The sequence below is a fragment of the Podarcis erhardii genome (assembly GCF_964252035.2).
Source record: "Podarcis erhardii genome assembly, chromosome: 3".
Taxonomy (NCBI): Eukaryota; Metazoa; Chordata; class Lepidosauria; order Squamata; family Lacertidae; genus Podarcis; species Podarcis erhardii.
The window spans coordinates 28728670-28872848 of NC_138507.1; the positions used below are offsets into that span (position 1 = coordinate 28728670).

Below are 144179 nucleotides of genomic sequence, written 5' to 3' on the forward strand. Positions count from 1 at the left end.
CTCAGGGTTCTGTCCTCTCCCCCATGCTTTTCAACATCTACATGCAGCCGCTGGGAGGGATCATCAGGAGGTTTGGGCTGGGTGTTCATCAGTATGCAGATGATACCCAGCTCTACCTCTCTTTTAAATCAGAACCAGTGAAGGCGGTAAAGGTCCTGTGTGAGTGTCTGGAAGCGGTTGGAGGATGGATGGCGGCTAACAGATTGAGGTTGAATCCTGACAAGACAGAAGTACTGTTTTTGGGGGACAAGAGGCGGGCAGGTGTGGAGGATTCCCTGGTCCTGAATGGGGTAACTGTGCCCCTGAAGGACCAGGTGCGCAGCCTGGGAGTCATTTTGGACTCACAGCTGTCCATGGAGGCACAGGTCAAATCTGTATCCAGGGCAGCTGTTTACCAGCTCCATCTGGTACGTAGGCTGAGACCCTATCTGCCTGCGGACTGTCTCGCCAGAGTGGTACATGCTCTGGTTATCTCCCGCTTGGACTACTGCAATGCGCTCTACGTGGGGCTACCTTTGAAGGTGACCCGGAAACTACAACTAATCCAGAATGCGGCAGCTAGATTGGTGACTGGGAGCGGCCGCCGAGACCATATAACACCGGTCTTGAAAGACCTACATTGGCTCCCAGTACGTTTCCGAGCACAATTCAAAGTGTTGGTGCTGACCTTTAAAGCCCTAAATGGCCGCGGTCCAGTATATCTGAAGGAGCGTCTCCTCCCCCATCGTTCTGCCCGGACACTGAGGTCCAGCTCCAAGGGCCTTCTGGCGGTTCCCTCACTGCGAGAGGCCAAGTTGCAGGGAACCAGGCAGAGGGCCTTCTCGGTGGTGGCGCCCGCCCTGTGGAATGCCCTCCCATCGGATGTCAAGGCGATGGACAACTACCTGACATTCAGAAGACATCTGAAGGCAGCCCTGTTCAGGGAAGTTTTTAATATGTGACATTTTAGTGTGTTTTTTGTCTCTGTTGGAGGCTGCCCAGAGTGGCTGGGGAAGCCCAGCCAGATGGGCGGGGTACAAATAATAAATTATTATTATTATTATTATTATTTCCCCAGAAAAAAGACTAAAGACAAATTTTGGTTCAGCTTTAATGGCAGCCTTACACCTAATAATAATAATAATAATAATAATAATAATAATAATAATTTATTATTTATACCCCACCCATCTGACTGGGTTTCCCCAGCCACTCTAGACGGCTTCCAACAAAACACTATAATACAATAACCTATTAAACAATAAAAGCTTCCCTGAACAGGGCTGCCTTCAGATGTCTTCTAAAAGTTTGGTAGTTATTTTTCTCTTTGACATCTGGTGGGAGGGTGTTCCACAGGGCGGGTGCCACTACAGAAAAGGCCCTCTGCCTGGTTCCCTGTAACTTGGCTTCTCACAGCAAGGGAACCACCAGAAGGCCCTCGGCGCTGGACCTCAGTGTCCGGGCAGAACAATGGAGGTGGAGACACTCCTTCAGGTATACTGTATACACCACAATCCTATACACTCTAACCTGAGAGTAAGTCCAATTGAACACAGTGGGGTTTATTTCTGAGTGGACGTGCACAGGATTATGTTGTCATTAAATCAAATACATTTCTTCCTATTTCAGCATTGCATCCTCACTCTGAAGACTATTCCCAAGTGACCTTTTTATTCAGCTGAAGAATGGGAGAGAAACTTGATTCAGTTCACATTTAAAGGTGAACCTACCTAATCTGCATTTTACGAAATGAATACAAACTGAAACTTAGCTCAAAATCCACACTTCTACGAATTTTGCAGCACAGTTATCCCGCCAAGTAATATGTACATAAATGCATATAAGTGAGTTACAGTGTCCATAAAAAATTGCAGAGATTGGTGAAAAGAGCATACAAAACTGTGTTATTTTAGGGGAAATGCCTCTGCAAAAAAAAATGTGAATATAAAGAAAATTGCATGCAAGTATCTGTATAATAGAAATTTGTACTAGAATGCTGATGCATTTTCATGAGAGCTATTTTTTTTAAAAAAAACAAACCCACAAAATAGTGTGGAAATGTGGAGAATCAAATAAAAGAAAAAAAGATGAGAAGTAGAAAGAGATCAAAATTGAGAAATTCACCCACCCCTGAGTTCACAGAGAGAGATCTTATTTTAAGTAGCTCTGAGATTTGTGTGAGTCAAACGCTTGGTCTTTCCAGCTTTCCCTGGAAAACAACACGGGCCTGCTATTTTTATACCAGGGAAGAATTTTGTCGCCCTCTTTTTCAAATTAACACATGATGTAATGGACAAACACACATTGTATTAGTTAATACCCATAATGGATACATAGACTTTTTATTGTTTTTTGGTTTTTTAAAGTTGGGATAACTGGGCGGGGGGGGGGGGAATGCCCTAAAAGATAGGAAAGGAAAGAAAAAGAGTTAGCGTTGAATGAATTAATAGCAGGCAGGTGGCTGGGTGGGTGTCATGGCAGATAAACAGTGTGGTGAAGCCAAGGTAATTATAATTATAATCTGGCCAGTAATGCTTTCAGCTGGGGGGTGCATAAACCTCCCTAAGTTAATGCTGAGATAGTCCACTCCCCACCTGCTCCTTGCCCCCACCTCCCTGCAAAACAACAACACCATCCATAGCCAAATTCATACTTCACTCATCTTGGAGCAATACAAAGCAGGGTCAATTTCTGAAAGGTTGCAAACCCCGGGAGGAAAACGCACACAAGCTTCTAGTGATCTGAATCTGCCTCCTAGCCTCTCCCTACATTTCTGGACTGCATCCACTCCTTTCTGTGCTGCATTATTCACAAGGGTACAGCAGGCTCAAGCTAACAGAAGTCAATGGCAGATGTGTCGGCAGCATTCCTTTCTGTAATTTTGCTAAATGGATGTAGCCCATAAAAGCAGCCTTAATTAATGAAAAAAAAAAATTAAACACACTTATATTAGGAGGGAAAACGCAGCTGCCAAAAAAGCAAAACTTCACAGGTGGGAGGTGGTGGGAATTAAACCAACTTTGACAAAGATGGCCAAAGTAGAGGTGGCCCTCTGGTCTATAAAATGAATCTGTCTGAAATGTTGTTCGCCAGCCCTTCGCAAAGGGAGGGCATTTGTCTACCTGGGGAAATGCACAAATTAGTCACTTCACAGCCAGCTTTAGCTCTAGGTATGGTGCAAAGTGGAGATTTAAAATTAATCATCCCACTGTGTGCTAGATATTGGGTGTGGGGAGGTGAGCCTGCATAGTTCCACTTCCTCGGTCCATATGCAAACCAAAATGCAGCTATCGTCCAAATTTTGCGGGTCGCTTAATTTTGCAAAGCAGCCCCCCCCCCCCAATAACGTGTCTGAAATAATTTCTAAATGTTACAGTTTCCAGACAGACTTGGTAACGAATTGTATAATTTTGTGTGTTCTTGTCGTAGGTGAGGCAGGTTCAAGTAAGAAAACTTATTCAAAGCAGTGCTTTTCAGCATATGTGAACTATAAACTATATACTGCAATTCAATGATCTCTTCCTATTAATTGTAGAATTGCAGAGCTGGAAGGTACCACAGGGGTCATCTAGTCCAACCCCCTGCAATGGAGGCATCTCTTGCACAATGTGGGGCTCGAACCCACGACCCCAAGATTAAGATTCTCATGCTCTACTGACTGAACTATTGCCACACATATTCCTTGACTCATATGTTTAGAGTCCAGTAAGCTTTGGCAGCACAAGTCTTACTGATGATATCCATGCTCTGCTTTGATGAGTGGTCATTTTTAATATAATCTTGTTATTAAACCAGCATTTAGAAAGTGCCTTGGGACAACTAGGGGTGATTTATCATAGGTAGTGATCTATACGATTCTAGCCTGTAATCATACTGCATGGACCAGGTGACGAAGTGTGATAATTTGCTACCCTTTCACCTTTGATGTCAAAGTGGCAGAGATTGATAAATCCAGACACCTGCATTTTCTCATCAGTGTTTTTATAGAGTTAAATGTAAACTTTAATTATTTATGTGCATTTATTTGTCTCCTCCTCCCCCCCCCTCAAAAAAAATTGACTGGAAATAGCTAGAATTCCTCAAGCTCAACCAAACTCAGCATCCTCTTCCAAATTAAGCCTACATTGCTCCTGTTTATATTAATATGGACAAACAGCATGTATCACACCAGCTGGAAGTGACAATAGGGCAAATCCTTTTATAAACGTTGCGATTGTCAACATCTTCCCTTGTGCGTTACTTAAGTAGCCCCACAGAAAACCGGATCAAGAGAGTGTTCAAAAGATTGGTTAGACCATGTGTGTATGTGTCCCCAAGCCTTCTTTGAAATCCAAATTAAAATTAAAATCCCAGTAAGAAATAGAGAGCATTGGGTTGTCCAGGCCAGGAGAAACTATTTATCCAGCAGACTTTTAACTATGCAAAATCATGAGGAGGTGGCAGAATGTACCGACCTAAGGCAGATAGATGGAATCAGCAGAAATATCAAGTCATTATTATACAGAGCCATTAATATGTAACTGAGAAAAGCAATGACAAACCTAGACAGCATCTTAAAAAGCAGAGACATCACCTTGCCAACAAAGGTCCGTATAGTTAAAGCTATGGTTTTCCCAGTAGTGATGTAGAGAGCTGGACCATAAAGAAAGCTGATCGCCGAAGAATCGATGCTTTTGAATTAGGGTGCTGGAGGAAACTCTTGTGAGTCCCATGGACTGCAAGAAGATCAAACCTATCCATTCTGAAGGAAATCAGCCCTGAGTGCTCACTGGAAGGACAGATCCTGAAGCTGAAACTCCACTTCTTTGGCCACCTCATGAGAAGAGAAGACTCCATGGAAAAGACCTTGATGTTGGAAAAGATGGAGGGCACAAGGAGAAGGGGACAACAGAGGACGAGATGGTTGGATAGTGTTCTCGAAGCTACCAGCATGAGTTTGACCAAACTGCGGGAGGCAGTAGAAGACAGGAGTGCCTGGCGTGCTCTGGTCCATGAAGAGTCGGACACGACTAAATGACTAAACAACAACAACAAACATTAATATGTAACTAGGGCTTTTTACAAGGTAAGCAGGAAAAGACAGGGCCCCTGACTGAAGGAATGGTCTCCATTCATTGTTTGGACTATAACTCCCATCATTCCTGACCACGTGCCATATTGGCTGGGGCTGATGGGAGCTGGAGTCCAAAAACATCTGGAGGCCACAACATTGGCTGTAGCCCCAGTCACATGAGCAATGAGGAACTAGTCTCCCAGAGTTAATATAACATCCCCTCCTGATTGTTAGCTCCTTCTTGTTGCTATGATACCTTGGCTACCCCTGCACAGTGAACAAGTCACCAAGCAAGTGGGATGGCTAGCTACTGTCATCCCCACCCAGCAGACATGGGACTGGTGGAGAAAGCCCATTCTCCGTCTCTTGGCCAAGACTCTCAAACCCTTAGAAATCTGACTGCATTTTTAATTATTGGTTTTCGGAAAGAGAGTGTTAGTAGTGTGCTTGCCAAAAGGTAGACACAATGCAGCCAAAAATTAAGAACTAAAAAAAAAAAAAAATCCACTGAAATGCTGGCTCAATCATGCCTGTGAGATATTATATATATATATATATATATGCAGGTTTTGGTGTCCTCGGGTGTCTTCCCGTGTAAAAGTTGGGGTGTCTAGGCGACGTTTCGACGAGGTCTCACTCGTCATCTTCAGGCTGGTGCTTTCGGCTTCTTGTTACTGGAACAGAGCAGGATCTCAGTGTTTGAGTTCCTATAAATACTGTAGAGGGGGTGTGGTGTATAGCCTCCAATGTTCTGGGCAGAGAGGAAGTTCTATACACCACACCCCCTCTACAGTATTTATAGGAACTCAAACACTGAGATCCTGCTCTGTTCCAGTAACAAGAAGCCGAAAGCACCAGCCTGAAGATGACGAGTGAGACCTCGTCGAAACGTCGCCTAGACACCCCAACTTTTACACGGGAAGACACCCGAGGACACCAAAACCTGCATTCCTGTACCCGTGAAAATCTACGAAAGCAAATATATATATATATATATATATATATATATATATATATATATATATACATACACACACACACACACACACACACACACACACACACACCACTCCAGCCTGAAAGTCCATGACAAATGGCACATCTCCCACAAACTTCAATAGAAACAGAACATCACCTTTGGAGAGTAGCTAAAGACCTAGCTATGTGCATTACACAAAATGCTTTCAGATGGAAAGGGCTGCTTATTCTGACTCAAACTGACATGACCACTCAACAGTGCCTCCAGACTTTTGAAATACATCTCCCATCAGCCCCAGCCAGCAGGTCAGCAATGGTGGGAGTTATAGTCTAAAACATTTGGAGGAACCTCCCCCTACCCAACAAGGTTGAGCTATAAGATGTGTCATATCCTATGTGGGCAACAAGTTATTAGTATCATGTGGAACATTTTCCTTCCAGTGATGTCAGCTTTCCATACTTTGGAGAAAGGAGGCTCAGGAAAGTATAGAGTATATTTAGCCAATATATTTCCAGGCCCTCCAAGTGTCCCTATTTTGCAACGACAGCCCTGGATTTACAGAAGCCGTCCCGGTTTCTGATTTGATCCCAGAACATCCCGCTTTTCCTTAGGACGTCCTCATTCATCGGAGAAATGTTGGAGGGTATGGTGGGATGTCCCTATTTTGATTGGAGAAATGCTGGAGGGTATGAAATAGGACATCCCTCTATTCCTCACAGAAATATTGGAGGGTATGTATTTAAAAGTTAAAGCTATGGTTTTCCCAGTAGTGATGTATGGAAGTGAGAGCTGGACCATAAAGAAGGCTGATCGCCGAAGAATCAATGCTTTTGAATTATGGTGCTGGAGGAGACTCTTGGGAGTCCCATGGACTGCAAGAAGATCAAACCTATCCATTCTGAAGGAAATCAGCCCTGAGTGCTCACTGGAAGGACAGATCCTGAAGCTGAGGCTCCAATACTTTGGCCACCTCATGAGAAGAGAAGACTCCCTGGAAAAGACCCTGATGCTGGGAAAGATGGAGGGCACAAGGAGAAGGGGACAACAGAGGACGAGATGGTTGGATAGTGTTCTCGAAGTTACCAGCATGAGTTTGACCAAACTGCGGGAGGCAGTGGAAGACAGGAGTGCCTGGCGTGCTCTGGTCCATGGGGTCACGAAGAGTCGGACACGACTTAACAACCATGTATTTAAAAGCTAGATTAATGCTACAATTGCCAATTTTATTTTGATTTTTTTAAAAGGTAAGGAAAGGCTATTCATTTGACCAAGCTTTATGTATTAAAGAGAACATAAAATTTGTCCTGTTAATCTAATATGAAAAATAATTTTAAATTGGGGGAAGGAAGAGAGAGAGAGAGAGAGAGAGAGAGAGAGAGAGAGAGAGAGAGAGAGAGAGAGAAATACAGGCCAGGTAGAACCTAAAAGCAAATGGAAAGCCAAATCTCTCTTTCCACAGTACCCATCTTAATATGAAAATTAGTGCAATACGATTAGCTCTTCGTCTCAACATGAACAAGAGGATATCATGGGGGATTATTCTGCACAGTGCTAAAGCCAGCTGTATCTGATCCTAACCCAGGGGAAAATGGGGTTTGGGGGGAGGGATATGGATTTCAATTTGTGCCATAATGAATGGTAAGTGATATAGCTTGGGTCTTTAATGGCTGTATTAATTTCCAGGTGATGGCGCTAAACTAGAATAGAGAGGCCTAGCCAACAGCCATCTATCTGCACAGCAATCAATGCTACGTGTAGGGAAAGCTCTGCTTTGCTAGCGTGGCTTCGAAAGCAATGGAGTTAAAAGCAATGAATATAGCAGATTGTCTGAGAAAGAGGGTTACCATTTCTAAATCACCTCATTCACCTCTATAGGTTATTCTGGATCTCCAAACTCTAATACACTTTTTTGAAAATAGCAACTACCTACACACACATTCCTGCTTTTATTATTTTCCCCAATACACCTTTTTTAAAAAAAACACCACACACCCCTCCATTTGTGGTAACTAAATTGAATTTGCACCTTTCACTTGGGTTCACATGAGACATTCAGATCTTATCTAACCATTTTACAAGTGAAAATCCACCCCAAGAATATTTCCCCCAGTGTAATTGTTTGACGTCCAAATGTATTATTATTCCATAATAGACAACAAAATGGAATTCACTGTAGACTGAAATTGTATTGAAATACTCAGCAATTTCCATGTATATTCTATGATGTTTTAGCACTGTGTAAAAAGCGAGACATATGAGCTAGACGAAAGTGAAGTGTCAGGATTGCTCAAGTTCAGGCTCGTGGCGAACAGATCAAGCTATTTCTGGTCTGTGACACTTTTGTCTGTGCTCATTCATAAACCCATTCTGCCCCATTGACCCATTACTTATATTTCAAAAAACTGCATGAAAATTGTTATTTAAATTTATAGGGTGTGATCTATTATTGACCATACACAAGGCGGACTCATTGAAACCAATGGGTTTAAGTAGCTTAAGTCCGTTAATTTTATTGGCTCTCCTCTGAGTCAGTGGGTCAATTCTAACTAATATGGGATATCACCCATAGTTAAATGCTTATTTATATACATATTTTACAACAAAATAGCATTAAAATACACATTTTATCTCAGTGTATGATTTTCTAAAATAAGCATTTTGGAACATTTCTTGACCTAAGAACTGTGGTGCAAAATTTAAAGAAGTGCCAAATTCAAGGATAGTTATATTAATTATACTTATATATTAGTTTAGGAGGTGTGAATTAGGTCAGCACACTTAAAAATACAAACCAAGTGTAAAATCTACTGCATCCTCAGTTCACACACACCCAGAAAGAGATTTACGTCTGGGCTCTTCCTTGTACTGTAGTCTTATAGTACTGTGCATATGTACCCAAGTAACAGGTCCTGTGAAAAGACCTTAGAAACCCCACATGTAACTGACTCAGTCCATGAACCCTCTGCCTCCCCTCCCCCACCTCTAACCCTATTTGAGCACTAAGTAGTATATAAATTAATGAATTTGTAACTCAAGAAGCCTGCAGGGGCATTGCCAAATAGCGAGGAGTCAGAAATCTGCACATCACCACACAATTCTTAAGAGAATATATGTTTTTCACCAGAGACAATTTAGCTTGAGACACCATCACCTGGCTAAATCGATTCCTTTTCTATGGTAGTAGTGAACAAAATAGATTGTTAGTTCAGTGAAAATATACGTCATTGAAATATGCATTGCATATAACAAATATGCACTGATGACTAGAGAAATTTCTCAGGAGGTAAAATTTAGGCTGCAATCCTTGAAAACAATGGGACTTACTTCTAAGTAGACAATACATAGGTTTGTGAAGTTATTTAACTCAGGTTAAATATAAAAAGAAAGTGTTTGTTTGGTTTGGTTTGTTTAATAGAAATAATTCATTGGGAGGGGCACTACATAGGACTTCCTTTTGCAGGCCCATGAAAACCCCAGCTTTGTTCAATTGAGGGGGGAGGTCCTTATAGTTCAGTGAGGTAGCCAAGTGGGGTTTTCTTCTTTTTCTTCTTTTTACTTTAAACAAACATCTCCTGCCAATCCAAACGGCTTGGCAGCTTGGCTGTCAAGTGCTTTGAAAATGAGAGCAAAAATACCCCATGACAACCAGGTAGCATCATCAGTGCGCCACAGACCCCTCCAAGATGCGCCTAATATTCTATGTGCTTTCCCAACCTCCTTTGTGAGTTGCAACAACATAAACAGAAGGCAGCTAACAATAATTTCCTCATTTTAGTCTCTCCCCCGCCCTCCTGCACGCGCACACACACACACAGACACACACACACACACCACAATAGGCCTGTAACAGATCCCACACATATACATACACACTTTGTGATGAGATTTAGAAAGGAGCTGGTTTTTTGTTGTTCAGCTTTGGTCTGTGGGCAGAAAGTTGTTTCATCAAATATGTCAACATTGTCTGAGTACATTCTGAAACTCCGCCGTCCTAAGCTGGTAGCAGCCTATCTGTAGCTGAATGATAAGACTGTATCGGCTATAAATAAAACAGCATCTTCACACACACATACAGATGGATATAATGAAACCGCAATGAAAGATCTCGCTTTACCAAATATAGAGCCCACTCAGAAATGATGCATTCTAGGTTTTAAATTCTCTCTGAAATTTGACATTCAGCTTCCAGTTATCTCTGCAATAGATGTTGGTGGCGGCTTGCTTGATTATTTTGTATTTGCTATCCCGGCAGCTGATTATGTATGAGAATCAGGAATATTAGTGTTAGTGATGATCCCACTGCTAGCTTGATAGTGCTGGGACATGATGCAAAATCAAGGTAAAAGGAAAGAAAGGGGGGAAGTGCTCTTAAAACAGTCTGAAGGCCTGTCTAAGAACATATGATGAAGGGCAGTATATAAATCTAACAAATAAATCTAATGAATAAATGAATAAAATTCACCAAGTGTTGGCTGTGCAGAGGATCAGCACATGCAGTTAAAAGCAAAAGGACCCCTGGATGGTGAAGTCAAAGGCGACTATCGGGTTGTGGCGCTCATCTCACTCTCAGGCTGAGGGAGCCAGGTGTTTGTCCACAGACAGCTTTCCGGGTCATGTGGCCAGCATGACTAAACCGCTTCTGGCACAATGGGACACCATGACAAGTGCCAGAGTGCATGGAAACGCAGTTTACCTTCCCACCTCAGTTGTACCTATTTATCTACTTGCGCTGGTGTGCTTTCGAACTGCTAGGTTGGCAGATCAGCACATGCAATGCTGCCAACAACTGATGCCACACGCTGACGTTGGCTTCTTACACACCACACTGCCACAAACTGCCATAAAGCAGTAGTTGTGTGTGGGCGGTGGGGCAAGGATGCCCTCCGAAACACCAGCATTACCACTGTTTACATTGGCAGGGCTGTGATTGGGAGGTGGTGAGGTTGGGGCTGCATGTTCGGGTCAGGCTGGCGATCATGGTCCCACCAGTGAGAACACATTACCCCCTGCCCCTGTCCAGGTAAGCAGCAGTGGTGCTGATGTCAGGAGGGTGGCCCACCCACACAAACCACCCATGTCCTGGGTGAAAACACATAACATAGAAGCAGCATGGGCAGGGCCAGGACTGCATATCAGAGGATGCGGCTGCCGCCTCTGAGCAACAACTGCAGTAACCCCGTCATCTTACCTGCAGTAAGGACAAGCTGCCAGACTCGTATTCTATGATTCTAAATCTATTTTTGTATCCCACACATAGTAATGCAAGCTTGGGGCCAGAAAAATGAGGGGTGGTTCAACCATTCATTGTGAACTGTACACTGAGTTTCTTATTGCAATCACAGAATGACATTGGGTATTTGATTCGCATGGGCCTAATTATTTTAGGAATTACATGCAGAGATATGTTTCACTTTCTGGCAACATTACGTCAAAGTAGCACAAGGTTGGTGGCAGTGAAGGATATTGACAGAGAATATATTAAAGTGTTGAGTAGGCTGTCTGCAATTTGTTATTTATGCATGGGGATATCATTTCTTATGAGGAAAAACTAAAACCTTCGTGGCAAAGTAAGATGTCAAAGTCCTTCCATATTGGTTATGGACACAGTTGTTGAAACACAAACTATGAAGAGATGATGACTTGGTAGTATCCCTAATATCACAAGAGTGCTTAAATCTTGAAACAGAATGTGAAAAGCTGTGCAACCTATTTGCAAAGTAGGAAGCTAAGAGAGAGGTGTTCAGTGAAGGTTAAATGATTTTGGACCTGGTAGATATAATTCCAAACACAGGGAAACTTTACCCCATTTAGCTTGGCAGGTCTGGCAGCCTGTTCACACCATTTCGGTCTGCACTACAGATGGCTGACTCAACTGCTTTTCTCCTACAGTACATCATATTTCTCCCAGCATGCTGCCAAATTGTCCACCAAATTTGTAAACAGTCTCTCATTAGGCAGTGGGCACCCCCTCAGTTTCCCACTGAAATACACACAGGCACAAACTTGCCAGTATGAAATAGCCAAACGTAATAGCAGAAACCACAGCACACATTAGTTCATAATGCAAAATGACCTACAGTACACGGGTTGGCAAATGAGGACAGATAAGTAGGTTAAGTGCTCTCTTGGCTAAATACTGGGTATGTATCTTGGCTCAAGGAACACTTCTAACACCATTGTGGCAGAGCGCAAATAATCAGCCTTCATAACAAAAGAAGGTTGATCTATCATTTTAGCCTTCAGGAGATACCACATGACCCCCAATACCAAATGTTAAGAGAACACAAGAAAAAAGCAGTTTAACGAAACACTTTAAAAGCAGCAGCTTCACCTGTCCAGCACTCTGAGCGGCTGCGTGGTCCTTGTTCAGAACAATGTTTATGATTTCACCTTCATGTTCCTTCGTACGGAACAACAGATTTACTGAAACACAAAAATCTTCAGTAACTCAACACATTTGAGGCCTTTCAGCTCTTATTCGGGGAAATCATCTTGGTGATGAAATCCAGAGATTAAGTACATATGCATTTCAAAAAGCCCAATAGTAAAACTGAATAATTATATACAATTGTAAAAAACAAAAACCTGTCTTCTGGATTGACAACGGCTTGAAAATAACTATATCTATATCCAGGACTTTTTTCCAGCTTCAGCACCTCTCAGGTGGGCGCCATTTCCATTCTAAGAAAACAAGGAGTAAGTTCATTGTGAGCTCCAGAACTTCATTTTCTAGAAAAATAGTACTACCGAGATCTATATTGATATCGATTTCTATATTGATATCAATATCTGTATAAATCTGTATATGTGTACACAAACACACCCTTGAAAGTGCCTTAAAGGTTAGAGAACCTGTAATCCTAGCTTAGTACCTTATTTTATGTAAGCTGCAAAGAAAGGGGAAATGGAGGCAGGGAGGAGGGAAGCTATAAGACAGATGGGATAGTGGAAAGAGAGATAGTAAAGGGGTCTTTACTTTTGTCTTCAGCCCCCATTTTGATTCTGGACCTTTACTATATTGGTGTGTGACACCCCCCCAAAAAACCCAAAAAGTACCCCTGAGGATATGCAAACCACAACAAAAAAGGCCTAAAAATGGTTAACAAACATCACAGTGTTCCAACAGAAAGAGCATATGGCGACCTATCACCAATGTTTGCTGTACACAGGAGCTTACAATGCCACATAGGGCTGAATAAGTTAACCTCTATCTAGGTCTGAAAAAATGCTCTACCACTGAGCTACGACTCCTCAATGGACCTTCACAAGTCACTCAAAATTCAGCAAGAGTTTTCCTCACAGGAACAAAATCTGCTCAGCTACAGGAAAGTGCACAACTATACCTTGCATGAAGAATCATTCTAACATCTTGCCCAGCTCCCAAACAAAACAAGGTCATACAGTACAAGTGAATTATTGTTTTTGGTTACACATTTCAATCTTACGGCTTAGTTAATTGACTTCGGCAGTTGTCAAGCCATCTTTCTTCCCCTGCTCCTTAAACTGAAATGGCAGTCTTGAAGACGGGGTGTGTGGGTGTGGGGGAAACCAATCATTTGATGAACTTAATCTAAGCGCCAACCACAGAATAAATGTCCCCTCTAGACCTTTCATCGCATTGGAGCGTTCAAAATTGTTGTAGAATGAGCAAAGTCGAAAAAATACTTTCCAGATAAGAGACTGTAGCTTCCTATATGCACCCAGTGCACATGGTACACTGAAAAAGAAAATACTCAGTGGCTTAATTCAGCTGAAATGGCAACAATACCAAGCCATGATTTGGCAACCAAGGGTGCCCCCCGGGCTCACCCATTCACACACCTCCCTTCTGCTCAGATGCATGTTGCGTTCCTCCCTCCTTTTATGATTCATGACAACACAAATTCAGTAAACTATGGCTAGCAGCAGAGAACATGTTCGGTTGGAAAACTAAGTCATGTAATTTGGAGAAGTGCAAATTTTGAAGGATAGCTGTGTTTCATGTTGGTTTGGGATGTGTGAATTGTGTAGGCTCACATTAAAATGTGAACAAACTTAGGAAAGCAGGGGCATATTGGGTTTGTGCCAAAGAATGCCAATGCCACTCACGATACAAAGACTCACTCACTCTTATGCTTTATTTCTGTTCACAGGGAGAAAATACGGTTGTTTAAAACTCCATGCTAATTACATCCGCCCTTCTCAAGCTGGTATCTTTGCTAGTTTTGCAGGATGGTGGCGGGTGGGAGAGTCACAAACTATACAATTGCTTGAAAGCACTTCAGTATCATTATCCTTGCCCTCTTCTTTTTCAGTATTCTTCTCACATTTACATTTTATGTCTTGTCTCAACTTGTGAATTCTGGTGCATATGTATTTGTTTATTGTGCATGGTACTGTAAACCAATGTATTGTTTTCGGAATATTTGTAGCATCTCTTTCAAGGGATCGACTAATTAACTCATTAAAATTAATAACAGCATCTCAATGCAGGATGATATTCTAGGTATAGTAATGGAAATAGTAATTCCCTCTGCTCACATAGTACATAAAGAGCTCGGTCCTATGCATGTTCACTTGGAAACAAGTCCCACTGAGCTCACTTTTGCTAACAAGTTTGAATTAGCACATTCACACTTTGAAATAATTAGTCAGTTATTAATCATTACCATGGAAAGAATAGATTTGCTATCAATGAAATCAAGACCATTCATGAATGTGGCCTCATACTATGCACGACATACCTTCAGAGAAGCCTCCAGATAGTCTCATTGTGCAGCTGTGTGCACTTCCTCACTGCAGGGGCAAGGCAAGAAATGGCCTTGGCACAACAATGCCCCTTTACTTATTGTTGCTTTACATAAATCTCCCAGCATAGAGGCTTGTATTGAAGGTGCAGCCAAGCTGGTGAACTTCAACCCAGATCCTCAGAGCCTGCCCTACCATGAGGCAGTGAGGTGGCTGCCTCAGGCAGCCGATTTGGGGCATCATGAAAGGGCAGCACATTGTTCGTTATTTAATAATTGTTGTGTTATTAACAATACTACAATTAGACAGGGTAGTTTTTGCTGAAATAATTTGGCCAGGCTTTGTTACCATGATCCTGTCCTGTTCTGCCCCAGGCACCAAATGTAGGGGGCCAGCTGTGTAGATACTGTCTTTAATCATACAGACTTTCTTACTGGAGAGACAATGTGCCCACTTGGGGGCGGAGCTAACTGTGCACCCGGGGGCATGGCAAGCATAGGGGCAACACCCACGGTGATGTCACACACAGTGGCGTAGCGTGGGGGGTGCAGGGGGCCAGCCGCACCGGGCGCAACATCTGGGGGGGGGCACACTCGCACTCGCAGCTCTCTGCCCCTACCTGGCTCACTCACTCTCTCTCACTGCTGTGCGAATCCCATCCGAGCCACCGGGTCACCGCCCACTGTGGAGGGGGGGTGCCAGGCGTGCGGGTTAGGGGGCACAAATTACTTGCCTTGCCCCGGGTGCTGACAACCCACGCTACACCACTGGTAACACACACCCAGGGATGACACCCTGCACCCCCCCTTCCTCCACCAGTGTGCCCACTCACTTTCTACCATTGTTATTATCACAGATTTAACCAGCATCAAATTTAGGGTTTGTTCGTTCTTTCTCTTTCTTTCAACGTTTCCCTCTTCTAACCTTACACAGGACAGATCATAAAGTAGGAAGGGCACCAGGTAGGTACTGCTGACTTTTCAAGGCCCAATCCTATAGGTAGGGGAAGTGGAAGCTGTCTTTGGAAGAGTCTGTTGGGCTGCCTGTTGCTCCCAGTTCCACGAGCAGCAGTGGCCCAGGACAAGTGACTTAGTAGAACCCTGTTCTTTGTAGCATTACAGAATGGTTCTTACAACCATTGAAAAGAAGTATGGTTTCAAGACCAGCTGAAAAGAACTAGGCTGGTATCCCACTCCGCTCTTACCCACTTCAAGCACTAAGAAAGCCCTGTTGAACAACAGTGGCCTTAATTCCAAAGCAGGGCTTTTTTTGCAGTGGGAACTCAGTTCTGGCACCTCACAAGTGGGCACTATTGCCATTCTAAGAAAATGATGGAGGCATTTGTGGTGAGTTCTAGCACCTCTTCCTTCTAGAAAAATAGCACTGATTCTAAGTAAACATGCATAGAGTTGTTCTGCATGTCTGAGGTATGAATCTAATTTTATGATCTCAAAACAGGAGGGGGCTCTTTCACTGTTAAAAAGTAATAAACATGTTGAAATCATAAATGAGCCGCCATCATCTGGCCTTAGGCCTTATCTTCAATTCCGTCTCATATCTCCCAACACTTCCATGTTTGTTTGTTTTCAAGCACCTTCAAAAGCTTGAATCTGGACCAAAGCAAAAAACCGTCTGCAGAAGAAGGTTTCAGAGTGTTCTGGTTGCAGTTCCTTAATGAAGAGCCTGTCTGTTTCCAAAGAACCAATTTGAACCAGTGGTTTTATCATTCCCAGTCAGGATTCGGTGAGCGTCAGTTATCACTAGCAGCACTGTGAAACAAGATCTCTTCCTCAATTTGACAGCTCCTGTTCTGCACACATGTTGTGGATCCAAGATGCACACACAGCTCTGTGGGTGTGAAGAGGGGCTGGCAGTTCGGAAACATGCAATCTAATTGTTCAAATCACACTGCTCAGCCATGAAGGTCACTAGGTGGCTTGGGGGAAATCACATTCTCTCAGCCTAAGCAAATCCATAGGATGAAATGCGACAAAGAATGCACCTGCAAAGTACAAATGAGACAAACAGACATTTGGGATACTATTCAACTGAGTTTTAGTCAGAATCAACCTGCTGTTTGTCCATTTCAATGGGTCTACAGTGGTGCCTCGCAAGACGAAATTAATCCGTTCCGCGAGTCTCTTCGTCTTGCGAAGCACGGCTATTAGCGGCTTAGCGGCTTAGTGGCTATTAATGGCTTAGCAGCTTTAAGAAAAAGGAAACAAACTCGCAAGAACTCGCAAGCCGTTTCGTCTTGCGAAGCAAGCCCATAGGGAAATTCGTCTTGCGGAACGACTCAAAAAACGGAAAACTCTTTCGTCTTGCGCGTTTTTCGTCTTGCGAGGCATTCGTCTTGCGAGGTACCACTGTACTCTGAGTAAAACCTAGTTGACTACCACACATGGGGAGGAATTCAACACGGCACTAAGTTAAAGTCCCTTAGTGGTGTACTATTTGCACTAGCAGAATGGTTTGCAAAAGGGAAGGGCAGGAATCCAGCACGGTTCTCATGGCTGGTACTGCAACAGATTACTTGATGCTTCCCGTTGCACAACTAGCTGCATGACAAGCTTCCGCTATTGCAAGTGTTGTGTTGAATTCCATGTTGTCCGTCTATTATTCCTGACCGCACACTAGTGCATCAGCCCTTGCGCTGGTGGCCAGAGAGAGTACTGAATCCAGGCCTTTGTCTCCAGTGACTTGTTCAAGGTCATACCTGTTCAAGAGCAGAGGGGGGAAAGAACTAAAATCTGGATGCAACTTGGTGAGACTCCCCTAATTCCAGACTGATGCTCAGAATGCTTATTATGCCTCCTACCTTGAATGAGAGGAAGATAATGGAAATACTTTGCCTTTGTTTGTTTTTGTGTGTGTGTGTTCTCTCCCCCCCCCCCCCGCCCCATGTATTCGAGTTTATCGCTTTGTTGTATCATCCCGCTTGGCATCTATATGGTACGGGAGGCAGGCTGAATATTAAGCATCCTGCTTCATCTGACTCATTCAGTCCTAACACAGGTTAATCCCTGTATCATAGGCTGCCACCAGTTTCCTAAGCAGCTTAAAAGGACATGTTATAACTTCGACAGTGACCCGCTAATGGTTTTACATTTCTCAGAAGTATTATGAGCTGTCTTTGTCACTTTTATCTTCTAATGAGATCAATAAATTTAGGGAGCAGACATCGCTGGTGCAAAATGCAATGCCTCAGTCAAGGACATGGTGTATAATGGCTATACTATAAATAATAATCTGGGAACTATCATCAGACCTTGACTCCCCCCCTCCCATCAGTGAGCAACACTGAAGCAGGTCCCCTGGAGGAAACAAATCTGCTTGTGCATTAGGAAAACAAGGTAGCCTGTGATTTTTTTCCCTTTCAGATCGCACTGTGCCCCTCTTAATGAAAACTCTCACACTGGAAAACAGGTTCTGAGCATCGCCTTTTCTTTCTGTAGGCTATTCTAAGTATGGGGGGGGATGTCTTCTTCCCCATTTTATCACTGACAGATCTTGTTGGATTTAAATGTGAAAAGAAAGCATTTAATAAAGGTCCAACTACACAGGAGGATAGCAGGCCAATGTGGCACCTTCTCCATTTACATGTAAAAGTGGTGGGTCTATCTAAATGATAAAAAGCTATGAATCCTAGAAGATTTGCTCCTGGCCTTGCAGGTCTTTCTCCACCTGGCCTAGGATGGCAGGGCCCTGACTGACTCCAGCTACAAAAAGCTAAGGCTGCTGCACAGATAATTGGGTTAATTAAATCCCTAAATCCTAGCCCTCTAACATTGGTCATACCAAGTCAAATCAGGGCTAAATGCTCACAGACTGACCATTTAATTATTTGTTCTAGGAACTTTTGTGGTATTGACGTCAAGCGCAGCTGAGTCTTCTTTCCTTCCCCCCACTTTTAAAGATGGGGACAACATTTGCCTTCTTCCAATCTGCAGGGACCTCACCTGTTCTCCCAAGAATTCTCGAAAATTATAGACAGAGGCTCTGAGATTACACGTGCAAACTCCTTGGTACTAAACCATACTTCGGTTTAGTGCTATGCATGAACTGAGCCATTGGGAATAAATATGCCTGTGATCCTAGCATGGAATCATAAGATGACCTATGCAGGTTAAAGATCAAAGCCAACGTTCACATTTGGACAAACGCTGTTTTCCAAACTATCAAAAAGCTACCAACGGGGCCGGGAGGGAGGGGTGGAAATCACAGGCCTCTCTGGATGGTCCATAATGCATTAATTTTGCTCATCACACAGGAGGCGCCAAGGAAATGGCACTGAAGCCCACAAAGAGCCTCTCTCTCCACAAGGCACAAGACTGGTATGTGCAGCAGCTGCTTCAAGGCGGCAGCATTTATGAAAACGAGATGTTATGAATATTGCACAAATCAAACCGTCCTCATATTCCAAGTTCAAGCCACAGGAAGGTTCAGTGGACTCTTGACATATGGAAGGGGAAGAGGAAGCCCTGAGGTTTCCAGAGCCAATAAAGCAAATATGCATGACAAAGGAAAACCTCTGAAAGGCTACCATCAGAATGGCAGCATGCGTGCACATGTGCCCAATGTCTAAAATAAAATAATAACATTTCTGTTCTTGTCATATATTTTCTTGGTGGAGGGAATGGCATAGATATTAAAAGTGATACAGACCTTTGACTGCATGTGCTCTTGATGTCTAATCGTGGCTGGGGGCCGGGGGGAGAGAACAGGCAAATTGACATAATATACAGATCCAGACAGAATCAGGTATTCACCCGCTAGCCCTCCAAAGTGTTCAGAATTTGGATTAATGAATACAATGTTCTCCCAGATGTTCCTTCAATGGGCCAGAGTGGGAAGGAAAACTGGCTGCAGACCAAATCAAATTTTTATATTCCTCTAAGATAGTGCCAGACACTAAGATTTCATCAATGTAACATCTGAGGCACAGAGACAATGCACCATGGTTGGCTAACCCCCCATATTCAATCCATTTTGCTGAAGACAGGACAAATAAACTCAGAATCAGAGCATTCAACGACTCATATCAAAAGGTATAAATTGAAAGTCAAAACTTGTACTGCCTATAATCTTGCCAAAGAAGAATTTATAGCTGAAAATTTTCCTATGTAGAGAAGTGCTGCTGTTTGCTGATAGGCTCCAAATGCTAGCTTTAAACATTTCGAGCCCTTTCAAGTCGAGAGTTTTGCTCTCTTTGCAGTATCTGCTGTGTGCACACACCCTTCTGAAGAGTGAGAAAAAGAGGAAAGTTGGAAGAGAAATGAATGACTAAAAATGGCTACTTTATATCCCTGAGTATGCTGTTTTAGTTATATTAAACAACTGGGGGGTGTAGGCGTGGGGGGCGGGTGTAGGCCGTAGTTTAGCCATTTAAAGAAAAGATAATAATAATGAAATAAGTCCCAGTGGGGGGAAAAAAACAATTAGGGAAAGGTTGAATGCCTACACATTTTTCAGCCAAGGTGTTCTGTGCAAATGAGTCGTTTGTCAGCGATATCTATAATGACCACCACCGCCCTCCTAGAAAAGAGATATCCATTCATTGCCTGATATAAATCCAGCAATATGTTATTCTTCATGTCGAGGTAAACTATTCATGTGAGCCCAAAACCTTTTGTTTCCTAAACAGCAGCTTGCCAGGCATGCGCCAAGCAACTTTTGAAATGGAGGCTTCAGAAACAAGTTGGGATAGACACCAGAGTAATGCTCAGAAATAGCTGTTAAAAGGGGGGGAAAAGTCAAACATTTCACTGGTCTTCGGCAAACCTTATGCGTAAGACTAAGCAGCACTTGGGACCCTAGCCAGGTGATGTATTTTAATATTGTTGCAGTGTACTGGTTAGCTGCCTTGATTTTCTTTGGAAAATTAGACTGGATGTGCTTAAAATATAATATGTCGTTTCCATTGGCACCAACAGAAAGGGTTAATCTCCTTCCTTCATGTTGTGGTCCTGATCCTAATCAGGGAGCCCAGCAGCTGCTATTTACAGCAATGAAAAATGCACTCCTTATTAAGCCACTGTTTAACGTATGTGCGGCTTGACCCTCAGACTCCAATGCAATGCAGTGTACTGAAGGAGTAAGTTTCATTGAATACAATTATATTGTACTTTTTCTCTGTTGCTGCTTTTGATTGTAAACCTCTTTGAGCGGGCCTTCACTCAGACAGGGTGTCTTTTAAAAATTGTTTAAATCATAATTCAACTGGACTTACTTCAGAATAAACATGTATAGGGATTTATATACCAACCCTCTAATTACAAAATGTCCAGCAGCATGCTGGAGCATTGGCCCATAATGAAAAAACGTGATCTTGACTGTACTTAAACTAATTAAAATTGAAGATTAATGCCCATCCACTTTATAAATCAATTTGTAATCATTAATATTTTGACAATGAAGGACATTGGCTGCAAGAAACTGCAGAGCTGTTCCAATAAGGTATATAAGAGCAAAGTAATTAGAATCAGTGGCGTAGCGTGGGGGGTGCAGGGGGGGCCGGGCGCACCGGGCGCAACATCTGGGGGTTAGGGTTAGGGGTAGGGTTAGGGGGCGCAAATCCACGGGTTAGGGGGCGCAAATTACTTGCCTTGCCCCGGGTGCTGACAACCCACGCTACGCCACTGATTAGAATTGTATTAATTCGGAAGGAACAAGAGCCTTAGCTCTCAGTTTACTACTGCAGTCCACTTTTTGCACACGAAGGAAGTCTTCACGGTATTTCAGTGTAGAAATGGGATGAAAATAGCCAAGTGAGTACTCACCATGTTCACATTACAAGCACACCTGCCTTAATAGACTGGTGGTGGGGAATTTGGGTGTATGCCCCGCCCTCGAAGGAGTCACAGTCCATCTGAAGGAGAAGGACTGTAGTCTAGAGCTCCACTTGAATTACATGCCAGCACTGATCCAGCAGGATGCCGTGAAGACTGTTTATTACTAGTTCTGGCTATTCTGTGCCAGCTCAAGCTTTTCCTGGAATGAGACAGCCTTGCCACTGTGATGCTCGAAGCCTCATGTCTAGATTACTGTAAGCTACCTCAAGGCGCATCTCTGCCTGTTGTCATATAATACCAACTTGGGGGTGGGATCTGCACTGGCTGGCCAACGTTGCTGTGCCTGACTGAAAATGCCAATATTAGCCTTTAATGACCTGCAACCCTGCCACCAGAGTGCTCCTCCCATATCAACCGGACTTCTAATTGTTCTGTTGTTGGGTATAGCTCTTGCACAGTGACACAAGGTAGGACCTCTGTTGTAGCAGCCTACCTATGGAACTCTCTGTCCACCTGGAGATGTGATGGTGAACGGTGTGATGACACATTTGTTTTTTCAGGCCTTTGGGTTGAACTTAATTGGTTATTTCAGGCTTCAGGTTTTATTTATGCTGAGTTGTACTGCAGTCTTGTGTTTTGTGGATGATTATTTTATCTAGTATAATAGTTTTATAATATGTTGTACACATCTCTTGCGATCTCTTGCACAATGAAGACATTTCATAAATAAGTGAATCAAAATTATACCATTGGGCACCTGAAATTTCCATCCCTTGTCAGCTGTCAGGGGTAGGAGCTTTTGTTATGGGATCTTGAGGTTTGCAGGTGATGTTCAAGAGGTCCGGTCCAAACAGTTCGTGGATGCTCTTTGAAGAACACTGAGCTCTACCAGAATAATACTGTTGGAATGTAGCATCATATATCTGCAACATATACCTGAAGATAGGTAACTGAAAACTAAAAGGCCTTGCATTGCTTGAGTGAGCGTGCGGTGTCATTGTGAGACAAATGCATAACAAAGCTTTGATCAACAATACAAGGTGCCATATGAAACCATCTAAGAGAAGGACTAGAGGAGACTCTTGAGAGTCCCATGGACTGCAAGAAGATCAAACCTTTCCATTCTTAGGGAAATCAGCCCTGAGTGCTCACTGGAAGGACAGATCCTGAAGCTGAGGCTCCAATACTTTGGCCACCTCATGAGAAGAGAAGACTCCCTGGAAAAGACCCTGAAGTTGGGAAAGATGGAGGGCACAAAAAGAAGGGGACAACAGAGGACGAGATGGTTGGATAGTGTTCTCAAAGCTATCAACATGAGTTTGACTAAACTGTGGGATGCAGTGGAAGACAGAAGTGCTTGGCATCCTCTGGTCCATGGGGTCACGAACAGTCGGACACGACTAAACAACTAAACAAGAGAAGGACTCTAACGGAAGAAAGATGACTGCCAGATGTGAATATTATCAAAGGCCAGTCTTACTTATTCAAAAGTAAATTTTGGCTAAACAAATGTACTGTCCCATTGGCTCAGTGTACCTTGTAACTAACTGCACTCATGAGGAAACATTGGGGCCTGTCATTTATTCTGTGGTGAGACTTGCATCTCACTCAACTAATAGCATTTTACTGCTCCTAAGAATGTACTCATGCTCATAACAGTTTTAGTGAGAGTAGAAGATTAACAAAAGAGGAATTTATAGTGGGGTTTAGTAATGGTTAGGAAAAATCAATCTCTTTAGTGATAGGAGGTGTTGCTCAATACACATGTTCTAAGTCCCTTCAATGCAACTGATAACAAGTTTCTGGGTGTGGGAACATGCTGGGAGGAGAACACCGGGATTTTTTGTTTCACTGGGAATGCAGAAGTCCCAAAATATGGACCACAAACACTAGCAAGCGGCCAGGGCATTAATTAAATTATATTTGGGGATATGGGGATGAAAGAAAATTGAAAAATAGCAATCTGGCAATCTGCTTTGACAAAGTGCACAGACTGTAGAACAGAAACAAATTTTGGCAAGGGAAACAAACCAAGCAAAATCTCCTTAGCTGGAATTTCAAGTTCAGCATTCATTTCATTTTTAGCATTTCCCATTCAGAGTGCTGTGGATCGGGGGATTTAAGAGGGTGGCGGAGGTTTAAAAGCATGCAATTAATTATTATTTTTAATGTCTTTAACAGGAATTTAAATTTAATGTCTAAGTTACGTATCTCTGAGTGTCACACTTTGTAAGCAAATGTTAGAAATTCTGATTCATAAATTCTGGTTTGTAATTTTGAAATGGCAAGAAATGTAAATTTCCGATCCATTTACCTGGTGGGAAATGCAAAGAATCCTAGAAACTGCAGGTTCCTAATGCTGATGGGAATTGTAGCCCTCTGTTTCCAGGATTCTTTGGGTGCTGCTTTAAGTGCAAGGTGTGTGTGAGCCTAGACTTGAACCCAGGACTTGAACTCTAAATTCAACCTGCCGAATTTAGGGTGAGAGTTACTTGATTTATGGAACACACACCCCCACACACGTGTGTTGGGCCTTCCTAAACTGCCTTTGGGACTCTTGCAGCTGAGAAGGAGGGGGAAAGTTCATGGATCAATTCTTTGATTTGGAGAGAGACCTTGCTGGAGCAGCTACATTGACAAGGGAAGGAGAAGTTCCAAAACTGGCTTTACAGCAACAAGGAAAGGGGATTAAACAGAGGAAGAATGGGAAAACTCCCTTACAGATCTTCAACCCTCCTCAGAAGAAATAACAAGCCCCAAGCTGTTCCCTTCCATGAGCCTGGCAGCTTCCTTTCTGCATTTCTTTCCTGTCCCCAAAGGGATAGATCTGACCTTGTTTGGAGGACGACAGTGGGATAAATTGGCTGGATTTTACACTTTTTTAGTGTGACGACCATACCCTCCAACATTTCTCCAATGAAAATAGGGATGTCCTAAGGAAAAAGCAGGACATTCTGGGATCAAATCAGAAACCAGGATGGCTTCTGTAAATTTGCAACTGACCCTGGAAAATTGGGACATTTGGAGGGTCTGTGACTCTTCTCTCAGATCAAGGGCCAACTAGCCCAGCCAACACAGCCAACAGTTAGGGATGACAAAAGGTGTTTATTTTTCAGTCTGCAAATTGAAAAAATCTGTGTTCCCAAATCTTGCATGCATCTCTTACCCCGTGGCTGTAAAAAGGCAGCTTGGGAAGGGCAGTTTCGAACTGGTTACACAATTTATCTCTGGCGGTCTGCCCAAGCTAATGTCAGCTTTTTAAAATGTAGCGTAGGGGGGAAAATGGACAGACTTCAGTGTAATATGCACTTTGAGCCCAAGATACTGGTATAACACAGACCTCTTCATTCCAATCCTGTAAATATATTGCACTGCTATTTGGGGTTGCCAGATTATTATTATTATTTTCTTCTTCCTCTAGCAAACCTCTTGTAAATGTTCAGAAATTTAACAAGTGAGGCATATTAAATCCCTGCATCTCCATGTTCAGAAAAGAGCTTCAGAAAGCTTTACATTATTTTTATTTGTTTTTTCATATCATGCAGCAGTTAAAGTCCGCAGGACGATGCCAGAAATAAAAAGGCATTCCTGCTGCTTTTCAAGAAATTATGTTTTCATCGAGTTTTAAACAAATCTCTTGGAAGTCTCCTCCTATTTACCAAATACTTGTCTCTTTCCTCATTTTTTTCACTGCCGGCCATTGGAAGATTTCAGAATGGGCTATGTGGAAGGCAGTCTATTCTGGCCACCGTCCTGTGCAAGGCTTGTGTTAATATTCCCTGAGGTAAATATTTTCACATAGAAAGAACAAATTTATTTTAAGATACTCTTGAGATAGTACAAGGGCTTTAATGTAAGCATTGTGTCTGTCAGGCACTCCTGTCCAAAGGTTCGAAAACACCCAGAGTGGAAACTAGACAGAAGATACGCTGACAGGGTAAGGAATGGTCTGGCCATCTCCATCCGTGAATGGTTACTTAGGGTATGTTCACATATGCTTCACGTGAACTCACCACATGTTGAATGAAGTATTTTTGTGTTCTCATAATGCATGCACACCCTGTTTCTTTTGGGGTGGGAAATGGTTGAAGCTTTTTTTCTTTCTTGTCAAACTGGCTTCGCAGACATTAGAAACTACATGTTGATGCAGATTTGTCTTAACTTGGGCATGTGGATCGGAAGGTCGGCAGCTTGACTCCGTGCGACGGGATGAGCTCCCGTTGCTCTGTCTCAGCTCCTGCCCACCTAGCAGTTCGAAAGCACACCAGAGAGCCAGTGTGGTGTAGTGGTTAAGAGCGATAGACTCGTAATCTGGGGAACCGGGTTCACGTCTCCACTCCTCCACATGCAGCTGCTGAGTGACCTTGGGCCAGTCATACTTCTCTGAAGTCTCTCAGCCCCCCTCACCTCACAGAGTGTTTGTTGTGGGGGAGGAAGGAAAAGGAGAATGTTAGCCGCTTTGAGACTCCTTAGGGTAGTGATAAAGCGGGATATCAAATCCAAACTACTACTACTACTGCAGTGCTAGTAGATAAATAGGTACTGCTGAGGTGGGAAGGTAAATGGCATTTCTGTGCGCTCTGGCTTCCATCATGCTGTCCCAGAAGCGGTTTAGTCACACTGGCCACATGACCTGGAAAGCTGTCTGTGGAAAAACGCCAGCTCCCTCAGCCTGAAAAGTGAGCTGAGCGCCGTACCACATAGTCCCCTTTGACTGGACTTAATCATCCAGGGGTCCTTTACCTTTTACCTTACATGCAACAGCACTAACAGGAAAGACATGCAGACCCTCCAAGTGTTTCTATTTTCCAGGTTTACAGAAGCCTTCTCCTGGAATGTTCCACTTTTGCTTAGAATGGCCCTATTTTCATGAGAGGAATGTTGGGAGTGTATGGAGTTATGTGACCCACGCACCCCCAGGCAAGGATAAGTAAATACACAACGTTTAGAAGACATTTGAAGGCAGCCCTGTACAGGGAAGTTTTTAAAAAAAGTTTTATGTTTTATTATGTTTTTATATCTGTTGGAAGCTGCCCAGAGTGTCTGGGGCAACTCAGTCAGGTGGGTCGGATATAAACAATACATTTATTATTACTACTACTACTACTATCATTATTATTGAATAGGACATCCCGATTAAAAATGTAAGAAACAGGAAACCAGCTAGGGAGGAAGTTAGACCTTTGGATGACCAAGGAGTCAAAGGCTGGATCTAGACATGTCAAAGAAGCAAGGCATTTAAACGCATTGTAAACTCATACAGGGAAATCTGGTAGGGAAAGACGGGACTCCACAGCGCCATCTGGTGCCACAGTGCTATATTGCATATACAACACATATGCAACGCTTTTTCTTTACCAATCCATCCAAGTCCAAAGGAGAAAGTGGTGATTGTAGAGTAACTGAATTATTTGTGCCTGTCCCCACAGCAAAATATGCAGGGCAGATCCCTGCGCTTGAACTAACCTTTTCAAGCAGAGAGTCTGAGAAACTGTGGCAAATAGTTGTGATGAGATTAAGTTCTAGTCCTTATTGACAAAAACTGACTAAATCACCGTCTATGTGGAATCCACCCAAAAGTTCTAAAGGAACTCAAATGTGAAATTGCTGATCTTCTAAACACACACACACCCTAAGGTGGACCCCAGGACTGAAAAATGTTTAATGCAACACCATTAAAAAAATAATAATCCAGAGATGATCTAGAAATCACAGGCTGCTTAGCTGATGTCTGTTTTGGTAAAAGTGGTGGGCCGTGACATCTAAAATCCTGATTTATAATAGCTATATTCATAATACTGACTGTGCCAGCAGAAGGCACCATCTAAGATACACTTTTTAAAGTGAGCTTTCCCTCTTTCGGAGAAGTGAAATCAGGCCATGGGAGGGAAATCAAAATATTTCCAGATTATTTAAAGACGCACAAGATAATGTGAGTGTAAACAAAAGCTTAATGTTTGCTGCTGCTGTGAATCAGAATAAACAAAAACAGCCTTACCTGAGAATCTGTAGCATGAAAACAAACACTTGGATGTCTGACAAGATTTCGAAACAGACTCAAGAAATAAAGCTTAGCTAAAGGGCTGGCAGCCTTTCCTTACTTCGATTGCAGAATCTGAAGTGTATTCCAAGAAAGTTCCTTCCTCCAGTGTTATTGTTGTACTTTTATCGAAGATATTGCTCCCCGTCCTGAGATACTTAGGTTAGGAGTGGGATATAAACATTTTAAAATAATTTTAATTAAAATTTAAATATTTTTCAACAACATACGCACACACAGAGAGAGAAGGCCATGACTGGGAGTAAGAATGAAGAGAGTTGCTCAACCTCTCTCCTGTTGATAAACCATCAAGTTGCTTTCATGCCTAAAGAAAAGAATGTATGGGGGAACATTATCTTTTCTTCCCTATGGAGAGAGATATTTAAACAATCCTTTGAAATGGAGCCATTTAGTGCATGTTCTTTAAATTTGATTTGATTTGTTAACATCATTGAGCAAGTAACTAGATAGAAATATGTATTATTTTCTTTTAATGAACAGAATCCTATTCCATCAGCTAGAAATTTCCATGGTAATACATCTCCTTTTGAGGCATGAGATCTCTGACTTGCTTTTTTTTCCTAATGAGAGGAATAGTGGGGAGACCATCTGACTTATCGATTAAGCTACTATAAGGCATATGTTGGTTCTTTTCCTGCTGCTGAGACAATGGCCTTGGCGTTAGAAGAGCAAAATGAGCTCAGTGAGAGTTCAAACTAACCCAGCAGAAGTCTTTCGGGGCACTTGGAGAACTGGGTGTGGTGCTTTTTGCCTTCTCCGTCTCTGTTTTAGCTTGTAGACAATTTTAAATGTACACAAATTCAAAAAAGGTATGTGGACAAGGGATAAGTCTTTGAGGGGTGAAACATGACAGGACACTAGGGGTGGGGGGGTGGCAGCGGCAGCGGGAGAGGAACAAAAGACTTGTCATAAAGGCATTATTTAATCAGTCTCTTCTAGAATGCCAGGCTTCATTTGCACACCATGACCTCCCTAATCAAAAGCCCTCCAATTAAAGCAGTGAGAGGGCAATGAACCTATGCAAGAAATTCATAGGTCTCCTCTGTGGATTGTTCATTAGTCGTTCCCAAGTGCCCATTACGGACTTTACCCATGAAAATGCACCTTGAGAATAAAAGATCTACAGCAACAGCACATACACAGCCGCCAGGTGAATGGTATTCACTTTTAAAATCAACCCCTCCAGAATGGATAAAGTACAATAACCTTTGCCTACTTGAGAGGGACAAGTGATTTATCAGCTGGAACAAAAACAGAACCCAGTAAGATTAATTTCATACTAATCATCAAGTATTATATGAAAAACTAAACACACAAGCACAGAATGTGCAAAAGATTTTTAAGGAGACGTCTATGTAGCAATTAAACACAAGCATATGGTCATGTTTCAATAACTGCACGCCGATATATTCTAGAACTTCTAACAAATATGAAGTCACAATAATTAGCACTTCCAGTTTGACATCATTTTACAAATGAAAAACGAAGAGATTTGCCATTAAGCAGTATTGACGATATGCGTACAGTACACATATTTGTCAATTTCATTAACCTTCCAAAATTCACAGTGCATTAATGATAGCAATACACATCATTCCAATATTCAGTGCAATTTCACGGGGGCAAATTCCACATCCTCTCTTCCTTACAGCTGCTAGGAAACATTATACTTTGCAAATATCCCATTGGGGTAAGCAGATGCTAAACAGTTGAATCTGAATAGACTATATTGTGCCCCAAAATCAATCCCAGATAAAAAGTAGGGGGCTGTTTTGAATCTATTCATCCTTTTTGGATACAGAACCTGGACAGGTTCTTTCCACTAAACATGGTCACTTCATCTGGAAGAAGGGATCTTTCCAGTATCAAAAGAAGGCTACTTTTCTAAGCCACATGAAAGGGATATCAGCCTTAAATACATAGTTGATCTAGGCAAAGTGATAAAATAGTATCCCATCTGGTTATAAAGCACCCATGTTTGGGGTGGCCACCCTCATCCGTTTCAAGGCAGGCCCCAGGCTTGAGTAGACACTCGGCATACTGCTGCAAATGCCCCCTGTGCCTATCAGCCTCCCTGGAGCTACTGGGGACCCATCACCATCCCTCTTGGTATTGCCATCTCCTGATGCTGCTTGGGCCCCCTGGTGACAGGACAATTCATCCTGCCGCTGCTTATTAATCTGGGCAGGTAGCTCCTCCAATTGGTGCCAAGCAACAGCCATGTTTTATCTCCACAATGCAAATGAGTCAGAAAATATGGAAGTCGCCCAGCAGAAGATAACAGCTGTTGAGTAAACCTGCTGGGGCAATGGGAAGAGGAAAAATGTTGGTTCCCAGCTGCAGAGCTGCCGGGGCCAGCACCCATCACCAGCTGAAACAAGTGATGTTGGGAAATATGCATTGTTATTATTATTCTGAGTTCACACCTAACTTTCACTTTAAGGTCCAAGGATGGTTCTGGTGGGCCCTGACAGTGGCCACCCCTCCATATTCTATAGTGTGTTTGGTCTTTGGGTTTTTTATTACAAACCAGATTGCCAATTGCCATAACAGCCTCTTCCTATCTTCTGGCAACATGCACTGAACCCCCAGGTTCAGTCGCAGATGACTCGGGGGTTGCTCGCTCATCTCGCTCTATAGGCTGAGGGAGCCGGCGTTTGTCAGCAGACAGCTTCTGGGTCATGTGGCCAGCATGACTAAGCCGCTTCTGGCAAACCAGAGCAGCGCACGGAAACACCATTTACCTTCCTGCCAGAGCAGTACGTATTTATCTACTTGCACTTTTGACGTGCTTTCTAACTGCTAGGTGGGCAGGAGCTGGGACCAAACAACGGGAGCTCACCCCATTGAGGGGATTCGAACCGCTGACCTTCTGATCGGCAACCCCTAGGCTCTATGGTTTAGACCACAGCGCCACTTGCATCCCCTGAACCCCCAGCCTACCTGGCAGAAAGTCAGTATGTCAAATCCTCAGTCCTGGCTCAATCCACATGCCCAAAGTCCAAACCGAAGCACAGTCCCACAGAGATCCTGAAGCATCCAAGCTGAGGCCCACCAACATGGGCAGTTGAGCAGACACAGCCCCTCAGCTCTGCTTCCCTTTTGTTCTTTGAATGCTGATTGCAGCATCTGGGCTTGATGAGGCAGGTGACCCTCACCTGTCCTGAGCCTACTCCAGCTGAGGAATCACACCCCTCCTCCCTGTTGTCCTGCCGGTTCATGACACAACAGAGCTGAAACAGAATCCCAGCCCAAAGGTACTGCTAAGGCTGGATCTAGACACATCAAAGGAGCGTTTCAGTTTAAAGTGTTGTAAATTTAAACATGGAATGCCTGGCGTGTTCTGGTTCATGGGGTCATGAAGAGTCGGACATGACTAAACCACTAAACAACAAAACAACAACAAATTTAAACATGGAAAACAGGTAGAGAAAAACAGGACTCCATGTTGCCACCTGGTGGCACAATGTTATACCGCACATACAACACCTATAAATCGCTTTTTCTTTACCAGTCTAGCTGACTCCTAAGTCTCAGTACTGTTAGCGCTGTCTCTCTCCCTCCCTATGTACACTAGCCAGACTGGTTGGGCCTAAATAACCTGCACCCTTTTTTCACTTGAACTAAAGCATGCAATGGTTCAAAGGTTTTCTCCTCCTTGTGCCTCTCCCTGCCAAGTGTCTTCAAAACACATTGTTCTGCTATTGGGGGCGGGGGGGACATATTCTATAACATGAAGAGATGTTAACATTGTAATCCTATCTGTATCTACTCAGAAGTAAGTCCTGTTGGGTTTGGTGGGCCTCACTCCTAAGTGAGTGTATATAGGATTTCAATCTAAGGCTGTGCAAACCTATGCCAACTTACTTGGAGGTAAGCCCTATTGAACTCGGTGAGATTTACATCTGAGTAAACATACATAGAATTAGGCTGAATGGCAAGTAATGAAACTATTCAACTGCTGCCACATTCTAGGAGCCAATACAGCATTTCCCCAAAGAGGTGTGATGTATATAAGCCATTTCCTTTTCCTATCTTGAGTTAATGTAATTTCACACTAATTTAATATGGCTTTATTTCATTTTATTTTACTTAAAAACAGGCACCAAAGTTGCTTATTGGCTTGATAGGAAACCTTTCAAAATGTTCCCTTTTGTCCCACAAATCCACACTTATTTTTGTGAGCTCTTTCTATAGGATCAGTTGAATTAGGCAAGCATTCAATTATTTCTAGGAAGATTTGATTTTCAGTCTTCAACGTTCATTGTTTCAACATGATGAAAGCAGGAAGGGGAGGATGACAGCAACTAAGAAAAAAAATGTTTGCACCGTTTTGAGCTTCTGTTATGATGAACAGAGAAAGAAATTAGTGCAATTATATACATGTCCGTGCACACAGATCTTGACATATTTATGTGTCAAACATTCCTCCAACACACACCCACACACACACACACACACACTTTTTTCACATTGAGGAGTGGAATATTGTCAAGCACAGTGCTGAGGCTACTTGGCTTGTTCCCATACAGAAAGAACCTTTGGTGTTCCCATATTCCAATGGGCAATTCAGTCTTGGCAGAAATGTGCCAATGGATGTTATAAAGCAGCAGGCAGTGGGTGTGTGGTGTGTGCAAGCATTTCAAAACTGCTAACAGCAGCTCCGTTGTGATCCAAACAGCTGTGAGCAAAGACACAGGTGTGCTAACCCAACAAGGCCTGCTTGTGCCTTCCCAGTATGGTGTTGGCCAGGTTTGCAAAGTTGCAGCTGACCACATAACAAACAAGGCTGCCTGAGAAACATCCGCTTGGAGTAAACATTGGGTATGCTTAGTGTTATGTTCAACTCTCCATAACTCTAAAGAGCAAAACACAACAACAGCAAATCCCATTGTCCTAAGCACTGGCTATTATGCTGAGAAGGTCCCTCATCTTGGTTTGTGGACAAGTTGGGGTTTTCCTATAGGTGCAAATGTACCAGTCCAATGTGCTGGTGCGCCATGCCAAGCTGAAGTGTTCATCTGCCTTTTTATTGACACTTCCATTCTCGTGCCCATTCTCAGACATCAGCACAGTTAAACAAACTTCAGAATAGGGCCTTTGGATATTTGCATAAACAATGCATTCCCTTGCCATTTAGAAAAGAAAGATGTGTTGGCAGTGTAGATTAGTTGGAATTCACTCCACAATAAGAGTTCAAATTGGGTTCCCACACTCACCCTCCGCAACAATTATCACCACGTTATGAGAGACTGCTGGATTTGAAGTGGATTGCAGAGCTAAGACTGCTTGCCTAATGAAAACTAAAATTTCTTTGACTTGGTGTGGGCTAGCTGTGGAACTCCAGCTCTTGTTGGGACTACAGCTCCCATCATCCCTTACCACAGGCCATGTTGGCTGGGGCTGATGGGAAGTGGAGCCAAAACAAAAATCCAGAGGGGCGCAAGTTCCCCATACCAAATGTCCAAAGAAGATGCTTTAAGAATTTGTGCTGGTTCAAGTAGAGTGCCAACCTAGCATTCGTTCCTCTCCTTCATATCATATTCCCCCCTTTTTTGTGACACACCATAAAGCACAATGTACACTGAGGTAATAAAAAATATAATCATCTGTCCATCATCATTCTGGTACCCTCGAGAGATCCATGTCAAGAAAATTATTCTGCCCTGACTAATAGGCACACACACACTCCTTCAACTCTGCAGACAAAAGCCCTTGCACGTAAGTTTTGAGGAGATGCAATGACTCCATCAACAAACTGGAACTTGACTAGTTTATGCACACAGTTCTCTGCAGTTAGGACCTATATCAGTCCCTGCAGAGAGTGTTGAGTGCAGAGAGTTCTATCTAAGAATTCAGTTCACTTCTACCTAGGTATAACTAATGGCACCCCCTCACAAATGTTATAGCTTTTACATTCTTACAAGCATCTGAAGCAAGAAACACCCCTCCACAAATTCACTAAAATTAAATTGATCCAGTAACCAAAAGTAATAGGACCCATCAGACTTGCTTCACAATGGTTTTCTGTGATATATTTTTTGAAGAAAATCAGATTTCTGGTTGTGATTTCTTTTTGAAATGTAATTACTGCATCTAAACCCTTTCTCTCCCACATACACCATTTTTCAACTAGCCAACAGTAATATGATCATAATGTGCCATTAATTATTTCCTTCAGAACAACCTGGAAAACTTGACATTATTTTATCATGAAAGGACATGTACCAAAATTTGATGAAACTTTTGTCCATCATGACCCTAGTAATTTCATAGAATTCCTTCCATATACAGAAATCTTACTTTTAGGTAAGCACACATGGAATTGCAACCTAAGGTTGTCTTGCGAGTAAATTCTGCTGAAGATGGTAGTACTCATGTTTTTAGTGAGAATTCACAGGACTGACTGATATCCGAGCATGGCCAATGGCCAGCGACAATGGGAACTGTACTTCAGCTCCCTCTGAAGGGCCAAAGGTTCCCGACACCTGGGTAAGAGAAAGAGATTTAGCATCCTGCTAGCCATAGATCTAATTGCCTGTTGGACCTCTTCTTACTTCTTGATTCTTCATAGAGTCTAGAATTTCACTTCACTGTAGGAAAACTTGTCTGGATCCCCAATTATTCTACTTGTGTAGAGTCATACTGCTTGTTCCTATTTTCATCAAAACATTTGGTTTCCTTTCCCTATCTTGCATCAGAGCCAAGTTCTCTTGCTCTTTAACTTCTCTGTCACATGTCAGAGGGATTTACGTCTATGGATCCAAGATCAAAAGATGCAGACTACAACTACAGCAGAAATAGAGAAAGGGGTGGTCAGTTTTGGGGGCGGGAGAAGTCCATTTTTTTAATTCATGAAGCATGATTTCTTTTTTCTTTTCTTTTTTAAAATCCCTATTATTATTATTATTATTATTATTATTATTATTATTATTTTGTACCATTTCTCCAAAGCAGACTGCAGAAATTAAAATCAATTCACTGTTATAGCAATTCATGCTAGCATAGTCAAAAGCATGCACAAATCGGCCTCATGTCAGCCTTTCATCATTCAGAGCAGTGAGCTCAGTGGCGACAATAGAGCTCACGCTATTGCATAGAAATGTGAAGCCCAATTAACATCAGAACACACGCTAATGTTCTAATGAAGTAAATGGACTTCAGATGAGGAGGGGGGAAATGCCTATGCACCAATTAGCCGACACCGAAGGCATGTGAAGAAATAGCACGAATAGGAACGAAACAAAAGAGAGGTAAAAGTCACAATTTAAAGTAATTACACACAGGGGCTTATGCCAAGATGTTGCAGTGCCCTTCATCACAGTGAGAGGCCAGCAATTCTTGTTCGTAGGATGTGGGCAATTCACATTTCACATTGTCTTTCCATGGTGCCCACATGCTCAATTTTACTGAACAACAGGCCCCACTGTAGTTTATTTACCTACTGAAGCGAAAACCCACTTTAATGTAAGAACGTACGCCGAGGTGTCGGCTTGAGCAGAAACCAAGCACAAAAGAACTCCTCCAACTTCATTTGAACAGCTGGGGAGAGTCTGTTATGTATCAGGGGGGGAAATTAACAAAGGCCAAAAAGGAAAGAAAGAAGGGGGGGGGACAACCCAGCAGCTCAGCATAGAACTAGAGAGATAGCACTGCTCTTGCCCAGCTGTTGCACGATATGGAAGCGTCAGAAGAGGTGGGGAAATGGAAAAGCTGCAGCACATCTGAGCAAAAAGGATGCTTCCTCCTGCCCCGCATGAAGATGATAATATTATATAAAACGAAAAGCAAAGTCAACTCTGTTTCGATCTAAAAGTGGCCTCGGAAGACTGCGAAGGCAGTAGCTCTAAACAGATTGTGCACCAGAGGAGAGGAGTATTTTGTGGTGGTTGTTGTTGTTTAGTCGTTTAGTCGTTTAGTCGTGTCCGACTCTTCGTGACCCCATGGGCCAGAGCAGCCAGGCACTCCTGTCTTCCACTGCCTCCCACAGCTTGGTCAAACTCACGTTTGTAGCTTCGAGAACACTGTCCAACCATCTCGTCCTCTGTCATGCCCTTCTCCTTGTGCCCTCCATCTTTCCCAACATCAGGGTCTTTTCCAGGGAGTCTTCTCTTCTCATGAGGTGGCCAAAGTACTGGAGTCTCAGCTTCAGGATCTGTCCTTCCAGTGAGCACTCAGGGCTGATTTCCTTAAGAATGGATAGGTTTGATCTTCTTGCAGTCCATGGGACTCTCAATAGTCTCCTCCAGCACCATAATTCAAAAGCATCAATCAGCCTTCTTTATGGTCCAGCTCTCACTTCCATACATCACTACTGGGAAAACCATAGCTTTTTCTATACGGACCTTTGTTGGCAAGGTGATGTCTCTACTTTTTAAGATGCTGCCTAGGTTTGTCATTTTGTGGTAGAAAGGCTATATAACAAGGCTGACCTGATTCCTGTCCATGGGCCGTATCTCCCCTACACACACACACACACACACACACACTCAAACTGGTGCACTCTTTAGGCAGATAGCTAGGAAGCTGGCTTATAGCAAGCCAAACGAAGAGTCCATCTCAATCAGTATTGTCAACCCTGACTGGCAGCAGCTCTCCAGGGTTTCAGGTAAGGGTCTCTCCCAACCTTACCTGGAGATGCTGCCATGGATCAAACCTGTCATGCTCTGTCCCTGGACTATGTATCTTATATGCTTAATATAATTGTATGTGCAGTGTGGCTTTGCATTGAACTGGCCATAACTCTTTATGGGCTGGAGCCCATAAATACTTGGACACGCAGATTCAAATTCACATTTAAGTACTCTACTGAAATACTAGACCACTTGAAGTCAGGGTGTACAAAAAATATTTAGAACATGGATGGGGAAACCATGACCCTCTAGATATTGTTAGAGTCCAATTTCCATCAGCCTGCCTCATCTCTCCCTCTTGGGCCCCCTCCTCTCCAGCCTCCACTTCTGCCTCTGATTCTGGACTGCTCTCTGCCACAGACTCTTCCTTCTCACTAAACCCTGTTACCTCTTCAGCTTCCAACACCGACTCCTCCCAGTCTGTTCCCTCTTCTCCCTCTGACCACTCGTTCTCATCCCACCGCCAATCCCCCGAATCTGAGCCTTCTTCCCTTGGGGTTCCCCAGTGCCTCCCACCACTCCTCTGCATAACAACAAATTTAAGAAGTCATAAGAACTATTGGCAGTGAAGTCCTATGCATGTCTACTCAGAAGTAAAATTCACTGAGTTCAATCGAAATTCCTTCCAGATAAATTTGAAGAGGGCTGAAGCTTTAATGCCTGCAGTCCTATAATCCTATAGACACTTTTTGGTGTCATAAAACTCAGAGGGGCTTACTTCCTCCTAGCTAATGTGGTTTGTTGTTGTTTAGTCGTTTAGTTATGTCCAACTTTTCATGACCCCCATGGACCAGAGCACACCAGGCACTCCTGTCTTCCACTGCCTCCCGCAGTTTGGTCAAACTCATGTTGGTAGCTTCGAGAACGCTGTCCAACCATCTCATCCTCTGTCGTCCCCTTCTCCTTGTGCCCTCAATCTTTCCCTTCATGGATCACTGCCTTGCCGTGGTGAAGGGGCTTGAATAACTCAGAGAAGCTATGAGCTATGCCGTGCAGGGCCACCCAAGATGGACAGGTCATAGTGGAGAGTTTTGACCAAACGTGATCCACCTGGAGCAGGAACCAGCAAGCCACTCCAGTATCCCTGCCAAGAAAACCCCATGCACAAAGACAACAGGCATATAAAAGCTCATGTGGTACAAGAGGTTAAAAAAATAATAATCTGAAAAGAGTCTTCTTTGAAAATCTGGGACCAGGCTCACTGGTTTCAAGAAAGGGTTGGTTTTAAAAAACAACAACAACCAAATATTTAATATAATGAATTCATCCTGTATATATCTGATCAAATCGAATGTTTAATTAAATAACTGACAGAATATGCTTTTGCACATTAGGTTTCTTATGTATCTTATTCCAGTATTCAATAAGGGGTTTCCTGTTATCTCGAAAAGTCCTGGCCTTCTGTTTCCCTTAATATAATCAAACGAAACTTGACAGTGTATCCATTATATGCTTTGCTGAACCCATTACAAGGATCAGGTGCCTTTTTATTTTGCCAGTTTTAGTCAATATTACCTTCAGCATGATTAATGAATTTCTTACCAGTCCTGCTGTTTTGCAATATCTTTAATTAATCCAAGTAGTAATACCTTGGGATCCAAAAGGTAAGCTATGGCTAATCATTTCTTTTAAAAGAAAGTATTGAAATAAGTCTATAACTCAACCAAACACTGTGTGTATTTGTATTTTGTATTTCAAACATGTATTCTCTTTTGTATCTCAAACAGCTTAACAGATACTTTCTGAGATGCATGCACAAAATGTACCATTAATATACCATTCTATAGGGGGAGAAGAGGAAGTTCCCGAAAGTGGAAATCTAATATTCAGACATACTATGGAACATCTCATGAAGGCTCTCCATCTAGTCAAAATAGATTAAAATGACTGTGAAACAGAACATGAATTATCCTGATTAGTTAGGAGGATCATCAAATATCAGTTCAAAGATGGTTTACCTTCATTAGCTCAAAGCAATGAGAAAGTGCAAAGCTGTTGAAACCAGAGTCCTTTTCGTTGGAAATTCCCAGGTGTCAAAAAAGGTTATTTATGTATGCCACCACTGCAGCCCATGTTTTGTTAGCCCCAAAATTGAAAACAAGCAAGGTCCCAACTAAAGAAGAATGGCAACTTAAACTGATGGAATATGCGCAGCTTGCGGACCTAACATATAGAATAAGAGAACAAGAAGAACATACATTTAAAGAAGATTGGAATTAGAAAATGTTTATTGAATATATGGGGGGCAGATTGTGTACATTTGGAAACTTTGGCAGGCTTGAGATAAATTCAACAGTGTAAACAAGTTTTGTTGGTTGTAATAATGGAATACTGAATGGTTTAGCTTATGTAAAACATGCAAGGATATATGATATGCAAAATGAACCATGGAAAGAGAGGAGGAAAGTCACTGACATTTTAAGGTTGTCTAAATGAATATTCTAAAGTGTGAAACAGAAAATTTAATTTAAAAAGTGTGTGTGTGTGTGTGAGAGAGAGAGAGAGAGAGAGAGAGTGCAAAGCTGTTGCACATCCTCCAATTCCTTCCCCACCTGCTGCAGAGCAGGTGAGGGAGGAAAGTGAGTGGACAAATGGAACAGGAAATGGAGCAGGAAACAACTATAGCACCTCAAATTGTAGTGGTCACAGTGGTTGCCTGTCTTTAAGGCTGCAGCTCAGTGAAATAGCACCTGTTTTGCATGCAGAAGGTCAATCTCAGGCATCTCCAAAGCAGAGCTAGGAGGGACTCCCGATCTGAAATACTGGAAAACTGCTAACAGTCACAGTAAACAATGCTGAACTAAATGGACCAATGGTCCAGTCTATGGCAGCTTCCAATGTTCCTATCTAGGAGACTTATTCCAGTCACAAGGCCCACTTTACGGCACTATTGTGAAGCCAATCCAAACCCACAAATTATCTTTCTACAAGGCTTTGGCCTAGACCTGGGTATCGGTATTCTCTCACGCTTCATGTTAACATTACACTCACCTCATGATGTGGGGAGTTCTCGTGTGATGTCTTTGCTCATTGATTGGCATTGTATATCATGTGCAGGTGACATTCTCTTGCTTTCCACCTCTGGAATCAAGCCCAGTAATTTCATGATCGCTCAGTTTGCCATCTTGCTCACATAGTAACTGCAATATTTGCCTTAGGTTTGCGTGGAGAAACTTTCAGGAGCAGGAGTGCCAGCTTGGCCCTGCAACCGTGAGTGCCTGGGGCTGTGGGTGCCACACAGCACGGATGGCCCTGGCACCGAAATTTGTGGGTGCCCAGCCCCTTCATGGGGAATTTTGGGTCTGCTCAGGCACCCAGAACCCCAGGTAGTTGGCACCTATGTTCAGGAGAAAGATATTTCTCCATCAGAACAGAATACGCAGCACACAGATGGCCAGTAAAGTGCAGGGGCGGAGGAAGGGGTGTGGTGGCTGCGGTCCGCCCCGGGTGTCACCACTGAGGGGGGTGACAAAATGCCAGGCAGCACTCACCACAGGGCCTGCAGAGCACCTGAGCCACGCATCTCTCCTGGGAGAGACGCAGTGGCTAGGGTGCTCACAGGCTCCACGCTGCCCAAACTGTCTGCCCGCTGCCTCCCCTCCCCCCAGCTGTAGGGCGACTGAGTGGGAGGAGGCCGGCTAAGTGGAAAGAGGCCCCGGCCCTATAGGTGGCTCGCCCTGCCCCTGGGCGTGCCGCCCCAGGTGCCCAAGCAGCTTCCTCCACCGCTGGTAATGTGGAGACAGTCTAGCTTTCTTCTTCTCTGTGGTTTCAGTCAAGGTACTGGCACAGAGGGACTCTGCCAGAACAGAGTGGCCATATTTGTAAAGGGCAGACACTACAGCCAGGGTAACCAATATGGAACCCTCTGGATGTCGTTGGACAACAATTACCATTGTCTCTGTCCATGACCAATGGCCATGCAGACTGAGGCTGATGGGGAGTTGGAGTCTAACAATATCTGGACCATACCTCTGCTCTATAGAAACAGAAATCTTAACTTCCATTTTATGGAACTATTGTTGGTGTGATATCTATCCCAAGGGGTTTTCTAAAGAAAGTCACTAACAACAAGGAAGGAAAATACATTACAGAAGACTCACCTAGGGCAAACAAAACATGTGCCAACCAACATTACAGCTCATTTTCTATACCAGCACATCACAAAGTAGTAAGGATAACTTTTAAACTTCACCTCAATAGCCAAAGCTGGTAGCTGGCTTCAGTTTTTCACACCGTGTAGTGTTGTTCTAAAGGGATGTCTATTTACAACCTTAACTGTACCCAAAGAAGGTGGTGGTGCTTGTTTTTGTCTGATATTTATAGGCTATACTTTATAGTTAAAATATATAATTACTGAAGAAGGCATAATGAAATCTTCTATTGTTAGACAACACACAGCAATTCTAATTAACAGGGGAACTGATAAAAGAATTTACAGTGGCACTGCTGCAGGAAAATGCAATTTCTTAGTATGGCTCTTGTCGTTTGCTTTACGGCACTGCGGTTCTTTTTGCATTCGTAGTTGATTTGGGGAACTCATCTACAGCAAAACATTTTAGGTACCACCAGCCGTGTCAAAAAATACTACAGTGTAACAAGCAACAGAATTTCTGGGATGACACCACAGCTAGCAGCAGACAGGATGGTGGGACGGAGGCACTTACCTGACCTCCTGGCGGGTGAATAGTTGCTGCTTACCATGAGGACAAGGCGTGGTGCAAACACACAGGCAGGAACCAGATTGGTTCAGCTGATTCATTTTATATGATGAACCGCCCTGTGATCCTTGGATGAAGGGCGGTATAGACATTTAATAAAGAAAATAAAAAATAATTTGCACCACATTCCCATTAGCCACATTCCCATGTTGTGAAGTGTGAAAGGACTCCTTTAAAAAGTGTCAAGTGTGTTTTGAGAGGTTGTTGTTGTTTTTTGCTCCACTACATCTGCAGGAACAAATCCTTCCAGCTCTACAATTCTACAACTCTATGATTCTGTGAAAATAAAAGGTATGTAAAAATTAATTTCATGATCACCCCATGGTAAGATTTTGTCTGTAAAAGCTGATTCCATCAACTTACTTTCAATGCAAGGTACTGACAGCAATATCATCCTTTAAATGTTTGTATATTCACCATCAACACAAACTTCTGGATTAAATGAGAATAACCCATCACACCACATTAGATGTCAGAGTGTTGGGTTAGGACTGGCAAGAGTTAGCTTCCAGTTCCCACTTAGCCATAAAGCTCTCTGGAAGGGAAGTGCAAATCTTCTCACTTTGGTTTTTCTTTCAAATCATAAGTTCGGTTTTCTACACTTCCACATCAATTTGCAGCTTTTTTTTTTTTTTTAGACAGTCCGCATAAGAATCCATCAGCATGTTAGCGTGACTTTCTCCTAATATGCACAAATGCAATTTTGCCTAATACCCATGTTTTGCCATTTTTCTCAAAATATTTACATTTTTTACACACATTTCATGCGAGCGTATATGCATTTTTTTATTTTTTTACATATTACTTGTCTGGAGATCTGCAGATCTGCATTGCAGAATTTGGAGAAGTGCAAATTCTGAAGGATGTCTATTGTGGTTTATGTCTTGTTTCCAAAAAGAGGAAATAAGGCAAGTTTGCCTTGGAAGGCAAACTGAATCCAATTTCTTCCCCATCCCAGCTCTCTGGTGATATGGGCCCAGTCACTATCTCTTTCCTTTACCCACCTTGACAAGGTTGTGGTGAGAATAAAAAGGGGGCATGTACCTTGAGATCCTCAAAGCAAAGGCTGGATATAGCTGAATAAAATTAATAAATAGTGCGAGAATTGGGTTGAGTTTTTCTACGGCTCTGTTAATAACTCAAGAAACACAATGATGATGATGATGATAAATTTGTATCCCGTCCATCTGACTAGGCTGCCCCCACCACTGTGGGTAGCTTCCAGCAAATATAAAAACATAATACAGTGGTACCTCGGGTTAAGAACTTAATTCGTTCTGGAGGTCCGTTCTTAACCTCAAACTGTTCTTAAACCTGAGGTACCACTTTAGCTAATGGGGCCTCCCGCTGCCGCCGCCACACAATTTCTGTTTTCATCCTGAAGCAAAGTTCTTAACCTGAGGTAATATTTGTGGGTTAGCAGAGTCTGTAACCTGAAGCATCTGTAACCTGAAGCGTCTGTAACCCGAGGTATCACTGTAAAACATGAAACCTTAAAAGGCTTCCCTATACAGGACTGCCTTCAGACATCTTCTGAAGGTTATAGAGTTGCTCATCTCCTTGACACCTGATGGGAGGGCATTCCACAGGGTGGGTGCCACTACCAAGAAGGCCCTCTGCCTGGTTCCCTGTAGCTTCACTTCTCACAGTGAGGGAACCGCCAGAAGGCCCTCAGAGCTGGATCTCAGTGTCCAGGCTGAATGACAGGGGTGGAGAATACAAGTGTGCAGTACTGAGGCCCATGCATCAAGCAGCAGTCAAGAACATCCAGATCTTATTAAAACAAAGAATGCCTACATCTGTTACTCAAGTTATTACAAAGCCACCAGTGTCATACTTAATAAATAACGAGGCAGGCTTTTTAAACAGAAACCTGATGTAAACTTAACACTCACCAAAAAAAAATATGTAACGTTAAAAGCGAGCTGCCTATGTAGAAGGACTCCGACAATTTTCCACACAGAGGAGGAAAGTGGAGCAGCCTGTGCCAAAACCTGGCTCTTTTTGCTCTAATCGCTGTGCTGGGATAGCTGTGCTTTAGTACTATTTGTGTAAAACAGCATCCCAGTGAAATGTGGGCCAGGAGTGAAGGAGGGGAAAAAACACAGAGAGAGAGCAGCCCAGACACTGCTGGTTTATTAAAGTGCCCTTCATTCACCTGCTCCATCCAAATCAAACAGCTCTGATTGGCGTTCCGTCTTGTAAAACGGGTATTGTGTGAGCAGTGGGCAGCTGGAGTCCTCTGAGAATCTTCACTTGTCAGAGATGAATCAATCATCTAGAAAGATGTCAGCATCTGCCCAAACCATTTTATATTAGAATAAATGGCAGATGGTGGTGTTTTTATATTTAATCAGTTCCACCAAATGCAGTTTCATCTCTTATAAAACTAAACCATCTGCAGCGTGTAGGTGTACAGATCTAGCTAAATGCCCGCTGCAGAACCCTCTTCTCTTAAAGGTAAACGATACAAGTTAGTGGCAGCATTTTGGCACCATAAACTAGGGGAGGGGGGGGAGAGATTTGACTTTTGCTTTTTAAATATCAGTGTGTTCCTGTAAAGGCTTTCAGTGTAATCATGCCAATAATTTATGTGTAGTATCAAGGCCCGTGCTTAATTCATAATTTAGATGGCACATATCTGCGTCAGGCTGCCCTGGATTACATGAAAAAAATCACCTCCCCCACTATGTATGTATGAACATACTTCTTTTTTCTTTTTTTTTGCAAAGGCCTTTGGCTATGTGCAATAAAGTTTATTTACTTCGCTCTGGGTGTAATATTTGTCCATCTGCAGGCCAGTGTGATGAATCTTTTACTTGGAGGGAAGTCCTGCCAACATGACAGGTTGCAATGCACACTTACCTGGGAGTGAGCTAGATTGACTAAAACAGGACTTACTTCTGAGTAAACATATATAAACTAGCACTTACCTTTAAAAGGTTGTACTGTTATTCCCCAATAAGTGAGCACAGAATGAATTTCAAAAAATAATAATTATCATTGCTTTAATCTATTGCTTTTACTTAGCATTTTATTGATCAAATGTTGATAAATAGTTTTATCATTTTTCGTCATGAGCATTTTTCCTCATTGTTTTCAGGGCAGGGAGATGCTCGAATCCTCTACTTCAGGGATGAGGAGACCTGTGGCTGCCAGCTCAACAACTTTGTCTCGATTTTCACTTTGGGGAATATGGCAGCCCTACCTAGACTACAACTTTCATTAACCCTTCCCAGGGGTGCCAACTTGAATCAACTTATGGGGAGGGCCTAGGTAAGCCCTGCCTTGCATAACTGATCACATGACACGGTGCATGCACACCATTTGAATGGCAATGCCCATCAATTTGGGGGGCCCAGTCCCCTCAAATATTTTATTCGGGGAACCAAAGGGACCTTGGCCCCTAGGAGTTGGCTCCTCTGTCCCTTACCATTGGCATGGCTGGCTGGGGCCAGGAAGTTGCCTTATACCAAGTGAGGCTGCTGGTCCATTTAATCCAGTATTGTCTACACTCTCCTGGGTTCCAGGCAGGAATCTCTCCCGGCCCTACATGGAAACGCCAGGAATTGAACCTGCGACCTTCTGAATACAAGGCAAATGTGCTACCACTGAGCTACAACCCATCTGCAAAACCGATGGGAGTCTGGAGGGCTACAGATCCCACCCCCCTGCTCTCACCATATAGTACAGTGGTACCTCAGGTTACATATGCTTCAGGTTACAGATGCTTCAGGTTACAGACTCCGCTAACCCAGAAATAGTACCTCGGGTTAAGAACTTTGCTTCAGGATGAGAACAGAAATCGTGCTCCAGCAGTGCGGCAGCAGCAGGAGGCCCCATTAGCTAAAGTGGTGCTTCAGGCTAAGAACAGTTTCAGGTTAAGTACGGACCTCCAGAACAAATTAAGTACTTAACCTGAGGTACCGCTGTATATGTTTAGCTGCAGAAAGGCACAGTTTCTACCAATCCCAGTTAATCTCTCTTTCTTCCTTTCTTTTTTTGGTCACGATTTCTGAGTAGAGCAGGTTGGGTACGTTGGCTGCATGGTATTTAACCAAGATGAAAAATAAAAATAGACACCCACAACTTTAACGTAGATTATCTTTTGAGCGCATACGTCTGAGTAGCACCATCTGGGTGGGGTTTGACCAACAGCAGGTTAGAGAGCTGATTTCAAATACAAGCAGATGGATTTCCCCTTACTTTTGGCTGTATGAAGCAAGTACACATCTTACCACCAACTGGACTATTTGTGAGCAAGTAGCATCGTGGAGAGATCAACTATTTCAATATATTGGACTGTGTTCCAGTGTATGCTTCAACTGCAGCATTTTTGATGCTTCTCAATTCTTGGCAATCAACGTTTTGAATTGGAGTATTTAGTATGTTCCAAGTCCAGTATCTTAAAAGTGCCTACAACATGTCAGAGAACATTTCCCCCTTCTTGTTGGTGAACTAAAGTATATGTGCAATAACATTACTAAGTTGCTAAGAAAAGTCTGGATTTCTTTAAGCACGAACAAACACACAAACAAACACACACACAGAGAGAGACTTTTTTTGGAATACCATCTTAGCTAGAAATAAGCATCACTGAACCCAGTGGGACCTTTTAAGACGGTCAAAAACTAAGGATGCTTCTAGGCCACTACTATTTTTGCTTGGGATTCAATCACATGGCGACAAATTCAGGTTGTACAATTATAGTGGATTTCACAGTCCTGTGCAAAAAGAAAAATCCTGCTTATTGGATCAAAAGATCAGGAAAGAAGAACAAGAAGAGTTTGGATTTGATATCCCGCCTTTCACTCCCTTTAAGGAGTCTCAAAGCGGCTAACATTCTCCTTTCCCTTCCTCCCCCACAACAAACACTCTGTGAGGTGAGTGAGGCTGAGAGACTTCAAAGAAGTGTGACTGGCCCAAGGTCACCCAGCAGCTGCATGTGGAGGAGCGGAGACGCGAACCTGGTTCCCCAGATTACGAGACTACCGCTCTTAACCACACTGGGCCAGGAAAATGCACTGGGAAGTAGGAATGTGGGTTACCATCTATTCAATTTGCATTTAAAGGCAGACACGCATAATTTGCATTTTCCAAAACAATATGTGTCAGGTCATACTCTGGACTTTGTTTTCTCAGCTGGGTGGGAACAGCCTGATCTGAAAGTGGGGGATCAGCCCCTTGTCATGGTCAGATCGCTTTCTGCTAAGCTTTAGGTTTTCAGCACCTTTTCCCCTCAGCAGAGGTGGGGGACCTGTGAGATCATCATCTGAAGCCTTCTCCGTGTGCCTCATCCACGAGGGGTCCAGAAGGTGGCAACACAAGAACGGGCCTTTTCTGTGGTGGTTCCATTTATGGAATGCTCTCCCCAGGGAAGTTCATCTGGTGCCTTCATTATACACCTTTAGGTGGCAGGCGAAATCATTCCTCTTCAACCAGGACTTTGGCTGATTAACATCCAATACCCTTTTAAAAGTGTTGTGGGATTATTGGTGTTATGTACTGAGTTGAATAGGATCCAAAATGCAGAGTCTGATTGGTCCTAGAACAATAGGATTCAGAATGCAGCAGTCTGATTGGTCCACAAGAGCCACCCAATCCAGCTCCACATGGAAATGAATCCGCAACCTGATTGACCTACAGGAGAATCCCGGAATTAGCCAATCACGTGGGGCCCATTGTGTAAATAATGTATATAAAGCAGACATTCTGAGGGAACTTCCATTCCTCCTCACCACTATGAGCTGAATAAAGAGCATGAAATCCACTCTCAACTCAGAGTATATTTCAATTGGTTTGCTTTGTTCTTATTTTTTATTATGCATTTTGTGTTTCTAAGGTCGTATTTTTATGTTGTGAACCACCCTGAGATTTATGGGTGAAGGGCGGTACACAAATTTCATAAATCAACAAAATACAATAAAATAAATAAAAAGCCAGGATCTTCAGAAACGGCAAGTTTTACTCTCAGCTACATATAATTGTGTATCTTAACAGCCTAATGCATATAAACAACACTTCCGATTGCCAAATACATTTTGACCATACGGATGTAATTTACCTATCAATATGTGCCACTGAGGAAGACCGTATGGTCAAAATGTATTTGGCAACTGAAAGTGTTACTTGCATTAGGATGTTAAGTGGCACTCTCTTCTGTCATTAAAAGGACCCCTAAGGATCGGTATTGGGGTCTGTGCTTTTGAGCTTGTTCATAAATGATCTGGAGTTGGGGTAGACAGCGAGGTTGCCAGGTTTGCTTGTTCAAGGTGGTTAGAACAAAAAGGGATTGTGAAGAGCTCTTAAAGGATCCCGCCAAACTGAGAGAACGAGCAGAACAGAGGCAAATGCAATTCAATGTAAACAAGTGTAAAGTGATGTTGGGGCAAGAACAACAAAAATCTTAATTTCACATGTACACTCAACTGGCGTTGACTGATCATGAACAAGACCTTGGGGTCATAGCAAACAGCTTAATGGAGACGTCGACCCAGTGGGCGGCAGCTGTGAAAAAAGACAAATCGCATGCTAGACATTATTAGGTCGGGAATTGAAAAACAAAACTGCCAATATCATAATGCCGTTATACAAATCTACAGAATACTGTGTACTGTTCTGGACACCTTACCTCCAAACAGATATTGTAGAGCAGGAAAAGCTTCAGAAAAGGGCAACCAAAAGGGATGGCGCGACTCCCCGATGAAGAATTGTTGCAGCGCTTTGGACTTTTGAGTTTAGAGAAGAGGCAAATAAGAGGTGACATGATAGAAACTTATAAAAAATTATGAATGACTTGAAGGCAGGAGGTTCTTGTTATGCTAAAACATTCGTATTTCCTCATTTGGTTCAGAAGCTGTTTTTGATTGGTATATACTGTACAGAAATACGTTGAGCAAAATTTACAGGGTAGGGTTGGTAGGTCTTAACTTTGTACATTTTGTTACTCAACCAATCTGTAGATCAAGCAACAGGTCAATAAGATCTGACTGCTCAAGACAGCAGTCCAATCAATGGAGTCTGGGATTAACTCAGAGCACTGAAATTAAATCCAGCTCCTGGAGCTATATCTGCACTGATCACCCACTGCCCTGGAAGATAGCCTTGTATGTGCGTGAAGCTTGGGGCAGCCACCCTTGCTTTCCCCCAACACCACTCCAAATGGCCTGTCACCATAGGCCATGGGTAAGCAAACTAAGGCCTGGGAGCCGGAGCCGGCCCAATCGCCTTCTAAATTTGGCCCACAAACGGTCCGGGAATCAGCGTGTTTTTACATGAGTAGAATGTGCCCTTTTATTTAAAATGCATCTCTGGGGTATTTGTGGGGCCTGCCTGGTGTTTTTTACATGAATAGAATGTGTGCTTTTATTTAAAATTCATCTCTGGGTTATTTGTGGGGCATAGGAACTTGTTCAATTATTATAATTATTTTCAAAATATAGTCCAGCCTCCCACAAGGTGTGAGGGACAGTGAACTGCCCCCCTGCTGAAAAAGCTTGCTGACCCCTGATCCGTAGGCACTGGCTCCTGGGAGCCAAGGCACTTTGGGCCCCCCAGTGTTTTTTTAGGGGGTCAAACCTCCTTAATGTTCAGAGGGTGTTCAGCTCCTCCCTCTGGGTCCTCACAACCTCGTGTGTGCAATGTCAGGACATTGTGCGACCTCAAGATATTGTATGACGTTGCACACATAACACCAGGACATCGGGCCCAATCGGTCGTCTGGAAAAGCTGGCATCTCTGCCTATCACCAACTCTTTTCGTCCCCAACCACTAGCAATGTACAAGGCAGGGGAAGGCTGGTGTGCTCTAGCCAACAGTGGCTCTTCAAGGTCTGAGCCAGAAATACCTTCTTAGCCTGTCAGCTAAGATCCTTTAAGTGGCGATGGAACTCTGCTGTGACCTTGTTCTATCTGCCTCTGTATTTTCCTCCAAACCTGATGGAGCTTTGATAGTCTGTTTTGTGCATCCTCATCTATGGCATTTTCAGGACTCAAATAAAAAAGAATACTAATAATTGTGCAGAGACACCCTAAAAGAAATCACAACATCAACCAGCAGTATGTGGGGGTTTGAGTTTGGTTGGTGGTTGTGGCTTTTTTAAGGAAATTCACAGCTTGCAACTTTTGGCTAAGCAGGCTCCTACCAGCACACCCTTTAACTGAGCCAACCAACCACACAGGAAGGCCACCACTGCTGAGAATTCAGCGCATCTTTTATAGAAAATGACAATATGGCACGGGGATTATCTGGAGCTCTCCTGTTGTTCTAGTGAAACATGCAGTGGCCCTGTGATGCACGTCGCAGCAAAACTTTGTGAGCACCCCCCCCCAAAAAAAAAAATTGATGCAAATAAATTGCAAAGCCTACTGGCTCAGCTAGGGGGGCAAATCAAGATAACAGAGACAAAACCTTTGGTTCTGTGCTCTGAGCCAAAAAGAGACCAAGTGCATCATTGATTTGAGGTGGGGAAAAAGGGATCAGTGAGAAATGGGGTTCCATTTGCATTTAAATACAGACCTGCCTAATTCACATTTTCTGAAACAATATGTGAACCAAAAGAGCCATCCTTCAGAATTTGCACTTTTCCAAGTTTTGCAAACGTAGCTATGTGTACAAAAATGCATATACTAGAGGGGAAATTGTGCATAAAATGCACTTATTAGTGAAAATGACATACAGAAATGCATTGTATCAGGGGAAATTGCTTTGCAAAAAAGTGTATATTAGTCCAAATTGCATAGAAAATGTATATATTGAAAAAAATTTGCTCTAAAATACTGGTGAATGTACATGAGGACATTTTTATTTTTAAAAACTCACATGTGGACATGTGGAGAACTGAGCGTACAATTAGAAAAACTAGAAACTGAGAGAAACTGAAATTTATGAATTCTCCCGACATGCTATGGAGCAACAAGACTAGCAGTTGAATCTTACTTCGACACTGGTAATAGGACAGCAGGCTAGCATAGTGGGCACAGAGGAGGCCACACAACAACCACAGCTCTGCCTTCACATCATGGATCTCTAGACCTTTTCATCACAAATTACTATATTTGGTACAATTCGATGGTGAGCGTGAGACTTTGCATCTCTGAATCTGGCTTTGAATGCTCCCTAATGGGGGAAATAACCCTGACGTGTACATTTAAACAATCATTTTGGGGATAAGACTGGTCTAAAGCCTTCTCTCACATATGATAGTTTTAGCTCTACAAATACAGTGGTACCTCGGGTTACACATGCTTCAGGTTACAGACTCCGCGAACCCAGAAATAGTACCTCAGGTTAAGAACTTTGCTTCAGGATGAGAACAGAAATCGTGCTCTGGCGGTGGGAGGCCCCATTAGCTAAAGTGGTGCTTCAGGCTAAGAACAGTTTCAGGTTAAGAACGGACCTCCAGAACGAATTAAGTACTTAACCCGAGGTACCACTGTAGTCTTTTGTTTTAGTTCAAACATGCAATCCCTGACCTACAATCCAAAATGGCGCAGGGAAGATATTTATCTCGTGATTCTACCGAGTACGTAAACTTCCCTGCAGATTCCAGAAGGGAGGCCATTTTGAAATGTACCGAATTTCATTACAGCTGCAGTTCGATATGCATTTCCTTTGGAGTAAGCCACATGGAACTCAGTAGGATTTACTTTTGAGTAAGCATGCATGGGATTGGACTGGTAGAGGTCAATCCCGAAATTGTCGAAGCACTCATTACACCGTGCTTCAACAGAATACATGCTGTGAAAATTTGCCGCTGATTGTAAATATGATTCGCTAATGTTCTCTGGGTTGAATGTACTGTGCTCTCCCCCCCCCTTCCATCTTTCCCCCTGCATGTAAATTGATCTACTGCGTCAAAACAGTACCATTTAAAACAAAAGGGGTTGATTTATAGCCGGTCCCTAGACTCATAAATCACACCTGCAGTGTGGTGCTCCAGAACCCCTGTGTTCTGCCAGCATTTACCTTTTATAAATGGTCGGGGCTTACCTCCCATTGTGACGGAGCCTAATACAATTGCATTCTTCTCTCCCAGCATTCCCTCTCATTATTCCCACTGGGGAATTCAGACCTCGATTTTGCATCCATGTCAGGTTTCTTTTCTTAAAAAGAAAAACAGGAAAAGGAATGTTAAATTAAATATGTAAACTTGTATTTTGTAGCTCTGCCTACTCTCAGACATGTAAGGTTGGGCCTTTGAGTTACCTAACAAAAGAGAGGGAAAAACAAACATATTATTTTACTGATAAGGTAACTATTTTGAACAAAAGTGGCCGTATTTCAAAATATCACATGCAGAGAGTTTGCGATCTGCAACTAGCTGAGATACCTGCTTTGGCCTTGATGCCTTTAAATGCTGGTATTTGACCCTGTATCTTTCCATTTCCTTGGTCCTATTAAACAGGTTTTACCTGCAAGGTGTGTAAGAGAAGTGGGGGGGGGAGAGATAGCAATCTACTGACCCTATCCAACCCTTTTCTGTATTGTGTAACGCAATAGATAGTTGCTAGGCTCCTGAGAAATTTCTACCTGCTTTGGAACCAAGCATTTGCCCACCCAACTGCTGATAGTTTAGGAGCATTCCTCACACACAAATCAATGGGCAAGAATGTGTATTTATTATTGCTACTGGTATTAAATTCACAGGCCACTCATCATTCCACAAGAGCCCAGAGCAGTACAGGAGCCTAGGGCAGGCTTCATGATGGACTTGGCCAGGCTAACCTATATTCACCTTCTTACGGACTAAGACCTAAATGCTAAGGGTTTATATCCCATGCTCCATGAGCAGAGTTCCACTCACACAATGGTGGTACCCCTTCTTCTCCTTGAGCTCCCCCAAAATCTGCTCTGGAGGGTCCCCCAACCCTCTGGAATACATTTGGAAGAAGTGTTGGGAACAGCAGGAGAGGAGAGGAGAGGGATTTTGTTGTTGTTGTGCAAACTGAAGTCTGCACCCCAAGTGGAAAAGTCCCCATTTCCCTGCTCTTCCAGCAGCGAAGGAATGCTTAGGCCTTCCAAAGTGGCATTAGGTGTGTGCATTGTGTGTACGCCTTCAACAGCATACAATCAAGTTTGTTGAGCATTCGTCCTGATTTGTTTGCAGAAAGTTTGCACAGAGGTTAGACAGTGTTAGCTATTTAGTGAGCATTCCTTTTTATTTGTTTGCACTGGGGGAATTATACAATGTTGCATCAAGCATTACCCTGCACTTCCAAGTGCAATTTTTTATTATTATTATTATTATTATTATTATTATTATTATTATTATTACTACTACTACTACTACTCCACCCATCTGGCTGGGTTCCCCCAGCCACTCTAGGTGGCTCCCAACAGAATATTAAAAACATGAAAACATCAAACATTAAAAACTTCCCTAAACAGGGCTGCCTTCAGATGTCTTCTAAAAGTCAGATAGTTGTTTATTTCCCTGACATCTGATGGGACGGCGTTCAACAGGATGGGCGCCACCACCGAGAAGGCCCTTTGCCTTCCTAATCACAAAAAGGGAGTTGGGGGGGAGTGGCTTTGTTGCTCCAAAGCACCAAATCAACTTTAATTGCGCAACCCAGCTCTCAAATAGCAACAGACTGGAAGCACCTCAGGAAACCTATGTACATGGCTTGTACCATGATGGAATCTCCTCTCATGTCAGTTTCAAAGGACTAGAACTGAAAAGCTAAGGAGCTGGGTACAGTACCCATATATATCAAGAAGCAAATTCTTTACTCAATAGAGGTCTTTAGCCTCCCCACCACCACCACCATTCACACATTAAAATAGCGGTATTCTTCTGCATTCTTCAACATGAATGAGTGGGGCCAGGGGCAGAGAGCTGAACGAAGGATTTCCCTTACTCCTTCCCGCATTTAATTGACACATGAAAAAGATAGTCCAGCTAATCTCTAAAAATGGTAATCCTTACAGTCTGAAATTGTTTTAGAAGAAAATTCAGGCGCCCTGACAAACAGGCTGAAAGGCTTTAATTGAGCAATGGCCTGGATCTGACCCTTATCCTGATCTCAGGGCCTACCATACGTGCTCCAGAAGGGCTATCCAATAGCAAAGCAGGATTCCATACTCGGCATTCCATTTCACTTACAAAATCTTTATTCGGGAAATTTGTTCTCTCAGCTATGGTGATGGGAATACGCTGGGGTTTTGTTTGTTTGTTTGTTTTGCTTATCTAGACTTCTATGTCAGAAATGGCTCATTCCAGATTCTGCGTTTGGGCATTGTAACACCGCTGATGTATATATCACACGCAGGGCCGGATTTAGCTTTGATGAGGCCCTAAGCTACTGAAGGTAATGGAGCCCTTTATATGTCTAGCTGTCCTTTGTCAACAACAAATTGTCACTGTTTTTTGTGTTGAATATATGCTATATGGTAATTTATGGACCTAAAAGGTATCTAAAGCCATTTGCACATGCAGAATGTAGGCATCCTATATATAGAAATGAGCAAACCAGTGATATTTTAGGGAGCAGGCTAGGAGGCGGGGCCCATTATTAACATCAGAGCAGCCTACACAACACAAAACACTGTTGCTATACGTAGGTTTTATTTTATTTGTTTTTTATCTTATATTTTGGAAATGTACATCCAGGTGGTTTTTTTCCTTTAATTTTTTTGGGGGCCCCAAGAGAGTGGGGCCCTAAGCTATGGCTTGTTTAGCTTATATGTAAATCCGGCACTGATCACATGCACCATGTAGGTGTTGCTTACAGCTCCTCGGCCACTACCACCCCAATATATATTCCAAGTTACATGGGATTATAAAAATGCCTGGCACACTTTATCACTTAAAGGGAAACCAAAAAGGGTGAATAATTTGCCATAATGTAGATTCCGTCACATCTGCATAGCAAGGTACTGATGTAGATGTAGAGATATCCCTGAGAAGGACAATACAGTATGTGCAGTGATGGCTGGATGCTGAGTGACTTTGAGTGGGAAGACTACGAAAAGGCTGGGGTTTGATTGGCATGAACGAAATCCTGAATACTGACTGACAGAGGCTCTACAGAGTTTCAGGCAGGGATCTCTCCTCCTACCTGGAGATGCTGGGGAATGAAACTGGGACATTCTGCATTCAAAGCAGGTGTTCTGCCATTCTGCTAGGCCTCAGGAAATGATATCCTTCCTAGAATCAGTCTCCACTAGGGATGGGTGAATCTGTAAATTTTTGTTTCTCTCGGTTTCTCATTTTTCCAGTCTTAAATTCAGTTGTCCACATTTTCACATCAGTCACTGTTTTCTTTTTTTTCATTTCATGACAATTCATCAGCGTTTTAGTGCAAATTTACCATGACATGCATATTTTTGCAAATCAGTTTCCCCTTATATAGTGCATTGTGCATATCATTTTCACTAACAGATGCTTTTCTGTGCATCTCTCCCCTAGTGTGTGCATTCTTTCAAACATTGCTTGTCCGGAGAACTGCAGTGCAAAATTCAGAGAAGTGCAAAATCAGAAAGTGCCTGATGTGAGTGGTGCACTGGTCACGAGCAAACACTTACCTGTGGAGATTTTATATGCAGCCAAAATCACTTTTTAAAAGGCATTTGATATTTATACAACTGCTCTGTGGGCCTTGTGTTTTATTTCAACAAGTGATCCGTTTGGCAAATTTGTACTTGTGTTATATCCCTGGAGAGTGAGTTTAGTAGATATTGTCATATCATCACCACCATTAATTTCAAGGCTTGGTTTAGGATTGAACAAGCTGTTGCACCTTTAAGGATTAATAAAGCAGAAATTCAGACTGAAGTGGCACTGTGAACTTCTTCAGAACAAGTTGTGTTTGTTTCCTTTTAGCACAGAAGTGGCATAGCAGTGTAGACTCCCTAGAGATGCCACAGCTATTTTCAGTGGTGACAGGCACCCACCCAGAGCATGACTTCTAACCTGTTCAAACCTCTTGGAATACTAAGCAGAAACTCTTCCTCCATAAAGCAAACAGAACAAATAACAAACTCACCCTTTTATTCCTGTAGCATCTGCCTCTCTTTCTATGGCATGCCGGCTCTGCAAGCTGATCATGTGGTTTTCCACTCATAGATTTCAAAGGGAGCTGGATTAGACCAAATATGCTCTCAATCTGGGGCATGAGATTCCGCAGGGAACCGCGCATTTAAACCAAGGGCGATATACAGCATCTAATTAGAAATGAACAACAATAGAAGAGCAATGATTCATCCTCAATACATTATGATAACTCTTATTAGGGATGCAAAGCCATCTCATCTATGCTTTGGTTATCAACTCAGAAATTATGAAGTAAATTAGGTCTTCAGCAAGCTGATGTAATACTGGGGGAAGGAGGCGTGTGTGTGTGTGTGTGTGTGTGAGAGAGAGAGAGAGAGAGAGAGAGAGAGAGAGAGAGAGAGTTCAAGCATATAAAATGTTATTTTACATTAAATGAACCTGCTTGATAGGAGGAAGGAATGCATCTACGAACTGCAAAAACATGTTTTAAAGGCACAGGAAATTGTTTATGAAGTTCAAATGGAAGTTTGAATGTGTATTAAACAACCACAATTACCCTAGTAGATGGCAGGATCCAGACTCAATCCAGACTGAAAGCAGCACGTTGAGGATGAACGTGAATAATTCCAGATTGTGCAAAGACTACATTTTTTGTGTTACCAACAAGTTAATGCATATGCAGCATGAGAGTAGAAGTCTACCCCTCTTCCAGGAATTCTGGAATTTGTAGCTCTTTGGGGGGAATAAGGGCGGGTGGCGCTGTGGGTTAAACCACAGAGCCTAGGACTTGCCGATCAGAAAGTCAGCAGTTCAAATCTCTGCGACAGGGTGAGCTCCCATTGCGCGGTCCCTGCTCCTGCCAACCTAGCAGTTCGAAAGCATGTCAAAGTGCAAGTAGATAAATAGGTACCGCTCTGGCGGGAAGGTAAACGGCGTTTCCGTGCGCTGCTCTGGTTCGCCAGAAGCAGCTTAGTCATGCTGGCCACATGACCCGGAAGCTGTACGCCGGCTCCCTCGGCCAGTAAAGCGAGATGAGCACTACAACCTCAGAGTTGGCCACGACTGGACCTAATGGTCAGGGGTCCCTTTACCTTTAACAACTCTCAGCACCCTTAAAAACTACAGCTCCCAGGATTCACTGGGGGAAACCATGACTGTTTAAAGTGGTATTATGCTGCTTAAAAATTATAGTGTACACAGGGCTCGATTTTGGGAGCGACGGGAACAATGGAAGTGGGAGATAGAATTGAATATCCTGGAAGAGGGCATTGGCTTGTTTGCTGCAACCCTGAACAGGATCACTGCACACTGGAATATTTAGTTGCAGATCTTGTCTTTACTGTTATCTTTCCTGTGGAACCAGTCTACACATTTTAAATAGAGCTAAGCATATCTACTGTGGCAGCAATAGGTCCATGTGTCTGGCTGTTAACGAGAAGGTTGGTGGTTCGAGGCCATCCAGCGATGACTGAGGGCAGGGTTTGGACCAGATGATCCCTGAGGTCACTTTCAACTCTACAGTTCTATGATTCTGTGATTCTACTTATCCTATGAGTTGAGTAAGAAGTGATAAAAATGAATGTGGTAAGACACAAACTGGCTTCAAGTCCACACTGAGTCATGGGCCAGTCACTATATTAGATTATAAATGTAAAAAAAAAAAAAAAGGTAAAAGGTAAAGAACCCCTGGATGGTTAAGTCCAGTCAAAGGTGACTATGGGGTGTGGCACACATCTCGCTTTCAGGCCAAGGGAGCCAGCATTTTCCACAGACAGCTTTCTGGGTCATGTGGCCAGCATAGCTAAACCGCTTCTGGTGCAACAGAACACCATGACGGAAACCAGAGTGCGCAGAAACGCCATTTACCTTCCTGCCAGAGTGGTACCTATTTATCTACTTGCACTGGTATGCTTTCAAACTGCTAGGCTGGCAGGAGCTGGGACAGAGCAACAGGAGCTCACCCTGTCGTGGGGATTCAAACTGCCAACCTTCTGATCGGCAAACCCAAGAGGCTCAGTGGTTTAGACCGCAGTGCCACCTGCATCCCTGCATTATAAATGTAATGAATAATAAACCAACAGATCCTAAGGAAATACAGAACTGCATTATTCTGCCAACTATGTAGAATAACTTCTTTTCCATTGTCCTCTCATCAACACATTGTTAATTCTTGCATACTGTTTTATTGTCTTTATGGCAATAATTGCCAACGTGGCTCTCCTTGAACTACGATTCCCATCCTAGTTGACCACTGACCATTTTGGCTGGGGCTGAAGTGAGTTGGGTACAACAACATTTTGAGGTCCCCATGTTGGTTACCCCTGCTTTATAGCACAGAACTACTCAACTGAAATCTGTGAATGAAATACTGTATGTCTATTGCCGTGGTTCCCAACATGGGGCACACACCCCACAGGGGGGCAGTTTGATTTTTAAGGGGGGCAATTTGAGAATGAGTTATACCAAGCTAATGGCCTCTTAGGCTTCCTCCACGTGAATATGAGCTCACTTTTTGAAAAATAAGAATTATATGTCACAGGGGGGCATCAGGATTTTAGAGATCCTTAGGTGGGGCATGGCCAAAAAAAAGGTTGGAAACCACTGGTCTATTGCAAGACAATCATATACTGATAGTGATCAGGCACCATAAAAAAAATTTTTGTACAAATGCATTTCATTCTCTGCATTGATTCTGACAGGGCTATAAATGAGGTGGAGAGAGATTTGCTGGGATTCTTTTTTATAAACTGAATATTACAAATATATAAGAATTTGCACATGTTTATGCCACGTACTTATATTATGGGAAAAAACATAAATATTTGACCTGCTTCCATAATGCAGTGCTAATAAAATCTTTTAAAACAACAGGCTTCAAGAGGGATTTGCAATAGGAATGAATGGTTGTCTTCCGTAATTGTGTTAGTTTTCTTGGTTACAGTACTACTGCTTCTGTCTTTGTTTCTGACGTCCTTTTACACTGCGTTACTTGTGGCATTACGCAACTGTAGCTTTTTGATCAATATGCTCCCATGTCACACTTAATTTCACTCACACCAGCAGATGTGGTGTGATACACGGCATGTCACCATCACCACCCTTTATGCACACGTGTGCTTCTGCCCCAACACAACACATGTGAAAATGGCAGGAAAGAACTGCATGCTGGGATACCATCCCCATCTTCATCCTGCGATTTCCCAGGTTAACGGAGATGCAAGCAATTTTTTTTCCCTGGAAGCAGTTAACAGAAAAATGAGTGCTTAACGTCCACTAGAGTCACAGAAATGGCAATATTCTGCCTCCCTCACAACGCTTTGCGATACTTGCTGTTCAGCAAACCTGCACAGCGTGAACAAAAGATGGCCCACTTGCGTTTCCCAACTTATTTTTAGCCCCAAGTTCAGTTCCAATCTTTTTATCTTTTGAAATCATGAATTTCCAGTATGACTGATAAGAGATCAGATATGTGTGGAGTTTTTACCCATCTCTTCAAAAGGAGAGCTGCTGACTGTCTACTGTATTATAATGGAAGTGGCGCTTGAATAACAATAGAAGGAACAGGCCTATTATTGCCTTAAGCTATAATTAGTTTTCTGTCAAAGAAGTAAGCAGATTTCAATCAGAACTGTTTTTTTCTAAAAAGAAAAAAGTGAGGGGGGGAGAATTCAGGATCTTTGCAGCAGAATAAAGTGATTAATTCTCCTCCCGCAGAAGTCACACCCCTAGATTGCTTTTACGGGCCTGTACAAATGTATAGAACTTTTACACATTTCTAGAATGAGAGTTGTTGTTGTTGCCTACTTAACTGTCACAGCTATCCACAAAGAATCCTGGTAGTTTTGTGAGGGTGCAGAGAATTACCTGATAAAGATCCATAATGTCCCTCACAGAACTACTGCTCCCAGAGTTCAGAGAGAGAGAGAGAGAGAGAGAAATGTTCGAATAAATTTAAATTTGGGTAGCGTAGGGACACCCTTAGTGACACAGGTGGAATCTTTTGTTGTTGTTTAGTCGTTTAGTCGTGTCCGACTCTTCGTGACCCCATGGGCCAGAGCATGCCAGGCACTCCTGTCTCCCACTGCCTTTTGGTCAGACTCATGCTGGTAGCTTCAAGAACACTTTCCAACCATCTCGTCCACTGTTGTCCCCTTCTCCTAGTGCCATCAATCTTTCCCAACATCAGGGTCTTTTCCAGGGAGTCTTCTCTTCTCATGAGGTGGCCAAAGTATTGGAGCCTCAGCATCAGGGTCTGTCCTTCCAGTGAGCACTCAGGGCTGATTTCCTTCAGAATGGATAGATTTGCTCTTCTTGCAGTCCATGGGACTCTCAAGAGTCTCCTCCAGCACCATAATTCAAAAGCATCAATTCTTCGGCGGTCAGCCTTCTTTATGGTCCAGCTCTCACTTCCATACATCACTACTGGGAAAACCATAGCTTTAACTATACGGACCTATAAAAACTGTTCTGAAAATGGGTGTTTTTAAAAATACATTGAATTTTCCATGAGGCTCACCATCGCCATCTAGTGTCACATTGTATGTTGCACTTAAAACACACTTAAAATGTTTTATTTGCAACTGAGTCCAAAGTTCAAGTCTGGGGAAAGGCAGGGCAAACAGGGGTAGAGAAATAACTGCCAGGTTGTAAATGGATTCCAATGCCTTAAAAATTTCAGAGTTTATAAATGCTGAAAGGCAGCCATGAAATCATGGATCACTCGGAAGTATGAAGGAAAGAAAACTGCTGTGTGTTGTTGTTTTTTGCAGGGACTGAAACTTGAGAATGGAGACCTTCATCTCTCTCCTGCCAGCTCCTTTGCTAAAATATTAGTTTAATATTATTTGAGAGATTCATCTCCTTCTCACCCTCCTCTCCCCTCCCTGCTCTTTGTTGGCATCTCATTAGAGCCTATTAGTGCAATACTTGTTACAGTTCATTTAGGGAGGGGGGGAAATCATTAAACACATGTCACTTCAAAACTGTGCGACATAACATGAAATTGAAATGACCTTCGTTCTGGCACGGAGCAGCACTGACTTAGAGAGAGCACTCCTGAATTCTTTAAAAAAAAAAAAAATGTTACTTAGCCTGATAATAGAATTCCAGCAGCATGCCAAGACAGCAAAGACCATTACCTACTACTTGATAGCAGAAGTCTGCAGATTTCAGCTAGAACAAAGGCATTAAGGGTTAGTAACCTTTCCTTGTGAAACTGAACTAGAAAAGGGTGAGGAGAATTGCAGGGGGGACTGGGAAGGAATATAACAGAGAGAGGACAAGGATGAAATTAAAGAGTCTGCAAGCTGTTTTTACACCATGCAGTTAAAGAATCCTGGGAACTGTTGCTTGTTAAGGGTGCCGGGAGCTGTAGCTCTGTGAAGTGTAAATCAGGATGCTCAGGGAATGATAACTGATTTAAAGGCATGGTGTGTCCGCGGCTTCGATTGCGTTTTTTTATTCTGAATTTAAGGCTGCGGTTGCTTCAATTTATGTTATAGGTTTATTATCGCATTTTTATCTGAAATATACTCGGAGTCGAGAGTGGATTTCATGCTCTTTATTCAGCTCATAGTGGTGAGGAGGAATGGAAGTTCCCCCAGAATGTCTGCTTTATATACATTATTTACACAATGGGCCCCATGTGATTGGCTAATTCCGCGATTCTCCTGTAAGCCAGTCAGGTCACGGATTCACTTCCACCTGGAGCTGGATTGGGTGGCTCCTGTGGACCAATCAGACTGCTGCATTCTGGAGCCTATTGTTCTAGGACCAATCAGATTGCTGCATTTTGGATCCTATTCAACTCAGTACATAACATTATCTATAACCTTTTCCTCAAGAGGAGCTCTGGGAACTGTGTGCAGCCTGTTACTCCTCACAGCAGCCTATGGGGTAGATTAGGCTGAGGTAATTGGCTTTGCGCAAACAAATCAAGATGACTGTTCAATAAGCAGGTCATCTGGAAGCAACCCCAAGTTGTAACACTCCAAACACAACACAACACGGGCTTTTATTATCGTTGCATGCAGCGCATTGGAGATTGCCTTGGGCACTGGGAAATGTGGAAATATGTTTTTTGATTTAGTAAAAAAAATACCCAAAGAACAAATGCATGAGGATATAGATCTAAGCCCAACAATCAATTGAGCCGATAGTCATCATTTGATTAGACTAAAGTTGTTTCCACATGGGAAAGCTTAGATTTTTCTCAATAAGCTGGAAGTGAAAGAAGAATAGGGATGCCAAGTAGTATTTAATATAATGCCCTATTATTTCCTTCCCCCATGCCCAAGATCCTTCTACAATGTTTACCCTTCTTTGGCATGCCTGGGCATCATGGAGAGAAGCAGCACTGACTATACTCTCTCTAATTTTATGTTATGCCGCCCAATGGCAGCCATGTTGTGTTATTCCACAACTCCATCGCAGCCATTATGTGACCAGCACCTGCAACACTTTTCCAAAATTCAAAATGTACCCACTGGTCCAAAAAGGTGGATGACCCTTGCTATACATGTTTTCTTAGAAGTAAGCCCTACTCATGTCTATGAGACTCCCCAGAAAACATGTTTAGAATTGCAGCCTGAATTGCCCCTTATTAATTAGCTTTCTATCCATGCTGGGAAAGGTGTTAATTACTGGTTTCTTTGCATTATTTTTATTTTATTTCTTTGCAGTTAAGCAATTAACCCTGACTTGCTAATTAGAATCATCTGTCTATGGAATTATATGGTTGAGGAAATGGCACAAACCCTAAATCTCCTGCCTAAATCTTAACACGGGTAAATTATGTAACAGTTTGGTGATGAGCTGGCAATGGTGGAATAGAAGCATTGAGTCTTCAGGGGGATATTCCTTTTTTAAATAAAACATTTAAACATTGCTTTTCAGGACAGCTGTCCTCACAAGGCAAGATGTGAGGAAATGAACAGAATACAGCATGAGGGCAAAGTGAGATGATATTGTAGGTGTGAAGTCTCCAATGAATGCATTTATTCTGTGATTATAACTACGTTTAATAACTATCTGCCTGTAGACAGCAGGACCATTTAAATAAAAAAGCTAAATCTAGATGTAAAAGTCACTGTACGCCATATTCAGAGTAGCGCCACTGAAATCAATAACTTGCCCATTAGTTTTACTGAGTCTACTCTTGAGTATGACTGACATTGAATATATCACCCATAGTCTCACTTGGCGCTCATGTGTGGGTGCCCTTTTTATTTCTTGGTATCTGTTCACTGGTTTAAACCATAAAAACAAATCAATACATTACTCTCATACAATTGCAGTGCAATCCTAACCCCTGATCTGTTCTGCTGGAGAAGGTTCATATGCGGCAGAGATGAGCCATCACCAGACTCAGCTATACAGGTCAAATAAAATGTTTCAAGTGTGTTGTAAAGTGCAATATACAAATGTGACACTAGATGGCGACAGTGAGCTATGGCAAATTCAATGTATTTTTCAAAACTTTTTTTAAAAAAGCATTTTCACAGTGTTTTTTAATACATGTGTAGATTCCACTTAAATGGTGTGGAGAGCTCCACTGCCATGAAGACACCTTCTGTGCCCAGCATAGCAAGAAAAGCCATTGAACAGGGTGTTTTGGAACAGAGTGTTAATGGCTTTGGCTCTGCTGGATCCAAAGAATTATGGATTTCCAGAGTGACCCATTCCTCGGGTCATATTTCTCCCTGAACAAAAGCTCTGGTCACTTCAAAAACTCAACAGTCTGTGGAATGGGCAGAACAGGTACTAGTGCAATTAAAAACAAAACCAAGTGTCACAACCTTGCCAAACTGTCTCCTCATTGCCCAAGGCAGGCACCTCAGAAACATCCACAAACCTTGCATCATGTCCACCACATCATTGAAAGAGAAGGAAGGAACGTGCTCAATCTGTTCCCGAAACTACCAATGCCATGATTATGCAAACTATCACAAGTCCCCAGTTGTTGCTAAACAATTTTTAAAATAACGGGAGGACGGGCCTATCCAACAATAATGCGAGGACAGACCATGCTAGCTATGCCGTAAGTTACTTCAAAGCTCATTTCAAGCTGTCATAGATCTTAGAAGCTGCAACTTCAGAATTCAGTCTAGGCAAATAAGAATAATGTTTAGACTGTGCAGAAGATGTTCTACAGCTTCAGGAATGTCACTCCAATGGTGAGGGTCATTAACTTTCTGCATAATTCGTTCATTTCCCCCCTCAGCTTAGGATCTCCCCTCCCTACTGTCAAGCTTCAAAACTCCAAGATAAAGACATGATTGGTTCCTCAAATCTGCTTGAATGAGGGGGTCCGTGGCTACTCCACCGGGTGCGCTTTCCAAGCAGTGGCCCTTCTCTTAAGGTCTAGAAACACAAAAGACATTTTGTAATTGCCAATCCTTGAAATCGAATTGGTGGTGTTTCGGTGCATGACCCATAAAGGAGAGCTGTGGGGAACGCACATGTGTTTGACATACACTTTCCACCTCTTCGAGACTTACAGATGGAATCAAGATGTGCGAACAAGGCTTCCCAAACAGAGACAAGGGGATCTCAAGGTACCTGGCAGAGTGCCATGTGTCAGAGTTAAAGGAAGCAGATACGGCATGGGGTTTGGGACCCGCCTAGGTGCTGCTGACGATATCAGATTCCAGAACCTTACAGCAATAGGACTTTGCGAATAATGAAAAGCAACACAGCAATTCCTTTGGGAGAGGCTGGCTGCCAAATAGACGTGAATGTTAACGAGAGTGTCTTCTCCTTTTTGGAATGTAATAACGATTATTTGATGGGGCTGTGTGCATTCCTTCATTTGGTGTTCTTTATTAGAAAGAAGAAGAAAAACTCCATTCCAAATAAAAAGAGAGAGAATAATTGTGTTATTAGCGTATGAGCTGTGAAACCATCAGCAACTGTTTCTTGCAGCAAACAACCTCTGTGGAACTTGTAGCAGAAATTTCACGTGCGACTGTGAAGTGATAGGAGAATGTTATAGAGCATGAACGTGCCATTATCAGCAGCCTAAACTGATCTACTGCACAGTAGTATCACTGAGGTCAACATGATGGCTCCCAACAATAAAGTATGAGTTATTCACAGTGCAATCCTGTGCATATCTACTCAGAAGTCGTTCTTATTAGGTTCCTTTAAATTCAAAGGGATTAACTCCTGGGTCTGCTTGTATCCGGCAACCACCTTAAACACAGCACTTAACGCTAGATGCCAATTTGTGCACACCTGCCACGCCTTCCTCCTTTTTGCACAAGGATATTTCTGGCTGCAGGAACAGTACGGGCAGAACCAATGACATGGTTCTTTCCTATATATGTGTGTTTAAGAGAATATTGTGCCTATCAGCCCCATAGGTTGTGTGAGACCTAAAGTGTACTCACAGTAAATCTCACTTGTTGGAGCGAGTGATATTAATGCTATAAATTTTATAGTATAAAAGATACACCAGGCAATATTCGTCTGTTTGCACAGCACCCACAGCAGAACATTATAGGCAACTCTCTCAGTACCCTACTAGAGAGGACATCAGTACTATTTTACCAGAAAAAGAAGTTCCGGGAAAACTGAGTTCCGGTGAGATCCGGCTGAAAGAAAGCCCTGCATTTAACCCTTCACACACACCCCATTTTCTTGCCCTAATTTAATGTGCTATTACTTTCTCAGAAGTATTGGGGGGGGGGGACAGCCCTAATATGAAGTAGAAATTTCCCTACATCCCTTGCTTACATAGCATTCAAGAGTGAATTAGCCATCACTGATCCAACAGGATAAAGGCTGAGGGGATTTCTAGGCTTCTGCACTTGATTGACAGGCATTGATCCACAAAGGAAATGAAACCCACACATGCACACAAACAAGGGCTAGAGAAAGGGATTTGGGGCCTTAGAAATATGACGCCAGCAGGTAAAGTTAACTAGACCTTATAAACATCCAGCTGATATGAGTCATTTCCATCTCAGTCCATGTAATGTCCCTCCCATGTAGGGAGATGGGACACATAAGCATTAGAGCATTTATTTTATAGGAAGTTCAAAACATACAGTGAGAGAAGGCAAAATTACGAAAACATCTTTGCAGATAACAGCTCGTCTTCTTTCCAAAAGAGAGGGGTGTATCATACAATAGTCTTCCCGGATCCTTAGCTCCAAGTGCAGCTCCCAAGAGTCCACCTGCAACTTTTAAACCCGCCATGAGAAACAAGCAACCCTCATATATATGAAGTATTTGTAGAAAGCAGAGGGCATCCTCCAAATGCACTGGCAACCTCATTAAAGCGGGACGTTTCGGTCTTGAGCCTTCTACTTGTTTTCCTGCCACCGGCTATTCTCATCTGATATGGTGGTAAATCTATGTCCCAGTTTTACCATTTCAGAGGCTGGCGCTCACATAATGGAATGCTCCTCCATACAACCAACTTAGGACTCAGCTACACTGGCAAAAAAAAAGCACTTGATATGCGTTGTATATGCATTATAACACTGTGACACCAGATGGTGCTGTGGAGTTCCATTTTTGCCAAACCCGATTTCTCATACAAAGTTTACAATACAGTTAACGGAAACATTTCTTTGATGTGTCTAGATCCAGCCATAGTAGCAGTAGCTGTAGTATGGTGGGGCTGCCATCTATACACCTGAAGTGACTCCACCAATACTGGCTAGTCATTGGTTGAAGGGTTTCCTGCTCCTAGCTTGAGCAACATGGTCTCTTCCTGGGCTCTGTTGCATTCCTGTATCCTTGGTTATTCTGTGGCCCTGGCTCACTCTCTGACCCTGTCTCCTAGTTTTTCTTTGATTGGCTCTTTTGGCCCAGACTTCTGGCTTGTTTCACATCTTTTGGCCCAGGGCCCTGCTCTGATTCACCTCCCATGGAAATCTAGTGAAGGGCCACGGACAAGATGGTGCCTCCAGATTTCGCTGGCTCCCATCATCCCTGACCTTTTGGGCATCCAACAATAACTGGAGGGCATTGGCTTCCCCAATCCAGATCATAGGCTTCCCACTTAGGGTGTGGGTGCCAAGGAAACCATGGGGTGGAAATCCAACTAAAGAGTCCCATCAGCAGAAGTCCTATGCAAGGACTTCTGCTTATGCAACAGCGATTCTCCCTTTCCTCCTTCCATATGCCCCTGAAATTGGCCAGGAGTGTGTGGGGTGGGGTGGGGAGAAGCCCCAGAACAATGTGTGGGAAGAGGAGAGGGTGATTGTTCCATATGGCAATCTGCAGTGTTTGCCCTGATGGACTGATCACTTTAATGCAACACTGAATTCCTCCCCATGTGAGGTTGGGGGCAGGGCTAGCACTGAGTGAAGGTGGCTCTCCTGTTTGCGAGATCTAGGCTTCTATCACTGTGGGGAATATCCGACATTTAGCACATTCTCCCATAAGCTGTGTAACATCATCAGAAAGCCAGCCCAAGATAAGGGCACTGCAGGATGACTGAATAATATATGAAAGCAGCTGCTCGTCAACAAATATGACAAAAGTGCATGATTAGCTATGATTTATTACTCATTTTTACAGTAATCATCTTTACTTTCCCACCTTTTTCCCAAGGAACAATGCACAGTGGTTCAAACAATCCCTGCCTTGAACTGATTTGGTGCCAGTTTTATGGTGTACACTGCAGACTTAGGCAAATAAAAGGCTTAACCATTTGTTTCCCTTCACGACGATTAAGCATTACATTGGAATACCTAGTTAAGCATTGGCTATAAGCCATACTAGGAAGCTATGACAGGAAGCTATGCCTTTATACCATAAGCAAGACAGGTGCCTCACCTCCACAAGGTGACAAGCAGGTGTCTTCTTATACAAAACTTCTCAGTAGGGGCAGGTGGGGTTAAGTCCTCAAGCAAAAATCATGGTTTAGGGTCTCAAGCAGGGCTGAAACAGCAAACCATGTTTTATTTATTTATTTTTAAAAAAACATTGTATACACTTACACAAAAAGACATTACCAAAACAATGGGGCATAGTAAACCTTCATTGTACATAGGTAAGGGGGGAAAGGGGGGAAGACAGGATGGGGGGACCCTAAATCAGTAACCCTGACTTAAAATGTGATTTTTAAGCAGCCTTATGCCAGCTTATCCATAGGAGGTGCCCAATAATTTTCCACCCTGTTTCCATTTAGTAAAGTAGCAGTAAATATAGTTAAGGCAGATGTCTTCACAGGGCCCCTCTGTTGGATTTGAACTACCATAGTTTTCCGTGTATAAGACGAGGATTTTTAATGAAAAAATAATCATAAAAAGGGGGAGATCGTCTTATACAGGGGTAGTGCATAGGGGTGACAGTGGATTGGTTGCTATCGCATGCTGAACTTTGTCTTTTTTTAAAAAAAAATAATTTTTATTAACCGGCCAATCAAATCAAATTAAATCATATCACATAAATTCCGAATTACAAAGCCGAATTTTAAATTTTGTTGGGGGGACCCATATTTCAAGATCCGAAGGGGGATTCTGATCATCTTCTTGCTACTGCGTTAAGTCCAAATTAATCCAAATCAGTCCAAACAGAGTTCATAATTCTATCCAGTCTTGTCTTGCTGTTCCCACATCACATCTTGTTCATATATTTTCTCTTTTTTCTTTATGATCTCTTCTGATAGTCTCCTTAAGCCGATAAATACCAATAATAATCCTGTGTGAATTTTTCCGTTCTTCCAATCCTCAAATCGGGATGGTTTCCATATATCATCACCTTCATAGATAACATCGCTCTTTCCATCATGCAAAACTGTCGCTCTTAAGTCCCTCTGAGGAGTTTCACCCACAATGTATAAACAGCTCTATTTCTCTCTTTCTCCTCCCAAACTCAAGACCTCCGACAGAACTTCCCAATATGGTGACGGCATTTTTAACTGCGTCATTCCAAAGCTCTTATACATTCCACGCTCTTCTTAAAACATGCTTTGGTTCGAAAGTTTATCTCCACACAGCCTTAAATCCACAGCTTAAGTCCTTAAAACGACATTTCTGACTCGTGAGGGGAGGGGATTCTTGTTTAATCACATAAGAAAAGAAAGGAAAGTTTTTCCCCTTCCCCCATCAGTCATTTGCCATACCGTATTTTGGCATATCTTCTCATGTTTTATTCTTGTCTTGTTTTATCAGAGATCTCTTCTGTTAGCAGTCTTTACTCCCTCTCCTTCCTTGAAATATGTGCATTCCTTCATCCAAATTGTTTCTTTTGAAGTTCTTGCAGCTAGTGGCGCGGATCAGGGACGGCGTCCAGGAGCGCTGGAATCCCACAGGAGGGCTTTGTGCCTAGTGCCCCCATCCCTACAAATTCGGGGGTGGTATAGGGCACAGCAGGCAAGGGCAGTCCCCCCCACCATCCTGGGGGGGGTAGGGAGGCTAATTACTCCCATCATAACCTCCAAATTACCTCGTGTGGGTCGGAGAGATGTTATTGTCAGCCATCTTCCGATGCGCCCCCTAGTGGCCCCCCGGCATGCTGAACTTTGTCAGCGTTTTTTTGGCAGGTGATTGGTGGCTGCTTTCCAGGGGCTGGTGTTGATTGGCTGTCGCAACGGTAATTTTGTGGGTGATATGCGGCTGCTGGCATCACGGGGGCAGACAATCGCTGTCAACCCCCCCCCAAAAAAGCTTAACAATTCTGCACAATCTCCCCCATTTTCCTAAATGTGAGTCCCCCAAAATAGGGGGCGTCTTATACATGTGTTATACACGGGAAAATATGATAGTTCTATTTGCCTTATTAAATTAGCCTTCAGCTCTGTATCTCAATCCTAACCATATTTATATGGAACTAAGTGACACGGGTGGCTCTGTGGGTTAAATCACAGAGCCTAGGACTTGCCGATCAGAAGGTCGGCAGTTCAAATCCCTGCGATGGGGTGAGCTCCTGTTGCTCAGTCTCTGCTCCTGCCAACCTAGCAGTTCGAAAGCATGTCAATGTGCTAGTAAATAGGTACCGCTCTGGCAGGAAGGTAAACGGCGTTTCCGTGCACTACTCTGGTTCGCCAGAAGCGGCTTAGTCGTGCCGGCCACATGACCCAGAAGCTGTACACCGGCTCCCTCGTCCAGTAAAGCAAGATGAGCACCACAACCCCAGAGTTGGTCACGACTGGACCTAATGGTCAGGGGTTCTCTTTACCTTTACCTTTAAGTGACACTGCCTCCAATTTCCCCCAAAATGGGAACAGGGCAGGAGGAACTGCATGTCAACAGCAGCAGAGGGATGGACTCACAGCCCCTTTCTACATTCTTCCATTTCATATGTATAAAGTCTGAATTAAACTATTGATGTAAAGCTCCTTTTTAGATTATATATATATATATATATATATATATATATGCAAGAAAGTGTGACAGCCACCAGCTTTACCACTTGCTCTTGTTCCTTACTGTGCAGCTGCTTTCCACCCTAAGGAACTCGTCCTGGATGATGCTGGAATGGCATAATTCCTGCAATGGATCTCCACTAGCTCTATAATGAATACATGCCAGAAACAGCAAGATGCAGGCAATTGTTCTTGCAAAGGGGCTGGATTCCCACCTGCTGGAATGGCTGGCCGTTTTGACTGACACAACTGACAAAACGGGTAAATAAATTATAAAGTACGAGAGCCGCTCCAGTGGACGAGTAGGGCTAATTTTAAGCATGTGAACCTAACCGTCTGCTCTCTGATTCTTGGCTTTTCTCCCCAGCTCAGTTCTTGGTTTGGCCTCAGCCATGAAAATAGCCTGTTTTGTTGGAAAGCCACATAATACCAGAGCTCTCCATTAGTACCAAAGATCAAAGAATTGGTGCTCTTCCCACCCTATTGTCATAGTTAAAAGCCGGGAAGAGCACACCATGTAGATAGAGAACTGCTGGAAAATCAGCTTGATGGTTTATAAAAGAAGAGAGAAAAAGGAGGCAGCAAAGAATATATCTGCAATGCCACCAGTAGTACCAGAACAGTAGAGGAGTACATTATTATTTTTTTATACTGCCCTCCGTTTCGAGAGGAAGAAGAAAAATGTGGCCACAACAGCTGTGTTTTGAATGCCGAATGGTATTTTTGGTCCTCCTTCCTTGCTGAATCCATATTTGGTGCTGAGGCAGCCTCAGCAGGGTGAAAAATAATTCCATTCTTGACTGGAAATTCCATGAGATAAAACATTCTTGCACTTGGTCCAGCAGAAATAACTGCATTTCCATTGCAAATTCCACAATAGTTATCTTGCTTCTGGTGTTTACACTGAACTTAAATATTACAGATCTCCTCCTCACCCCCTTCTCTCTCTTTCTCTCATCACACACAGACTGATTTCTGCGATTCGTTCACACTACTAAAGTTATCTTCTTCGAGCCAGACTGTGGGTTGATCTGTTCATTATTGTTTATATCCCACCTTTCTTCCAAGCTTGCCGAGGTTAGGCCCATCTGCCTTCAGAAAAAGTGCAGCATTGCACACTGAAACCTAGAGTGTGACCTACAGCTCCTCTTCCACTGGCAAGTTGAGACTTCATCTATGTATTGCCACTGACCACGCCCGTGCCCATCCTACAGTAACTCTTAGTGTCCTATATTTTCAATAGGGAAATACAGTGGTACCTCGGGTTAAGTACTTAATTACTTCTGTTCTTAACCTGAAACTGTTCTTAACCTGAAGCACTACTTTAGCTAATGGGGCCTCCTGCTGCCACTGCACCACCGCTGCACGATTTCTGTTCTCATCCTGAAGCAAAGTTCTTAACCTGAGGTAATATTTCTGGGTTAGCGGAGTCTGTAACCTGAAGCGTATGTAACCACTGTAGAGCAGAAATTTTAAACAGTCCATTCTTTTCTGCTAGAAGTTACTTCATACACAAAAGCCTTTAGGAGGGGGTGGGCGATAACTGAGTGTGAGCCATAGCCCTATGAGGAAACACATGCTTTGTGTGGAGAAAGCTCTCTATGGTCAATCCGTAGCACTTCCAGTTAAAGCAGGAGTCAGGGAACTGCCATTGGCTCAGAGGCGAGAGATAGAGGGGCAGTTGTGTTACAGGGAGCCTCTGAAAATCTTGCAAAGCAGTTCCTCTTCCGGCGAGGAGGAAAGCCCCACCTCCAGTGGGGGAGAGGTGCAAGGACCAGAGGATGCTAGAAAGAGTCTTAACACCGCGCCTGAGCAAGCCGGAGAGGAGGGAAGCACACCCCTGCCATCCCCAATCATGCGCAGTAGTTTGAGGCACAGGGAGGGGCGGAAAAGGCTGGGGGTGACGAAACTTTTATGTTGGGGGAGGTACAAAAACAGACCACTCCCGGATTCTGCTAGCGATTGAGCCAGACATGAACTTATGACGCTCTTCACTGTAAATAGTTTGCACCAAAATAAAGCCTGTAAAAGACAGGTCGGAGTCCTGCCTGGTTACTTTCGAGCAACTGCAACAGCACCTGACAGCAGGGGTGGGCAACCTCAGCTTTAAGGCCATGATCAGCACCAGATTTAAGGGACCCTCAGCATAGTGCAGGCAATAGGCCCTCACACAATCCAACATACACACACCACCACCACCCCAATGCAGCTTCATAATATTTTTTTGCACCTCTCTGGGGACCCAGGTGGTTATTTGAGTAGTAGGTGGACAACAGTGTCACTTCTGAATGGGAGCCAACTTAGTTTGCATCCTGGATGGCTGCCTTACACCTTAATTTGCCCAAATCGCAGCACTCCAGTTTACCAAAGTATGAGGCAGCGTCGCTGCCTGCCTGCCACTAAAGTAGTCATCCAGTGGGGATGAAAATGAGCATCTGGGACCCTCGGTCAGCAGACCCCACAATCACCTAATCTAAAAAAAAATGATCTGGCAAATTTAACTATTTTAAATTATGAGGAAATTAACTGATCTAATAATAATTAGATGGTGCCTTTGTGAGAAGAATCTAATTTTGCAAAAGGAGAATAATATTATGAGTTAATAAAATGTAACAGAAATTATACTACTTTGGTCAAGGCTCTGGACACTATCACTGATGATATATGTTACTTGGTACTCAAACCCTATGAAATTAAAGAATTACTTTTGGGGAGCGGGGGATATATTCCTATCCAGATTGTTAGATATGCAGACACTTTGCATTTTGCTGAAGTAGATTTATGAAGACCTATCAAAATACCTTTTCAAGTTGCCTTCCTTGAGGGCTGCCATTTAACAATGTTAATTATTATACTTCAGCTCAAAATAGATATGGAACATAAATGTAAAAAGTTCATCATGTGCAGTCATACAGCTGGGGAAATAAGATTACACACTGAGGAAGGGGGAAAAAGAGCAAGACAAGTTGACATAATACAACTCCCCCTGGTATTACTGAGCAAAATCTGTGTCAACAAAGCATTCCTGAAGGAAAGGGAGCGGGAGAGATCATTATAATGGAACTGAAAAGCTGCAACTAGAAAAGCTAAGTTGAATAGTAAGTAGTAAGAACCCAATCAAACTTTCACACCATTTTCTTAAATTGGCCAAATTCAGAATGGTGAATCCTGAATTTCAAAAGTTTTTACTTTGGATTTCAGAATTCAATGTTAAGGGGTGCTTAAAATATCAATTCTTGAAGCCTAGTAGTAGTAGTAGTAGTAGTAGTAGTAGTAGTAGTAGTAGTAGTAATAATAATTTATTTATACCCCGCCCATCTGGCTGAGTTTCCCCAGCCACTCTGGGCGGCTTCCAGACGAGTGTTAAAAACAATACAGCATTAAATATTAAAAACTTCCCTAAACAGGGCTGCCTTCAGATGTCTTTTAAAGGGAAGATAGCTACTTATTTCCTTCACATCTGAAGGGAGGGCGTTCTACAGGGCGGGCGCCACTACCGAGAAGGCCCTCTGTCTGGTTCCCTGTAACTTGGCCTCTCGCAGTGAGGGAACTGCCAGAAGGCCCTCGGAGCTGGACCTCAGTGTCTGGGCAAATTGGGGGAGGAGACGCTCTTTAAGGTATACTGGGCCGAGGCCGTTTAGGGCTTTAAAGGTCAGCACCAACACTTTGAATTGTGCTCGGAAACGTACTGGGAGCCAATGTAGGTCTTTCAAGACCGGTGTTATATGGTCTCAGTGGCCGCTCCCAGTCACCAGTCTCGCTGCCGCATTCTGGATTAATTGCAGTTTCCGAGTCACCTTCAAAGGTAGCCCCACGTAGAGTGCACTGCAGTAGTCCAAGCGGGAGATAACTAGAGCATGCACCACGCTGGCAAGACAGTCCACAGGCAGGTAGGGTCTCAGCCTGTGTACCAGGTAGAGTTGGTAGACAGCCGCCCTGGACACAGAATTAACCTGCACCTCCATGGACAGCTGTGAGTCCAAAATGACTCCCAGGCTACGCACCTGGTCCTTCAGGGGCACAGTTACCCCATTCAGGACCAGGGAGTCCCCCACACCCGCCCGCCCCCTGTCCCCCCAAAACAGTACTTCTGTCTTGTCAGGATTCAACCTCAATCTATTAGCCGCCATCCATCCTCCAACCGCCTCCAGGCCCTTCACCGCCACACAGGACCTTCACCGCCTTCACTGGTTCTGATTTAAAAGAGAGGTAGAGCTGGGTGGTGAATTTTAAAGTTGATATGGTTAAGAATCAGCTTCCGCATTCAATAGATCGACGTATTAAAACAAACACAGCCTCCTCCTTTGTCATTCAGAATGTTGAACATTTTTTAATTAGGAAAATGTTTTTTTTAAATGAATTTGTAGAAGTAAAGTTGATGTAGAATTTGCATGCATATGCCAACATTGCCTCCTACGGGCACGTGCGCACACACACTATTTCAACTCAGTAAATTATCAGGGGTATGCTGTTGTGATAATATGACCAATGGTAACATCTCATGTTCCAAGTTGCTTCTGGGAGCATTTAATCAGAAGTGCTCCTTTGGTACCCTCAATTACTCTGGAAGCTCTATAGAATGTCAGGAAGTAGGACTGTCAATGATACCATTTACCAATGGTCGCTGCAGAGGGCAGGGAAGGGTTAAAGCTGAGGGATCTCTCCCTCAATATCTGGCCTCCCCATTTCCCAACGATGCTTTCCTTTTTCATAAACAGCAGCATGGCTTTGTTTCATGCATCTGTGTGTATTGTGCAGTTAGCCCCTGGAAGGCAGTGCTTTGCCAAGGCCACCTCTGTGTGAGATTGACAACTGAAAGAGGACTAGAATCTGTATTCCCCAGAGCCAGGCAAACACTTTGGAAACTATGCCACAATAAAAGAATATTTCATGAAGGCCTGACCCTGAACCTTGGTTATGATCACAAAATGAGATGCCTTTCATGCCCTCCAACATTTCTTCGATGTAAATAGGGATGTCCTAGTCAACAACAACAACAACTATAATAATAATAATTTTATTATTTATACCCCACCCAACTGACTGGGTTGCCCCAGCCACTCTGGGGCATAACATAATTAAGCATTAAACTTTTTTTTTTTAAAAAAAACCACCCTATCTGGCTGCCTTTGGATGTCATCTAAAGGTTGCATAGTTACAGTGGTACCTCTGGTTGCAAACGGGATCCGTTCCGGAGGCCCATTCTCAAACTGAACAGAATGCAACCCACGTCTGCAGGTCGCGATTCATCGCTTCTGCGCATGCGCGTGACGTCATTTTGCACGTCTGTGCATGTGCAAGCAGCGAAACCCGGAAGTAACCCGTTCTGTTACTTCCGGGTCGCCACAGAACGCAATCTGAAAATGCTCAGCCTGAAGCAAACGTAATATGAGGTATGACTGTACTTATCTCCTTGGCTCGGGAGTCGCATAACTCCTTACCCTCCAACATTTCTCCAATGAAACTAGGGGCATCCTAAGGAAAAGTGGGAAATTCCAAGATAAAATCAGAAACCAGGATGGCTTCTGTAAATCCAGGACTGTCTCTAGAAAATAGGGACACTTGGAGGGTCTGGCCTTTTATTGGACCAACAAGTCTTTATACCAGATGAGCCCTGCCTTTGACAGAGAAGCCTCCTCCTAGAGCAGGGATGAGGGGATCTGTTGCCCTCCATATGTTGTTGGATTCTATCATCAGCCTCAGACCAGCGTTTTCAGTACAGTGGTACCCCGAGTTAAGAACTTAATTCGTTCTGGAGGTCCGTTCTTAACCTGAAACTGTTCTTAACCTGAGGGACCACTTTAGCTAATGGGGCCTCCCGCTGCCGCTGTGCCGCCGCCACACAATTTCTGTTCTCATCCTGAAGTAAAGTTCTTAACCCAAGGTACTATTTCTGGGTTAGCGGAGTCTGTAACCTGAAGTGTCTGTAACCTGAAGCGTCTGTAACTCAAGGTACCACTGTAATAAGAAACGATGGAAGTCATAGTCCAACAACCTCTTGAGAACCCCAGGTGCTCTATCTGTGTTCCAGTGGCTACTTTCAGAAACACTTCTCTCACACATTTTGGTTGAGATGTCTTTAAAAAAAAAAGACAAAAAAACACAACCACCTTCTGCTGTCATACTGAGAAATGGAGCCATCATTTCTACTTACAGGAATCCCTTCATATATATTGATTTACACACACACACACACAAAGCAACTGACATAATGTCAGTTCTTAAAAGCCGTTGGAGAACGTTACTTTAAATGTCCCAATACACCTTAAAGAGTGTGTGGAGCCAAAGGATAAGATGTGGTTAAATATGGTGTGACCCCAAACAGCATAAAGCAAATTCATTTGTGCTCATGTGCACACACACAAAGACTTCATGTGCATACTGATATTCTACCAAATTTCCCGTCTTTCCTCTCTGGTGGTTATCCAGGCATTATAGTTAGCTATATGTTATACTGAGGCATGTCTTATCAGTCAAGCCAGACAATTTAATAAGAGAAGACCTGTCAAGCAAATAGCATTAGCTCTTGAGAAACCCTTTCACCATCGTTCCCCCAAAACAGGAAGATATTTAGCAAGAGGTGTGCAAACTGGCTGTAAATGCAATACTTGGAGTCAAAGGTGGGTGTCATCAGTTAAAAACAGGTTTAGGAATGTGCAATTCCTTGCAGCAGAAATACTTGAGCCATATGTTGAAATCTGTTTCTGTAGCTTAAGAACACGCATTACCTTCCTCCTCTCTAGAGTCACATGTTGTCTATTCCTATTTCTTTTATTGATCGGAAGGCTCTCCCCATATATACCTTTATATGACCATAAGCAGCAATCAGTCGAAACAAACAAGACCTGAAGTATTTTCAATTATTTTGTTGCCAGCATACATCAGTTTCTGTATTATTCACTCATTCCAAGGCAAAGGACAGAATAGGTTACTCCCAGGAACCAGTGATGGCTAATTTGAGCTCAAAAACTACAGCTCACATACAACAATTCATACAATGTGATTTAGGTGCGAAGAAATGTCTCTGTGTTATATAAATGAATTGGAGGAAAGTTCTCTATTACTTTGGCTGCAATTCTACAAACATTTACCTAGAAATATGCCCCACTGAACACAGTCAGACTTCTATAATGCTGTGCACACACAACATTTTATTCTGGCACCTTCATTATATAGCTTTCGGTGAATGCTAAAGATCTGCCTCTTCACTCTGGCTTTTGACACTTGAGATGTATACTTTTAGGACCCACCCTATTTATGTAGCTTTAACTTGCTTTAAACTATTTTTAATATTGTGTACTATTGTACTGTATTTTAATATTAATGTTGTGTTTTAATTGTTATAGCCTGCCCTGGGAATTTAGGGTGAGGGGCATGTAATAAATTGTAGCAGCAGCAGTAGTAAAATCAATGAAGACATGGGCTAATGTGGACTAAGTACATAGTCCACACACAATCTAAACCTCTTGTTTTGCCCCTGAAAAGTTCTTCTTGGGAGTCTGGTTTTGTTTAGAAATAAAAGCTCATTGCAGATGGATTCTGTTATTACCCTGCAGCTTGACCGTTTCAAAACATATGTATGTGGTCCAGGCCATTGTGTGCAGGGTGAATCCACACTTGCCCAATGACATTGTGGGTGGACGTATACCAAGATTGTGTTACGTGTATGTGCGTACATGTATGTTACGTGTACATGCATGTACGTTTTACGTGCAAGTCAAGGGGCAGGAGAAGACAGAACCACCCAGTGCCTTCCCACACTGTATTCCATACACACCCTGTATTTAGATAATCACACTACATGTGTGGCTCAGCATTGCGGGCAATGACTTTGCCTTCATACCTGTCCTTTCCCACTGCCTCTCCCAATGTCCACTGCTATGCAAGGACTGGGGGCAGAACCTGCAACTGGACTAAAGAACATATTGTCTCTTTGTGCCAGTGCTAAGCCCCTCTGGTGAGCTGCTGGCTCAGGTCTTATCCTACATACATCTGGACTTTGCACAGAAATGGCACTGACCTCCTGTACTTATTACATTCCGTGGCCTTTTGGCCCCACTATTGACAGTTTTTTTCCTGTCCGCCTTCTTCGACCTGGTGCCCTTTACCTGCTTTGGACTACAACTCCCATCAACCCCAGCCATTGCTCTCTAGATCCCCTGCTGCAGATCCCCAGCTGAACAGAGAACTTCATGAACATGACAAAGCGGGGCTGCAGTCCGTGGATATTTATACTATAATTAAACTCTCTTTAAGGTACCACAGGACTCTTTACTGGTGGTTTTTGTTGCTGCCTTGGGTGGAGGGCGGGGGCAGCTCCCGGGATGAGAGTGTCAACCTCCCAAAGCCAGCTGAAACTATGGTGTTTTGTAAAGCTGTGTCCGAAACTGCTCAGAGTTTTGCAAGCCTTCAAGAGGAAGGAGTTTCGATGTGGGAGGGGGAAAAAACCCACCATCTTCTCCTAATGTAACCAGTTTCTTCAAGGTCCGTCATGAGCATTAGCTACCACAAGCTCCTCAGCTCTGCCACATAACTAAACCCGGGGTGGGAGGGGGGAATCCAAGAAATTATCCAGCAAGCTTGTTAAGGTACGCCCTATAATAAACTCATAAAATGTGCCATAACAGTCATAAAGTCACCTTCATGTTGGTGGAGAGAGCCAAAATGAGATTGGCACACCTGTTTACTCCACCCCTTGTATTCAGGATTAAGTGGGATGTAAGCCGTGTCTGGACCTTGTGCTGGCCTTCTCTGTTGGTATGGACTTCACTCAGGGATAACAGTGTTTGCTCAGGTGCACTATCTTGGGTGTTCTCCTGAATTCTAACACAACAACCATTCTCTCTCCCGGCTAATAAAAGCCATTGACAAGGCCAGCAGCCTATGAGTTTTCTCTCATGTACTTCTTCTCCTTTCATAAACCCCTTTGAGTATACATGGGTGTCAACCTTTCTATGGAAACACCTTACTTGGAACACACTTGCATTTTCTTCATCAACTTTTTACTGAGACGTATAAACCAATGACATGACATCAAAGTAGCGAAAAGCACATGCTGCAATCATTTAAGGACTACATATTCCTTTAAATGGTTCCCAGTTATGTCTATCATCCACTCCCTTTCCTCTTAGATTCTTAAATAACTGGTTGCTTTGTCTGTTCTGTTTTAACCTCTCCTGTAGTATTGAGCTTCTTTTGCTTTCTTGCGTCTAGGCACTAACCATCTTGGCTTCAGCAGAAAGGCTTTGTATCAGACACATCGGTTATCTGGAGACGAAATATGCTAAGGTATATGCTACACAATACACAAATACACCAATTAGAGAGGAGTAAAGTAAAACCTAAGTTGCCCCCCCCCCCAAATCAAGAAGATGTAGGCATATCCTGTACTCCCCAGTACCATCTTCCGAATCACATTGTTCCCATCCATGACATGCATGGCCTGAACAACTGGAGGGGGGAGAGATCACTGGTTAGGAGATCCCCCTAAAAAAAACTGGAACCCCCCCCCCAACCCTGAAGGATCTGGTCTGCAAATTAGGAATCTTGAATTCAAGGTTGCAGTTGTAGTCAGCAGCACTTTTGCTCAGCTTCAGCTTCTACACCGGCCTTCCCCTTTTCTTGGAGAAAACCAGTCTGGCCAATGTCATACATGACTTGATTACACCCAGATTAGATTACTACAATGCACTCAATACAGAGTAGCCTTTGAAAAGCATTTAGAAAATCCAATTGGTTCAGAATGTGGAAGCAAGAGTTGTAACAGAAGCCCCTTTTTTCAGGTCACAAAACACCAATATGTACCACTTTATTTGCTCCTGTTTTCCCGGGCAAATGGAAGTTCTCGTTCTTACCTTTGAAGCTCTAAACACATGTGAGGCCGGGAGAATATCAGAAGGACCAGCTCCTCTCATATTAACCTAACACATATGATATCTTGATCCAACATTGTCTGAAACAGATTGTGCTGTGTATATAAAACTCTTTGACAGGACACCCAGGGTGTGGAGTTTGTGATCTTTAGAGTAAAACTTAGTTCCATACTTGCTTTGGTTTAGGTGCCACTCCAGGATGCTAGTATTTAAGCAACCACCTGACCTGAGCAGTGGTTGAAAATTCTTGCTCTTTTTTATTTGTTTTACTGCCTCTGCTGTTTTGTTTATTGTTTATTACTGTTATTGGCAAGTGGTCATTTTAAGAATATTTGTATTCTATTTTCCTAGTTTTCTGTTTATCATGAGTCACCTTCATTGCCCCTCGTGGACATAAGGTAGGACAGAAATATTCCAATAAAAAAGAATCCCCCTTCTCTTTTCTTGATTGTCTAGGGCAGGGGTAGGCAACCTAAGGCCTGTGGGCTGGATGCAGCCCAATTGCCTTCTAAATCCAGCCCGCGGACCGTCTGGGAATCAGTGTGTTTTTACATGAGCAGAATTTGTCCTTTTATTTAAAATGCATCTCTGGGTTATTTGTGGGGCCTGCCTGGTGTTTTCACATGAGTAGAATGTGTGCTTTTATTTAAAATGCATCTCTGAGTTATTTGTTGGGCATAGGAATTCGTTCATATTCCCCCCCCAAAAAAAAAAAATATAGTCCAACCCACCACATGGTCTGAGGGACGGTTGATCAGCCCATGGCTGAAAAAGGTTGCTGACCCCTGGTCTAGGGGGCTTCCAGTGCAAGTAACTTTTTACATGGCAAAAATGTGCTGGAGGATATTTCAAGAAAGAAGGAGGGAAGCAACCTGTATTGAGAATGGAAAATGAATGCAGCAACAATGCTTCTCTGTTATTGTTTTGTTGGGAAAAAAGCATCTTGGAGGCTGAGAGGTGATGCTTTTGATGAGACAAAGAGACAGCTTGGGTATGGTTGCCTCAACAACACTTCAGAAGGAAAATCAAAGGAGTGTAAGAACAACCAGAGAGACCGAAGGAGCAGAATTTGGATTTGTCCTCCCTCAACTTCATCTGATCATACCTTCATTAAAGATTTCCTTTCTGTCAAAGGGCATATCCTCTATGGTCCACCACCATGCTGTGAAACAGAAGTACCAAAAGTGGAGATCATGCTTTAAGGAAGAATAGCATATAGCTGAATGTACCGTAAGGTTTTGTTTCACCACGCTTCATACAGAAACCTGGTCCAAGTGCTTTTTCCAATATATTTTCAGAAGAGTATAAGGATTCTTTAAAAAAAAAAGGCATTGAGTTATGGTAGTTTGCTACTTTTATAGAAACTGCTGTCCGGTAATAAGCCTTCTGGCCCATAATGTCATGTTTGCAGGCTTTGTTGTAAAAAGGAGTGGAGCACTGGCTAGATTCCCCTTAATCTGTGTAGCATTAATTGTTAGAGGAAGCAGGAGCACAGCTCCCAATTCCAGTAGGCCTGTGTCATTTGACAACTCGGCCTTTTCCCAAGCATGAGAGGCGCAATGGCTGAAGGTCCCCATCCTCATTTATTTCTAAAAGGACCAACCGATGAAATTTGTGAACTTCATTCCTACAACAGGAGATTTAAAAACAAACAGCACTTGCTGTTGCGCCTGTTGGAAAGTTGACACAGAATGGAGCGGGGGGAAGAGTCCAAAGGACAATGATTTTATGAAGGAATAAGTGGCTCTCACAGGACATTTATTGGGAGAGGTCCCTTCCAGCTGGCTATGTCTCCTCACCTTACGTGTGGGATGCTGTTGTGTACAGGAGAGATAGGAGAGGTCATTGTTCCTAATCTTCCAGAAATTTGTAGAAGATTTTACCTGTGGTCTGCACAGCCACATTCCCATATATGGAATTGAACAGAACCTACAAAGAAGAACATCTGGATGTTAGAACAGCTTATGGTCTCGGCTGGTCTACTTTCAACTGCGAAAATGAAATTTGCTTTCTTACATTTATTCACCACCACGTCTTACATAAATGCCCACAAGCGGTGACTGGAATGTAGAGAGGATCCCGTAACAGAGGAAGTGCATGGCTTGTGAGGAAAGGAGAAATCTTCCCCTTTTGTTTTTATCAGAAGGCTTCCTCTTTCTCTTCAACTCCTCTCCAGAACTCACTGTACCATGCACAGGTCATGCAATCCTATCGGTGACTAATAGAGGAGACTTTTGCCAAATATTTTATTTTGAACTTTTGACAGTGTGAGGATAAAATATTGTATGTTTTAATCCAGCAATGTATCCTCCGGAAGGTTGGTGGGGATGAAGATCTTTCATATATTTGGGGCCTTAAGATATTTATGGCTTAAAACACTAATATGAACTCCTAGAATCAGCCCCAGGAATAAACTGGCAACAAGTGTAGCTGTTTTAAAATGGGGGGGGGTGGGTTATGTGAGTTCTAAATGATTGAAGTTACCAAATCATCTTCAAAACCCTTTGTGTGCTAGTATTCACACTCTGACTGTGTATTACTGGACTACACTTTTCAGAAAAAGGCTTTTTGGAGCATATTTTTCTGACTAAAAATTGCAGCTTCACTTTAAAATAAGGTCTCTGCTAGATGAACGGCTAATTACATTTCACAATTAGTAATATTTCACTTTCTCAATGAACTCATCAGAAAGTGCTGCAAGGTAATAATATGGCTGTTCTGCCACAATGTCAATAGGAACGCATTCAATTTTCTCACACGCATACACACGGACGTTGTGAGAAACAATTAACACTTCATTAATATGATATAAAATGCTAATTTACCTTGCGTCCCAATAGACCCAAAATACCCTTTTACCCATATGGGCAAATAATTGTTATCGTGATGCAAAGTGTTTGAACCAGGTTCACAGTGCGTTGGGAGAAATCATTGTATACGTTCTCTGTACAATAGCAATTAGTTAATGAGAAAGAAGAGTGGGACATCTTTAACCCTGTGACAGATGAAAGCACCCTGTTATTCCACTTGGCTAAGGTACTCTGTGCCTCACCAGGCCCAAGATAAGTATGTATACTTGTGAATGGCTTCTAATCTCATTTTTAAGAGTAGATTGAAATGAAGAGCTACAAGCAGTGCGACGGTAGTTGTTACAGACAAGGATTGCCCACCGTAAACTCCACAGCACAGACATTCACTGGCAGTTCCCAGTGATCAAAGTATTTGACTTAAATAATTGATTTATTTACACTAGTAAAAAAGATATTATCATACCACTGAGGAATTAAAGACACTCACGCACGCTTTGCGCTTCGCAATGCCCTGCGGGTGTGATTAGGGTATCGCACATCAAAGAGGATTCGCTCTGAAGGATTTCATACAATAAATTAATAAAAATAATTGAGTTAAATAATTCCTCTGATTGCCAGGATGCCTTCTGCAAGATCTGGCACAAGATGCTCTGTGCAGAGTTAGCAGCTGTGCAGCAGTCAGATATAGAACCATCTAGGAAAATTTAGAACCCCGCTCAGTTTGGGGCTCTGGCATTCCAAATTGCTCTGCTGAAATACACACACACTTTGCAATATACACAGCACCACAAGCGAAAATTGGCAGCTGTTTGACAGGTTCCCTCACCCCTTCTTAGGGTGTAGTAAAATGTACCCATGTCCAAACACAGCAATGTTTCTCTTCTCCCACCTCTGTTCTGCATGCTGCTGCCAGGATCAGAGAAAGGCCTCATCATGATGAAGGAGACATTAATAACTAGATATTATGAAAAAGAAGAGAAGGATTCCATTTTTACTGGCATGCTCGAGTGTATTGAAACATGCTGTTCCTCGCATAAGGAGTTCCCTTTCATTCCTTTGTAAAGAAAGATGTCTTTGCACGGTATCTTGTGTGTGTGTTACAAGACAACAATACCTAGGCCCCATCAGCACTATAATGCAGTATCATGCTGCTTTATACAGCCATGGCTCTCCCCCCCAAAACAATTCTGGGAACTGTGGCTTGTTAACGGTGCTGAGAGTTGTTAAAAAAAACTCCTATTGTCCTCAGAGAGGTACAATGGTCAAGAGCTTCCTGAAAAGAGGGGTGATCATTAAACCATCCTGGACTTGTAGCTCTGTGATGAGAATAGGGGGGTCTCCTAACAACTCCCAGCAGACTTAACAGCGGTGCCATTTTTCTAGAAAAAGAGGTGTCAGAATTCACCTTGTTCTCTTGTAAAATGGCAATGGTGCCCACTTGAGAGGTGCTGGAACTGAGTTCCAATGAGTTCCAGCTGAAAAAGCCCAGCTTAACAGCAGTGGTTCGCAGGACTCTTTGGGTGAAGTAATGGCGGTTTAAAGTGGTGCGATAATGCTTTAAATGTATAGTGCAGATGGGGTCCTAGTGTGGGGTTACTGGGCAGAGCGTAACCTAGTAGAAGGCTTGAAATCAAGATCCTGTCTAGCCATGACAGTCACTGGATGACCTGGGTCAAGCATTATCTCTCAGCCTAATCTGCCCCACGGGCTCACAAGGATGGGCAAAAGTGGGGAAAGCCAATGGATATTGATCTGCACCCAGGTCTTCAAAATCCAGTAGATAGATAGTCCTGGCACACTGTAAGGAGAGAAACACTAAGGGAAAGACCAACGGCCCATGCTCAATGAATCCAGCTCCTTGTTATTCTGCCTAGGCCAGCGAAGCCAAAGTAATGAAATTGCAACAGTTCTGGTTACAGAGTAACGACAGCCCAAAATGCTCCACATGTGAATGGGGCTTTATTCTACTTTGCATTATTTCAGGGAACGTCATATTTCAAGTGACAGCTGTTGTTGCTTTTTTGTTCTCTATGCTTATGTGGACCTACGGAAGTGAAAGTAGTTCTCATCAGCAGTTTGGTGCCTGTGATAGGAGCAAATCAATCTATTTCTAGTCCACACTATTTTCACATGTGCTCCGTCCTAAGCCCATCGCATTTCTGCATTAATCCGCACCCATTATTATTTTTAAGTTCAGGCTGAAATTCACAAAGATCAAATTCCTGAAGCCTCCCTACTCAGGAACAAGACTGGAGCAGAACTAGCGGATTGTCCTCCCCACCCCACTTCCACCCCAATACCATTAACTATCAGACCTTTGGAAGTCATTAAATGATTCACTCGCCCAACATTATTGACCTATTAAAATGCTTTTCATGGAGTTGAGCATTGTTTTCTTTGGATGGTGGCCACTTGCTGGGATAACACAGAGATATGGTTCCCATTCCTTCTTAATGGGAGATGTTAGGAACTGAACCTGGCCCCTGTATTTATGTGGAACTATGTAGAAGGATGAGGACAACAGTCAGAGACAGAAATTTAGTTACCACCAAGGGAATAAAAAGGTAAAGGTAAAGGGATCCCTGACCATTAGGTCCAGTCATGACCGACTCTGGGGTTGCGGCTCTCATCTTGCTTTATTGGCCATGGGAGCCGGCATACAGCTTCCGGGTCATGTGGCCAGCATGACTAAGCCGCTTCTGGCGAACCAGAGCAGCACACGGAGACGCCGTTTACCTTTCCGCCGGAGCGGTACCTATTTATCTACTTGCACTTTGACATGCTTTCGAACTGCTAGGTTGGCAGGAGCAGGGACCGAGCAACGGGAGCTCACCTCACTGCGGGGATTCGAACCGCCGACCTTCTGATTGGCAAGTTCTCCACAACAGTGCAACAACAGTGCAACAACAGAACAGCAGGGAAAGGCATGAATGCAAGTTTGTTTAAATAAAGTTCTTCATCTTATATTACTCCTGCTTGATAACAAACACCACTTGTTAGAGGCGAGGATATTAATAGGCAAGATGTTAAATTGTTTTTATATGCAACAACAGCAGCAAGAGTATTGTTAGCCCAGAATTGGAAGCAAGAAGAAATCCTGACAAAAGAAGAATGGCAGATAAAATTAATGGACTACGCAGAATTAGATAAAATGACAGGAAGGATTTTAAACTTGCGGGACCAGAGATTCACAGAAGATTGGAGGAAATATACGAACTATTTGAAGAGCAATTGTAATCAACAAATTACGCTAATAGAAGGTTTGTAAGGAGAAATATATGAAATATTGCACAGTAGAGAAAGAATAGGATATTAGTTATGAGATCTGAATGTAATAGTGAATGTAAGAAATGTATATTAAGTGAATAGATTGGAAAATTTTCAGATGTGATTGATGGAAGTAAAAAAAATGGTATAAGATATGAAAATATGTTTAATTATTGTTGAAAATGCTATGTTGAAAACTAATAAAAAATTATATATATATAAAAAAGATAACAAACACCACTTGAAATAGCATCTGCTCTTCAGAACTCCTCCCCAGCCCATCCCATGTCACCATCCCATGTCAGAAAGGCTCCATCTCTATCACCTGTCCAGCACCCATGGAAAGATTTCTCCTTTTTCAACAAGCCTTTTAAGTAGAAATCTTTATCCCCACCTGTGTCTCTATTGGATTTGGAATAGGTTTTGCATACGAAATGACTTTTAATTTTCCACCCACGTCGAATTGTTGAAATTGTTTTTACATATGGGATTGTTTTTTAATTGTTCTTTTTGTTGATATTTTCACTGTGAAATCGCTGCGAGGTATTTTGTGAGGTGCGATCCATAAATGGGATCAAATGCATAAATAAATGCTTGCGTGACTCAGTTTATGTTTCGAACAACTACCCTGGGCTCAGGCCATACAAATATACGCATTTCTGAAGCTCAGGCTTGAGAAACATCACGAGGTGCTGGTTTGCTTTTCAGTTGCTTGGGTGGCAGGGGTTAATTAAAACAACAGAATTTTTTTTTTAACTCAACAACAATAAAATCGGCTTAAAACCTGTAGAAGCAAATTAAACATTAAAAAAAGCTTCAAATATTAAAAGTGAGCTGTGTGGGCTGACAGCTGTTCCCATGACAAGGGTCTTTAAAAATCTCTTTCAAAGGTTTCTGAAACAAATCTCTGTGGCAGTGTGGGAGCAAAGAGCTCTGTTAAAGCTTTCCCAAGCGGAGGGAGAGGAAAAGCTGAGAGCAGGCTAGGTAAATAAAGGAGGACTCCTATGAAATCAAAATGATGCCTGTCACAAATGTGAGAACCTTCGTGTTTACAAGGACTCACAGTTAAAGGGGAAAGGGACTTTACTTAGAAATGTCGGAAATGTTTAATTAGACCCAGTTCAGGTGGTAACAGTGACCAACCACTTTTTGGCTCCACAATCCTGTGGAGCTGTCTTTTCTGAGAACTCACACCGCCACATGGAGCCACAGAAATCCTGTTCAGACAATTAACAGGCAGTGTTGAATTCGTGGAGGGAGGAACAGGATCACAGCTGTAGTTCACACACCCCCTAACCTCTGGGCATTGAGCCAGACCTCCGTTCAGAGCCTAAACACAGAGTGTTATGTGCACATGGGCCCTGTGCAGAATTTACACAAAGGTTGGGGTGGGCCGGCCATTGTGGCCCCACCTTTCTTCCCATCCATCCAATGTACCCTGTTAGTTTGTGATGTAGGCAAATTGCCCAACAGGTTGCTTCAGTCCCAAACCTGCAATCATACAAATCATATTGTACATGGAGACCACACTCACAAAGGCAGAAAGGTAGCACAAAATTGTTTCGGACCAAGTACTGTGGCCCTATAATCTCAGAGGCACTTGAGAGGGGAGTGCCTGTCTTTACATTTTTAACAGATCCTTAATCAGTTAACTATAGGGATGAATGAATCTGTTAGCTTCGGGGGGGGGGGGTTTCCATCTTAAATCCAGTTTTCATATGAGCTTGTGATTAAATAAAAAAACACCTCACAAAAATTCATCAGCATATCAGTACACATTTCCCTTAATATACACATTTTGCAATAAATTTCCCCCAATATTTTTGTAATGTTATTTTCCTAATTTTTGTGCACATTTTGTCCTAACAGATGCATTTTTGTACACACATTTCGGTCGGCAAACTGTATCACGAAATTTGGAAAAGTGTGAATTTTGAAAGATTCGCTTTGTGTGTTGTTGTGTTGAAGAGCAAATTAAAATGCAAACCAAATCGAAAGCCTCCCCATCTCTAACGAGGAGGGCCATTTTGTATACACAGTGAGCAAATATGTTCATTATATTGTGCCTTACTTGGGATGAGAAAGGAAGACTGTAAGAAGCATTCATAACACTTTTAAATAAGGAGGAATCATCAAGCTTTGCACTTAATTCTGTTTCGACTGAGAAGCTCTAAGCATTTTGCACTTATTACAATAATACCTACAACAGTTTTTTAACACCAGTAGTTTCCACCCCCATTATAATTCTCTGCTATATTGCCAAATTGCACGCTAATATCTGAGGGGGGAAAGTTATCGTGCTGCAAGGCACCTAATTTTCACATGAAGAACCGTTAGCATGAGGTGGCTGAAAAAACAAAGGACTCATTTTCAAGCATTTTCCCTGGCTTTGTACTTTTCCTCTCTTCCTTGCCCCCAAATTAGGATAGGGCTCCCACACACAAGCCGCTCAACATGTAAAAAATGAGGCAGTAAAAAGTCCCTGCATGTGAGAACATAACTACCTCAAAAATAAATGTGTGAATTGGTTGCAAGCCCTCACTGGCTCGCAGAATTTGCTAAATCCTTGATGTCTATGGAGGATATCAACACTGTCTTTGACAGCCACTTTGTTGAATACCTGACTGAACTGTAAAATAATAGTAGCTAAATTCTAACTACTAAAAGAATCAAAATATCCCCAAGCCAACCAGCCAACCATCTTGTTCATGTGTGCAATGGTGTTTGGGCTAACATTATTTGCTCCACTTCTGCCCATTCTGCCCTATTATGTCTTCATGGGAGAGTAGAAGGTAATTAATGCCTTCTTGAAGAAGAACATGGTCCCAGTCACATTGAGGGAAGTGTTCATGATGAAGAAGAAATTCTTTCTGGACCTGAACAGTCGGTGACAAATATCCTTTTGAGGAGCATGGTACTTGAGCAGAAGATGCATGTCTGCTCAATTCCAGGATGAAACAGATTGCCTAGACTAGTGACAGGGAACATGTGTCCCTCCAGATGTTGTTAGACTCCAATATTCAACTGCCCCTGCCAGCAAGACCAATGATCCCCAGGCCACAGGTACCTCATTACTGACCCAGGCCACTACCAATCTTGAGTCGGATGCGGATTGGGGACTGAAGCAACTTTGGTTGCCCTGTTGGACAGATATTGCTCAAGTAAGAGTGTAGCTGTTGATTTTCTGGACCTCTCATGGATTTTCAATACTATCAACCCTAGCATCCTTCTGGATTGGGGACCATTCCGTGGAGGTGCACATTGCCAGATTAAGGGCAGGCAAAAGGTGGGATTCTGATTGTGCGGTGGCCTTTCGCCCTTCTCCTCTCTCTCCATGCCACCCCAGTTGGTTCAGGGAGGGGTTCAGGAGAACCCTCAGGACAGTGAATAGGGAAGGAGAGGGTGGGGATCGGTCTATCTGTCAAGCCAAAATGTTTGCCCTTATGGAACAAGCATGCAATGTTGAATTCCTCCCTGTATATTTAAACTTCAGAATCCACTGCCACAAGGTGCATTGATGGCCCCCAATTTAGGCAGCTTTAAAAGGCAATTGGGTGAACTCACCATAAGAGCAACATGCTTCTCTGAATACCAGTTGCCACAGAGGGTTATTGTCTTTATATCCTTCCTGTAGGTTTCCTGGAGAAGCAGCTGACTGGCTGCCATGGGACAGAGGAGGTTGATCTTGATAGACTTGTTGGACTGCTCCCATAGGGCTCCTCGTGTTCTCAGGATAACCAAACTCAAGCAAGGGAGAGAGAAAGTGAGATTATTTTTTATCAAACAAGAACACACATACCCCAATCCATAGAACATTAAGCAATACTTGGCTTCCATTTTGGATCATGCCCATTTTTTTAAAAAAATTGCACTCGACTTGGCAACCAAAAATGGTGAAACTTGAAACCAGTAGAGTGGGGCAGGGAGAGGACTTAGTTCTAATTCCTAAACAACGCTTTAGTGCCAGTTGTGAAGTTGGCCAAAGTTTTGCCATCATGTCGTTTGCGCTTATCAGAAGCCCTCAGGCAAAAGGGGTAACAGGAAGTAGGTAGGCTCCAAATTATTATTGATAAGAAACTCTTATCCTTTATAGTGCCTGGATAAGTATACTCCGTTAACTGGGGAGGGAGGGGGGACACAGAAATGGTGCTGGGATTTTAGTTCTCCACTTCCTCCCATTCCTGAAGGACAAAAGTCAAGTGAAAATGATAAAGGTGGTAACATTCCTATTTCAAAGAGGTGTGATCCCATTTATTCTGGCATGTGCCCCCCAGCCTCCCACTATCATGCATACAATTAAGTTCAAATCTCTAAAATCTTACCTGTAATTGGAGCCAGCTGCAACCTTCTGACACTACTGCTAATTGCCAGTAATGATTTAAGTGCAGTAAATCCACATGCTGCAATTGTTTTAAATAAGGGAATCTCTTGCAGCTTTTTTTTTCCGTGAGAAGGGAGGGGCGGGGGAGAGAGATGAGGACCTGCTAATCTTTGCTTCTGACTTATCAGATCCTCCAGTCACATGTTTGCCATCATTTTCATGACCTGATAATGTGTTTATTAGAGCCATAATGTGCAGGTGGAAGTATAAAGGTCTCAGTAGCCTATGAAACCCGCCTATAATGTATTTACTGTGGGAAACCTTCAAGTCACTCTCAGGCTTGCCTATTCTCAAAAACAAGGGCAGCCAAACTAAGCGCCTTTCAAGTTAAAAGTTCTTTTGATATTAGTGACCTGCTCCATATGCGGAGCAAAAACAAAGGGTTTTCTTTAGGGTTGCCAACTCTTTTGCCAGACCCTGCTGTTCTTTCAACAGCAGCTTCATCTAAAGGTATTAGCAGGCGATAAAAACTTATACCATGCCATGGAAAACACATCCGCTACAACATGCCAAGATGCTTTTAAAGGCACAGGAGCAGACCAGGTCATCTTTATTTTTCCTGGTTAGTTGACAGTCATTTTCTCCTTCCCAGTCTCAGGCAAATGCCTTCAGCCACAATGATAAGTGTTTAGTCTGGTGTCACTGCAATTTTGGGAAATCCCTTTAAAAACAAACAAACAACCATTTAATGGGCGGGTGGGTGGGTACAGTTTAAGTGAAACCCTGCAAAAAAAATCAAGGAAGAGGGTTACAGTGGTACCTCGGGTTGCATACGCTTCAGGTTACATACGCTTCAGGTTACAGACTCCGCTAACCCAGAAATATTACAGTGGTGCCTCGCAAGATGAAATTAATTTGTTCCGCGAGTTGCTTCGTCTTGCGATTTTTTCGTCTTGCGGAGCGCAGATTCCCTGGGTATTAACGGTTTTACGAAAAAGGAAGCAAACCCGCAAGACGTTTTCGTCTTGCGAAGCAAGCTCATAGGGAAATTCGTCTTGCGAAGCACCTCGAAAAACGGAAAACCCTTTCGTCTAGCGAGTTTTTCGTCTTGCGAGGCATTCGTCTTGCGGGGCACCACTGTACCTCAGGTTAAGAACTTTGATACAGGATGAGAACAGAAATCGTGCTCTGGCAGCGCGGCGGCAGCAGGAGGCCCCATTAGCTAAAGTGGTGCTTCAGGTTAAGAACAGTTTCAGGTTAAGAACAGACCTCCGGAACGAATTAAGTACTTAACCCAAGGCACCACTGTATTACTTATCATGCTTAACCTAATGAAGTGGCCATAGGTTTTCCATTCCCTTTGCCCCTCACATTTTCTGATGTTAAAAAAAGCTGCACACTGCTTGTAATGGTGGGTCGCTCTTTCTACTGCTGGTGGCCAGCAACTCTTTCTACCGCTGGCTACATACCCTTAGAATATGTCAAAAGGGAACCAGCAAACCCCCCCCCCCCACACACACACACCTGAAATACTTCTTCCCCAGCATAAAAGCAGCCTCCATTTTCAGAGGGGAAACTATATTCAAGAAACTGGGAGTGGAAAGAGATTTTCGGTCCAGCCTGAGTTTGTAAACATGTTGATCCACTAGCATTCTGATTTCTCTCTTTGCGTTTTTTCCCGAGCAGAAATTATTTTTCTTATTAGAAGACTTACCTGACCACTGATCTACTAACAAGGACAAGGCATGGGCTGGCGACATCAGAGCCCATAGTTAAGCTATGGAACTTGCATAGGATGCAGTGCTGGCCAGCAAATTGGATGGTTTTAAAAGAGGAGTAGACAAATTCTTTGAGGACAAGGCTATCAAGGGCTACTAGCCATGATGGGCACGATCCACCTGCAGGATTGGAGGCATCGTGCCTCTGAATGCCAGCTGCTGGGAACTGCAGATGCGCAGAGTGCTGTTCTGCTAATGTCTGACTTGCAGGATTCCCATAGGCACCTAGTCAGTCTCTGTGACTAGATGGGCTAGATTGTTTATGACAAAGGCTCCTCACCTATATTACAACACGCATAGTATTTATTAGCTGGGTTAGGTAGCCCGAGGTAAAATTGCAACATGTACAAGGCAGAGATAAAAACCCTAGGTTATCAGGGTGAATTGGGATCTTATCTTGCAATGCAATGTTTAGGTGCACACATGTTCTTCTGGTACATACCTTAAGGACTGCTGACTTCTAATTTGCCCCCCTGCCCAGATGTTAGGAAATCTTCCTCAGATATCTCTGGCATCAAAGATGACACAAGTAGTGACCCAAGGCGGGGCCTTTTCAGTGGTGGCATCTCATCTCTGGGATGCACTATCCAGTGAAGCTAACCTGGCAGTGTCACTGATGTCCTTCTTGGCACCTTTTAGCCAGAGTTGGAGAAACTGGTCCTCAAGGTGATGCTCGTTCGCATTCCCATCAACCCCAGCCAGCAAGACCAGTGGTCAGGGCAGATGGGAGTTGGAGTTCAACAATGTCTGGAGGGTCACAGGTTCCTCACCCCTCGCTAGGCTTTTAAATCTCCGGTTTTACTTGTTGGATCAGACCAGATTCATCTAACCCAGCATTCTGCTTCCCACATGTCCACAAGTAGGACGTGGAAGCAGCAGCCCTCTCACACTGCCTTTAACCCTGAAGAAAGCATATGATATGACAAATAAGCATTAGTAGTAGCCTTTGGCAGATTGCCCACCCACCCCCACTCCACAAATATGCCTAAGCTCATTTTAAAGCCTTCTAAACTGCTGGCCATCCCCTCATCTTGGGAAGTGAATTCCATAAATTAGCTGTGTGCTGTTTGTCTCAAGAAAACTGTCCAGAATCTCCTTTTGTCTGAATCTCCTCCAATTTCATTGGATGACCCTGAGTTCTGGTGTTATGAGGGGGAGGAAAACATGTCTCTTTCCCCTTTCTCCATGCCATACATAATCACCATCTTATCTCCCTCTGTTGCCTTTTCCCCACTTGCCCCCTAAACTAAAAAGTCCAGCACTTTGGAAATTTCCCTCTTAGGGAAATTGGCGTGTTAATCCTAACCTAGTTCTAGTTTTTATCTCTGTTCTCCTGCTTTTGAACTAATTGTTCCATGATGATGAATAATTTTATTATATGTATTGGTTTTTAATTACCGTACTGTACCTTAAGTACCCCCACTTTTTAAACTTTTTTTTTTTTGCTCAGTTGACAAATGGGAAATGTTCAAAACTGGGAACCTTTATGTAGCAGTTACCTTTTTCTACGTTTGTTCTCCTTCACCGTGGCAATGTAGACTCGGTGACCTCTTGCTAAGATTTCCCGAAATATTTTATTTGTTAAATTTTAAACAGAGTAATAATAATAATAAATAAAAATATGCACCCCCATCCCCAAGACAACTCCATTGTAACTATTCAACTTCCCAAAATGTCAACATCTCTTGCGATGGTTTGACCCCTTTCCATTTTAACGGTACAAATTCTGCAAACCTTCCATATCTCCTCAAAATCATTTCTCCTCCATACTACCCATCTTATCATTAATAGCTAGGTTCCTGGAATATATTTGCAGGTTGGGTATCATCATTTATCAGCAGATAGGTTGTTTTTGTAAGTCTCTGAATAACTGATTCTTATTAGTATTGGACCTGATCTTGCAAAATACACTAGGCACAAACCAGCTTCAGCTCTCAAACCTTCGTAGTCAGTTTACATGCAGGCACAGGGCATGGGGAACATAATTTAAAAATAATAATTAAAGAACAGTCTCTGAGAGGAGATATGCCATTGTGTACACTCGAACATATTGAACCAGTATAATAACTCCAGCAGTATGTGAAGCAGTTGTGCAAGGAACTGGGGTGAGCGAGAGACCCCCCCCCCTCCAATGAATCATGTTGGAAAGAGGCTCTGCTAAGTGTGCACCGCATTCAATGCCAGCAGAAGACAGACAAAGGGGGCAAGTGGAACAGTTTAGCTCAACAACGATGGCTGAGCTTCTGGGGTTAACGTGGGATTTCTGTCTTCACGTAGTTTGGTTCACAGCTTGAACAGTGGCAATGTTGGGTCCTAGCAAACAATTGGTCTCTGAAAACTATAGAGGTCCCTGCCAAACATATCATCAGTGGCTGCCGGCCATCTCACAGCCCAGTCCCTGAGGACAATGAGACACTGTCTTGGCGGTTCCAGAACAAATGCCAAAACTCTCTTTTCCAAAGAGGTGTTTAGAATGCTCAGAGCAAACGGCAATCTTGCTGGCTTAACATTCTTAAGTGCTTTAACATTTATAATGTTCCTGAAGCCTGTTCTTGTGCCCAGTAATCTCCCGAATCTTCATTTTATGTAAACGTCTATGCCAGTGCTGACCATGCCCAGACTAACACCTCTTGGAACAGGTTCCCTACAGCAGAAAACCATGCCAATGTAAATAAATACACCAGTTTATTGGGCGATCTATTCCAAATCTCCTTCCAGCTTTCACTACTTCCAGTAGTTTCGAGACCTGCAACAGCAGCAGATTTAATGGCTCCACCTGAACAAACTGTTTGTTCTAACTTTAATTTTGCAAATTGCTGGCAAACTGTTGCTCTGCATGCAGGGCAGAAACACAGCAGTGGGGCACTGCTAGACTCCTGGAGCCAGTTTCCAAGAGTGGAGACTCCATAACACAGTTTAGGAAGGTAATAGCAGATAGATGGGCCAGTTACCATACCAGGTTGACCCAATGCCCCTGTTGTAGATGCTTGGATTTCTGCAGGGCTGGGCCTATCCAACCAACTCCATTTCTTCACACTTGGTAAGAACTTCGAGGCAGTTCTATCGCTCAGCAGTAGAGCACATGCTTTGCATACAGGAAGTTGCAGGCCCAATGTTTGCCATCTCCAGGTAGATCTAGAAATACATTGGCCAGGTGTCCACTGTTACTCTGGACAGTTTGCTATTTTAAGTTTCTGTCCAGTTAGAAATTAGTCCCCCCAAAATCCGGGAGGAACTCTGTCCATGTGGCCATGATCCCCCGCAATTTGTTCTTTGTTATTGGGAGAGCACACTGCTGAGACTGCAAATTTTCATCTGGCACATGTTGGAATGATGAACGCTACTGCTCATAATGCTCAGCTTCTTACCTTTTCCTGACATGGCTCCTGCATGCTTAAATCATTACCTGAAAGAATTTCAAGGAACTAGTTGAGGTTGGTCAATTAAGGCAGATGGGTTGGTGTCCTATCACCTCGATTTGTCCTCAGCTAGCTACCTAACCTGCCTTCCTTCTTATTTACAAACTAGCTAGGGGCCTGTCACTGCCTACGAGCTTCATCCTCCTTATTCTCACTGTTGCCTGTATAGAACTCAACAGAGAGGAAGAGCAAAACAAAACTAGAATTACCGTATTTTTCGCCCTATAGGGCGCACCGGCCCATAGGGCGCACCTAGGTTTTTTTGAGGGAGGGATAAAGAAAAAAAATTATTTCCCCCCAAGGCACGGGGCTGGGGCGGGGGAAGCCCAAGCTTCCCCCGACCCCAGCCCCCAGAACAGGCTGCTATCCGCAAGCCTTGGGAGCCTGGCGGGAACTCGCGCCGGGCTCCCAAGGCTTGCGTATATCTGCCCGAAACCCGGGGCGCGCTCCGCTGCACTCCCCGGGTTTCGGGCTGCAGGCTGCTGTCTGCAAACCTTGGGAGTCCGGTGGGAAGTTGCGCCGGGCTCCCAAGGCTTGCGGATAGCTTCTTGAAGCCTGGAGAGCAAGAGGGGTCGGTCCGCACCGCCCCCTCTCGCTTTCCAGGCTTCAGCGAAAGCCTGCATTCGCCCCATAGGACGCACACACACTTCCCCTTCATTTTTGGAGGGGAAAAAGTGCGTCCTATAGGGCGAAAAATACAGTAGTTAACTCCCCTTGTCATTGGCTCCAGCGCCATCTAATGTTGTTTGTTTTTTTTAATAATTTTTTATTAAATTTTTAAACAATAAACAACGTACATGAAAACATATTCTTTTTCAATAACCACATTTCATTCTCATCTTTGGACTTCCTCACAACTCTTGTTCCTGCACTCTAAACACATAAATTTTCTAGCAAATTATTTACTTATTTCGATTTATATTATGTAATTGTCCAATATTAAGTCTCAAATTTTAGAATTTAAATCACTCTTATTCTTTAAATCTTAATTCTAGGATATTATTTATCCAAAATTTGTCTTATCTCTCCTTTGCATTTATACTTATATTCCTTATAACTAATTTATTGGAGCCATATCATTACGAATCTTACATCTTTCTTAACATTCATATAATTTACAATGTTTTTGTAAATAGTCCTTAAATTTCTTCCAATCCTCCTCCACCAGTTCCTCTCCGAGGTCTCGGATTCTGCCAGTCATCTCTGCCAGTTCCATATAGTCCATCAGTTGCATCTGCCAATCTTCCAGTGTGGGCAAATCTTGAGTTTTCCAGCATTTGGCGATGAGTATCCTTGCTGCTGTTGTAGCATACATAAAAAAAGTTCGATCCTTCTTTTGCACACTCTGGCCGACAATGCCTAAAAGAAAGGCCTCTGGTTTCTTAGGGAAGGTATACTTAAATACCTTTTTCAACTCATTATATATCATTTCCCAGAAAGCCTTCACTCTAGGGCAAGTCCACCAGAGGTGGAAGAATGTTCCTTCAGCTTCTTTACACTTCCAACATTTATTATCAGACACATGGTATATCTTTGCAAGCTTGACTGGAGTCATGTACCACCTATATATCATTTTCATAATGTTTTCTTTCAAGGCATTACATGCCGTAAATCTCAAACCTGTGGTCCATAACTTTTCCCAGTCACAGCGCCATCTAATGTTGACCTCCATGCCTTTCACACTTTCACTTCTAATTTGCATGAGCAAGCAACATGACTTTTCCTGGCATGGAGAAAACTGCGGCAATGGAGAAAAACTTCAGCAGTTGTTCAACTTTTACTTGCCTGCGGAGGAGCAGCTTTTCTATTGTCTCCTTGGTCATCATTATTGCCATCCTTCATTGCTGGTTGATGAGAGATGAAACATGATGTTCTGTAGTGGGAAGTTCTACATAAATACTGGGGGTGGGTGGGGAGGAGATCCATCAACATAGCAACAAAGGAGGGATGCATGTCAGAGGCCACAAATATATTGAAGCCCAATGTATTTCAAGTTATAAGAAGAAGAGTTTGGATTTGATATCCCGCTTTATCACTACCCGAAGGAGTCTCAAAACTGCTAACATTCTCCTTTCCCTTCCTCCCCCACAACAAACTCTCTGTGAAGTGAGTGAGGCTGAGAGACTTCAGAGAAGGGTGACTAGCCCAAGGTCACCCAGCAGCTGCATGTGGAGGAGCGGAGATGCGAACCCGGTTCACCAGATTACAAGTCTACCACTCTTAACCACTACACCACACTGGCTCTCATGTGCTGGTCCTATATACTGTCCATGAATTTGGCCCTCACAAAATGTGAACCCCAGTTCCAAATGCTTCTAAGAAACAACTGACAATTAAGCAAAGAATAAACTTCAGGGACCCCCCACAATACAATACAATGCAAAACAATACAATACAACTTATTCCTTGTAATCAAATTCCAGGGCAAGTGGAGGGGGAGTGGATGCCTCAACAACTAACACTGAAATTTAACTCACAGAATTACAGGCCTAAATTAATTTATGTTATTAAACTTCTTTTGAGATACTTGCTTTGTATAACAATGCAGACAATAAATTGTAGCCTGACAATACTGTAATAAAAACAGCAAGAGGGAAGAATGTCTTTGTCATATCATTGTTTATAAGATTTAATGCTCGGTTTGAGCTTGACATTCAGGGCCAAGGAAAGTGATGTTTTCTTGCCAAAGTCTCCCCGACAATATACGTTATGTTTTGTCTATTAAGGGCAAAGGCATGGAAGAACAAATATGATGAGTCATTTATGTGCTTAAAAAAAACAGGGAGTAGGGAGAGGGAGTTGTGAAGCTTGCCTGCCTAGTCACCTGGTGGCCAAATATTATTCACCAGAGGAGACCAGGTAAAAGATTATCGGGTGAGTGGGGATGGAACAGGTCAAGGGAAGATGATGGTGAGGATGATGGATGAAGATGAAGATTTTATTTATACCCTGCACATCTGGCTGGGTTTCCCCAGCCACTCTGGGCAAAATTCAGACTTTAGATGAGTATGAAGTTCTTTAACTTCCCACAATGTTCTAGCCATGGAATCCCAGGGCCTTCCTAAACTTTAAGCTCAGGAAGGACTTTGGTTTGCTTACTTGAAATGGCTTTTTTGTGTTCAGGACTAAGCTTTCAAATGCTTGCGGTTGTAGCAGATATTCCACTCCCCAGCTGGTTCTCACAAGAATGTTCATTGCCAGTTGAAACACACATCCAGTGATGGTTTGCATGTGCAAATCCTAAGCACCATAACAAGTGTGTGCTTCCCACTGAATTCAGAGGGACCTTCTTTTTGTGTACTGCAAACAACAACAGTTTACATTTTCCAGTGTGAATATTTCACACATCAAGTAGCGATAAATCAGCTGATGGGATCAAGCAAAGTATATGTGTATGTGAACCAGTCCTATGACTTTTTTTCTCTCTCTCTAGATATTTATATGAAAATTGAAACATGCCAAGATATCAATATCAAAGCACTAAAATATAGGCAACAAATTAGTGGATGAACCCTACTCAAAAGAGTGATTATTAGGTTGGACAGGGATATCAACTGGAACTCTGCAAAGCGCTGTCGCAGTTAATCATGATTTTGCTGGATGGCTACAGAATATTATTCTACTAATAACCTAGAAAAACTTGTGTGGAATTGCAAGCATTTTGGAGGACAATCTTGGAATTCTAAATCAGAATCATATCCTAGACAACTGGACTGAACATTTTAAGAACAATCATTTTCAAATCTAGGAGATCCAAATGCATGGGGGTCAGGATTGAATTAGTCGTCTTGTTCTTTTCCTTTTCTTACAAGGCTTCTATGTCTACATGTATACAGGATCGGATCCCTTGTTTGTTTCAAATGAAGGTTGAGCCTGGCAAAGTAATAAAAATAGAGAATAACAAATTTAACTGCATGCTTGCAATACTTCATAAGTGGGCTGCTGAGAGCCATACGTGTTTACACTCCTCCCCTGCTCACGCAGTCAAAGTAAATGTGGGGGGCAGGGGCCGTCCATTCACCCATTGAAAAAAATGATTTAATAGCTGTGATTTTAATCCATACATATAAGTTCACATCGGCAAGTGTTAGGTGGTTCTGATACTGATGCACTGTGAGGTAACTTTTAGGTTAGGTAAAGGTAAAGGGACCCCCTGACCATTAGGTCCAGCCGTGGCCAACTCTGGGATTGCGGTGCTCATCCCACTTTATTGGCCAAGGGAGCCAGCGTACAGCTTCTGGGTCATGTGGTCAGCATGACTAAGCCGCTTCTGGCGAACCAGAGCAGCGCACGGAAGCGCCGTTTACCTTCCCGCCAGAGCGGTACCTATTTATCTACTTGCACTTTGACGTGCTTTCGAACTGCTAGGTTGGCAAGAGCTGGGACCGAGCAACAGGAGCTCACCCTGTCGCGGAGATTTGAACTGCTGACTTTCTGATCGGCAAGTCCTAGGCTCTGTGGTTTAACCCACAGTAACATTTAGGTTACTTCAATTAAAATAAGTAGTTAAGGATGCCAAGAAGTAGCTAATCCAGAAAACGGCTTTGACAGTATTGCAGAATAGTGATTTTAAAACTGGATTTACCCTTCTTAATGACTATGATGGAGAGAGAGAGAGAGATATGCAGGAATCTTTTGCCCAACATGGGGCTTGAACCCACAACCCTGAGATTAAGACTCTCATGCTGTACCGACAGAGCTATAAATACATACATGACTAATGCATGGCCTTGCTCATAATGTAGGCACAACTTGCCAGCTTGTGTAATGTGCAATGACTATTGACTATCGCAGTGAACTACTTGAGCGTTGCTATGTGTGATGTACACTGTTTCAGCTCTGCTTGTGGAAATGGACTCCCTTGCCTGATTGGTGTGAACAGTTGCTAACAAGTATTGAGGAAACTCTTACAATGCTGAGGCCTAATGTTCACAGGAGGACTGTGGGACATGGCGAGGGCACCTAGAAACTGCTGTAGTAGCTTCTTAAAGTTGGGTTTTATTTGGTCCTCATTTATTGCCTGCATTTATGGACTGATAAATGTCCCAGCATGCCCCTCACCCCCTCGAAGGAGACCAGTCTGCAGTGAGAAATAGCATTGTTCTATAAACTGTTCTGTCAAAACAGCCTCACCGTTAAAAAGTTCTGTGATATTTATCATGAAAAAAATCCCACGTAAACAATAACTCACCAATCCCAGAGGACCTTTATATCAACCACAAAAGAGAACTGATGATTCAAATCTCAAGGGACAGTATGAGGGGGAGAAGGGGAACTTGCGATAACCATCTTTCCCAAGGAAGACTGAATTATGAGTCATTTTGATAAGCCTTTTATTATTGATGTGGTATGGTCCATGCAGCCATGATGCTAATTGGATACTAAAGGGTATGTAGACCAGTATATATCAGAAACAGAAACTATGAATAAGTACATTGTTTTCTCATGTTTGCCCTAACCTACCTTCAAAAAATTAAATCCAGGCAGTTGCTCTAGTCTAGCCATTATTTACTGGTGGTGTGACATCTGCTGAATACAACCTCCCTCCATCCTTCAAGCAACTAAGCTGAACACAACCTGTTGTTTCTTGCAGCAACACACATGGACTTCCTGGAAGACAACACAGCATCTTCTAAACTTCTGCTACATCTCCTGCCACCTTAAATTTTATGTATGCTTATGCATGTATGGGTCAAGATGAGCAGTGCTTTGTGCCCAGTCAGACCATTGGATCATCTACATCAGTACTGTTATGAATTGGGCGGCGGCGGCGGGGGGGGGGGTTTGGACTGGCTGATATCTTAGGTCCCTTCCAATTCTTGGGATCCCAACTAAATCCCTTTGCCAACTAGCTTTGGCTGGCTAGTTAAGGACCACAATTTAGCACAAATTAGTTGCTCTGTGCCATAGAACAAATGGGTGGGCCTTTCCCCCAACACTGCTCACCTAGCTGCTACAAGGAGAACGATAGCCAAGGTGAGTAGGTTTGAATCTGGAAGCAAGCTAGAAGCTGCAGGTAGAGGACATGTTTCAACCTTCTGCTGAGCCCTAAGCTGGAATCAGGGCTTCTCGTGGAATGTGACAGGGGAAGCAAGTTCGATTGGTGTATTAATGCTGTGAGCCCCTTTTTACCCTATGCTCAGGTTGTATATATGTGTAAATATAACCACATATCCTAAGGACACCACAGTCTCTGCTGGCCTTCATTCCAAGGAAACCAAACCCTAGGTGAGGGCTTGGAGACTGAGGTTGCATAGAATGTCCATGCTGACTGGTAGTGGCTTTCCATGACTTTAGACAAGAGTCCTTTACAGTCCTTTTTCAAGGTGCCAGAAATCAAAGTTGGGACCTTCTATATATACTAAGCATGTGATTTATGACTGAGCTATAGCACTTTACCCAAAGCAGTTTGAAGAGGGACTAACTATGTCCTCAAACATTAATGCTTCTTAATGCTAGGAGAAAATAGAGAGGGGGCGAGCAAAATTGCCAGTCACCTGTTCTGTTTCGCTGGGGTGCAACAATTCAAAGACTTTTTATCACTCCACACCTGGTTGATCTTTTGACTGGCCTGGCCAGGATGCTCTTTCTATTTTATGCCTGGGCTATGTTTATCTTTAATTGCCTGTTCCCTGAGGCTGAGATTTAGAACAAACAATAGATTGTAACACTATCTGCATGTCACGTGGCTTTATATACCTGCCTCAAGGCCCCGGATGAGAAGCCAATCTACTGTACAAGTTTGTTTGTTTTATCTAATTATACTTGTGGAAGTGATGAGTGTTTTCTTTACTACCAGAGTCTGAGAAACCCAACTCTCTAACAGGTGAGTCCAGCATACATCTCCATCAACAGACCTGCTGAGGGAATCTATCTGCCTGACCGTGTCATTAAATAGTAAAAACCATAAACCAACCAGCTCACAATATGGATCAACAGACATTAGCATTACATACAACCGAGAGTCCTTGTGACCTATTTAAACACTTCATGGAACTACTACAGTAGTTCAGCATGAGCGTGCAGTTGTGGTAGGCAAAAAGTAGGTAAAGGTAAAGGACCCCTGGACAGTTGAATCCAGTCAAAGGCGACTATGGGGTGTGGCACTCATCTCGCTTCAGGCCAAGGGAGCCGGCGTTTGTCCACAGACAGCTTTCCAGGTCATGTGGCCAGCATGACTAAACTGCTTCTAGCACAACGGGAGACCATGACGAGTGCCAGAGTGTACCTTCCCACTGCAGTGGTACCTATTTATCTACTTGCGCTGGTATGCTTTCAAACTTCTAGGCTGGCAGCAGCTGGGACAGTTCATGTAGATTTGAACTGCTGACCTTACAATCAAGCAAGTCCAAGAGGCTCAGTGGTTTAGATGCCCCCTGTGCCCCTTTCTGCGGTTAGTACATTACATGGGTACAATAGTAGATTACATGGGTGCCTGTAAATAGTGAGGTAAAGCTGTTCTTATCTGTATGTATTTTAACTTCACATAGAAATGCAGCAGACTTAATGCTACCATTCGCATTTCACAGTGTTATAGGCAACACTGCTGTCCCATTTGTGCAAGAATTTCTGCCTTTGCAATGGGAATCCCCCTTCCTCTCCTCTCTCCATGCTCCCCCTATGGTCCAGCAAACCTAGCAGGCCTAGTGTCTCTCACATTGCATTGCACTGTACAGCACCTTGCATTCAGGGATCAGAGCATTCACGAGGAGTAAGAAATTAGCTATAATCGCCATCATCTCCCCCTAGAAAAGAAGCTACAGAATCACCTTCCTGTGGAACACGGAGCTGGAGAACGCAGCCTCACTGTGGTAGGTTGAAATTGGCAGCTTTTGGTAGCTGGAGAGCAATGATATTATTCTATCAATTTTGGCCACTTAGCACCGATCACCTGTGTCAACAAGGAATTTCCTCCTTTCTGTATATTGTGAGCCACCCCTGTTGCACCTGCAGGTGAGGGAGGAGATTAGATTACCTCATGAGTATTTTTTTAAAAAAGAAAAAAGAAAAGAAGCAAACAAACTTTTGCTCCCTCTTCCAAACTACTTTTCAAAGAAAAACACCCCTGAGTCAGTCCTGAGTTGCCATTTCACTCATATCCAAAATTCCCACCCACATAACCTTCAGATTTCACTGCTATGCATGCACAGCTCAGAAAGAATTGCCTCAGTGTGAGCAACCAAACCACCGACCCCCCCAAAAAAGTGGAAGTTTGCTTATCTCAACACACCCACGCTACTGGGACACATTCTACACCTGCAGTGGTGCACTGCTGAGTACAGAGAGAGCTTTTTGTTATTTGTAGTATTCTGCATGTGTTCTTTGTGTGTGTGTGTGTGTGTGTGTGTGTGTGTGTGTGTGTGTGTTGTGTGTGAGGGGAGAGAGAGCAGGCCGCAAATGGAACTCACATGCCAGAACATGTTGAAACATGTTGGTTTCACTACCTGAACTGAGGCGAGGAGAGAGAGAGAGAGAGAGAGGGGGGGGGGAGGTGTGGGGTGGGGGTGGGGTAGGAGAGGGAAAGGGAGAGAAAGGCAGTGGGAGTAATTAGCGAGCCAAGTTTCCAATGCTGCTGCTGGCATCGCTCCAAGGTCCCATGACCCCTTGCAAAAATGTCACCCGAGGATATTGCTAAGCAAGCTGCTCAGGCGAGAGAAATAAAAGTCCCTGGTGTTCCTGTTTGCATTGTGAAGCACCTTGGGGCTTTAGTTAACACTGGTCTTCCACGATTCCAGTGTGGTCTTGGTTTTTTTTAAAAGAAACAAGAACAACAACAACTTACCAATAACTGTACAGTGGTACCTCGGGTTAAGTACTTAATTCATTCCGGAGGTCCGTTCTTAACCTGAAACTGTTCTTAACCTGAGGTACCAATTTAGCTAATGGGGCCTCCTGCTGCCGCTGCCGCACCGCCGGAGCACAATTTCTGTTCTCATCCTGAAGCAAAGTTCTTAACCTGAAGCACTATTTCTGGGTTAGCGGAGTCTATATCCTGAAGCGTATGTAACTTGAAGCGTATTTAACCCGAGGTACCACTGTATTGGTAAGAACTGTATACAGATGGAAGTTGAAAGGTGAGAGCTTGCAGGACACACCTTCCTCTGCAGGGGATGAAAGTTAAGATATAGCAGTGAAACAGGAATTTGTAGTTTCTTTTTCTGTTTCTTCTTTCTTTTGGTTTCTTTCTTTTCTTTATTTCTCATAGATCAGTTTGTTCTCTTATAATTGTATTGTGAAAAGTGCAAAAAAAAAAAAAAAATCTAGCAACAACTTGCCCTGTCTATGTATACCTATCAACTTTCCTATGGAAATGTATCCCCAAAACATGTGCATGGAGCGGGGGGGGGGGGGGAGAGGGAGAGAGAGAGAGAGACTAAAGAAGGAAGTGCTACTCAGTGCCACAAAATCTAAGGCCAATTGCCCATTAATGGAAACCTGGCATATAAAAGATCCCTCTCATGGTCGGCTCCTTCAAGAAGCAGCGGCGATTGCAGCAGAAGGATAAACAGGAACTTGTTAATGCCAACTTGCAAAGGTTAGATAACGAAAGCAGGCGCTGAAAGACCCTTTTCTTTGAACACTTGGCTTCCACCTGCGAGAAGATCTCACTGCAGTATTTCTTTCTCCCTTACAATGCAGACCTTTCCAACAGATACACCCTATCGATTACAGAAGCTTTTGCTTTTTTTATTTTTAATAACAATCTCCTTATTCAGTCCATGTCCTTGTAGTGGGCAGCTTTACAATGCTCACAATCTACTCCTTCCTCTCCTCCTCAAAGACTTCATGTCCACATTCTGACCTCCCCCCTCCCAACACCCGTCGCCGTGCCTTGGCTTTGAGGGTGGGTCTCCCACGCTTAGCCTCATCTTGTACAGCTGCAAGAATCCTGCGATACCCATGGAGGGGTCCTCCATCTGCAAGAGATTCCCCTTGGTTGCCAGGACATGCAAATGCTACGGAGAATGATTGGAGATGCGGAGTATCATGGAAGCCACTGTGCTGTGTACACATTTAAAGCACACACACACACACACACACACACACACACACACACACAAGAAACCTTTGAACTATAGTTTACCTCTCACCAGTGCTATTAAAAAGGGATGCCAGAACTCACCATGAACACCTCTCTTGTTCTCTTATACAGTGGCACCTTGGTTTACGAACTTAATCCGTTCCGGAAGTCTGTTCTTATACCAAAGCGTTCTTAAACCACGGCTTGCTTTCCCATTGCGGCGGGGGACTCAATTTACAAATGGAACACACTGAACAAACAGGAAGTGGAACATGTTCTGCTTCCAAGACAAAGTTCACAAACCAAAACACCTACTTCAGGGTTTACAGCATTCTTAATCCAAGTTGTTCATAAACTAAGCTGTTCTTAAACCAAGGTACCACTGTACTGGCAATGGCGCCCATCTGAGAGGTGCCAGAACTGAGTTCCAGTTGTGGGGGGGGGGAGCCCTGCCTCTCACACAGCTACAATTCCCCTTAACAAATTGCAGCTCCGAGGAGGAGGTGCTTTAAATGCATGATGTGGCCCTAAGCTATTTAGGACTAGGAGCTGTCAGTCTTACAAGGGCTGTTGGGTACCGTCTCCCCTCAATTCCAAACAGCACAGCCGGTGGTCAGCTATGATGGGAACTGGAGCTCAACAACATCCCAAAGACCACTGGTTCCTTGCTTCAAAGCTTAACGCTAACATTTTGGCACTTGGTGCTTCTGCTGGGGGGGGGGCGGGAATTGTTGAATGTTGGTTATTGCTCTTTGTATAAATAAGTGAAAACAATGAAATAGATGAGATAAATATGTATAAAAGCAACCACACAGCGCAGTTCTTTTCTAAAGGGCAGGTTTCACATAAATCACTTGATTTCTCTGCACTTGATGATTGACAGCTGTATGTGTGAATGAGCTCCATTAAAAAAGCCCAGGGTTGAGGGGGACGGAAAAGTCACGACTACAAGCATCAGATCATGTGTGCCATCACTTGATGTTGCAGCATGTACTGAAAGCACAGGGGACGCGGCTCAAAAATCCACCAGATTCTGAATCACAAACTGTGCTCATTAGAGAAATGGGTTTTCTTAGCTGTTGTTGTTTTTTTTCAAAATCCCCAAAGCACCGCTGGTAATATTCACTTGACTTCTTTACAGTCAGCATCCAAATATTTATTTTGCCAACTTATCATTTTGCAGACACTTGGGGCGATTTTGTTGTTGTTGTTGTTGTTGCTCCTTCATAGTCCAAGACTGAGGAATAAACACATCTTTTTCATTTTAGGGCATTAGAGCCCTCTTTAGTCAAACACTTGATTGAAAAAATTCAACCGGCAGTAAACTGAGCACCACATCATACATACACATTGCTTTATTACTCCATTCATGTTCTTATATTACAACCAGCTCATAATGTACCTAACCAAACCGTCTGCAAGTGTTAATTACAGAGCAGAAAAGAAATACTGTTGCAAAAAGCTTATACATTCATAGCATTGTTCTCCTGACACAAAACTGAGAACAGCTTGCATAATGTCAACATTTGTGGATCCATCTAATCTATGGAAGCCGACAGGAATCATTTGAAATCTTTTCATGAGATTTGCATTGAGTGTGTATCTGTTACATGGGACAACTGCTCCCAGCACACACTGAGCTGTGACTGTGAGGTCCTGCATTGTGGTAGTGGGTTAGACTAAGGCAGGATGGGGAGACTCTGGCCCATGAGTCAAACCTGGTCTTTTAGGGGTTCAAATTTGGTCCATGAGGCTGTATTCCCCAAACCACACCTGCCTGCCCATACACCTGATGTCATATGTAATACCTTGCAGAGATGCATCCCCTCCAACGTTTCTCCAATGAAAATAGGGATGTCCTATTCCATAATGATAATTTCATTACCTTATACCCAGCCCTTCTGACTGGGTTTCTCCAGCCACTCTAGAAGGCTTCCAACATATATAAAGACATAATAAAACATTTTAAAAACCTTCCCTATACAGGGCGGCTTTCAGGTGTCTTCTAAAGGTTATCTCTCTCCGTGGCTTGGGGAATGCATAACTCCATACCCTCCAACATTTCTCTGATGAACATAGGGACAACGTAAGGGAAAGCAGGACATTCTGGGGTCAAAACAGAAAGGGGGATGGCGTCTGTAAATCTGGGACTGTCCCTGGAAAATAGGGACACTTGGAAGGTCTGTAACTAGCAGAAGTGTATCCATGCAGCCCAATTCCCAGTCAATGCCTACCCTGGGGCACAGACATTCTACATTTCTGTTTACCCAAGAATACACCTCAGTATGAGACTGCCATAATCTTGCTCTTTCTGGTCTCAGGGCTAAGCCACTTGCTTTTTGAAGAAACCCTAAATTCAGCTTTTGTCTGGAAATGTGATGCGCCGAAACCAGAGGTAGCTTGAGAAATCGTAAGCAGATTGTTCCTCTCCCCCACCTCCATATAGATAGAGATGCAAAGAGCAAATGGATCTGGGCGAGATGTATATGACCCACATTTCCAAGCAGGCTATAAACAAACAAAACAAAAAAGAGCAGAAAATGTTCGCACCAACTTAAGGGAATGGATTTATATGATGAGGATATGACACGGAACTACAAAAGGAAGTAAATACCTCGTAGACATTGAGCCAGCTTAACTCACTTTAAGATCCTGATGCTAAATATTTGCTCAGCCTCTGTGTTTGCAGTGCCAACAGATCACATTCCTATAAGTCACTGCTGCTGTTTCCTCTTAGGATGGAAGGAAATTCTACAGTCACTTATTTTATTTTTTAAAGACCATGTTACATGCATAGACGGTGGCCTGCAAAAATAAGGTTTGTTGTAGCATGCTTTAGTATGCTCTCCACAGAGAAGTTTACGTAGCGCAGAGCCTTATGTCTTTTCAGAGCAAATTATTATTATTAATCAAATTTGTTTTCCTCCAAGCCTTTTAAACTTTCATTCTGTCTTGTTAAGGATGCTGGAATATTCTTGCTCTCTTGTTTTTGTGCAATGCTATTCAAGGCTATTCTGACTGTATGCACAAGCAAAAACAGGTCACCTGGTGTCGTAATGCTGTCAGGTGAATAGGGATTTGATCCCCAACTCTGCTGAATTGGCTGTATTCAGACCCGCCAAGTGGACAGTCCTAGATTTACAGAAGCCATCCCCAATTCTGATTTTATCCCACTTTTCCTTAGGATGTCCCTATTTTCACTGGAGAAATGTTGGAAGGTTTGCTGCATTCTTTCTATTACTCCAAGCCTTTTAAACTTTTATTCCATGTTTTTAATGCTGCTGGAATATTACGGCAGGGGACATGGGGGTGGCACTAACCTTCCAACTTTTTCTATCCTTCTTCCTTCTCTGGGAGCTCTTTGGAGCTGAAAGGCGAGGAATGACATTTGTCAAATCAATAATAAACAAGTATGCATCCCTTCACAACTGCAGGTGGCTTTCTGTGTTCTGTGTTCCTATCCTTTGGGCCACACCACCAAGCATTTACTCCAGGATCGGGGGTTGCTGGACCCTGACACCCACCATCAACTCACATGACCAAAGATAATGAATGATGGGAGTTGTAGTCCAAAAACACCTAGAGTGCCACAAGTCCCCCATCAATGATTTATTCAGACATCCCTGTCTTGAACTGACTGTGAGCGAGCCAGACAAAAACTGAAAGCCAGCTGAGCATTATTTGACGCTGGAGAGATGGAAAGCCCATTTGGTTTACGACACACAGACTGGTCTAGCGAACGCGACAAACTACCCCATAACAAACTAATTAGAGATGTGGCATTTGCCCGAAACTTTCATTACTAACTTGAGCAACAGGAAGGGGAAGGTAGAAGCTTGTGGGTTCCAGGGGAAATTTCAAAATCTCCCCCTTGCCATCTGGAACTTCATCTCACTTAAATGACTAAAAGGGAGACCAAACAAGCCTAAACCTTAAAGATTACTGGTGCATGAAATAATTGAGAAATACTTTCAACCTGAAAACAATTTCACTTCCTGCATGTTACCACAAAGAACCTACTTAATAAAGTTCGTGCCAATGCAGTTTTGCATCTGCCCTATTTATCTGTGTAAAAAAGCTTGTCAAACAACTTTTGCAGGTGTCAACCCCAGTGCATATAGACATAAAAATTCTATAGGTCAGCTTCCACCCCTTCCAACAATTATTAAAATAAGTTGCTCTTACTATAAAATATAAACATTGAATGAAGAAGAAACTTACAAGCATCTGCTAGCTCCAATAGATCACAATTCAAGGCTGGTGAGTTCCACTTGGTTTGGTGTGTAATCATTCTGCAAGGCCTGAACTGAAGTGATGATCACTTCATGGCAAATCTTCCATGATCTTTTGTTCCATACATCACATGTAAGTTGATTAAGATAGCTATTCTGCTCAGAACTGGTGGGGTGGTCATACCAATGGGCTGGAAACCAAGCCCTTTGATTCACGAACACTTCCCAGTTAGAGAGCTGGGGAAAGGTACTCAGAGGCATTCTGTTATTATATCACAAGTCTCAGGATGAAACCTGGCATTTTCTGGGAAAGTCAGCATTCTGGGTCTAAGCTGTGGAATGTATTAAGCACAGTTCAGGACAAATGTATGTTTTGGTTGCATCCATTATACCCCATTTTCCATATAACGTTCCTTCATAAAGATCAGCTATTGACTACTCATTCATGATTGGCTCAGAAACGATCCATAGGGCCATGTAGCCAGCCCATGACGCCTACCTGTGCACAAGTATATTTCTAGATTTTCCCCATCTCTCTCCCACTTCCCCTGCCCCAAAGGTCCAAAAGGGCTTCAAAGACACCCAAATCTAAGAACAATTTACAGAACCAGAAACCCATCAGGACCAAACTTGGTGAACACACCAGTCCCATCTGCAGTTTTCCCAGGCAAAAATCCCAATATTTTAGCCTTCTGTTTGGTTCCTTTTTTCAATTCTTTTCTTTGCACTGGGTGATCCACTGTCTTAATGTCACATGAGAGAACCACACTGAGCTTCCTTGAGATATCTGTGTTAAATTCATTAGTCTCAAATTAATGCCTTTTAGAGCATATCTAGTTATCAGGTGCACAACACAGGTTGTCGCTGTAGTGTTATCTCTTCTGAAGTTTGTTGACATCACTACGGAGGCACGTTCAAAATTATTACAACCGGCACTAGTTAGACAAAATACTCAACATAACACAGTCAAACTAAAAACTGTCAGAGCTGTCAGACAGTCAGTCACGAAAAGCCACAGTTAAAAAAAAAAGGTCTTTGAATGCCATTTAAAATATCAATAAATTCTTAATTACGCAGAATGAAGTGATAGACTGGAGTGGCAGAACTCTGAACTGTACCACTTCAGCCTGTAGGTGAGGAATGATCATATTTTTCAATGTGCATATAGGAAACTAGCATAACAGAGAGAAGCTATGCAAAAATATTCTCTCATGGACTCGCTCACTGCATGCAGGGTGTTTCTCACATGGGATTAAAAAAACAAAAAGCAAACCCTACTGCCTATACTTCAAAGTAAGTAGATCAGTCCCTAATTCTATCAACTTCGGTCTACCCTTCCATTTGTATAGTGGTTTGAATGGACATACTTTTTATTACATATTTAAACCCATTATTTAAAACCCCTCCCACTTACCCTTGTTGCTGCCAATGCTTTTATTATTTTGACTTTCAGAAATCCTTATTGTTGTATGTGAACTGTTCAGTCTTTGCCTGCAAAAGATACACACACACACAGAGAGAGAGAGAGACATATGTAGTAAGTCTAGCCACTCAAGTGTAACTAAAACAAGCTCAGATACGCGAGGAAGAATGCCTCTCTTTCCACCCCCATCTCTTAAGAGATAAACAAAAGTTGCTAAATAGTACATGTCAACAGACACATATATAAATCCCTGGTATTGTTGCTGCCCAATTTTGGGCTTTAGAAAGGATGGATCTGTGGGGGTGGAATAGTCATAAGGATAAAGATAAACCCTTATGGAATATAATGTATATAATTTCCATTGCCACTGTGTGAGCCTAATGCTTACTTGGTGATTCAGGTTCAGCACCGACTGCTGATATTTCTAATACAGCTAATGCCCGTGTGTGTCCTCAGTACACATCCACACTCTTCATTTTTTAAAAAGCAGTTCTGATCGTTGTTTTTTTCATGCTTCACTTTTAATTAAAAAAGGGAAAGAGAGGCAAGTTTCTAATAAAGAAAGGACCTGGTGCAAGGAAAGTTAGTGTGTTGCTGGCAACCATTCCACGAAAGCAACGCCAGTGCTGCAACTTCCTTATGATCCTGCGTGCTCCCAGGGGCAAAGTTGAAAGTGTAGTAGCTGCAGAAGAAATGACGTCTATAGGTATCCACACCTATCTAACAATGGCACCACCCACCAATCAAAATAATACTCACCAAGGACACCCCTATATTAGCCATGCATGGATGGTCCCAGTCAACAGAAGGTGATAGCTGGGACATAATGGCGACATGGTACAAACTTTCCTGCATGCAGACAATGCACTGCCCAGGGGTGGGGAACCTGAGGCCTGGGGGCCGGATGTGGCTCTTTGCCTGGCTCCCAGGCCACACCTCCTCACCAACCGTGCTTGGGTCCCCAATAACTGAAGGCTTGCTGCTTCCCATATAAACCTACCCAAGTCCTGAGATTGCCAACACAGGACCATCTCCATGTCCCCTTACAAGTTGAGCCATGGTAGGTGGGTGGAACAAAAAGGCATTCTCATTAGTGCTGCCTCCTCACCGACGCAGAAGACACACACACACACACACACACACACAGAGTTTGGTTAGTGACCACTCCTGTGCCTTTTTGTAGCCAAGCAAAGACCTTTTCATTTCCATGCTCCTAATATTTGGACGTGCTTTAATGTGATTGCCAACCATGTATGGAAAGGTATGTTTTAGGGTTTATATTAATTTTGCTGTAGTATTTTGTGGGACGTTTTCTTAGCACCGCTATTTGGAATTGTTGAGGTAAGTGAAATGCTTGCTTTCAACTATGTTACTATGTGTGTGTCACTCAGGGACCTCCAGCATACTAGTCATCACCAGGACGAAACCAAACACTCAGTAGACAGAAACATGTAGCTTGGTTGTTTATATCAGTATACCTGAAAGAGTGTCTCCACCCCCAGTGTTCAGCCTGGACACTGAGGTCCACATCTGAGGGCCTTTAGGTGGTTTCCTCACTACAAGAAGTGAAGTTACAGGGAACCAGGTAGAGGGCCTTCTCGGTAGCGGTGCTCTCACTGTGGAATATCCTCCCATCAGATGTCTAGGTGATCAAGAACTACATAACTTTTAGAAGACATCTGAAGGCAGCCCTGTATCAGGAAGTTTTTAATGTTTGATGTTTTATTATGTTTTTATATGTGCTGGAAGCCACCCAGAGTGGCTGGGGAAACCCAACTAGGTGGGCGGGGTATAAAATAAATATTATTCTTATTCTTATCCCTACTTGCCAAATGAACTGGCTCTGTGCTTTTGACAACTTGTGCTTACCACATTTAGACACACACATACACAGACACTCTTCCCTATATTTTAAACTAAAACTGCTGACACATTTTCAAATTTGTCTCTACCATCATGTGGCCTAGCAACATGGCTTTAAGTTGCTTGTGTTCTTGGGATTTCATGCTAGGTGTCATGATTCTACCTTTGTGGCACACAATCCGAGCCAGGCAGGTTTTTAATTCTATCATGCAAGAGGGCAAAAGTGTGTATGTCTCTGGGGGAGCCATCGACAGAAAGCTGAGCTGCATCAGCTGACACAACTCTGCCTTTGGCACTTGACACATATTGAGCAAAATTTCCACTGAGTTATCTGCAATACAAAGAGAGCCCTTGATTATCCTTTCACACAGAGGCAGCAGAAAACTTTGCCTTCCTATATTAATCAGCCCTATTAGCATATGGACTAATTGGAGCATCATTCTGATCTTGCTTTTACACCCTAGATAACTCTTTGATGCTTTGCTCCGGTTTTAGACAGGATACTCTGACTATTTTTGCAGCTGTTATTAGCAACGCTTGCATATTCCCGGTGCCATCTCGCACAGCCAAGCTGTCGGTCCTGCAGGGTCCTCCCATCCAAACCCTAATTGCATCCCATATTCAAGTATTGTGCTATTTGATTTTATTTTAAGTTATGAAAGCATCTTGGTTAAAAAGGAACATTTTGCAAAGCAGGCTTTTTTTTCTGGTGGAAAGTCTTTACTTCCCAGAAGGCAAGAAAACAATTGTTTCCAGTAATTGGACAGTTTGATTAGAGGCAGGTGGTGCCGAGCTGAGGAAACTGGAGCCACGAAGCCAATTTTAGCGTCAAGCACATTTCCTTTTACTTTAGGATCCAGCAGCATAACATGCAAATTGCTTCCAACAACAACCAAAAAGACAGGAGGAGAGAAATGTAAATTTAGTTCCTATTTATTACCTCTAAGTAACAGGCACTTTGTTCAAAGTTGAGGTTTGCAACATTTCATACCTATTTTGTGTCTAGCAGCACAACAGCAGCAGCAGCACAGGGATATAAGATCATGGGAGTTAAGGAGGCTATTGGCTAGATCATGAAGTACATCTTTCTGCAAAGGCAGATTAGAGGTAAATTTAGGATCTGATCCCACAAATGTCTGCTCAGGCAACTAATCTTAGCTAATGCTAATAATCTCATTGACTTCACTGGACTTTGACTGCAGGTTGTTCCGAGGGGATCTCATTGGAAAGGACTCGAATGAACTTCAGCGGAACTGCTAGGCTCTAGAGCCAAGCCTGTCTTTGCCTTATGTCCCACACCCCAGTGCACACTGACTGGCATCTGTCATGCAGACATCAGATACATTAAATCTTGCATAGAGAGAAGTGCTGAACCACACCGGCTACTTCAGTCCGATAGATTACAGCACTGAGCTGAACACCTTCGAGGTAATAAACAAGAAGCATAGAACAGGGGTGGAGGAGAAAATTAAATACAGTGGTACCTCGGGTTACAGATGCTTCAGGTTACAAACGCTTCAGGTTACAGACTCCGCTAACCCAGAAATAGTACCTCGGGTTAAGAACTTTGCTTCAGGATGAGAACAGAAATTGTGTGGCGGCGGCGGCGGCGCAGCAGCAGCAGGAGGCCCCATTAGCAAAAGTGGTTCTTCAGGTTAAGAACAGTTTCAGGTTAAGAACAGACTTCCGGAACGAATTAAGTACTTAACCCGAGGTACCACTGTACAGTGTTACCTCGGGTTAAGAACTTAATTTGTTCCGGAGGTCCGTTCTTAACCTGAAGCACCACTTTAGCTAATGGGGCTTCCCACTGCCGCCACGCCGCCAGAGCACAATTTCTGTTCTCATCCTGAAGCAAAGTTCTTAACCCGAGGTACTATTTCTGGGTTAGCGGAGTCTGTAACCTGAAGCGTCTGTAACCTGAAGCGTATGTAACCCGAGGTACCACTGTACAGTGTGAACCTACCTCATTCTTACTTTCCAAAGCAATATACCAACTGAAACACAGCTATCCTTCAAAACCCAGGCTTCGTTTTGTGACACGGTTCTCCAACCATGTAATCTGTACAGAAATGTGTATATGAATCACAGAATCACAGAAACGTAGAGTTGGAAGAGACTCAAGGGCCATCTAGCCCAACCCCCTGCAATGCAGGAATCTCAGCTAAAGCATCCATGACAGATGGCCATCCAACCTCTGCTTAAAAACCTCTAAGGAAGGAAAAAGTGTACCTAAAAATAACATTTAAAACCCATTAATTAGGGGAAATTGTGTTCAAAAATGTGCATATCAGGCAAAATTGCATTAAAATGTGTATAGTAAAAATTGCAAACTGATGCAGAAATGTGGAGAACTAAACTTAAGATGAGATAAATGAGAAAGTGTGTGACCCTGAAACAGACAGATTCATCCATTCCTAGTCCAGGGTGATATCTGCATTTATTGAGGGTAGGGTGTTGCTCATTACTATTTTTTAACATTATTTTTCAGTTGACAAAGGGACAGTGGGCGTCTTTTTTCAATTAATAAAGGTGTTACATTTAACAGGAGCTGTTTTGCAAAAGACGTGGCAGAAAATACGCATTTATCATCATGGGAAAATGCTGCTAACTGCCTCCATAGTGTGCATGACATTTATGGTGGTAAAATGCATGTTTTGTCCCATGCAGATTGCATTTGGGTGCAATGTGCTTACAACCATTTGCGTGCATGCGTCAAAACCCGATGAAGCCCTTAGGCTCAATTCAGAGCACTGCACATCCAATTGTGCAACACAAAATGGGTAACTCTAGAGGTTAAGATGTCCAGATGTAAAATAATATTTCTTTAACATATAAAGTGCAGGGGGGATTCCCTCCCAGCCGCCATGAATTCCCCTTCTCCCCGTGAACTCATCGCACATGCACACACCCAGAAGTGCTCTTATATTTCTGCTTGGCCCCAAATTACATTTGGGGAAATCAACATGCAGCTGTAGCTGTTGTTCCTGTTCTTCTCTAGACTCTGTCATTTGGGATTTTCCATCCTGATGTAAGCAAAACCTGCGCCTATGTAATGCCCACAGACCCGATACTATAAGGAGATGCTAAGCTTTCAAGCACTTGTGTGCAGACTGGGTTGGGGAGCAGGGGAAGAAGAAGAGGAGTTTGGATTTGATATCCCGCTTTATCAGTACCCGAAGGAGTCTCAAAGCAGCTAACATTCTCCTTTCTCTTCCTCCCCCATAACAAACACTCTGTGAGGTGAGTGAGGCTTAGAAACTTCAGAGAAGTGTGACTAGCCCAAGATCACCCAGCAGCTGCATGTGGAGGAGCAGAGACGCGAACCCGGTTCACCAGATTACAAGTCTACCGCTCTTTACCACTACACCACACTGGTAGATACACATGGGAGGAGGAAACGGTTTCCAGGGCTTTGGAAGTCAGGAACTCCATCTCCCATCAGATTGCCTTGAAGGGATCCTTCCTCTTTCCCAGTAAGGGAGGACAGCTGGAGAAACTGGGGGTCAAGGATGCTCCATTCCATCGCCAAAAAATCAGCCAGAATTCTGTTTCTACTCAGCATGCTCAGTTCTCACTGAGCTGCATTAGGGTGTCTCCCCCTTGAGTTTTTCCCAAATATTTTTTGTACTTCTGTGAAGCTTGGGGTCGCTCCTCCCAAAGCTTGCCAATACCTCCTTCTTGTGTCCAAATGGTGCTGTTTTGTCTGCATAAGAACCCATAGTTGAAGAATTGGTTGCACTCAATTTATTTATGGACTGTGTTTTTCCACAAATACACCTGTATTCAAAGCAATTCACATAAATACAGCCTAAACACAACAACGATAAATAATAAAACTTGCACTATCAGTACAAGGTAACACAAAAAAATGATTAACAGATATCAAAATCACTAATAGATATCAAAATTTAAGTGAGCATAAAGCTCACCAATAGGTGAAATGAAAATACTCACTAACTTCCCATTCAAAAGTAGCTCCAAAGCTGAAAATATGAACACCTAGTACCTAGTACACCTAACCCTTTATGTCTCAACCTCAAAGGCCAGGAAGTCCCATCAGAGATCTTCTAAAAGCAACTCCTTTACAAAGGTTCTCAGGGGTGGAAGGTGAAGCAAGGCGGGTGGGTGACAAAGTCTCTCTCACCTCACCATTAAATTGAGGCTGCTGTTAGTATATTTAATTTATGTACTAAGTGGAAGCTGCTAAAATTTGAACTAGCAGATGGGTTGCTCTTGAAAACCCATTGCTGAAGCTTGAGAAATGGCATTCTATGTTTTTAAATATGTAGTGAGTTGCTTGAAGACTTCTGTGTAACAAGTGACTAACAAGTCCAAGGAGGAGGAGGAGGAGGAGGAGGAGGAGGAGGAGGAGGAGGAGGAGGAGGAGGAGGAGAAGAAGAAGAAGAAGAAGAAGAAGAAGAAGAAGAAGAAGAAGAAGAAGCAGCAGCAGCAGCAGCATTCTTTTACTTCCACTGACTGTCTTAAATCATCCAACATTCAATGAATGTCCTTGAGTTCTGGTGTTATGAGAGACTGCAAGAAATGTTTCTCTGTCTACACCTTCCATAATTATATACACCTCTGTCATGTCCCCTCTTACATTGCCTTTTCTCCAAACTAGAAAGCCCCAGATGTTTCCTCACAAGGGAGTTGCTTCATCCCCTTGATCATTCTGGTTGCCACCACAGAGCACTTCAAAAGCATCCAGTTCCTCTTTCTTCATGTCAATGATGTTAGTTGCAGAATCTGGTAAATGTATAGCTAGAGAGATAGAGCGATGGAGAGATAGATAGAGAGATGATAGATAATTTATTACGGTCGGAGACCAGCTTATAAAACACACTTGGGGGTTCAATACCAGAAGGAAAACAAACATTTAAAACAATGTACAACAATAAATTTAAAATTTATAAATGTGATAAGCATATAGACACTTAAAACTTTAAGATAAGCTACCGCAGAGAGATGACCCAGAGTCACCCATGGAACCGAGTTTGGGGAATTTCTTAACGAACCAGTTTGAGTCGGGGGATGGTCTGCACATACAGATCTGTACACAGAATCTGGTGACCATCCGGGTCTTCTTATGATCTTTGCCTGACTGGTAAATGTATGTGTCTCTCAAAATTAGGGATGGGGTTTTCTGAAAATCTCAATGTCAAGCTTATACACATGGATTTCCACCCCCACCCACCCCAATCTTGCTGCTTGATCTGGATGAGAAGCAAGTTGTTGTTCTTCTCCAGTTCCACCAAAAATATGAACAATTATCCTACGAATTACTGCATGCACACTGTATGCATTGTTACACGCATACTGTATCCAACTCTGCATTACAAAGATGTATGCAAATGTATGCAAAAAAGAAAAAAAAGCAGAGACATCACCTTGCCAACAAAGGTCCATATAGTTAAAGCTATGGTTTTCCCAGTAGTGATGTATGGAAGTGAGAGCTGGACCATAAAGAAGGCTGATCGCCGAAGAATTGATGCTTTTTGGTGCTGGAGGAGACTCTTGAGAGTCCCATGGACTGCAAGAAGATCAAACCTATCCATTCTGAAGGAAATCAGCCCTGAGTGCTCACTGGAAGGACAGATCCTGAAGCTGAAGCTCCAATACTTTGGCCACCTCATGAGAAGAGAAGACTCCCTGGAAAAGACCCTGATGTTGGGAAAGATTGAGGGCACAAGGAGAAGGGGACGACAGAGGACGAGATGGTTGGACAGTGTTCTCGAAGCTACCAGCATGAGTTTGACTAAACTGCGGGAGGCAGTGGAAGACAGGAGTGCCTGGCATGCTCTGGTCCATGGGGTCACGAAGACTCGGACACGACTAAACGACTAAACAACAACAATGCAAATAAGACATGAAGTCTGGCAACATCAACCCTGCTGCGCAGGAACCCCTTACAGGTGACCACAGTGCCAAGAGATAGACCATCAAGTTGCATATCTACAGCAATGACCAGAGGAGGAATGACCGCTGGGAGGAGCACAGAGAGAAGAAACACCATGGCATGTCTGTAGCAGCTCAACGGGGCAACTTCATCTACCCCAGCTGCAATAAAACATACCTCTCCTGTATTGCTCTCTACAGTCACAGCAGGTGCTGTAACCTTCCAGCAGTTTGACTTAATCCCTCAAAACGCACTCCTCCATTGTCTCCTGAGACAGACAGATACCAGCAAAAACTATATGCATATACCCTCCACGTTTCCTAAAGTATCCAGAATATAAACAGATACATTCAGCCATGCAAAGATACTTATATATTAATACTTTTAAAATTATGCAGCAGAAATACAGAACCACATGAAGCTTGACTCTTTCATATGCATTATACATATAATATACAAAAATAATGTGGAAAACTTTGCATATGATTAGTTGGGCCTTAAAAAAATAAAAATCTACAGTCAGCAAATAATAGGCAGGTGCTTGGTGCAAGAGGTGCTTGAAGATCGATCAAGTTGGAACCGCCAAATTCAGTTTATAAATCCACTTCTTCATCCCGAGTCAAAATAAAAGGTTTTCTTGCACGTGTCACATCTCTGTTTCATTCTTATCTAGATGGTGCCTGATTTTCTTTGGTCATGTGGTTCACTTCCTTCCATTTTATCCTGTGTACGGCATCGCTCAAGATTGTGGAACGCTTCTTAGGCTGTCTTGCATTTCTATCACTCCACTGCAAATTAAGTTTTCAGATAGTTTGATTTCAGAATCACCTGTTTGGTTTGATCCCGATCTTCTGTAGCAATTCTGCTTCATCCCATGGGAAATTTGAGTCTGTTTCTGCCATCTGTCCCAATTTTCTTTTTTGAATGCCAAAGAAAAGGAGGGGGACAGAGCTCTTTCTCTTTCTCTCTCTCTCTCTCTCTCTCTCTCTCTCTCTCTCTCTCTCTCTCTTTCTTTCTTAAGCAATATTTGAGCCTTCATAAATGACCTCGCCACTGGGCTCTCTGGTCTTTTGTTCCAAAGGCAATCGCAACAGTGCTTCGATTTCTGCCAGAAAGTACACCAGAGAAGTTAAAACAGACAAATGTAGTAACCTTTACAAGCTCAAACAATTTGGCTCTTGTCTTCCTTAGGTCAGACGGCACATTAGGTTAAACTGCACTTTAAAAACTGCCCATTATGTTTTGAAGGAAAAGCAGCCAATCAGCAGCTGTCGCTGGTGAACAGACATGACCGCACAGCACATTGCAACGTCCTCTCACTTCCCTTGCCATTGATCATTGGCTGGAAAAAGAGGCAAGAGGGAATGGAGACCCCAGCCAGGAAGCTTTTAGGAGCCCACCCCCTGCAGCACCTTGCGTGAGTGGCCACATTCACAGCATACATTTAAAACACTGTTTACCAATTTAAAGAGTCGCAGGGATGGATGAGAAACTTGGTTCAGTTCACATTTAAAGGCAAATCTACCTCATTCATATATGCTGCAACAATGCATAAACCGAAATGCAACCATCCTTCATAAATTTCCTCCTGGTTTTTATTGTATTGTATTGTATTTTAAAGCACCTGTTTCAATTTTTTAGTGCAGTTCTGCAACTAATGTGTAGGAAAATGCATGCACCAGGCAAAGTGTGTATAAAAATGCACACATTAGTCAGAGTTACACACAAAAAATGCTTTATATTACTGTAGAGGAAATTGTTACAAGAATGTGTATATCAGGCAAAGCTGCTTAGTATAGGAAATTTGCACTGAAATTCTAATGAATTTTCACAAGTTGTTTTTTTTAAAAAAAAACTATAAACTTGATGTTTGGAGAATTAAACTTCAGATTGGGGAAGTGGAAACGTGGAATTGAAATAATATTCATGCTGACTCTAGTCCCTTCTTCTGTTAGGAGGTAATTTCACAGTTTGGGGGCTACCACAGAAGAAGCCCTGTCCGATGCCATCATCTCTCACACCCCAAAGGGTGGTGGAATGGTTCTAGGGACTCCTAGAATATTGAAACAAGCAAATTACTTAATTTGCGCACAGAAAGAATCAACTTGAAAGGTGTCAACAAATAAGGCTTGCTCAGAGAACAGAAATCCAAGCATGTTTCAAGCACACAACTCCAGAGGAAGTACAATATATAAAAATATGACTGAGTAAATATTCTTTGTTATAGAATATGCTTTGCATGCAAAAGGTTCCAGGTTCGAGTCCTTGTATCTCCAGAAAGGGCTGGGAAGCACTCCATGCCTCAGACCCTGGAAAATTGCTGCTGGTCATTGTTGATAATACAGTGGTATCTCGGGTTAAGAACTTAATTTGTTCTGGAGGTCTGTTCTTAACCTGAAGCTGTTCTTAACCTGAGGTACCACTTTAGCTAATGGGGCCTCCTACTGCTGCCATGCCGCCACCCTGCGATTTCTGTTATCCTCCTGAAGCAAAGTTCTTAACCCGAGGTACTGTTTCTGGGTTAGTGGAGTCTGTAACCTGAAGCGTCTGTAACCCGAGGTACCACTGTACTGAGTTAGATGCACCAATAATATAAGACAGCTTCCTTTGTTCCAAAATCCAAAATTCTGGAGGAACATATGCATTTCTGAACCTCTTAAAAATTGCATTATTCCTAGTGAAAAATCATATTCTCCCTAGTGAAAATTGTGTTAGGGTTCCTGTTCTTTCCATAAATTCTGTTTTGCACCCACTGGTTCAACTCTCGCTGATGCCCGTCTACTGGGTGCTATTCTCCAGTTTCCCTGGGGAAAGGTTGGAACTTTACGAAACTTCGTAAATATCCCCGAGGGTTTTAACAGGTGAGCAGTTGAGATGCTCCTGCATAAAAGAACGTAGGCAAATACTTAGTTACCAACAGGTGCATCTGTTGTCAAACCAGATGCTTACATGAGTGACACTGCTCATTAGTTCTGCTTCCAGCGAGTAGCTTGCGTTTGTACCATCCCTACCAGAAGTCTTCACAGCCTGAATCATCTCCGGAAAGGACAAATGCTGCCACTTAGTAATGTCTCAGCTAGCAAGCATGCTGGTGATGTGACAGGTGTTTGCTTCTCTTGGCAAGTCCTGATCTAGTGTCCATGGGATTTTGTTTTGTTTTGTTATTTTGTTATTTTGTTTTGTTGGAGGGAGGGAGGGAGGGAGGGAGGGAGGGAGGGAGGGAGGCGCAGATTATAGGCAGGTTTTTCTGAAAGTTCGACAGCATCCTTCTCCAACCTATGGCTCTCCAGCCAGTTGTCATCAGCCCCAGCCAGCATGGCCAAGGGCAAAAGACAATAGGAGTTGCAGTCCAGCAATATCCAGAGGACACCAAGTTGGGGAGATGAGCTGCTCTAACAGTTCATGTACGATACGATAATCTTAATTGTCATTGTCCCATACAGAAAAACGAAATTGAAAATCTACATCAGACATTCCAAAACCAACAAGCCTGCTATCCCAGCTATCCCAGCCTGGTTAGCCCCCTAAAATCTCTGGCACCCCATAATTAAATACAATATACTCCCATAGAGACTACCTTACACTGCGTTTAAAACCCAAATTGCATTTAAATAGAAACTGTTTCTCAGGCGGCTAGTCCTAGTCTTTATAACCCTGTACCTTCTTCCAGAAGGCAGAAGCTGAAAGAGATCATTTCTGGGGTGCGCACTGTCCTGCACTATCGCTGCAGCTTTCTTATGGCACCTGGAAGCATAGATTTCATCCAAGGTAGGGAGAGTGCAAAGTACTCTGTTTACACTGAATGTTTTTAGTGCAGTCCAGAAGAAGTCAACAGTGCACACAATAGACCTAATCATTGCTTTCTGTGAGAAGTCATTAGCAATGCTAAATCAGGTGGCTGACTTTAGTAATAAGTTGCCTATTTAAGTTACAAAACCCACAAATTTCACATATGAGTTCCGTATGAAGTCGCAAATACATGCCACCTGATCTCTGAGCCGTGTTCGTTTTTTATTCTCAATTAGTTCCTGCAGGCATCAGGCGAAGCACAAACAGTTAACTCATTCCCAGACCCTTGTTCTCAGAATGCTGTCCAGATATACAACGGGTGCTAAGAAATAATCAGTCACCCTCTGTGAAAGGGCAGAATGCAAATATTGTTAAAGATTTGGAGTACTAAGAGTCTGTTAGTGAATTTGAAGGCAGTCTGGAGACTCAGCTCGATTGGTAAAGAAAAAGCAATTTATATGTGTTGTAGATGCAATATAACGTTGTGCCACCAGACAGTGCTGTGGAGTCCCGTTTTTTCTCTACCAGTTTTCCCTGTTTAAATTTACAATGTGTTTAAGCTGAAACACTTCTTTCATGTGTCTAGATCGAGCCTGGGAGAGTTGCCTTGGATTCCAGTGCTGCACTGCTGTGGGGAACAAGCCCCTTTTGATATGACTATGTTGTAAGATCTGGACTCCCTCCATCCAAACTCAGGTGTAAGTATGTGACTAAATCATATTTCTTAAAGCTACGACAACCTCCAAAGGAACACAGACGAGCATGGATGAGCACCTGGGACCCCCTGAAATCTTATCAGAGCTCAGCAGAGATTGCAGGTGGTGTCCAACTATTTTAAATAAATAAACAAACAAACAACCTACCTAGCCATCTACTGCATTGGGGGGCAGCAAGCCCCCCCCCAGATGTTGCTGGACTCCAACTCCCATCATCCCTGTCTGTGCTGGCTGGGGCTCATTGGAAGTTAAAGCCTGCCAACATCTGGAGAACCACAGGTCCCCCCCACCCCTGGTCTCAACAATGATCTCACACACACTTCCACATACAGTGGTGCCTTGCAAGACGAAATTAATCCGTTCCGTGAGGCTCTTCGTATAGCGGTTTTTTCGTCTTGCGAAGCAAGCCCATTGACAGCTTAGCGGATTAGCGCTATTAGCGGTTTAGCGGCTTTTAGCGAATCAGCTGATAAGCGGCTTATCAGCGGATCAGCTGATAAGCGGCTTAGGGCTTAGGAAAAGGGGGGGAAGGGAAAAAAACCCGCAGGAACTCGCAATACATTTTCGTCTTGCAAAGCAAGCCCATAGGGAAATTCATTTTGCAAAGCGCCTCCAAAATGGAAAACCCTTTCGTCTAGCGGGTTTTCCGTCTTGCGAGGCGTTCGTCTTGCGGGGCACCACTGTATTCTTCTTAGTGCTCAACAAGGCTTAACTGATCATCTTATACATCCTGTATTAATCTACTTATACTGTGTGTGCTTAACACACACACAGCTGCTTAAGTAGAGTGTGTGATGCATAGCACTGGCTGATCTCGTTGGCAAAATTTACTCCAGCCTCAGTAGAATTCCATTTTTGGATATTTATGGGTTGTTTTTTTCATTTTCGCTGAATAATTTCGAGTAGACATGTACGTAGAGAGCTTGAATGGAGGAACCTTGAATTGAGAAGCTGACTGAATGTGCAAAGCACAAAATAAATTTAATTCCATCGTAATTAGAGTCAATTATGTAATCCCCACCACTCTGAAAACATATCATTACACTTCGCATGCTTTGTGCCACTCATTTCTGGAATACTAAAACCATTTTGTAAATGGCAGGCTGCAGACTGAGGAGCTGCTGGCCGTAGCGCAAGGAAGGAATGACAGCAGTAGACAGCAGTCTTTCCCTATTCATTGAGCCACTTCTAGTGAATCTCAGTGAAGCTTAACCCATCTCTGAAGTTATTACTCCCAAACAAGGGTCTAAGAAAGCAAGCCATTAAATCCCAAAGAGGTTCCTCTATGCTGGAAAATGCTGAATGCACGCAAGTTCCACATCTGTTGGCCAAGCCTCAACTCCCAAGCAAAGTTTTCTCCATCTGCCTTGCCAACTTGCCACTCTCCTATTCTAAGCCCAGACTAAGTTTCACTCCAGCTGTGCAAATGGCCATTCCACGAACAGCTGGATTTACAGCATGGTAAGGACCATAACCAGCCATGCTCATCACTGCACTTCCTCCAGATGTTGGTGGTGATGCCTGCACAGGGGGGGGTTTCTGTGCATTCACGTGCCAACACACATGAGCTCTGCTTCTGCAATCTGTGCCCTTCAATTTTCCAGGGAAGCATCTTCCCCCCATCCTGATGCCCTCCAGACAACCACGGAGATGTTAGTTTCTGTTTTGCCACTATGCAGCTGCTTAGAGTCACAAGGCTCTGTTTACATTCCAGAGACATTCCAGGCTGTTGGAAGTCTCACGGGAGACGGATGTGACGTTAGTGGTTTCCTGTTCCTTTGTTCCTTTGTTTCAGTTGCTCTCTGCTTTCATAGAGAGAGGATGTATATTTCTTTGCTGTCTGCATAGTAAGAAAGAAAGCATAGCGATGTAGTCATAAATCTCATCACTTCCCTGTGCTGGAAACTCTGCTGAATGGGAATGTGCCTGAGGCCTCATCAAAGGCTCAGGTCGTTAATTATCTTCGGAGGACTCGGCCGGAGGAAAATGAGGCTTTATCAGCTTGGCCGAGCGGAGATCCCGACAAGAGATGGTTGGAGTTGGTCAAAGTTGTGCACAAAAAGCCAGATTGGGCATCAGATTGAGGAAGGTGGTTCTAGGTTTGCATGTCAACATCCTCTACAGAAATCACCTCCAAAACGTGGAGATCATGTAGGGCCAAGGACACATCAGCTCTATAGCTGGTGCCAGGAATGGAGCAGAAGCATCGTACGTGTGTTCTGTGAGCCAGTGTGGTGTAGTGGTTAAGAGCGGTAGTCTCGTAATCTGGGGAACCAGGTTCGCGTCTCCGTTCCTCCACATGCAGCTGCTGGGTGACTTTGGGCCAGTCACACTTCTCTGAAGTCTCTCAGCCCCACTCACCTCACAGAGTGTTTGTTGTGGGGGAGGAAGGGAAAGGAGAATGTTAGCCGCTTTGAGACTCCTTAAAGGGAGTGAAAGGCGGGATATCAAATCCAAACTCTTTTTCTTTTCTTCTGTGAGCACAGATATAGGTGTCATTAACATGCAAAGGGGGAAAGATAGCCCTCTCTTTACAATGATGCCTTCAGCAAGAAAAGTTCGAGAACTTGGCATGTGCACAAACACACACAGAGAGAGAGAGAGAAAGGCAGGTTTTAATGCCCATGTCACAGGAACGTATGGGACAGGACACAGCCAGCCACTTCTTTCCCCAGAGCTCCCACCGCTGTACTTGTGGTGGTCTCCTGCCAGCCTCCAGCCAGAGGCCATTATGCAAACAAACATGTATAAATTAGAACAACCTCGAGATAAAAGGAGGGAGGAGCAGGGAGAGAATGACGAGCCAAGGAAGAAACACTAATTAGATTCAAATGGCTTGATTTGCCTTGTTTGTTAAAAAGAAATTAGTTACCAAAAAAAAAAAAAGGAAAAAAGGAAAAATGTAAATTAAGAATAAAGACCTCCCCACAAGAGGAGCCAAAGGTTTTTCCACTAGAATCCATGACGAGTATCTGAAAGAGGGAATTGTGTCTAATTAAACATTATTTTATGTCATTCTAATTAAGATGACCTCATATTATAATTAGAGATATGCTAAATTACTTGGAAATAATTAGAATGATTGGATACCCACCGCGTATGCCAGTTTGGAAGGCTTTAGTGCTCACAGTGATTCTGTTCACCTCAGTAACTTTCAATCAGAGGCTCCCTCTGTCTTTGAATGGTAAGCAGGTATCTGCCTGCCTTCCAAGGGGAAGAACGTTTCTCCCATGTCAAGTGATGTCACTCTGCTCCTTATTAGTTTTGCACTCACAGGACACAGCACAAGGAAAGGTTATGTAATACGGCGTCGACGTAATCCTTTGGCACATATCCAGTATTGAGTCATGCACGTTTGAGAACCACAGTGTTCTTAAGGAAACAGTATTATTATTATTATTATTATTATTATTATTATTATTATTGGTAGTTCTCATCACAATGAGCGTGCCAGGGCAGAGGTGTTTCCCAGATCCGTTTTAACTTTCCACCTATATCTAAGGAGGCCCACTCAGTTGTAAACCGGTGTCTGTCATCAGTAATTAAAGAAATGGTGCTGTGCTGTTTTTATTGTAATTATTGGTATGTTTTAAACCATGGCTAGGCAAACTAAGGCCCGGGGGCCAGATCCGGCCCAATCGCCTTCTAAATCCAGCCTGCGGGTGGTCCTGGAATCAGCGTGTTTTTACATGAGTAGAATGTGTCCTTTTATTTAAAATGCATCTCTGGGTTATTTGTGGGGCCTGCCTGGTGTTTTTACATTGGTAGAATGTGTGCTTTTATTTAAAATGCACCTCTGGGTTATTTGTGGGACATAGGAATTTTTTCATTATTTTTTTCAAAATATAGTCTGAGGGACAGTGGACCGGCCCCCTGCTGAAAAAGTTTGCTGACCCTGTTTTAAACAGATTTTATATACGTATATAGTTTCGATTCAAAAAGTTGTTTTTCAGTGATTGGTTTTTCTATATTTTTAGTGATTATTGTTTTTATCTGTAAGCCGTCTTGAGCCTCATCTGGGGAAAAGGTGGAATATAAACAGCAGCAGCAGCAGCAGCAACAATACATCGAGCCCTGGCAACTTTCAGAACTATTGCAACACATTTGACTAGAAATAGAAAGTTGGGACAGGAAATCTTTTTAAACACTTAGGATGCTTTCGTAGCTTTTTAAAAAGTAAATAACAATAATAATATTTTAAATAATATTATACAGTGGTACCTCGGGTTAAGTACTTAATTAGTTCTGGAGGTCCGTTCTTAACCTGAAACTGTTCTTAAGCTGAAGCACCACTTTAGCTAATGGGGCCTCCCACTGCCGCCGCGCCGTTGGAGCGCAATTTCTGCTCTCATCCTGAAGCAAAGTTCTTAACCCGAGGTACTATTTCTGGGTTAGCGGAGTCTGTAACCTGAAGCATTTGTAACCCGAGGTAGCCCTGTATTTTTAAAAAACATTTAAAAGGAGGGATTTTGATTTTTGCACTTATCACTGCCTTCCCTGAACTTTTGTGACAGGTTCATGCTGCAGAGTAACTTAATTGGATATCTGTACATTAAAAACAACAACATTATTTCATCAGCAGTAAGGGGATGAGGAAGGGAGAACAAGGTGGTGGGGTTTATTTATTCCTTTCTTATCCATGTATCCATCTTCTGCCAGACACACAAGCACACCTTTGGGTCATGGCTGCCACCCCCCTCCCAGTACCATACTACGGAAAACAATTACAATTACGTTGTTCAGTCATGTGAACCCTCCTCAACAGAAGCTGGTGGCACAACACCAATGTTAGAACAGCATCCCAAAAATAATGGACATGGATGAGTCCCCAGAGAAATATTAAAACGAATGCTGCAATCATTAGTATTATAGTTTTATTCGTCTAAGTGGCTAGGGACACATCCAAAAGGCACGCTTAATTAGAAGATCATATAAATGCTAATTCTTTATGGCAACATGGGCATGGGACTGTGCAAAAGTACATTTTCATAGCAAAAAAAAAGTTTCAGAGAGCAAATGCGCGGATTATGAAGGGTGGGGGATCTGTGTTTTGCTTTACGTGTATGAATAAATTGCGTTTCTAAATCTAAATCAAAATGTATTAAGTCCTACAGTTCAGGATTGTGGTGGGGTCAAATGGTTAAATTCCACCCTCCCAGCACCATTCTGGATCCGTCCCCACTTTGTGGCTGCTATTTAGCAAACAAAAAACAAGCACACAAGGGCCACTCCTGTGCTTACCCCACACACTTCCTTTGGCCCTCTCTCTATTCCTCTATTCTATCGGCAATGTCTCCCCCTCTTGTAACATGACCCTATATAACAGGGGCAGTCAGGCCTGTTAAAGCTATGGTTTTCCCAGTAGTGATGTATGGAAGTGAGAGCTGGACCATAAAGAAGGCTGATCACTGAAGAATTGATGCTTTTGAATTATGGTGCTGGAGGAGACTCTTGAGAGTCCCATGGACTGCAAGAAGATCAAACCTATCCATTCTTAAGGAAATCAGCTCTGAGTGCTCACTGGAAGGTCAGATCGTGAAGCTGAGGCTCCAATACTTTGGCCACTTCATGAGAAGAGAAGACTCCCTGGAAAAGACCCTGATGTTGGGAAAGATTGAGGGCAGAAGGAGAAGGAGACGACAGAGGACGAGATGGTTGGACAGTGTTCTCGAAGCTACCAGCATGAGTTTGACCAAACTGCGGGAGGCAGTGGAAGACAGGAGTGCCTGGCATTCTCTGGTCCATGGGGTCATGAAGAGTCAGACACGACTAAACGACTAAACAAAGAAAGTCAGGCCTAGCTAACATGACCAATGGGCAGGAATGATGGGAGTTGTAGTCTAATAAAGTCTAGAGACTGCCACGTTGGCTACCCCTACTATATTGCTCTGCATAACTACAGAACCATAGCATTTCAGGGGACATGATAATACAGCATTTCAAATGCAATCTGACAAATTTGCAATAATAGTAAATTAAGATGTCATTAGTAACATTTTATAGCAGCACATCCATGTGCCTCTCACAGAATATTTATGATTATTTAACTATAAAAAAGTTGCATTCTGTGCTGTTTTTCTAGAAAAAGAGGCTCCAGAACTCACCGTGAACTTCTCCCTTGTTCCCTTAGAATGACAATGGCACCCATCTGAGAGGTGCCAGAGTTGAGCTCCTGTAAGGAGCATCTTTAAAAATAGCCCTGGTTACATTCCACCTCAAGACATTGCCAGCATACCAGGGACCACCAACATTATGCCCATGGATGTTCAAGTGCCCATAGGGTCCCCTGCTGAGATTAGGCTTGAAATAAGCCTTCTCTTGTAGTCAATGGATTAGGTTGTACGATGTTCTTGGCTGCCCAATATTTCCTCCATTTTGCAAATGTGCCCACGGGTCGCAAAGGGCTGTCAGCCCCTGCATTACACCAATTCTAAATGATCTACATTGGTTGCCTATTGTCTTCTGGGCTGAATTTAAAATGCTGCTATTGACCTCTAAGGTCCTAAATGACTAATGGTGGTTCCCTCATTGCAAGGAGTCAGGTTACAGGGAACCAGACAGAAGGCCTTCTCAGTAGTCATGCTCACCCTGTGGAACGCCCTCCCATCAGATGTTGAAGAAATAAACAACTATCTGACTTTTAGAAGACACCTGAAGGCAGCCCTGTATAGGGAAGTCTTCAGTGTTGGATGTTTTACTGTGTGTGATGCTTTAATTTGTCAGAAGCCGCCCAGAACAGCTGGGGGCAACCCTCCCCACCCCAGCCTGTCAGAGTCCTTAGATCTGAGGGAGAAGACCCTTCTTTTGGTCTTACTACTAGGTGTGGTGACACAGGATACAACCTTCTCTATGGCAGATTGCCGTATCTTGGAATTATTTGAGACACAGACACTATTGATATCATAGCACCTCGCCTATGAACTTTGGGAATATGAGGCCACGGGAAGTTCCAACCCTGGATTTTTACCCACTCTTATTTACTTAAGGTGGGATGCGGGTGGCGCTATGGGTTAAACCACAGAGCCTAGAGCTTGCCAATCAGAAGGTCAGTGGTTCAAATCCCCGTGACAGGGTGAGCTCCCATTGCTCAGTCCCAGTTCCTGCCAATCTAGCAGTTTGAAAGCACGTCAAAGTGCAAGTAGATAAATAGGTACCGCTCCAGCAGGAAGGTAAACGGCGTTTCTGTGACTGCTTTGGTTTGCCAGAAGCGGCTTAGTCATGCTGGCCATATGACCCAGAAAAACTGTCAGGGGACAAACACCGGCTCCCTCAGTCAGTAAAGCAAGATGAGCGCCGCAACCCCAGAGTCGTTCGCGACTGGACTTAACTGTCAGGGGTCCCTTTACTTACCTTTATTTAATTAAGGAAGCCATGTTGTTGTCGTCCTAAAACCCTGTAACCTGCCCTGAGTTCTGCAGATGACAGGCATACTCTGAAGTAAACAAAGGGGAACTCCATTCTGAATGTCAGATGCTTCACACATGAATCGCAGTCCTATTTCCTGCACCATACCAGCTTCCCACAGCACACATGTTGTGTGAGAATATTAGGCACAAATCTCCATTTGATGAGGACAGGTGCCAAGGCAAAGCCGGGTTAGCTACCATTTTCAAGTGAGTGACCACTGTGAATTTCAGGGATGCCCATCTGCCCTTCACACATTTCGATGCCAGTGCTATTTTTCTAGAAAAAGAGGTGCCGGAACTCACCGTGAACTCCTCCCTTGTTTTCTTAGAATGGCAATGGCGCCCACCTGAGAGGTGCTGGAACTGAGTTCTCCCAGGTTCTGGCAGGTGGGGTGGGGGGATCCCTGACCGTAATCACACAGTTTTAAACGACTGCCATGTAAGCTGCCGTGCAGCCTTACGCCTTCTCCTCCTCCTGAAGCAGTTTGGTGTTCCGAAATCCCCACTTTGAGCATTTTATGACAGCGACATATATGAGTCCCATCCTGTGGTGACATTTGTACCCATGAATAATCATGGAATGAAGTGGGCAGGGGGGGGCATAATTAGTATTTCACTTTGCCAGAGGGAGGTACTTAAGGGGGAAAGTGCCTTTTAGTTAGGAGCAGCTGATATTTGTCAGCTGGAGGACGGGGCTAATTAAATGCATCAGGCAACGGTGACAAGAAGCTGAAAAACAGCCTGACAGTTCTAAAATGACTTATAGCACATGATTAAATATAAGAGGTTTTATTAATACGCACACATACACACACAATGCAAACAAACACACACAGGTGTGCGCCCCTCATTTGCTAAGTACCTCCTGCGCTTTTTTTGTTCTGGTGCTTAAACAGGTGCAGAGCAGATTCCCCGCTCATCAGTATATCCTCTGCTTCCATGGCAGCATATTGGTTGCCTAGCGGGAGGCTGCCACAAAGGCTCCACCTTACAGAGTGAGACAGACAAAGAAGGAAAGGTCGGCTTCAGGTGTCCCTTCGCCTGGAGGAGGAGAAATGGTTCAGGCAAAAAGCAAGCAAGCAAAAAAAGGGGGGGGGACCACCATAATAAAATTGCTTTTTCAGCTCCTCCCACTTTTTGGCATAGCAGCCGGTGGGTAGAAAGTTATCAACAGCACATCTCAACTAGGTAATGTCCATCTCAGCCATAGAATCCTAACAATTTCTTACCCTCCAACATTTCTCCGATGAAAATAGGGACATCCCAAGCAGACTTTTAGAAGATGTCTAAAGGCAGCCCTGACTTGGGAAGTTTTTAATGTTTGATGGTTTATTATGTTTTATATATTCTGTAGGGAATGCGGGTGGTGCTGTGAGTTAAACCACAGAGCCTATGGCTTGCCGGTCAGAAGGTCGGTGGTTCGAATCCCCGTGACGGGGTGAGCTCCCGTTGCTCGGTCCCTGCTCCTGCCAACCTAGCAGTTTGAAAGCATGTCAAAGTGCAAGTAGATAAATAGGTACTGCTCCAGTGGGAAGGTAAACGGCGTTTCCGTGCACTGCTCTGGTTCTCCAGAAGTGGCTTAGTCATGCTGGCCACATGTACCGGAAGCTGTACGACGGCTCCCTCGGCCAATAAAGCGAGATGAGCACTGCAACCCCAGAGTCGGCCACGACTGGACCTAATGGTCAGGGGTCCCTTTACCTATATATTCTGTAAGCCACCCAAAGTGGCTGGGGAAACCCAGCCAGATGGGCAGAGTATAAATAATATAATTAATTAATTAATTAATTAATTAATTAATTGCTGAATCATTGTTTCACAAGAAACATTCAGAAGATGCCTGAAGCATTTGCATTATCACATATACCCCCAAATTCACAACAACAACAGCCAAGTTTCCTGGGGGTTGGGAGTAGTCTTGTAAGAAATCTTATAAATAAATGCATATTATTTACCAGTTCTACATTAAGCACTCATTGCAAACATAACCACCTGTTTCCCCTAAACTTTATTAAGTAAGTACATTATAGTGCTAGTGCCAATATAACATTAAAAAAAAAGGTTAATTTTCCGTTGCCTGAAAAGGCCTGAGTCTCCCTGAAGGGAAAGCACAAAGACTAGGATGTTCCAAACTGCTAGTAAACAGTATTAAAACAGCTCCTTCGAAAAGGCCAAGAAACTAAAATATTAAGTGGGATAATTTCAATTCACCTGCACAAACCACAGAACTGTTTCAAGCCAACTATACTTATGTATTCAACATAATTAGCCCAATATCAGTATCTTTGTCTGTCTCAAAGAGAAAAGATACGGTTTCTTTTTGTAATAAAAGCAAACACACTTTACCTCTGCACACACATTTGGCACCCCTGCATTCTGAAGCACCTGTAGTAGATTTCTGTATTTATAGCCCTCTTGGTGCAAGTGTTTTCAAAAGAAAAATCATTTCCATATACAGCACCTATTGTTCCTCCTTATTATTCATGTGCAAGAACCAAAGATCTGTTACAGTCTGTCCCCCCCCCCATCTTTTCCCTTTCGTTGGCAGTGGAAAATAAATCTCAGCATTCTCTATGGGCAGCGTTTAAAAGGCTTTAAACCCAGGCTTACAAAATAGGTGCCAGATTGTGAGGAGAATCTCAAAAGGGTCATTAGAAGTGCCATGATTGCAGTTTCAGTGGCTGAAAGAAGATTGGGGGGGATCTTGAATGGGATGGTGTCCCTCTCCAGTTCAACATTCACAAAGATGAAAATCTAAACAGAGCTGCTTTTGAGGGCAAGGAGGAAGAATCTGAATAGGTCCACTTAGAAATCTAACACATGCTTGAGAAGGCAACAAGGGGATTTCCTTTCAACATAAACAGCAACTTCAGAAAAAGGATTTTCCACAGGAATGCAACAGGGGAAGGAAGGGTTAAATTCCTTTCCCGCCCCCCAGCTGCTGCTGCAATCCCAAGGCGATTTGCATTTTTTTAAAACATGCAAATTAAAGAGTAATACAAGTCTAGTGTAGCCCTTAAGTAGCATTTTTAAGGCATTGATCACACAGTTATGACTACACAGTTGTAGTCCAGGTTCTCAAAGGCAGGAATAGTCCCATTGCTCTCCCTGACCTCCACCACCTGCCCCACATTCAGTGTATTCACATTGAGATACCTCAGACCTCTTCTTGGCTCTATGGCCAAGAATACATCTACACCATACATTCAGTACACGTGACTTCCCCTTAAGAATCCTGGTAACTGTAGTTTACCCCTCAGAGATATACAATTCCCAGCACCCTTCACAAACTACAGTCCACAGGATTCTTTGGAGGAAGTCATGAGCTTTAAATCAGTGTTTCTCAACATCCAGCTGTTGATGGACTACAACTCCCATCATCCCTAGCTAGCGGGGGCCAGTGGTCAGGCATGATGGGAATTGTAGTCCAACAACAGCTGGGTTGAGAAACACTTATTTAAATGTATTGTGTGCATGTGACTTTAGAGCGCTAGTTGCAATATGCTCTGCAATGGAAAGAGACCAGCAGGGAAAAGAAAAGGGAGGGGAAGCTTTAACCTTGCTAAAAACTCTTTGCTCACACTTTTAAGGTACCCCTTTTAAAAGGGAAGTCTATACTCCTGCTCCAAACTCCTGTGAACTGTACAGAGAAAGAGGGTTAAGGATGTGAAGTGGATTTACTAAACAGGAGCAACTTTGCATGAACTTGTTCTATTTTGTTGCAAGAGTTCAAGAGCACACCAAACTTTAGGTTTGAGCAATTAAAGTGGATTTAAGTGTTCTGCTGCCCTACCACAACAATGCCCCTTAAAAAAAAAAAAAAGTATTTTGCCACTAGGAAAACGCACTGAAAGGTGTGAGATGAATGAATTATAAATGCAAATATGTGTAAACACCCTGCAAGCCATCCATGATGAATGAAGAACGAATGCTCACTTTTGTATAAAACCGCCGCCAAGCAAATCACCACATAAGGTTTGGTTTGGTGTGTTGTTGTTTTTTAGCTATTTTGATTTGAGCATAAAATTTCGGTATGAAGCCTTCAGAAGCACACCTGACTCACAAACACAATAAAGGAGACAGGAACAAAAGATAAGAGCAAGCTAGCAATTGAGGAGCCAGAAGAGTTCAACTACATAAACAAATAAAAAGTATGCGTTGTTCAAGTATAGCAGTTTTCTCAGAAACAAGGACAAAATCATAGTAAACCATTTTAAGTTTTGCACCAACAAATCAGGACGGATGCTCAGTTGAGTAAGTCACCTGGAGGAGCTTTAAGGATTAGTGTGCAAGGTGTGCAAGTGTGACGATACATACAAGGCCCTGTGTCTTGGACTAAATGCTTCAAATATCTTCCAGCACTATGGTTTTGTTGTAGGTGCACCTTCTTACAGATGCTCATGTCACATGCTATTCTTTGGGTCAGGCTTCCAGAAGCTGCCTAAGGAACTTCACTATCCTCACTCCTTCTTGTCCCACTTTCTGTGGACACCTGGAAACCCAGGCAAAGAAGAAGAAGAAGATGGGTCTATCGCTGCAGACTCCGGCAGCATCTCTCCAGCATTTCAGACAGGGGAAATTCCCAGCTCCTACCTGGGGATGCCAAGGACTGAACCTGATAACTTGCGCATAGAAAGCAAAAGCTCCACCACCAAGCTGCTGACCTTCCCCAACAACTGCATACAGGGAGATAGGGTCTGACTATATAGGGCAGGGGAGAGACCAAACCTCTGTAGCATAGGGCATGATCCGTATGAGTAAAAATATGAGCCCTGGATCTACTGCTGGCTTCTCGAATTAAAAGGGCATCAGGTGGAAGGGATGAGAAAGAGGGAAGAACTCATGCTGACACAGTGCTGTGCAAGATGAGCAAATTGTTTGACTCGTTATATAGTGGCTTTGTATGTTCAGCTGCCAGCAGCAAGGGTATTCAGCCCATCATATGGGAATGGCAGCAAAGAAGAGGAAGCGGGGGTTTTCGTGGCCCTTTTGCATAGCAAGCCTGCCAGAACCACAGAAAGAAGGGAGAGTCTACCCTCATTTTGCCATCACTGTGCTATAGCTCCTAGAGAAGCACAAGCCACACCAACTGCTACGGGTTTTTTCTGCCAGATAGCTTCTTGACTGCAAACAAAAAAAATCATTTGGGCAATAGACCGCATTGTCTCACAAGTTGTGCAACTTCCTTCATTTGCAGTTTCATAAGATGGGCTGGATAAACACGGCTGGAAGTGTTCAGTGAACGCTGCCTGGTTGCACAGAACTAGAATAGGTAACCCATGAAATCCTGTGCAGTCCTGTTATTGCACTTAAAATCTAAGCAATCTAAGCTTGGGGGATACTAATGTCCTAGAAAATTCTAGGTGTTTCAGGATGAGGATGAATTCCTGAAGCACCTGCATAAAGCGAAATGTAAGAACACAGTGAGAGTGTTAGCACTTAAATAACGCAGATGGGGTCCAGAGAGAAGATAAATTCTGCTAACACTTCGGTGAGGAAACTGGAGAACAGCAGTGTATGATTTGAGGAGAAAGGAAGAGAGAGTTTTTTTTCTTTCTTAGGCCAGGCTTTGTACAGAGCAAGGATTCATTCAACCAAACATGCAGAGGAAAACTCCCCCAGAACTACACAACAAATCAGGGCATGTGCTACCTCAGCGAACACCATGTTACCATACCAGGTTGCTAAGCAACACCTCTACTACCACCCCTACCCTCTGAGTTAGCTGAGTTACTGATGATGGAAATAACCCTTAAGATACAAACTGAATGGCCCCTCTGCTACATAAGAATCCTGCTGCATCAGACCAAGGGCTTATCTAGTTCCACATCCAATTTCCTACAGTGACCAGATAGGTGCATCTTGGGAAGCCCACAAGGTTCCCCCAGTGTTCTTCCCAGCTGATTATTCTTCTGTCTCAGAACCTGGAGTCAGCATACAGCCGTGAAATGAAATAAAAACACATCGGATTTGCCCACAAGCCGCCCATGAGAAGGAAAGGGAAAGGAAAGGAAAGGAGGGAAATTAGGGGAGGGAAATCAATTTGACTTCACCAAAGTGAAGAGGTGAGTTTTTAACAAGAATTTGAACATGATTAACAGAAAATCGCAAGCTGTGGCAAAAAAACAAAACAAACCCCACCAACCTAAGTAACAGAGAAGTGAATTTCCCATGCACGAGTAGTAATTCCCATGCAAGGCAGCTCCCATGTAGACAAACGCGTCAAGAAATATATGTCATTAACCTCGAGAGACAGAGACAAACGGCCACACAGCGAAAGGTAAAGGGGATTGTGTTCTGTAACAATAGCTGCCTCGAGCAAATGGGAATTACACATGCCTCTTCCACCAACATATTACTACAGTATATCATGCAAAGAATTATTGAAATGCCATACTTGCAATATGCAAAAGAGAAGAATAAAAATTGGGTGGTGGGGGGTTTTTTTGCTTTGTCAATGAATGTATATCACTCCCTGTCTTCAGTGAGCAGGAAACACACTCATTCTCATTCTCGATCTCTGACACACTCACACACAAAGCTTGATCCATTTGTGCCTCAGATCTTTTCTTTCAACCCTTTCTATTTGCATCCAGTTTTACAGGATATGCAATGAGAATGTAGCGCTGTGTATGTGTGTACATACACACACACACTTTATTAACACATAACACTGGCAGAAGGATTCCTTGTGTTCTCAAGTCCTTGTGCACACACAAAAATTGCCACATTTAAATGTAATCATTTCTGCGTCCGATATACCCGTAGCAATCTGCAAGGACTGCAGTATGGATTATATCCCCCTACCCCGTGGCCAGACAGATGCTACTGGGATACAACTCTTATCATCCCCAGCCAGCATGGGCCAATTGTCAGGGGTGGTGGCAGTTCTTGTGAAAGCACTTTAGGAAGGTCACCGGTTCCCCATTCCTGGTTCAAACACATATACAAACCCAATCCTTGTTTCAAATTAAGCCCTAGTTATTGGGAGGGGGTGGGGAGAAAAACTAGGACATCCACCTTACGTTGCAAAGTCATGCTGTGAATAGTTCTTTGCTGAAGGATAGGCGTCCCTTGGTCACAAAGGGCTCTTTTGTTGTTGTTGTCTAACCAGAATAAGGTGAAGGATAACCGTACGGTGGTACCTCAGGTTAAGTACTTAATTCGTTCCAGAGGTCCGTTCTTAACCTGAAACTGCTCTTAACCTGAAGCGCCACTTTAGCTAATGGGGCCTCCCACTGCCGCCGTGCCGCCGGAGCATGATTTCTGTTCTCATCCTGAAGTAAAGTTCTTAACCCGAGGTACTATTTCTGGGTTAGCGGAGTGTGTACACACACACCAAAAAAACACCCCTGTGGCTGGCTTTAAGGGTCTGAGACTATGAACTTAGTAGATTTGAAAAGTATTTTTTAAAAACAACACCTGTGTTTGATGATGATGCCGCCACCCATCTGACTGGGTTGCTGCAGCCACTCTGGGTGGCTCCCAACAAAATATTTAAAATGCAATAGAATGTCAGCCATTAAAAACTTCACTAGCAACCACTGTAGTCTTATTTGGAAGACTGTCCTAATCTGTTGCCACCCAAAGCCAAGGAACTGAACTTGGTGGAACTTACGTCTGCATGAACATGCCTCAGATTATACAGCTAGTTTAGAAGGATAAGATACGCACACATGAGGGACAATAATCCTACATGTAACCACCTGGAGCTTGGTTGGCAGGCTTTGCTGCTAAACGTTATAGTTGCTTGCCTCTTCAGCAACGGCAACAGGCTTAGCAGAAATGACAAGCTACACGCTCAGTTCTCTCATGCGTGTAGAGGTTTCCTGGCAAATGGCAAGAGGTGCTATGGAAAGCCCATTAGTATATAGTTGGTGTTCCTGTCCCTGCACTGGAAAATCTCATTCAATAGAAGGTTGCTAAGAGAAATGTCGTTATTCTTCCACACATCTCTTCAGCAAGAATTTGAGTTTGCCTCTTTCTTCAGCCAGTTCTTACAGAGACTATTTAGAGGTTCTTAATAAGATTCTTAACAGTGGAGCTGCAAGGAATCCTTTGTATGGCCGACTGAACATGCTTTCAGGGGTCAGTTCGGAGGTCTGTGCATTTAGGTTGCTTTCTCAGTCTATGCCAGAGCTCAGGGTGGGTAACAATCTTGTTTGGGGGGGTGTATAAAAAGGATGCCGTCTGTTTGCAGTTTTGTCCATCGAAGTCCTGCTACGGTGATCAGAGAAGTTAAACCTGACAGAATTTCTCTGTCTAAACTACATTCCAAGGATCTATCAGGTTCCGCAACCCTAGATTTCATATAGTCGGGGCTCTTTTTTTCAGCCAGAACTCACTGGAACTCAGTTCCAGCATCATTCTTTTAAAAAAAAAAATATTGAATGATTTTATGTTACAAAAAAAAAAAAAAAATTACAACCATACCACCACAAAGTATAATTGAGAAATAAAAATCACATACTTCAATATTTAGTTTGTTATTTGTTATTTGCCATCTTATTTCCTCCCAAACATTCCATACAAAACACACACACACACACACACACAAATTAAGGTAATAATGAAAGTAAATATTTTTTTCCTCTTTTATCTTACAAAATATTTTCTTCAAGTTTGACTTCCTGTCAAGTCCCTTTGCATATATTTTATCTTACAATCGAATGTACACAAAACAATAGACCTTTCTATATAGTTCCAGCATCTCTCAAGTGAGTTCAGGCACCTCTCAGGTGGGTGCCATTGCCATTCTAAGAGAATGAGGGAGGTGTTCATGGAGAGTCCCGGCACCTCTTTTTCTAGAAAAATAACACTACATATGGTAAAAGGTAAAGGGGACCCCTGACCATTAGGTCCAGTCATCACTACATATAGTCTTATCTTATTTTATCTTCACGGATAAAATAAGCAAATTTGGGTGAGAGATAATGGTTCGCTAGAGGCCATCTTATGAGCAGCAGTTTGATCTTGGGCCTCCTCTGTCCAAAACCAACTGCGCCAACCAAGACTTATTCCTATCATTTCCTGTGACTACTGAACATTCTTAACTCTTACCTATTGGGATTTACAGGCTCAGACCCAGAACACTTCTTTTTTTCTTCCCAGGCCCTCACACCTGCAGAATGAAGATAACAACACTTAAGTTACCTACCTCTGTGGGATGTTATGAGGCTTAATTAATGTTTGCAAAAGAACTTTGAAATCCACAAATGAGGAGTGCAAAAATAATCAGTTTATATTTCAATTTCTCCCTTTAATTAACAGACTGCCAAACACATTTTCCAAACCACTAACCTGCCTAACATTTTTAAAAAATACCAAACTGAATGTTTTTTTTAAAAAGAAAATGTACTAAAAACAATAAGACCAATCAATCAATGTGATTCCCTGTTCCACAAGAACAAAGCTTTGGGAGCTGACATGTGGCTTTGTTTTGGATTTTTAAGGAACATCTACCTTCACCCTTTTTGTTACATTATATTCGGCAGCCGATTCATTGGTTACGGGATACCGCTTTTGATTTAGTAACGGCTCAACGTTCTGAATGGGATTTCAAACGCGAGACAATTTGGTGAAGGCTCGGCAAATGTCAGCTGACGCCTGAAACAAATTGTTGAATTAATTCAGTCACCTTAACACATGACTGAGAGCATGTTCAAATAAATCAGTGATTTACTACCCCATGGCAGATGTGACTGACGTAAACACGGCGGAGGCTGGGCAACCAGACCTTAGCTCTACCAGATGAAATTATCTGAATTTTTTTTTTTATTTCTTAAAAATGTTTTCCCCACACCCCAAATCTCAAAGCCACACTCTTTCCTGTCACACACAATCCATTCCATTGTAGAGTGGATCCTTGCCAAGGTCCCAAACCTTGCCCAATCAGGTCACTGCACCACTCAGCCAGTTTCAAGCCAAAAGGATTCCTATGGCCAGGATGTCTCACCCATCTGTCTCCTGGCAGAAAAATAATAATAATAATAATCTGACTGGATCTACTGGCTCTTTGCTCTGGCTGTGCCGTTCCCCCTTCCCTCTTGTTGTCACAATCTGAATCCAGCTAAGGTATCTTGAGGCGAACTGGTCTACTTGTTATTTCACCTGGTTGCTAGCATGCTCAGAGTTCCTTCCTTCAAGTCATGTCAACATGTTACCCCACTGGCGAATGAATTGTACTACTTGCCAAACAGTTCCCAGGATAATTTCAAGGTGCTGGTTTTGGTGTAGGTGTATAAAGCCATTTGGGCAAAACCACATCTCCCTGCCCTACACCTGATGTCATATACAGTGGTACCTCGGGTTAAGAACTTAATTCGTTCTGAAGGTCCGTTCTTAACCTTAAACTGTTCTTAACCTGAGGTACCACATTTAGGAGCAGTAGTGTTGTAATCTGGTCAACCGGGTTCGCATCTCCGCTCCTCCACCTGCAGCTGCTGGGTGACCTTGGGCTAGTCGCACTTCTCTGAAGTCTCTCAGCCCCACTCACCTCACAGAGTGTTTGTTGTGGGGGAGGAAGGGAAAGGAGACTGTCAGCCGCTTTGAGACTCCTTCGGGTAGTGATAAAGCGGGATATCAAATCCAAACTCTTCTTCTTAAAATAAATAAATAAATCTGAGGTACCACTTTAGCTAATGGGGCCTCCTACTGCTGTGTCGCCACCCCACGATTTCTGTTCTCATCCTGAAGCAAAGTTCTTAACCCGAGGTATTATTTCTGGGTTAGAGGAGTCTGTAACCTGAAGGGTCTGTAACCCGAGGTACCCCTGTATGTGGGATATATCCCGCCTCATATAGCCAACCTGCTTAACTCTAATTAATGCATGAAGGGTTAAGACCACAAAGTAAGCTGTCCTGTCAGGCTTAGCTAGGTTAAACCCCCTCACCTTCGGAGGAAGGGTTACCAAACTCTACATCTTGTCTCCTTTTCCACTATGTGAACCAACTAGTAATGATGTCTGGGCTGGTTGCTCTAAGGCCAGACCACATGGCTTTAGCAAGCCATCTTTGTGTTTCTATACAAACAATTTAGAAGCATTTACTAATTTTGCAACTAAGTTGTGCTGCCTGTCTTTTCTTGCTGCTTCACGGGAAAGCACAGGAATCTGACCTTTGGAGTGTTTATAAGTAAGCCATTTTTACCTTACAAGACATGTGGTCTCTTTCTATGCCAAGGGAAGTGGGTAGCTTTGGAAGAAACTTAGAAGGGGATATTTTAAAGGTCTGACAGCCTATATTTCCATGGTCAAAACAAAATAAAAAAAATTCCTTCCAGTAGCACCTTAAAGACCAACTAAGTTAGTTCTTGGTATGAGCTTTCGTGTGCATGCACACTTCTTCAGATACACTGAAACAGAAGTCACCAGACCCTTCTATATAGTGAGAAGGTGGGGAGGGGTATTACTCAGAAGGGTGGTGGGAATGGGTGATTGGCAGATAGCTGTGATGACGACTCTTAACGACTGCAATAGATCTTACAGGAAAAAGCAAGGGGTGAAAAGGTGAAAAATGGCTTTGTCATGTATAATGAGATAAGAATCCAATGTCTTTGTTCAGACCAGGTCTCTCCATGGTTCTAAGTTTGGTAATAAGTTGCAATTCAGCAGCTTCTCTTTCCAGTCTATTTCTGAAATGCCTTTGTAATAGAACAGCTACTTTGAGATCTTGTATAGAATGTCCTGGGAGATTGAAGTGTTCTCCTACTGGTTTCTCTGTCTTGTGATTCCTGATGTCCGATTTATGTCCGTTTATTCTTTGGCGTAAGGTTTGGCCTGTTTGTCCAATATAGAGAGCTGAAGGACACTGTTGGCATTTGATGGCATACACAATGTTAGGCGATGAGCAATTAAATAGTCCCGAGATGGTATGTGTGATGTTGTTGGGGCCAGTAATGGTGTTGTCCGGGTGTATGTGGCAGCAAAGTTGGCATCTGGGTTTATTGCAGGCTCTGGTGCCAGTGTCCGTGTTAAGTCTGGTTGTAGTATTATTGTGGGTTAGGAGTTGTTTAAGATTGGGTGGCTGTCTGTAGGCAATGAAAGGTCTTCCTCCCAGAGCTTGAGAAAGAGAACTGTCATTGTCCAGGAGAGGTTGTAGATCCCTGATGATGCCTTGTACTGTTTTAACTTGGGAGCTGTATGTGATGACTAGAGGTGTTCTGTTATTTTCTTTTTTGGGTCTGTCTTGCAGCAAGTTCTCTCTGGGTATCAGTCTGGCTCTGTTGATCTGTTGTCTAACTTCATCTGCTGGGTATTTTAGTTCTAAAAAGGTTTGCTGTAGATCTCTTAGGTGAGAGTCTCTGTCTGTAGAATTGGAACAGATGTGGCTGTAACGTAGTGCCTGGCTATATACAATGGACTGTTTGGTATGTTTGGGATGGTAGCTAGAGGCATGTAGATATGTTTGTCGGTCAGTTGGTTTATGGTATAAGGTGGTGTCTATGCGCCCATCCTGTATTTTTATAGTAGTGTCCAAAAAATGTATTTCTTGCATAGATTGATTCATTGTTAGGTTGATTGTGGGGTGAAAATCATAGAAATTCTGGTGGTTTACTTTTATTTCATTGTATATTTCCATGGTTTACTTTGCTGCATGTTTTGTGATTTTAAATCTCAGATTCAGAACTACTTTAGATTACATTTTAGTAATGTCTATTTATGGTTCTTTGTAAAACACTGCACTGAGTATCTCAAAATAAAGGCAGAGTATAAATGTTTGAAATGCAGGAACAAATACCAAAACAAAACCCCAAAGTGAAATATAAAATTCTCCAAACCCTATTTTCCAGATTTGTCCCAGCTATCAAAAGTAAAGCCATATAAAATGTCTTACAATGCTTCTCAAAAAAAAAAAAAAAAGATTCAGCTTTGCAGAGTTTTCATGGAAGGAAATTCTGGGGCCGTGATCAACTCACCAAGAACACCACAGTAGAATCCCAGGCAGCCTAAACCTTTTATATAAGATGGTGGACTTGCTCCCTGGAGAAATCTGAGTTTATATCATCGTCTGTCACTAAGCTTTCAAACTGGCCTTGGGCAAATTGCTTTCTGTCAACCTGAGATCTCCCTCTCTAAAATGGAATAAAAATTACCTCCCCTGTGTGATGGTTATGAGGGCAAATGAGGAAAGGTGTATGAAGTGTTTTAGTCATGCAAGATGTAAACAGCATGCATGATTCTGAATCTAAGCTACTTGGGTTTGCTATTTTCTCAGAATTTCACTTTATCTCATACTTCACAGGTTAAAACAGCCACATGAGGTGCAATATTAAAGGTAATCACTGCCATGATGTTTGGGTCAAATTTGATGCTACGAATAGCACATGATTGCTTTTGACGTATCATGTTTCTTTCCAGGAAGGCTCCTCCTATGTTCCAAGAAGAAACAAAGCAGAGTTCCCAGGTCATAAGTTAGATACCCGTTGTCCTTTTCAATTTGCCCCTGAAGCAGCAGGCAAGAGCCATTGCTTCTCCAAGTCCCAGCCTCAGCCATTTCATCCTCTCCTCTCTCCCTTCAGCAGTGTAGTACACTTCTCAAACTGCTCACTACGGCATGTGGGCAATGACTGAATACACATGACATTTTATTCGAGAATCAACAGAGACTGAGTGCTGGGGGGCGGCGTTTCTAACATAGTCCACACACAATCTAGACCAAGTGCTTTTTTTCTTTTTGTTGGCAGTGCATATACAAAAGATTGCAATCGCCACTTCCTTTTTCATTCATCTGGGGCATGTGCAGGGAGGAAAAGGCATGGGTGACCTAACCAAAACATTTCAAAGAGGAACACCACCCTTGTAGAATCATAGAATTGTATAGTTGGGGGTTCCAAGGGTCATCTATTCCAACCCCCTGAAAAGCAGGAATCTCAAAACTTGTAGCGTCATAGAATTGTTGAGTTGGAAAGGATGGCATAGCGTAGACCAGCGGTTCTCAACCTGTGGGTCCCCAGATGTTGTTGGACTACAACTCCCATCATCCCTGAGCTCTGGCCTTGCTAGCTAGGGGTGATGGGAGTTGTAGTTCAACAACACATGGGGACCCACAAGTTGAGAAAAGCTGGTCTAGATGGAAAGCAGCACGCTGAAGATGAGCGCGAATG

The 144179-nt window shown here is 43.0% G+C and overlaps 2 long non-coding RNA genes across 6 annotated transcripts; both read right to left on the bottom strand.

The window, feature by feature from the left end:
- Positions 1 to 39921: 39921 nt before the first annotated feature.
- On the bottom strand, positions 39922 to 90248 carry LOC309339391. 4 transcript variants are annotated; one of them, XR_014155286.1, is made up of 6 exons: positions 89532 to 90248; positions 80932 to 81061; positions 66728 to 66832; positions 54930 to 55107; positions 50932 to 51044; positions 39922 to 41217 (listed from the first exon to the last, which is right to left on the bottom strand). It is a non-coding gene; the product is annotated as an uncharacterized lncRNA (long non-coding RNA). The 4 variants fall into 4 exon arrangements; XR_014155288.1 differs by lacking the exon at positions 89532 to 90248 and having other exon boundaries at positions 80932 to 81576; XR_014155289.1 differs by lacking the exons at positions 39922 to 41217; positions 89532 to 90248 and adding an exon at positions 46568 to 47448 and having other exon boundaries at positions 80932 to 81576.
- A 6131-nt stretch (positions 90249 to 96379) lies between these two features.
- Positions 96380 to 102669, bottom strand: LOC309339427. 2 transcript variants are annotated; one of them, XR_014155337.1, is made up of 3 exons: positions 102497 to 102669; positions 97827 to 98027; positions 96380 to 96615 (listed from the first exon to the last, which is right to left on the bottom strand). It is a non-coding gene; the product is annotated as an uncharacterized lncRNA (long non-coding RNA). The 2 variants fall into 2 exon arrangements; XR_014155338.1 differs by lacking the exon at positions 102497 to 102669 and adding an exon at positions 100191 to 100457.
- Between the last annotated feature and the right edge of the window lie 41510 nt (positions 102670 to 144179).